We start from the raw sequence: 144179 nt of genomic DNA on the forward strand, positions 1-144179 counted from the left end.
ATGACTAACAAGTATATGAAAAAGTGCTCAACTTCACTAATCAGGGAAACACAAATCAAAATCACAATGAAATATCACTTTACACCTACTGGGCTGGTTATTATCAAAAGAGACCAGAGACAGCAATGGTTTGGGGAGGGTGTTGAGAAGGGAAACACTTTTACACTGTTGGGTGGGATGTAAATTGGTGCAGCCCCCGTGGAAAACAGTACGGCAGATCCTCAAAAATTTAAAAATAGGACTTCCGTATGACGCAGCAATTCCGCTTCCGGATATTTATCCAAAATAATCGAAATCAGAATCCGGAAGAATTATCTGTAATCCCCATGTACATTGCAGCACTCTGTACAATACCAAAAATGTAGAAACAATGTAAACGTCCATCAGTGGATGAATGGGTTTTTCAAAATGTGACGTATACGTATAATGGAGTATTATTCAACCTTAAAGAAGAGAGAAAATCCTGATATATGCAACAACGTGGGTGAACCTGAAAGACATTATGCTAAATGAAATCAGCCGGTCACAGCAGGATAAATATTACCTGAATTGATTTACATGAAGTATCTAATACATGCAAACTCATAGAAGCAAAGCAGCTAATCAGGGGACATACAATTTCAATTGCGTAAGAAAAATAAGCTCTAGAGATTTGCTGCACAACATTGTGCTTATAGATAACAATGTTGTATTTATTGTACACTTAAAAATCTGTTAGAGGGTGCATTTCGTGTCAAGCGTTCTCACCACAATAATTTTTTTTAAATGGATTTAAAAAAAAGAGTTTGGACTTCAACACGAGGTGTGAGAGACAGAAGAGTTAAATATCAACAAGGAGATGCCTTCATGTAAATTACATACCAAAATTTCCTTCTGCTTAAGGATTTAGCTTCTATAACAATTTTCCTGACTTAGCGTGATAATAATAGTGATATTGTATTAGTGATGTCAGCATAGCAGACTGCCCGGGGCTAGTTGCTAAGCAATGTCTAAAGTGGTCATTGGCAAGGGAAGGTCTTTTTCTGGAAGCAACAGAAAAAACTGGGCAAATTCAAGAGCGGATAGGCCAAGATGGTTGCAGATTTTGTCGATGGAGGCATTCCCCTAATGAAACAGGAAAGCCTGATGAGGTAGGTTTCAGTATCACGGACAAGGTCAGCCACTCCTGGTCTGGCCCTAGTAGATGGTTTTAGCTAAAAAGCAAAGAGAATCCGGGCCGAAGAGAATATGGAAGATTTACTCATGGCCCAACTTATTTGTAGATTACACTCAGGATGTTAGCGTACTGAAGTTCTTTAGCTGAAGCGATTGATTCTTTTGACAAGGATATAAACTGCGAGAATATTACAGGTCAGGACAGAACTTTCGGGACATGAAGGGGAGCCAACTGGAAAGTGGCAGTGCCACATCTGTGTGTGTGGCATCCCGGCAGCGTAGTACTCAAGCGGCTGAAGAAGGACACACTCTTGAAAAATAGTTTGAGAAGCGCCAACAAGGTCTAAACAGAAGTTGCTTTGTCAACTGAATTTTAAAAGTAAAATTCTGGAAACCAAAGGCAAAACTAGGTCATTAGCAGGCTTTTACACGACTAACATAAGATGAGAAAGAAGAGACTGTTGTGGAGCAAATTTGAGAAACAACGATAAAATGCCGTAAAATTAGTAAAAAGGAGCACGGACAGTATAAAACATAAAACCGGAAATTCGAAAGATCAACTTAAGTAATTCTTCAAAAATGCCAAGGAAACAGGCGAACAAATCTGAGAGAGAACATGATATATGAGAAGACTGGATAGCAGAGATCTCAAACAGATCACCAATACTTTTTATTAAAAAAAAATAATGTTTATTATTTGAGGGAGAGAGAGAGAGAGAGAGTGCAAGCAGGGGAGGGGGGGAGAGAGAGGGAGACACAGAATTGGAAGCATGCTTCAGGCTCTGAGCTGTCAGTACACAGCCCAATGTGGGGCTCGAACTCACCAACCGTGAGATCATGACCTGAGCTGAAGTTGGGGGCTTAAGTGACTGAGCCACCCAGGCACCCCAGATCATTGATACTCTTAGAAAAAGAGAGAGAAGAATAAATGAAAGAGAATATATAGAGAGAAAAAAAATTAAGGTTATGGAATTCCTATTAAAGACAGTGGTTAATTCTATCTAAACCTGTCTGGAATATTCAAAACATTTGATCTCTACTCCTTTGCAGTAGTTAATCTATTGCTGCATAACAAATTTCCCCAAACCTGAGCACCCGGGTGGCTCAGTTGATTGAGTGTCCAACTCTTGATTTCAGCTCAGGTCGTGGTCTCACGGTTCATAAGATCGAGCCCTGTGTCGGGCTCCACACTGATATTGCGGAGCCCACTTGGGATTCTTTCTTTTCCTCTCTCTCTGCCTCTCTCTCTCTCTCTCTCTCAAAATAAATAAATAAACACAAAAAAACTTTCCCCAAACCACAGCAGCTTAAAAGAACATGTATTTATTCTCTCAAAGTTTCTATTTTTGTAGAATCTGGGCAAATCGGAGCTGAGTCTTCTGCTTCTGTTTTTCTCATCAGATAGCAGCTGAGGTCTAACTGGGATGCGGGCTGTTCCTGAGCTCATTCCATGTTCATTGGCAGAATTAGCCCCTTCCGTGTTGTTGGCCTGACACGTGCAGTTCACGCTGTCTGTCGCTCAGAGGCCACCCTCAAGTCGTCACCGTATAAGTGGCATTATTACTCACTTAAATAATAATACAGTTTCACCCTGTCCACAATTTCTGATTGCAGCTAAAAGGTGCACTCTTTGTCACCCATACTTCACACAACTTTGTCATTTCATGCAAAGTTAAAAACATTTTCAAAACTCATAAAAAGCAGTAACTTGGTGAGGTGCTAAGGAGTATTTAGAGAAAGCACATGCTATACCAGCCATACAGTACCTGAAAAAGACCATAGTTTAATCTATCATCTTAAAGCAGAGAAAGTAAAAATAACCAATTACACAAGCAGGTTCGGTAACATACTCAAGGTGGTTAATTGTCACATCGAGGAATTCTCTTAAGGTTGGTTAAGTGGCAGATCTAATTTGGAAAACAGGACGGTGAAATCAAAGTCTTTGCTTTGAACTGTCTAAACTGTCCCACAGGTTAGCTCAGTAGGAAACTCGGCAGGGCTTGGGTTCAAAGTCTTAGGATAAGAGAATCATCTTACCATCATTGTCCTCGAGTTATCTGTCTTCATAAGGAGCTGTGAGGTCTCTGCATTAGACACCTACGGCCACCATTTCAGAATTTACAGAGAAGTTCAGATGCCTCCTCTTGAGAGCAGATGTTTGATTTTTAGCTTGGGTCATGCGGTAGCTAGTTGGAGATTCCTAAGTGAAGGATTTCTATTTTATCAGTATGAAAAAGAGTGAGATAGGGACAGGAATGAAAACAAAAACCGAAGAACAAACAAAGAAATAAAATAAACAATACAGGAAAGATCCATAGGCTAGTCGTAAGTAAGACTATGGCCTTATGGGAAATAGGGATTTCTTTCTGGGTTAGGGCAAGGTCTTCTGAAATTTCACCCTACAGATAAAGCTATACTTTTTAATGTGTTCTTTAGTACACTCCCACATGGAAGGAAAGGGTGCTATAATAGGAGTGATTTGACAGATGGATTCTGGGTTTGCTGGGGACTGAGTTTCACTTTTGAGGCCAGAATGAGCTTATATAGAAACTCACACTGCGAGAGGAAACAAATTTCTGGTGGGTGAAGTCCCCCATGGAAAGGAAGGTGTATGGGACCAGGTCCATGGTGGAAGTTGGTAAACGGGCCAAGTGTAACAAACAGACAAACAAACAAACAAACAAAGCGGTGAAGATTAAGTGGCCCTAATTGCCCACATGGAAAACATGTGCCCCGATAATGGTAGCAGCTACTTTATTAGGTAGGATGACTTCTGCAGCAATTAAGAAAATCTAGGGTGGTGGGGCGGGGGGGGGGGGGGCACCTGGGCAGCTCAGTTAGTTAAGCCATCCAATTTTTTATTTCAGCTCAGGTCATGATTTCAAGGTTCACGGGCTCAAGCCCCACATAGGGGGTCTGCACTGGGCATGGAGACTGCTTAAGATTCTCTCTTCCCCTCTCCCTCTGCCCCTCCCCTGCTCACGTGCACATGCTCTGTCTCTTGAAGAGAAGAGAAGAGAAAGAAGAGAAGAGAAAAGAGAGAAGAGAAGAGAGAGAGAGAGAAGAGAAGAGAAGAGAAGAGAAGAGAAGAGAAGAGAAAAGAAAAGAAAAGAAAAGAAAAGAAAAGAAAAGAAAAGAAAAGAAAACCCAACTTGAAATGGCTTAAACAGCAAGCAAATTTTATTGATCACATAACAGGAAATCCCAATAAAGTATAGGGTAAATTCAGCAGTTATTAATCTACCAGTTCAATGACATCATCAAGAGACCAGGTTTTATTCTTTTTACCTTTCTGCTCTATCTTACTGAGTATATCAGCCTTGCCCTCATAATCGCAACATGGTTGCAACAATACCAGATAGGCTATCCAGATGCCGACAGCCAGAAGAATATATTTTGTAGAAATTTCCTAAGGTATCTTTTCTCTTGTCTCATCGGCAAAACGAAACAAAACAAAAAAGAGCGAAGTCATACACTTACCAAATCAAGCACTAGTAAAGGATATACGATTATTATGACTGCTTTACAGTAATAGCAATTTATTCTGGAGATGGAGTCTGGAGTGCCTTTTCTAAAACATGGGCAACTGAATAAAACTGGTGTTCTGAAAGCAAGGAAGGCAACCAATAATGTTTATGCCAACACCAGTCAACTAGACTAATGGTTGCTGTGGGCAATGTGATTCCAGGGCTGCCAAATCATTTGATTACTTTTAAAAAGCTGGAACTCTGGATGTTTATGCAAGATCTCCCAATTTTTAAATATTGGCAATGCATTCAAAACATCTTAAAATACATTATAACCAAAATCATCCCATCCAAATAAAACAACTCTGTAGTCCAGATATGTCCTGCAAACTACCAGTTTATGACCTCTGGTTTACGTTATGAATTTATGTAACTAAAACTTTCTCTACTTAGAAAGCAAAGTTCACTTTAACCTTGCCAGTAACTGAATTAGACAAGTTTCTGGGAAAAAAAAAAACTTTAATAAAGTTTTATTCACTTACAGTAAACTTCAAATGACATAGCTAATAAGGATTGCAATAAATGGTGTAGGAAAAAAGATGTTATATGAATCAGAGAATGTTTATATGATTTTGTTGTCAGCGTTCTAATTTGACAGGTTAATTGTCAAAACAATCGAGATGTTCCTAGTTATCTAATGATGAATATACAATGTTCTTCCATCCCTCTCAGTTTCCTGTAATTTACTCAGGGTTTTTATTTGTTTGTTTGCTGGCTTTAAGTAGAGGGTAAATTACTTCTTACTAAATGAGAAAATCAAGATACTCAAAATATTTGAGGAACTAGTAATCAATACAACAGTAAGAAGAGGGGGGTGTCTAGGAAAGTCATCTAATTAGACATGTCAGATTCATAGCTCTTTGTTTAGAATCATCTTCTTTCCCGTGAATATGGAGAATAGAAATCTTAAATTCATACAAAGATTCTCAAGAGTATGTCTCTCTAGAAAATTTTTGTTTAATCTCCTCAAAGTAGAACATGAATCAAGAAATGTTAACATACTCCCAGTCCCTCTCCCATCCAGAAACAAAAAGAAAGAAAGAAAGAAAGAAAGAAAGAAAGAAAGAAAGAAAGAAAGAAAGAAAGAAAGAAAGACATGTTAACATCCTTGGGTATCAAGAGCAAATAATAAGGGGAAAGTAAGTACATTTCTCTTCCGTCCAGACTGTCCAGTCCTCTAAGTTGATTATTACCCACCACCTGCTTAGTTGCTGCTTCAGACCTTTGGGTTGGAACCCTGAAAAAGACAAGTTCTTAAATGATCAACTTATTCCAAAAATTTAGATATTATATAACTTTTGAACTCTTAAGAAATTAAAATAAATTCTGTGTAGTCACACATCCTATTTTATAGATTATTTGATATATCACAGTGAAGGGGTGGAAACATGGGAAGGTAGGGAAAGAAAGTGAGAAAAACCTCACACTGGGATCCAAATATCCATCTGACTAATTAGTATAATATGAAGAAGGTAAGGGATCAACAGAAAACTTATGAGACATCGGATGATTATTCTATGAGAAATGCCCTCTATTTCACTTCCCTGGGATATATTTCTGAAAAAATGACGAATATTAGGATCATCATCCCTTTCCAGATAAAACCCTTCCATCTTCCTCTTGGGTTTGACCAAACTTAGAAGGAAGACATCTTAGGCGTGCCTGGGTGGCTCAGTTGGTTGAGCGTCTGACTTCGGCTCAGGTCATGATCTCGCGGTCCATGAGTTCCAGCCCCGCGTTGGGCTCTGTGCTGACAGCTCAGAGCCTGGAGCCTGCTTCATATTCTGTCTCCCTCTCTCTGCCCCTCCCTCACTCATGCTTTGTCTCTCTCTCTCTCCCTGTCAAAAATAAATACACTTTTAAAAAAATCTTTTAAAAAATTTTTTAAAAAAGAAGGAAGACATCTTAGCTCCTATCCTATAATCATACAGACACTGTTCTTAGTGAACATCTTCCAGGAAGACATGGTTAGAACTTCTCTCCTTCATAGTAGGAGTGTGACAAGATTACAACAGTTTGGCTATTGATCTCTTACCTTAGGTGTTGATGTTGTTTTATCCTTAAAAACAGTAGAGGGAAGCACTTTTGTGGCATACTATATTAGGGACAAAAATAATAGTAGGTCATTAGAAATGCTATTTCCAATCTTCGGTATATTTATTTCCTAATTTAAATCATTCCTTACCTCCCCATCACTCATTTAAATTCTACCCAACTTTCAGGGTCTAGTTCAAATTCTAACCACATAGTCAATGGATCTTTTTCTTACTTTAAATTAATCTGACCCCATTCATTTCCCTTTTGACCACATTCTTCTCATTCTTATGACTTGCTTTGGTGCAAAAAAATACACGAGGAATTAAGTGCTCTATATGTATATGACTAGTTTACACACTAAGCATGTAAACTTTTTGAAAAAAAAATTTAGTTCTTTCCCATTTACCCACAACAGAGTACCAAGTATGAAGAAACAATGTGCTCAGTAATTACTCAAGTGAATGAATCCTACTTTTTACTTCGTAGTGCCTGACTTTTATTGCAGGTTTGCCTACATATGGTCTGTTTTTTATTTTTTATTATTTTTTATTTTTTTTAACATTTATTTATTTTTGAGACAGAGAGAGACAGAGCATGAACAGGGGAGGGGCAGAGAGAGAGGGAGACACAGAATCCGAAACAGGCTCCAGGCTCTGAGCTGTCAGCCCAGAGCCTGATGCAGAGCTTGAACCCGCAGACCGCGAGATCATGACCTGAGCCGAAGTCAGACGCCCAACGACTAGGCCACCCAGGCGCCCCTGGTCTGTTTTTTAATATCCTATCTTCCACAGACAACTGTGGCTAATATGGGGCTTATTCTGTCTATATCATATTAAAAAGTAAAATATAATTTATAATAAAATTTTATATTCTCCAAAGTAAGCATCTAGAAACTATCCTTTGAAGGACACTGTTTACCTCCTATAGCAGAACTAGTCATCATTTCTTGATGATTATGTAACAGTAAAATTATTTTTAACGTATGGGGGGTGGGAGGGAGGGGAGGGGAGGGGATGGGCATTGAAGAGGGCATTTTTTGGGATGAGCACTGGGTGTTGTATGGAAACTAATTTGGCAATAAATTTCATACAATAAAATAAATAAAATAAAAAAAGAATTATTTTTAACAACAGAAAATTAATACCCATACTAATTTACAGATAGTAAGTAGGCCTTGCTTTCTCAGATATACCTGTGTGCTATAATACCTCAGGTTGACCTAGGGAGCACATATCCTGAGAAAGAATCTATAGATTTACAGACGCCATTCACATCCAGCCCAGATGACATTTAAGGAGTCATTTAAGTGACTACCTGATACTTACCAGGAAAGACGAAGTGGACACGGTTGTAGGTATTGGGGGCGGTGGAAAATCTGGCTTCGTAATTAGCTAGTGAAAAGGTAAAAGAAATAAAATAGAATAAAAAATAATGCAAAGATGGGGCCTTGAAAAGAGATGTGCTGAATGGAAAGGCTTCAATCCTTTCTAGACATGGTGAACTCATGATCCTGCCCATGAAAATAGCCTAAACCTGTAAGTTCAAGTGCTTTCATTTAGGTATGCACGTGCGATTCAGAAATAAGCTCAGCGCCAGGAGACAGACGACGAAGACGGCACTCTATACAGCAGATTTCTACTCTTCTCGTATTATTAAGTTACCAACTTTTCCGACCGCCATAATTCAGGTTCAGAGGTTAAACGTAGGAATGTAGTGGAAAAGCCCACCCTCTCACATTTTGCATTTTCAAAAACTTTTGCAGGAAAATCTAGCTTTCATATAAATATTCGCACAGATTTTCACATTCTTCTGAGGAAACAATGGGCCATCGTGGGTTATGTCTCTTGCTGGTATTTCCTTGCGATTAGATTGGAAGCGATATTTAAGAGAGGTTGCTAACTCACAAAAGAAGCTGGAGGCTCAGTGCCCTCTCCTGGCAGATCAGGTGTATGGAGCTTCATCTGAGTCATCTAAAAATAATAATAATAATAATATCTTAAAATGAAATGATCGGTTTCCTAAGTTCAACTTCCAAATAAGCAGTCGTCTCAAGACACGGGAGATCAGAAACTGAGATGACACAAGAGACCAGACAGGAAATCACAGTGGCCCCGCTGCTGCATTCTGCTGTAACCAGAGCTGTTAGAGACAGGTAAGTTTCCATTAAACATCACGGCCAATGGCATTGCCATTAACCAACCTCTGCCCGAATTTCTAAACTTGCAAGACACAGCCAGGGCTTTAAGGGTTATACATATTATATATGCTGTCATGGAACTATACATATCGTTGTCTTTATTGGGACATTTGCAAAAGGGAAAGGGTCCACCTACAGTCAGTGTGTGTGGGCGGGGGGGAGAGAGAGAGAGAGAGATCTGGAGTCTGCCCTCCTTGTTCTCTTTACTTCTTTGCATTTGTGAACTTCAGCAAGGAGCCTCTGCATTTTGGGAAGACTCTTTGGGATTTAAAACAAAGGCAAAGGAGAAATTTCTGAATGTGTAGTTACGGAGCCCCAAATTCTTACTATATACTAACTGGTGGCTGGATTTGTAAAACGCCGCTGAGTAGGAACGATAGAAGAGACAATGAGAGAATCATGAACCGGGGCCCAAGGCAAACACACTACCAACTATGGTTCACCTCTTGGGGTCGTACAGCCTTCACCGTCTGTGGGTTCTTCTTCTGTTTGCGAGGCCTGGTGCCAGTGGTAGACGCTGGCCTGTATATGAAAGCATATCATATACATTGACTTAGCAGTTCCTTCACCATGATGAGGACATTCAAGAGAAGTTTGCCAATTTCCTTTGCCTGTTGCATCATCTTTGGTCATTGACTGGCCTTTCTTCTGTTCTCTAGGACATTCTTAAGGTTTCCTTGTCCTGGAATTCATAATCACCACCACGAATTTTCTTTGTGATTCTCTACAGAGCCCTGAATTCTTAATAACGATGGCACTGAATCAACGGTTGTAAAAATTATGTTATTTCATTAATGATTTATTCACTCAATATTTAGGAAAACCCATTACATGTGAGTAAGTCGGTGTTTTAAAAATGCTAGAAAGACGCTACAGTGTCAAGACCGTGTTTGAAAGACGAGGCAATCTAGGTGGAAATCCAGATTCCACCGATTTACTTTGTAAAACTTTGAACATATTTTTAGCTTCTCTGAACGTTTGCTTCCACTTTAGGACAAGTGTAAAGTGCCTGGCTTTGCAAGAGTGTTGTAAGAATTAATATACAATACCTTTTCATCTATAAAATGGCATTAACAGTTAGTACTTCACAACCTTCTTGTGAAGATTAGAGATAATGAATGCAAAAAGACTTAGCACAGCACGTGTCATAAGCTAGCGACCGATAAGAGTTCCATATTTTATTCCTACAATGGGTGTAAAATCCTTAATGATGAGAGTTAGAATAACTCTATTCATTATATTATTAATTATATTTATTAATTATAAATAAATAGAATAGATAGATAAAATAAATAAATAGAATAACTCTATTAATTATATTATTAATTATATTTATTAATTATAAATACAGTGATCAACACAAAAAGACATGTCTTACTGTGCAGGATTTCCCAGTAAAACTGACACCCAGCATCTGGTCCAAGAAAAAATGCATCTGGACTCATTTCAGAGTATTTGAAGGGAACCCTAATTAACTTTGAGAATTTGGGTCAGCTCCTTAAATTTAAAATAAATTAGAGGCCAAAAAGTCCCCAAAGCAAGATAGAAGGCTACCTCTGGACTTTCTTCTGCTTTCGTCTGGGGCTTTGGTGCCAGATTACTATAGCAACCACCACAAATATGACAGCCATGGGGAACAGCACCCCGACCACAATGGAGAAGTCTGCAACAAAGAGAAGCAGAGCTGGTGAGGGCATGAGAAATTCACAAATATGCATCACTCTAGTCCTTATTTCTTTTCTTATCATAAATTCCACCTCCCGTTTCCCACCGCCGCCCCCCACCCCCATCCAAAACACGCATTCCCTGGAAAATCTCTAATAGTCAATAAAATAAAAATGCATTTTGATCTTGAGTGTTGTAATGTTATGCAGATAGAGAAAGTAAAGGGGAAATACTAAACATTGCATATGAGGGAGGTCAGGCATCATGCTGCTGAGAATTCTTAGAAGGCTCGACGTCTGTAACCTCTGGAAAGTGTAGGGCTGGGAAAGGAGAGGAGATACGAAGTCAGGAGATGGAAGAAAAGGAGTGGCACACTTTTCACACTCAGCCTTGGAATCAGAGAAAAAGAAACAGAAGGCTTGAGATCATATTCCTGTCGGTAGCAAATAAGGAGTGAAGACACGAAGACCAGAATTGAGAGGGACACCAGCGAGTGTCTTACTGATGTTGGCTCCAGAGCAGAATGATTACGGACAGAAAAGAGATTATGTGACCCAGTGAACTGCGGAATGATTTGAACACATTTCCTGGATCTAGATGGTGTTTCCTCTGTTTTAATTCCTGATCCAAGTAATGAATGCAACTTCAATCTTTTGCTACCGCAGACATTAATTTCTCTTATAATAGTCAGAAGCTTCAGAGACCAGAAGGTACAAGTTTGAGGGGGCAATGCAAACAACTACTGCTTTCTTATTAGAGCTCAGCAGAGCAATAATAAAATTAAATGTTGCAGAAATGCGAGAAAAACTCCCAAGTGTGAACATGCATACATGCAGACGGAGGCAAATATGTCAGAAGCAGAATTTTAAGATAATAACAAACATCTAATGTTTTCCACCTTGCATAACAATTCCGATCAAAAAGGCCAAAGGAAATAAAATTCTGAAGGGTTTGTGTTGAATATGGTATAGATATATTCAGAATCAAAAAATGAAAAAAAAGGACTGGCACCAACATTAAAATTGTAACTATTTTCGGAAGACTAACGTGGCACCAGAGGAAAGAGGAAATTGACTGCTTCACAAACACCCCTAATTTGAAAGGACAAGGTCTGCAGAGAAAGGTGGGGTATAAGACAGATGAGAAGTATCGTAATTGGAAGTAGGTATGCATTTGAAGATGGAAATAATTGAAGAGTAAATACACTCTTCTGTTTCTGGTAATGGCGGTCTGGGAAATTCAGACTAACTCTCCCACTAAGAGCAACTAAGACATTTTTCCAAAAAAAAAACCAAAAACAAAAGTTGTCAAAGTTATGGAAATATTTGAAAAAAAAATGGGGAACAGGCATCTCAGTGGCTCAGTTGGTTAAGTGTCCAACTCTCGTTCAGGTCATGATCTTGCAGTTCGTGAGTTCGAGCTCCGCGTTGGGTTCTGGGCTGACAGCTCAGAGCCTGGAGCCTGCTTCAGATTCTGTGTCTCCCTTTCTCTCTACCCCTCCCTGTCTCGTGCTTTTCCTCTCTCTCAAAAATAAACAAACATTAAAAAAATTAAATTTAAAAAATAGGGGGAAATGACCTTGGAAAGATTAGTGAGAGGGCAGGAACCCAGAAAGACAGAAAGGAAAATGATCCTGGTCTTGGAAGTTCAGAAATGCAGGAAGGAATGAAAAGTAAATAAACCAAGCATGACCCTGAATTTAAACTATGGCCTTTGAGTGACAATTGTGTGTCATCGGTTGTGACAATGTACCACTCTGGTGGAGGATGTTGATAGTGAGGAAGGCTTTGCATCAGGGAAGGATGGCGAGGCATCCTTTTCTACTTTCTGCTCACTTTTGCTGTGAACCCAAAACTTTTCTAAAAAGTAATGTCGATTTTTTACAACACCAAATAAAATGAATATGTTCATAATGGCCACTAAAATAATATAAAATAAATACGTAATCTCTGAATTAATAAAAAGAAAAATGGAATGATTAAAATCCTCAGTAAGTCCATAAGAAAGCAAGGAAGAAGAGAAAAAGGAACATAGAACAGGAGAACAAATAAAAATCATACAATATGATTGTAGATTACACCCAAGTATATCAGTAGTTACCTTAAATTTAAATGGACTAAGTACCCTGGTTTAAAAATATATATCGTAAGGGGCGCCTGGGTGGCGCAGTCGGCTAAGCGTCCGACTTCAGCCAGGTCACGATCTCGCGGTCCGTGAGTTCGAGCCCCGCGTCAGGCTCTGGGCTGATGGCTCAGAGCCTGGAGCCTGTTTCCGATTCTGTGTCTCCCTCTCTCTCTGCCCCTCCCCCATTCATGCTCTGTCTCTCTCTGTGCCAAAAATAAATAAAAAACGTTGAAAAAAAAATACTTAAAAATATATATCGTAAGACTAAAATTTTAAGAATGTGTATATTTCCACACTTTTCAAAAACAAGAGACAGATATAAAACACGATGCTTCAGAAAGAATGAAAGTACAAGTACGGAAAAATGTTATGCCAATGCAAAGGAGACCAACAGAAATTTGGTACAGCTATATTAGTCTTACTATAGACTTTAAAAAGCATGAAGGGGTTCCTAGGTGGCTCAGTCAGCTAAGCAGCCGACTTCAGTTCAGGTCACGATCCCATGGCTTGTGAGTGCAAGCCCCTCATCAGGCTCTGTGCTGACAGCTCAGAGCCTGGAGCCTGTTTTGGATTCTGTCACCTTCTCTCTCTGCCCCTCCGCCTCTCGCGCACTGTCCTCCTCCCTCTCAAAAAGAAGCCAACAGTAAAAAAAAAACTTGTAAAAGAAGAAGACCGGAGATCCACAGAAGCATTGCATGCGGATTAAAGTGCCAATTCACTGAGAAGACATAACAATTCTAAACTTTTATGTAATTGTAGCGAGGTCGCAAAATATATAAGCACTGGTAGAACAAGAAGTCATAACCAAATTCACAGTTATAGTGAGGGATTCTAAGACTCCTGGCTCAGTAACTGATAGCACAAACAAACAAGATATCAGTAGGGATTGATACACGCACACACGGTGAACAAAGGTGGCCTCACAAACATAGAAAATGCTGCAGAGAACAACACACATATTTTTGTGTGCACAGACAGAAACATGGGCACATGTCGAGCCATGCAGCAAGCAAGTCTCCACATATATCAACAGATTCTTACCCTAGTCGTTTCTCTGATCCTTATGGGATTATGTTAAGTATTAATCTAACAACACGTGGAAAGTCTGAATAAGCACACACGTTAAGAAACATATGTCTAAGCATTTCAAGGGCCAAAGAAGAGAGAAAATGGAGAACACAGTATAATTTGAATCAAATGATAATGAAAATATCCTTTAGCAAATGGGCGACAACTAAGAGAGGTCTTAGAGAAAAATGTATGGATTTATAAACCTCAAAAAAATGTATTGAAAAAGGGGGCTGAAAGTTAATGAACCAAATACCCCTTTCGAGAATTTATTTAAGACAAATAAACTTAAGGAAAGGGACTGGAATAGGATAAATTACAGTATAAATTGAAATAGCAAACAAAATGTAAAAAAAGGAAAACAAATAATAAAAAAATAATAACAATTGAAAATTTGTATTTGGATGATATTTAAAAAGAGAAAAAAAATGATTCTACAGATTACATTGATAGAAAGAAAAGTGAGGGGGAGCCTGGGTGGCTCAGTCGGTTAAATATCCAACTCACTTTTGGCTCAGGTCATGAACTCATGGTTCGCGGGTCCAACTCCACGTTGGGCTCTTTGCTGACAGTGTGGAGCCTTCTTGAGATTCTTTCTCTCCCCCTCCCTCTGCCCTTCCCCTGCTCACACTTGCTCACGCCCTCTCTCTCTCAAAATTAATAAATAAACTTAAAAAAAGTAAATGTGATGGCCAAATTAAATTTAGATAAAGCAGAAAAAATGTATAGGAAACCATAATATAACAAAATTTATATATGAAAAAATTAAAAGCCTGAAGGGTTTTATAACTACTAAAGAAATTGGCTCTTCTATTCTTATACAAGGTATTCCAGAGAATATAAAAAATGAATACTTTCTAATTCATTTTCTATGCATAACATACCATAACAACACCCACACTGAGCAAGTACAGTATAAAGAAATTACGGGACAGTATCACTCACAGGCATAAAATAGCAAACTTCATCGATCAATATGTGTAAGACACACTGTTTCTATGTTGAGTTTATCCAAAGATTGCAAAGTTAAATACATGTTCACATATCAATCAATTTACTTTGAAATACTAGCTGAATAAAGGGGTAAGAAATCTCACCCAATAAAGAAAGAAAATGTCTTTGATTTAATTCTCAGCAAAGTAGGAATAGAAGTGAATTTTCCTAATCTGAAGAAGATCTAAATATGTACAGAATACCTTCATATACTGGGACAAAATACTGCAAGTCTCTCCTTTGAGATTGGAAGAAAAACAAAGAAACTTTTTATCACTATTTTTATTCTGCGTTGTACGGGAGGCTCTATTCAGTGAAGGAAAACAAATGCAAGAATTAAAATTGTAAAGATTAGAGAGATACGAACAAAGCTGTCATTTTCTGAAATAATATGATTATGTAGGAAATCTGCTAAAATTTACAGATAAATTACTAGAATTATTAAGAGAGGTAGTATAGGTGCCTGACACAAAAATGAATATACAAAAATTAGTTGAATTTCTATATTCTAGTAATAGCTGAAAAATATTTTTCAAAAGAGCCCATTTAAAATATACAGTAAAACTTAAATTCCTAGAAACAAACCTAATAAAATATATGCAAAATTGTTGTGGTGAAGCTACCAAGTATTAGCTGGCAAAATTAAGAAAAACTAAATAAACGGATAGACATTTTGTCAATAGATTTGGAATTCAATAGCTTATATGTGCTCATTGTTCCCATAGAGACCACAGATGTGGTCTATGTTAAATGAAAATCCCAACAGGAATTGTGTGTGTAACTTGAGAATATATGTGAAAGTACAAAAAACTACTCACCAAATCATTCATAAAGAACAGAGTTAAAGGACCACCTAGATCAAAATTATTTCAAAGACCTGGTGGTAAAAGAGTGCCAGAGTACACAGATAAATAGGACCACCAGAAAAGAACAGATATCCCAGAAAGACACATATATGAACACTTGCTTTATTAGATAAGTGTCACTGTGGGTCCTTAGGGAAGGATCATCATATGAATGATGATGTGACAATTGGGCATCCATCTGGGATAAAAATGAAATTAAACATTTGCATCATACACAAAACAATTTCAGATAGAGACTTAAATTTGAAAAGAGAATAAAATAATGCTTTTTAGAAGACAATACACAAATATATATTCACAATTTCAGAGTAGGGAAAATTTCCTTTAAAAAGGACACACATACACACACACACACACACACACACACACACACAACTAACAATAAGGAAATGATGAAAAAATTGACTCTACTGCATTAAAAACTTCTGATAATCACATAACACCACAAAAAGCATAAGAAAACTCAGAAGGAGGGAAGTTATTTTTAACATATATAACTGAAAAGAGTTTATATGAAAAATATAATATTAAAACATATACAAGTGAATAAAAAGGTGGGGAGAGACAACTCACTAGAAATACAAAAAGGCTTAAACAAATACTTCACAGAAAATATAATCCAAATGGCCAAAAGATAAGGAAATATTCTTTTATTATTCAGAGTGGTAGTAGTTACAGAAAGCAAAATTAAAAACCCAACATGCCGTCACAAAAACTTAGCCAAAAGGGCTAAAATTTGCTATCTGCCAATGGCAAACGGCTTAAAGGTCGTAGAACAATAGGAACTTATACTCACTGCTGCTGGGAGTGTTAATTTGTACAACCACCCTGGAAACAATTTGGTATGATATAGTTAAGATAAATAGATTTGAATGTGGGGTGCCTGGGTGATGCAGCCAGTTAAGCCTCCGACCTTGGATTTCGGCTCCAGTCATCATCTCAAGGTTCATGAATTCGAGCTCCACATGGGCTCTGTGCTGATAGCGCAGAGCCTGCTTGTGATTCTCTGTCTCTCTCTCTCTCTCTGCCCCTCCCCGACTTATCTTCACTCAAAAATAAATAAGCATTTAAAAAACTGGACTTGAATGATAACATTTATGGAAATTTTTTTCAACATAGCCTTGAAGTATCCATAAAAGCAGTAAGAAAGGAAATTGTCATATCTATATCTATATCTATATCTATAGATCTATATAGATCTATAGATATAGATATATCTATATAGATATATCTATAGATATAGATATAGATATATCTATATCTTATCTAGATCTAGATCTAGATCTAGATAGATATCAAGATATAGATATATAATTACACCAATACATGACAAAATTGTGATATTATGCACAATAGCAAAAATAAACTAATTCCAGATACATGATTTTGAAAACATGGTATAGAGGAAAGGGTTAACCTTCAGAAGGAGAGAGGACATTAGGACAGGTATGGGGCCAAGGGAGGAGATGTCTGGACTGCTGGCAATGCTCTGTTCCTTTGCCCAGATTGCATTGTATGAATACTCATTTTATAATTTATATTACATATATATATATATGTTATAGTATAAATGTATCTAAATAATATATGGAATGTATCTATTTATATGTTTTCTGTATAAATTTTACTGAAAAAATGGCTTTAATTAAGTAAGCTTGAAAGCCCATGGTTATATATGGCCATACTATAGAGCAGGGATCTTAACCTTTTATGTGCCACAGATCATTTTGGAAATCTGATAAAACCTGTAAGCCCTTTCCCTGAATGTTTTTTTTTTTTAATTAAAAAAAATTTTTTTTAACGTTTATTTATTTTTGAGACAGAGAGAGACAGAGCATGAACAGGGGAGGGTCAGAGAGAGAGGGAGACACAGAATCTGAAACAGGCTCCGGGCTCTGAGCAGTCAGCACAGAGCCCGACGCGGGGCTCGAACCCACATACCGCGAGTTCGTGACCTGGGCTCGAACCCACATACTGCGAGATCGTGACCTGAGCCGAAGTCGGACGCTTAACCGACTGAGCCACCCAGGCACCCCTCCCTGAATGTTTTTAAATTCATTAATAAAATGTATAGCACTAAAAGGAAGCCAATGATATTGGAATACACTTGTCAAAATATTATAAAACAATCTGTGATATAGTTAAATATTTGCTTCTTTTTAAGCCCTAAATTATAAGATCTAATGGTAGATTAATAACCACCATAATTTCAAACTAGAGATACATATATGTGATACTTAAAGATTCATGTAGCCATCAGCCCTCAACAGGTACAAAAAGATCGAGATCATACCATGCATATTTTCAGATCACAACGCTATGAAACTTGAAATCAACCACAAGAAAAAGTTTGGAAAGCCCTCAAATACATGGAGGTTGAAGAATATTCTCCTAAAGAATGAATGGGTTAACCAGGAAACTAAAGAAGAAATAAAAAATACATGGAAGCAAATGAAAATGAAAATATGACAGTCCAAACCCTTTGGTATGCAGCAAAGACAATCCTAAGAAGAAAATACATTGCAATTCAGGTCTATCTCAAGAAGCAAGAAAGGTCCCAAATGTACAGTCTAACTTTACATCCAAAGGAGATAGAAAAGCAAATAAAGCCTAAAGCCAGCAGAAGAAGGGGAATAATAAAGATTAGAGCAGAAATAAATGATATAGAAACAAACAAACAGACAAAATACAGAACAGATCAACGAAACTAAGAGCTGGTTTTTTGAAAGAAGAAACAAAATTGATAAACCCCCTAGCCAGACTTATCAAAAGAGAGAGAGAGAGAGAGAGAGAGAGAGAGAGAACCCAAACAGATAAAATAACAAATGAAAGAATAGAGATCACAACCAACACCACAGAAATACAAACAATTTTAAGAGAATACTATGAAAAATTATACGCCAACAAACTGGGCAATCTGGAACAAATGGACCAATTCTTAGGGACTCATGCACTACCAAAACTGAAACAGGAAGAAATAGAAACTTTGAAAAGACACATAACCAGCAAAGAAATTGAATAAGTTATCAAAAATCTCTCAACAAACAAGAGTCCTGGGCCAGAAGGCTTCCCACGGGAATTCTACCAGACATTTAAAGCAGAGTTAATACCTATTCTTTTCAAACTGACCCCCAAAAATAGAAATGGAAAGAAAGCTTCCCACCTCATTCTATGAAGCCAACATTACCTTGATTTTAAAACTAAACAAAGACCTCCCTGAAAAGGAAAATTACAGGCCAATATTCCTGGCAAAACTGGATGCAAAAATTCTCCACAAGATACTAGCAAATTGAATTCAACAGTACATTGAAAGAATTATTCACCACAATCAAGTGGAATTTATTCCTGGGCTGCAGGTCTGGTTCAGTATTCACAAATCAACCAATGTGACATACCACATTATAAAAAGAAAGGATAAAAAGTATATGAGCCTCTCAATGGATGCAGAAAAAGCATTTGACAAAATACAGCATCCTTTCTTGATAAAAAACCTCAAGAAAGTAGGGATAGAAGGAACATAATTCAAAAATCATAAAGGCCATATACAAAAGACTCACAGATAATATCATCCTCAATGGGGAAAAACGAAGAGCTTTCCCTCTAAGGTCAGGAACACAACAGGGATGTTCACTGTCACCACTGTTATTCAGCATAGTGTTGGAAGTCCTAGCCTCATCAATCAGAAAACAAAAAGAAATAAAAGGCATCCAAATGGGCAAGGAGGAAGTCAAATTTTCACTTTTCATAGATGACATGACACTCTATGTGGAAAACCCAAAAGGCTTCACCAAAAAACTGCTAGAACTGATCCATGAATTCAGCAAATTCATAGGATATAAAACAATGTACAGAATTTGGTTGCATTTCTATACACCAATAAGGAAGCACCAGAATGAGAAATCAAGAAATCGATCCTATTTATAATTGTACCATAACCCATAAAATACCTAGGAATAAACCTAACCAAAGAGGTAAAAGATCTGTACACTGAAAACTTGAGAAAGCTTCTGAAAGAAATTGAAGAAGATGCACACAAAAAAGGAAAAACATTCCATGCTTATGGGTTAGAAGACCAAATATTACTAAAATGTCTATACTACCCAAAACAATCTACACATGCAGTGCAATCCCTATCCAAATAACACCGGCATTTTTCATAGAGTTAGAACAAACAATTCTAAAATTTGTAGGGAACCAGAAAAGACTCCAAATAGCTAAAGTAACGTTGAAAAAGAAAATCAAAGCTAGAGGCATGAAAATTCTGGACTTCAAGCTATATTACAAAGCTGTAATCTTAAGATAGTGTGGTACTGGCACAAAAACGGACAGAAATCAATGGAACAGAATAGAGAACCCAGAAACGGACCCATAAATGCACGGCCAATTCCTCTCCAACAAAACAGGAAAGAATACCCAATGGAAAAAAGACAGTCTCTTCAGCAAATGGTATTAGGAAAACTGGGCAGTGACATGCAGAAGAATGAACCTGGACCAACCTTCTCATACCATACACAAAAATAAATTCAAAATGGATGGAAAACCTAAATGTGAGACAGGAAGCCATCAAAATCCTAGAGGAGAATGTAGGCAGCAACCTCTTTGACCACAGCAACTTCTTACTAGACAAGTCTCCGCAGGCAAGGGAAACAAAAGCAAAAATGAACTATTGGGACCTCCTCAAGATAAAAAGCTTCTCCACAGCTAAGGAAACAATCAACAAAACCGAAAGGCAACTGACAGAACGGGAGAAGGTATTTGCAAATGACATATTGGATAAAGGATTAGTAGCCAAGATCTATAAAAAAACTTATCCAACTCAACACCCAAAAAACAAATAACCCAGTGAAGAAATGGGCAGAAGACATGAACAGACACATCTCCAAAGAAGACATCCAGATGGCTAACAGACACATGCTCAACATCACTCATCATCAGGGAAATCCCGATGTTTATAGCTGCATTGTCAGCTATAGACAAATTATGGATAGAGCCCAAATGTCCATCACCTGATGAATGTATAAAGAAGATGTGGTATGTATATATATATATATATATATGTGTGTGTGTGTGTGTGTGTGTGTGTATACACACAACAGAATATTGCTTGGTGATCAAAAAATAATGAAATAACACGGATGGAACTAGAGTGTATTATGCTAAGCGAAATAAATCAGTCAGAGAAAGACAAATATCATATGATTTCACTCATATGTGAAATTTAAGGAACACAACAGATGAACATAAGGGAAGGAAAAAGAAAAATAAGATAAAAACAGAGAAGGAGGCAAACCATAAGTGACTCTTAACAATAGAGCACAAGTTGAGGGTTGCTGGAGGGAGGTGGTGGGGGGATGGGCTAGATGGGCGATGGGCGTTAAGGAGGGCACTTGTTGGGATGAGCCCTGGGTGTTATATGTAAGTGATGAATCACTGGGTTCTACTCCTGAAACCAACACTATACTGTATGTTAACTAACTTCAATTTAAATAAATAAATTTTTGGGGCGCCTGGGTGGCTCAGTCGGTTGGGCAGCCGACTTGGGCTCAGGTCATGATCTCGTGGTCCGTGAGTTCGAGCCCCGCGTCGGGCTCTGTGCTGACAGCTCAGAGCCTGGAGCCTGTTTCGGATTCTGTGTCTCCCTCTCTCTGACCCTCCCCCGTTCACGCTCTGTCTCTCTCTGTCTCAAAAATAAATAAACGTTAAAAAAAATTTTTTTAAATAAATTTTTAAAAAATAAAGATTTATGTAGCAACCACAATGTGATATAAAAATATATATAATTTGTATGGGTGACAAAGTCATGGGAACTACTAATACCATGGTGGTTTGTTGCCTTACATCCCTGTAATCGTAGAACATTCTGAATTCTAGTTAGAATTTAATAAAAATAGAAATTTAATTTTTCTCATTCAGGTTGAGATGCGAAGCCTGGATATCATGAAAACTATCTGCTGAGGTCTGTCCTTTTGGAGACAGGACACTTTCCTGAATTAGAGGACTTTCACCAGTCTGGTGGAGGCTTTCCTTGACGGTTGGGTCAGAGGTAGTACCAGAAATGGAAACAAAAACAAAACAAAAAGAAAGTCTAACAGACGAAGTTGAATCTTGACACAGTGGTTTTAACAAGGAGCATAAGTGATTTGGAGAAAAACGTCCCCGATTGTATCATGAACCACTCCAGCTGCCTCCTTGATTCCCTTAAGATATAAATTTGATGTAGTATAATGTATCTTTGCATCACCAGTCCTTGGATTTAAAGTTTTCAAGAAATACTTTAACAATGTGTGTTGGAGTTTATTCTCCTTTATTGGATGATATGCAATTGAGGGGAAAAAAGCATAAAAATATAAAAAAAGATTAGGTTTAAAATAATATGCAGAGGTAGAATACATATAGAATCTATGCCTTCAGAAATAAAAGCTATAAAGAGTCTAAGTAAATTTAGGGTGGCATCTGCTTGGTCTTCTGAACAAAATCACAACAGATTACAAAAAAAGAAGACATGAAATGAGAAGATAATAGAATGATATGGAAGTGGTTTAAGGAGGGGTGCCTGGGTGGCTCAGTCTGTTGAGCATCTGACTTCGGCTCAGGTCATGATCTCACGGTTCGTGAGTTTGAGCCCCATGTCGGGCTCTGTGCTGACAGCTCAGAGCCTGGAGCCTGCTTTGGATTCTGTGTCTCCCTCTCTCTCTGTTCCTCCTCTGCTGTGCTCTCTTTCTTTCTCTCTCAAAAATAAATAGATTTTTTTAAAAAGTGCTTTAAGGAAACTCAAAAATGTCACTGAATATTTTAAAATGTCACTATAACTAAAAAAATAAAATATAATAAAATGTCATTATAACTAATAAATAGGAGTCTTAACATTGCCAAAAATTCACCGTATTTTACAGAAAATAATTTTGAAAGACTTTCCCAAAAATTAACAGGCAATAGACAATGCCAAGAAAAAAGATAATAAGGCCACCTAGTCAAGATATTTGATACAAATAATTTATATTTCTGAATTAGAAACCAAAGAAGTGGAACAGAATCCATTTTAAAATCTGTAATAATAGACACATTCCTGGAACTGAAGAATCAAATCCTCACTTTGAAAGACCTCACTGTCAAACAATCGAAATAATAAAAAGAAAACATTACCCAGGCATAACATGATGACTGGTTTTCATTAAGTAGCAATTCTAAAAACATTTAAGAGAAAAGAAACACTATTGTTAAAGGGTTATTTAACGACACCAACAAACAAAATAAGGGTAGTCTCAGGTTTTGAACTTTGAATATCAGTATCTACTTCTCAAGAGTCATGAAGTTAAAACTGTGAGTTAAAAAATCTAATCCAATCCTACCTGCTATTCATGTTTTCTACTTAGCAACAGAGTTAAATCCTTAAAAATGTTAAGTTTCATGTAAGAAGAAAGAAGAAATTACTAATGGAAGTGATTTAGCTAATCAAGAGAAGAAACAAAGTTCAACATGAGGGAAGTCATAGTTTAAAAGGATTTTTAGGGGATTTAGGTGGACAGAAACAAAGTAAATTATAGCTCAGAAGCATCAGAATTATATATATATATGTAATAAAGCATATATATAATTAAGCATCAGAAGTAAATGCTATTCTTTCTTGAGAAGTCTAGCAAAGAACCAGTAATTGTTTTTAATTTTTTTTTAACTTTACTTTTATTTAATTTTGAAAGACAGAGTGAGACAGGGCACGAGTGGTGGACAGGCAGAGAGAGAAGGAGACACAGAATCTGAAGCAGGCTCCAGGCTCTGAGCAAGCATTCAGCACAGAGCCCGATGCGGGGCTTGAACCCATGAACCATGAGATCATGACGTGAGCCACAGTCAGACACTTAACCAACTGAGGCACCCAGGCACCCCAGAACCAACAATTTTTTTTTTTTAAATAGCCCAAACGTCAGAAGTAGATGCCATTTTTTTCTTGGGAAGCCAACAGAGAATCTGAACTTGGGACAGATGGTTTGGTCAGGCCCGTCCCCATCTGCACCCCCATCCCTTGTGTATGCAGAATAATAGTGGGCTATGCCTCTGGGCAAAGACCCAAGAACTGCTCTCTAGAAGCAATGGGGGATTCAAGAGCCTGAAGAACAGAATGGAGGCTAACTGCAGATGCCCACAGTAGATGAGACAGAAAAGGGAGGATCAAGGAAAGAGCATGGAGGAAAAGCAGCTCTCTCGAGAAGTAAATGCAATGAAGAGCTCTCTCCTGGGCCAAGTACTCTTCCCCATGGCGACTGGAGGTGAGGATTCCCCACCCTGGCTGCTTACCACTCCGAAGTCCTAGAGGGAGGTCTCTCTATCTACCGATAGAGCTCACATCCGGATGTCCCATCCAGAGAGGTATCAGGAGGTACAACAAGCACAAAAACATACAAAGAAAACCCATGCAAGCTAATTCGAGTCAGCCTAATCCCACATTCAACAAGGGTCCCATATTCTGAAGAAAAAAAAAAAAACAGCACAGTGAAATAAGAGACAGGGTGAAAGACAAATCAATCAAACTCAAAAGAAATAGAGATGATTCAAGGGACAGCAGTGAACCTACAAAAATAACCGAAGCCAGATTCTTAGAGAGTTTTATGAGGATTCTATATCTATACATTAAGCCAAGCCCGCTATGAAAATAGAATAATCATAAAGCAAGAAAATGGGGGAAATTAAAATAGGATTGCAACTCTAAAATTTGAGGAGATCTTTTCGTATGTCGAGCAGGAGCATAAGGACTAGAAAATATGATTGAAAAGTTGTTAGAAACCTTGAAGATTAATATTCTAGATTCCATATTTACGGAACAAGAATTCCAAGAGGAGAGAAAAAAGGCGACGAAATCTAATGTACTACGAACTACAAGCTCAGAAGAGGAGAGCAAGACGCGTAATGTTACCTACGGAAGACCACTGTGGAGTCATCACAGTCAGGAGGGGCCCATCCTTCTTTGCACTGACACTGGAGCTCATGGTCACACACCTAGACAAGCAGTGATCCTGTCAGTTTCCACACTAGGCTGACCACCAACCCAAGGAGCCTGTTCATCCGTTCAGAAGAAGGACTAACCCCTGCTCTGCACCCTTGCAACTACCTACATAGTGTCTGGATCCATCATGGGAATTTCAATACCAGATGCGTGGAAGAAATTTTTTTTTCATCGAACCAAACTATTGAGCGGTTAGGCAAACTTAGTATCATTGAGCGCTGAAACGGTACTTCAGCATCGTCAGGACTGACCCGAACTTCCAAAAGATTCGGCGAGCTTGGGGAAACGTTTTCAAAACTTACGGCATGCCCTTTGCACTTGGAGGAGCAGTTGGTCGATTTGTAGGCTCTTTCGATATCCACACATTCTGCGTTAATGCAAACCTGAAAGTGATGTGAAAACAACACTGAGTTCACATCAATCCCCAATGGCTTCAGTTCTGCAAATTGCTCAGCCTTTGGAATTTAGTCTTATATTATTAGCCATTACTATTGTTATCAAACTTACCTTTTTAAAAATTTAAAAAATTTTTTTATTTTTTATTTTGAGAGAGAGAGAGAGACAGAGCACAAGCGGGGGAGGGACAGAGAGAGAGGGAGACCCAGAATCCCAAGCAGGCTCCAGGCTCCGAGCTATCAGTGCAGAACCCAACGCGGGGATCGAACCCACAAGCCCTGAGATCATGACCTGGGCCAAAGTCGAATGCTTAACCGACTCAGCTACCCAGGTGTCCCCAAACTGACCTTTTTATTGGGGAAATCACAACATTCTTTTGCAAATAAGAATATGGGATCTAGATAATACTTATTTTAAATATTTAGAAAGTTCTCTAGAGAATATTTCCTTATTTGACTTCATTCCTCATGGGTCATTCTGTTTATCTACCCCTTCAGTCCACTCCTGAGACAAATATTTAGCACTGAGCTAAGCATTGCACATGATACAAGGCACCCATTCCAAACAAAAACATTATGGAAAGCATGTTAATATCATGTCATCTGGAATATTAAAACAATTATCATTTATCTAAAAATTAGTATTTTTTATTATTCTCTTTATTATTATCAGAATGGCTTATAATTTATTGAGACCCTACTGATTTGGGGGCATTAAAATTTACCTAGGTTTAATAACCAAGTACTAAGCACATAATAGTTGCTTGTTAAATAATACTGACAGGGTGAATGTAGGCATGCATAAAAGAATGGCATAAGCATTGCTTTGAAAACTGTCCTCCGTGGAACAGAAGGAGGCCTTGAGTAGCAAACATAAGACAAAAAAACAAGACCAAAGAACATTTTGATTAAAAGCTACACTTTCAACTTACCTTCCTGTGTCCACACTTAGTTCCATTAGCTACCATGCCTATTTCTGGACTGCTGTCGTCAGGATCAAACAGTTTACATGTCAGGAAAGTTACTATATGTCCTCTCCAGGGCAAATTATCTGACCCACCTTGACAGAACAACTTCCCACACAGGGCATCGCTGAGGAAAAGCCAAAATTTGCTGCAGTTAGAATACCAGGATCCAAACTGCAGTTTTCCCCAAATGTAACACAGCTCCCTATCGGTATTTAATTAATGGCATTTCTCCCTAGAGCAGAGATTCCTAGTTCTCCTTTATATCAAAGTTCCCTTTGTTCTTCGGTAATAGAACTAGAGAATAGTAACAAGAAACATTGCTACTCAAAAACAAAAAACAAAACACAACAAAATCCTGATTTCCCAGGTTCCCCGGCGGCTAATTTTTGGCCAAGTGCCTAACTAAGTTCCGGCCAACTGGAAGAAAGCAGAACCTTGCGTGCAAATTCTTGCAGGTGGCCTTACATGAAAGAATATGTCTTATTCCTCCTTTTTTTCCTCCTTTTGGCTTATTGGAATGCAGTGGCTGCAGATGGAGAAGCCATGACAGACCAAAAGAAACACTTGGGAATGAAGGTCATTTTCAAGATAAAGGAAAATGGACTTGTAACATCATGAAGGGCACACAGGGAGTCCGTTTCTATTTTGTTTCAGCTAAGGTACTTTTTTTTTTTTTACTTAATTTATTTGGAGAGAGACAGAGACAGTGTAAATGGGGGAGGGGCAGAGAGAGAGGGAGAGAGAGAGAGAATCCCAAGCAGGCTCCGTGCTGCCAGCATGAAGCCTGATGCGGGGCTCGAACGCACGAATCGAGAGATCATGACCTGAGCGGACACCAAGAGTCAGACGCTTAACCGACTGAGCCACCCAGGTGCCCTAAGGTTACTTCTTATTTTCATGAACTGCACTGAGGAATTTTCCCCACTGTAACTGTGTCTATCTAAGGCTGAGTCTTGGGTGACACGCCAAGGCATCATGTGTGGTTACTGGAAGAACTATCTCCCTGCAAGTAAAGATGACACAGCTCAGCACTCAGTAAAGCCATCCACTCACTGCCAAGGTGAATAAAGTCGATGCCAATAAAATTGGAGTCAATTGCTTCATGCAGAATTCAGAGCAGGGCTCAGAAAAACTATTCTGAGAGTGACAGAATCAGATTCTTCTAATGCTTCTGGTAGGAAATGTGACTGCGGAGTGGAGAAAGGCATACATTCTCTCCAAAACGGAGAAGGTGTTTTTCTGGAGTCACTTGATACAGAAGGCTCTAGAGCACAGAGAATTCCAGGCGTAGTCTCCACTACAGCCAATGACTACTCAGAAGTGACTAGGAGGTCGGGCCGTGGAAAGAATGATACGTTTGTGCCGCTAGTTGCGGAAATGACCCAGTGCTCATACAAACGGTTATACAGGACAATAGCGTGCGCATATGCTCATAGGGAAACGGAGCTACTCTGCTCTCTTTTGCACTCGCCACCTCACAAACCACACGTTGGTCCCCCCAAAACACGTACACATTTCTTTTTACATAATTGTCTTCCCTTTTAAATCTGTCCCGATTTCTTATAAAGGAGAGACCACCCGGACCCCCAAGAGATGATACTATGTCCAAAATACAGTTTGTTAATATTTATCACCTAGAACAATTACTGTTTAATAGAAAAGCGTTGAGAAATGTTAACCTTCTTCAGTCTCTTGCTATGCAGTACTTAGTGTGTGTAAAATCTGGAGCAGGTACTAAGTTTAATCTGTGATCATTTGAATTTTAAAAGTCGTCTTAAAACTGTGGAATTAAAAAAAGATCTTATACAAAAATCTGAAGTCCTGGGGCACCTGGGTGGTTTAGCCAATTAAATGTCTGACTCTTGATCTCGGCTGAGGTCATGATCTCACAGCTTGTGACTTTGAGCCTCACGTTGGGTCTGCACTGATAGCACGGAGCCTGCTTGTAAATCTCTCTCTCCCTCTTTTTCTGCCCCTCCCCCACTCACTCTCTTGCTCTTTCTTTCCAAATAAACGTCAAGAGAAATTTCAAGCCCATTGCTTGTGATATGCTAGAATTTTTCCCACCAGAATATCAATACAAAAAGTAAAACAAATTCTCCAGATGAACTGTCAATCTTTTCTTACTGTATTTTTTTTTCTTTCTGTAATACCATGGCAAGTTTTTTTTTTCAATATATGAAATTTATTGTCAGATTGGTTTCCATACAACACCCAGTGCTCATCCCAAAATGTGCCCTCCTCAATACCCATCACCCACCCTCCCCTCCCTCCCACCCCCCATCAACCCTCAGTTTGTTCTCAGTTTTTAAGAGTTTCTTATGCTTTACCATGGCAAGTTTAAATAAAACTATATAAGCATTATATTGGTTATTCTTCTGAGTAGATAAATGTCTCTACTCCTTGAATCATAATGAAAGACTTAGGTGGAAAAGCACCTAAGGAATATTGTTAAATCCACGTATCGGGGCACCTGGGTGGCTCAGTCGGTTGGGCGGCCGACTTCGGCTCAGGTCATGATCTCGCGGTCCATGAGTTCGAGCCCCGCGTCGGGCTCTGTGCTGACAGCTCAGAGCCTAGAGCCTGTTTCAGATTCTGTGTCTCCCTCTCTCTGACCCTCCCCCGCTCATGCTCTGTCTCTCTCTGTCTCAAAAAAATAAATAAACGTTAAAAAAATTAAAAAAAAAATCCACGTATCGATTTCCAGCCAGGTCCATTCACTGCTGCGTGTTTCATCCAAACATTCACTCTATTTAACAACGACTGTACTCGATGTCATCTGAAACACCGGCCATGAGCGACTGGAAAAAAGAGATCGTTTCTTATTTGTCTTTTTAACTCCGTCGGTAGCCTGAAACCCTAGCACATAATAGTCACCTAATGGATGCTGATCAAATGGGCGATGTCCAAATTCACTTTCTGTTTAACTGGAATGAATCAGAATGTGTGTCTGGAAGAGAGTGAGTCCCCTAGTCTGTGGAGCAGGAAGGTTCAAACAACAAGGCCACTTACTTTGTTTTGCAGGGAATGCGTGTGTCATCCACTTTGCGACAGTACCCATACCTCGACCCACCTTCATTCCTGCTGTAACACGATTTATCTGCAACGCTGGTCCCTGGAACCAGGCAGGGTCAGCAGGGACATATTAGAAAAGAAAAGAGATAAGGCGTTCGATGCCACAGAAGGTTCGTGAAACGTCAAATTAATGAAATACATAGCATGAGAAGCACTGTTAGGGCATAATCCCATTGACCATTGTCAGAAATACAGGCTGCGATAATTTGTTACTAAGAAAGCTGGTTAGAATTTAAAATAATGTTTTAAATATTTATTTTTTGAACAAGGGATAGCTACACATTTGGAAATATGGCTGACATGCTGAAGATTAAGAAAACTCCATCTAAATGTAAAGACTTAATTGGAGAGCCGCAATCATTACATTAACAACCCACAGGCAGACATTGGAATGCTCTCCTGGTAATACTTGCCAGGAGAAATACCATTTCTTACAACGTTTAGCCAAACTGCTTTGTGCACGCGCAACAGTAAGCATCACGTATTTCATTTCTCATGTAATCTTTCTTAGAGCCCCATCAGATGAGCAACCGAATACAGTGGTTCAGGGTTCAGGAGCTAAATCGCAGCTGTGTGACCTTGGCCAAGTGCCTTAACCTCTGGGTTTATCTGTAACTCAACTCACTGTCCATGCCCTTCCTGAACAATGTCCAAGATGATAAAATGAGTTTTATCACCGTATTTTCTTAGTTGTTTGGTCTCAGTAACATTTACAGGCTCCTTGTTATTTAATAAAATATCTACACCGAGAAAAGTGAGTAACTAGGCCTGGATAATAAGGAAAAGCAGATTCCTAATCCCAAGCTTCAGAGGTCTTGGTGCTAATGTTGTGGAAGGTATCATTCATACTCCCGGTACCACGCTGCTTCCCAATTAACAACACACTTGTCCTTTCCCCAATGACTACACATTCTGCAGTATCATAGCTATAAAAATTGCATTGCATAAATATTATATAATTTATTTTCACTCATGCTTACTCTTGGACCTTGAGATGTTTCCCAATTACCCATTATAATTTTTGTAAAACGTGCTGGCTGAAAATCCTTCATAAACAAATATTCCTGAATACGATTCCCGGGGAAAGGAGTGCATTTTCTTTTTAGATTCTACATACATTTTTCCAATTCTTCCTGGAAAGACTGTGCTAACTCATGTTCTTACCAGACTATAAAACTGGGTGTTTTGTCACAGCTTCACTGAAACTGAGCATTAACTGTAGAAAAGCTTTGCCAATTTGACAAACGTGGAAGGAATCAACTTTTTGTTCCTGTTTCTTACTATATTTATGTCTCCTGAGTCATTAATGTGTCAGTACTTCTACTTCTCGCTAGTGAGTTAAGATGATATTAATGTTCTTTAGATGTTTGTACTTCTTTATGACAAATTGCCTATTAATGCCTGGGCCACATTTCTAATATTTGGAACGGCAACTGACTTACAGAAATGGTTTGATATTGAATAGTGATCTCGAGACCTCCTTCTATATATGCGATAGACTTTTCAAACTTCGAAAATTAACTTGAGATAAATTTGTGAGCCCTTATGAACGGCAAAATTTGGAATTTCATTGAGGCAACTCTGCTTCTCTGGTCTTTTATAAGGGCTGCCTTTGAATGTCTGATTTAAAAGATCTCTCCTATTCTAATATCAGATAAATGTGTTCCACATTGATTCAATAATTTTGAACATTGACTAAAGTCAGGCAATGTGTTAGGACCCCCTGGGAACACAGTTGTGAACAAAATACATAGTGTCTAGGTGCTGGGAAATTTACAGATTCGCAGGTGAGGCAGATAGTGAAGGGTCGGGCAAAAGGACCATGTAAAAGCATTTACTGCAGGGTTTTGTCCCCAGATACTAAAGGGGAAGCTCAGAGCTTCACCTCTGTGCTCAAGTTTTTCTTTCCCCAGGTTTCTGCTATCTACTGACGTCAGCCAAGGAAGCCATGTTTCTTTAACCCGCAAAACCATCCTTGTTTCCAAACCTGTAACTTAGCATTCGTGTCCGCCTGACCTGTGATCAGGAGGTTTGCTGAGGCCAGAATCCAGGGGTCAGCGCACTTCCTGAGGCACCGGGGGTATCCAGCGTTCTCCTCAAACTGTGTCTCAGCCCACCCTTGCCTGATCCAAAGGGTTTTATTCAGGAATTTTTTTCTAAGTTCTAGTCCACGTATTTCTCAGGTTTCTTTCTTTCTTTTTCTTTTTCTCTTTGACCGGGTGTGTTGTAAATCACCGATCGATGTTGCTTTCCTTTCTCTTGTTTTATGTATATTTTCAGGGATTATGAAAAGTTCCTGGCATGTGGCAGCCCTCGTCAAGTGTTTTTAGGAAGACGTATTTCCCCCGTTTAAAAAATTCCTTCAGCCACTTAGGTAAGAATCTGGAAGTGTTGCAGAGGAGGGTATGAAAATTAAATATACATGCACAATGGACATCCTATGCAGAAAGTCCAGAGAACTGATATTTTTAAAATTGCCTTTCTGATCAATCTGTTGAGCACAATGGAAGTTTCGGTTTATAGTTTTGGAGATTAAGTTATGGTTTTATTTTTAATTTATTTTTATGGTGTAATCAGAGAATATGTCTTCTAAAATTCCAGTATGACGGACAAAACGGACATTTAAGAGATTTGGCTTTCCCAGATTGCTCCTCTGCATTCCCACAGCCCTTCTTTTCTTTTCTTCCCCTTTCCTTGTACTCTGCCCATCTCCTGGCACACCGCTCCCCCCCCCCCACAGACTTCTAGGGGTGTACTCATCTGAGAAGGATCTTGATCAGGGTTTCCAGATAAAGCACAGGAGACCCAGTGAAATTTGTTTTTCTTTTAAGTTTTTATTTAAATTCGAGCTAGTTAACATAGTTGCAATGTTAGTTTCAGGTGTGCAATATAGTGATTCAACGCTTTCATACGTCACCCAGTGCTCATCACAAGTGCCCTCCTTAATCTCTATCATCTCTATTACTCATGCCCCCCAACCCCCTCTGGGAACCATCAGTTTGCTCTCTTTAGCTACGAGTCTGTTTCTTGGTTCATCTCCCTCTTTTTTTCCCTCTTTGTTTGTTCTGTTTCTGAAATTGCACATGTGAGTGTGCTTGCTGGAGCAGCACATATACTAATATTGGAACGATACAGAGATTCACATGGTCCCTGTGCGAAGAACACATGAATTCCACATGAGTGAAATCATATGGTATTTGTCGTTCTCTGACTTATTTCACTTAGCATTATACTCTCTAGCTCCATTCATGTCATTGCAAATGCCAAGACTGCATTCTTTTTGATGGCTGAGTAAAATTCCATTGTGTGTATGGGGGTGTATATATATATATATATATATATATATATATATATACACACACACACACACCCACACCATATATATACATATATACCATATATATACACCGTATATATATACACCATATATATACCACATCTTATATGTATATACCACATATATATGTGTATATATATATATACCACATCTGTAAGTATATATGTATATACTTATATGTATATACATCACATATGTGTGTGTGTGTATACACATCTGTGTATGCACACACATATACACACACACACACACCACATCTTATCCATTCATTACTTGAGAGACATTTGGACTGCTTCCATATCTTGGCTCTTGTAGATAATGCTGCTATACACATCAGGGTACACGATCCCCTTGAATTCGTCTTTTTGTATTCGTTGGGTAAACACCTAGTAGCGCAATTGCTGGATCATAGGGCAATTTGATTTTTAACTCTCTAAGGAACCTCCATACTGGTTTCCAGAGTGGCTATACCAGTCTGCATTCCCACCAATAAGGCAAGAGTGTTCCCGTCTCTCCGTAGCCTTTCCAGCACCTGTTGCTTCTTGTGTTGTTGATTTTAGCCATTCTGAGGTGATATCTTATTATAAACTTTGATTTGTATTTCCCCGGTGATGAGTGATGTTGAGCATCTTTTCATGTCTCTGTTGTCATCTGGATGTCTTCTTTGGAAAAAAGTCTATTCATGTCTTCTACCCATGTTTTAATTGAATTATTCATTTTTTGGGTGTTGAGTTTTGTAAGTTCTTTATGTATTTGGGATACTAACCCATTACCAGATATGTCTTTTACAAATATCTTCTCCCATTCCAGTGGTTGCCTTTTAGTTTTGTTGACTGTTTCCTTCTCTGGGCAGAAACGTTTTATTTTGATGAAATCCCAATAGTTTATTTTTGCTTTTGTTTCTCTTGCCTCCAGAGACATATCTAGAAAGAAGCTGCTACAGCCAATGTCAAAGAGGTTGCTTCCTTTGTTCTCCTCTAGGATTTTTATGGTTTCAAGTCTCACATTTAGATTTTTAATTCATTTTGAATTTACTTTTGTGTACGGTGTAAGAAAGTGGTCCAGTTTCATTCTTTTGCATGTTGCTGTCCGGTTCTCCCAACAACATTTGTTGAAGAGACTGTCTTTTTCCCACTGGATATTCTTTCCTGCTTTACTCATTAAATTTGAATTTCAGATAAACTAAGTTTTCTTAGTATAAGTCTACTTCAAATATTTCATGAGACATACTGATACTAAAAAACATTGTTAATCTGAAATTAAAATTTAACTGGGCCATCCTTATTTTTGTTTGCTGAATCTAGCAGTCCCCAAATTGACCATATGTCTTAAAAATGCACTTATCGCGGATTCTGAGCGGATGCACCATTTCCAAGAAAGAAGACTGGGACAGAAGACTACTTTGGCCATGATTAAACACTGTTGCCCGTTATAATACGATTTTTCCTTGCGTGTGCAGAGAGAGAGAGGCAGGAATGCCCGCAACACGGGGGTCTGCCCTCCTACCTGGTCCCCACAGCTCGGTGCACTGCTCCTGAAGAGTGGGGCACATCCCCATCAAACAGTAGCCCTTCCCATTTTGACAAGGGAAGCCGTTGATTCGGTATCTATCATCAGGGCAAATACCAGATTTGCCATCACACATTTCTGACAGGTCACACTCATCTTTCGCTGGCCTGCACACTGCACCAGGCTTTTTAAGCTGCAGGGAAATAAAAGTGAAGAGAAAATTGTGTTGTTGTTGTTGTTGTTTTCTCCCCACCTGACTTACCCTAATATCTCAAATTGATGCGCATAATCTTTTCCTTTTGGCCTTTTTTTTTTGGGCAAGGAGTTGCCTTTCGGTAAGATAGAATGATGCTTACATTTGCATTGTATAAACTAAAGACGTCTATCGTTATCACTTCTATTGGCTTTGCCCAATGGCCGGAGTCCTTAAGTCATCAATATTTCCGAATTTATAATGCAAGCACTATAGAAATATCAATGAGAAAAATACAGAAGAAAACCAAGCCTCATCTTAAATGCAAAGAAAGGATTTATCTTTTCCTTTACCGAATGCATCTTTGTCAAGATTTTCAAGATTTAAATGTGCAACTTCCGAGATGTATTGGTGAAGTGAACCTTCTGGAGAAAAGAAAATAAGTTTTTACGAGCACCAGATCAGCATGCTCTGAGACTTTCCCAGGCGTCATGTTTCCTAATCCTTAATTCCTTTCATTGTATGCTCAAATATTTCTTTTCAACTCACTTCTTCCTAAGAAATGATTTATTGTGGAGAAGAAATAACCAGATTAACATTTGATGTGTTAACTGCATCGCCATCTATTATTGCAAACTTTGGTCTTACTTCCTCAGAGAAATCTTAGTCAAACCAATTCTGCCATTTATGCAAATCTGAGGAGGGCTGTGTGGACACTGGAGGCATCTCTTTCCCTAGGTGAGGTGAGCAGGCATGCTCCCCTATCATCAGAAAACTTTCAAAATCTTTACCGTGATGATAGAATGGAATCCAAAATTTAATAAGAGCATACGACACCCTCCAAATTCAACCCCCACTGCTCCAGCCAGACTCACTTTCTTACCAGCTGTCCCCTGAGCCACACTTATACTTCCTGTCCTATCTTTATTCTTTCCCTCAGTCTCCTCTTTTGGGGATTTTTTTTTCTTTCTGTCTGCTATCTAAAATCTACACATTACTTTAAGACTAGCGACAGCTTCATTTTCCATGAAGCCCCCTCTGTCTTCTTCAGTGCACAACGCAGTCCTTCCTTTCTACGCAGGGTGGGAAGAACTTTAAATTTGGATTTGGAAGATACGGGTTTGAACCTTGGTTCTGCCAGGGGCTAGGTGCTGAAAATGGACTTCATCACTCTGAAAACCCAATTCCCTTTCTAATATCGCCTTTACAGAGCCATTATGAAAATTAAGTGAAAAGCTACACAAAGGGCATGTTTCTTTATAACGTCTACCTGGGCATTTAATCATGCATGGTATTTTCATATGTTTCAGGTATGTATGTCATTACCCTAAAGAAACAGCATGTTCTTTGAAGTCAAAGACTACTTTTTTTTTTTAATTTCCCACAATCTCTAACAAATAGCCCTTATTCAACGCTTGTTGAAAGCTACTTATGTTCTCAAGTTTTCTTCCTTTTGGTCTCTTTTCTTTCTTTCCTCTCCCTCTGATATTAAAAGAAACCAATCTCTCCCAAATACTACCCACAATCTGGTACGTTAAAACTCTACACATTCCTTCTAAGAACAGTTTTTGAGCATTTAAAATGCATGAAACTCTGTGCTAGGTGAGGATGAATCAGTCCCCTGCCCTTTGGAGTCAGTCTAACTAAGGAAAGAGACACATAAACAAATAATCATAATAGAGAATCCTATGCAACAATGGAATATAAAATTCTAAACTTGAACCTGAAAGGAAAGTCAATGAGCCCCACAAAGGACACAGAATCCTTTATATCTGTTTTCCAAGACTTTCACCCTGAAGTGACTTCTAAGTTTCAAGATAGGGGAGATTCCACAAGATTTAAAATAAAAGCTTTGCCACCAAAAGAAATATGCAACCAATTATGAGGTTTGGTGCAAGAAGGCCCTTCATCAGAAGCAGTGGCAGGTAGGAGTCCCCAGCTTTGGCTTTGGAACGGATAGTATTTGGAGTTTGCCAATTCAGTGGCCCTATTATCTTACACATTCTCTATTCTGAACCTCTATTCCCTCAAAAGCAAAATGAGATGATAATATCTAACTCAAAAGGTCGTTGGAGAATCGAATAGCCTGTATTTGTAAAGCACTCATATATAAATGGTAAGCAGCGTTACTTTATAGACAGAAAAACTCTGCTATTTTATTCAACATAATCTCAGAGATTTTTAATATAGAAAAATACACAGTATTTAATTATTAAAAGAGACTAAAGTAATAATCTTACCTGGCACTTTTCACAGCATTCTCCTGATGCACACTGAAAACTTGCTTTGATTTTACAAGTTTTAGCATCACAGCAAATGTTGGTACATTCCTAAGAAATACCAGAAATAAATACAAATGCTGGTTTGGGCCTCAAATTTTGCTCTCATTTCATATTTAAAAAAAAATTTTAAATGTTTATTTATTTCTGAGACAGAGAGACACAGAGCATGAGTAGGGGAGGGGCAGAAAGAGAGGGAGACACAGAATCCGAAGCAGGCTCCAGGCTCTGAGCTGTCAGCACAGAGCCCGACGCAGGGCTCGAATTCACGAACCACGAGATCATGACCTGAGCCGAACTCGGCCGCCCAACCGACTGAGCCACCCAGGCGTCCCTGCAAGTGATCTATTTTTAGTAAAATATGAATGAAAACAAAAGGAAAAGGAACAGTCTTTTAAAATAAAATTTATCGGGTCACCTGGGTGGTTCAGTTGGTTAAGCGTCCAACTTTGGCTCAGGTCACGATCTCACAGTTTGTGGGTTCGAGCCCCGCATCCGGCTCTGTGCTGATGGCTCGGAGCCTGGAGCCTGCTTTGGATTCTGTGTCTCCCTCTCTCTCTGCCCCTCCCCTGCTCTTGCTCTGTCTCTCTCTGTCTCAAAAATAAATAAAACATTTAAAAAAATAATAAAATAAAATTTATCTAAATAATTAAAAACATATTAGTTGAACTCATGAACCTACCCAGCAGTAAATTTAATCTCCAGGGCAGACACTAAAAAGCTAAAAGTGTAGTTCTTTATCCAAGTTTGACACTTAACCAACTCTGTGTTAAACAATAGACTTTGTCTTGCTCTCCCCACCTTGCTTCTAGGAAATCAGGTACCTGCATGAGGTTTTGGGGAAATTCCTACCTCAGAAAGTTCCTCTTATAGCTGCTTAGTATCCCTAAGATATATTTAGAGTTACGACTTGTTAGGGTTAAAACTCTCACCCTTCTTTCCTTTTTTTTTTTTTTAACGCGTATTTATTTTTGAGACAGAGACAGAGCATGAACGGGGGAGGGTCAGAGAGAGAGGGAGACACAGAATCTGAAACAGGCTCCAGGCTATGAGCTGTCAGCACAGAGCCCGACGCGGGGCTCGAACCCACAAACTGCGAGATCGTGACCTGAGCCAAAGTCGGACGTTTACCCCTTGAGCCACCCAGGCGCCCCTACCCTTATTTCAAATATACACATCATCTTGGAAAGATTCTTCTTTCTCACAGAATGAATAAATTTATGGTCATATTTTGAAGTTACTGAAAAGCTGACCCCTCGAGGGCTTGACATGTTACTCATGTTAAGTTTTCACAAAATGGGGGCAAAGGTCCCATTCAGAACCCTGGCTGCCATATCAATAGGGTGGGATCAAGCCAGGACTCCTAACGATAAAAACTCTTCAGTCCCAAAGGGAAGAACTCAATCCCAGGGCAGGGTGGTTCTGGGATTGCTGACACAAACACCTGGGACCACGTCTAGGCTCCTCCCTTCACCAGCTCTGTGACCTTGGCCAAACTATTTGCACTCTGAGCACTGTCACAGTGCTGTGCCTCAAGTAACCGCTCAAGAGGTCATAGGCACATAGGAGCCATTAAGTATGTCTGCCAGATGGGAGGGAAGAGAGTACAAAACTCAATTGTTGAATGTTCTTAAAAAAAAAAGAAAAGAAAAAGAAATGGGGAGGAACCCCAAGATGGAAAGTAGGAAGTCTTTTAAGCAATGCATCATTCATTGTTAGAAAAGCCGGCCCGAACATATGCAAAATTATAGAAACACACAATTTCAGAGTGAGCCTGCGTAATACAGGTTTATGGTTTATCTTCTTAGCAATTGAAAAACACATTCGATCATTTTAGAAAGCACTTGGTTGGGGGCGCCTGGGTGGCTCAGCCAGATAAGTGTCTGACTCTTGACTTTGGCTCAGGTCTCACGAACTGTGAGATCGAGCCCCATTTCGGGCTCCTCACTGACAGGGCAGACAGAGCCTGCTTGGGATTCTCTCTATCCCTCTCTCTCTCCCCCTCCCCTGCTCACGCTCTTTCTCTCAAAATAAATAAATAAATAAACAGACATTATTTTAAAAAACCACAGAGAGTACTTGGTGGTACCTCGGGAGTCCCACAATCACAGTCTTCTCCCATTTCTACCAACTGGTTCCCACAGATTGGGGTGGATATGATATCTGTAGGCAATGGAACATTGAGGACGCAATTTGATAATTTATCTTCAAAGAACTTATCATAGCTGACACGGCTGCAGGAACTGAAGTCTGTAGGAATATAGAAGCTGTGAAGGCAAGGAAGAAGAGAATGAAACACAGTCATGCTGAGCATGAAGGGAGCAATGTCACACATTGGGGATGATATACCCCAAACCTGCCCCAAAAGATGAAATCCAATCCAGTGCCCAATGGCTAAATCATGAGCTCATTTCTGTGCCTAAATTAGCCCTTCCGGATGGACACAAACACCTCCAACTTTTTTTTTTTTTTAATGTTTATTTTTGAGATTGAGAGAGACAGAGCATGAGCAGGGGAGAGGCAGAGAGAGGGGGAGACACAGAATCTGAAGCAGGCTCCAGGCTCTGAGCTGTCAGCACAGAGCCTGACGCGGGGCTCGAACCCACAAACCGCGAGATTTTGACTTGAGCCTAAATCAAGAGTTGCACACTTAACCAACTAAGCCACACGCGCACCCCGGATGAATTACTTTTGATAGAATTTCTTCTTTTCACAAATAAAGATGAGGTTTAAAAATGCAGTAGTATCTGAGAGAGATAACATAAGATATGTAGCTGGCATGCTGTCATAATACAATTTTGTGGAACCCTAGGTTGAGTGAGCTGGGAAAGGGAAATACAAGAGAGGAAATATATATATGAAAGGGACTGTGGGATTTTTAAGGATAAAATTCCACGATAAGTTTACTTAGGCAAGGCAGCAATGTATAATCTCTTTATCCTTCTGGGAGAACGTTCTTCTTTTTGTTTTTAATTTTTTTTAATCTTTATTTATTTTTGGGAGAGAGACAGAGTGTGCACAGGGGAGGAGCAGAGAGAGAGGAAGACACAGAATCTGAAGCAGGCTCCAGGCTCTAAGCTGTCAGCACAGAGCCCGATGCGGGGCTCAAACTCACAAACCGTCAGATCATGACCTGAGCCGAAGTTGGACGCTCAACCGATGAGCCACCCAGGCTCCTTGAGAACGTTCTTCTTTAATTAGATTTTTCTCCCAGAACTTTCTCCCTACCACTACCCAATCTGAATTTATTGAAAATGTGATAAATACCAATTATTTTCCGAAACCAGATCTGGTGTAGATAATCTGAAGTTAAAAATGTCAAGTCACCCCAACAGCAAAGACACAATATGTTTAAATGATGTCTTTAGTTAATGAAAAAAAAATGCACATAGATGAGGGGGAAGGCGGTTTGGTGTAGATATTCATTCATGATTATGCTATTTGATATTCAAAAGCTTGAAAGTGTTGCCAAAGATGACATAAAAGAATAGCACAGTCCAGAGTGAACCAAAAACAGGGATATGAATGCATCTTTCCAAGAAAGCCTCACCTTAGTGCTCTGTCCATCACACATATTGTAGAAGGACACTTGCAAACATAGGAGTCATGAAACATTCCAAAGTTATGGCCCATTTCATGGGCCATCGTTCCTGCTACTCTAAGCACATTTTCACTGTGGTCCTAAGGGCAAGAACAGGGAAAACAGACCTCTGGTTTTTAAAATAAATTATCACTCAGGGTATAATTAAATAGTTCCACTAAGTGGGCTAGATCGAATGGTTTCAGCTTCAGATTTTTCACTAATCACCATCTCTTTTTCCCTCCCCACCTTTTCCTCTCCCCTCCTGCCTCTGTCTGTCTCTATTTCTGTTTGTCTGTTTCTCTCTCTCTCTCTCTCTCTCTCTCTCTCTCTCTCACACACACACACACACACACACACACACACACACACACAACTTTGGTACTGAATGCCCATTACAGGGCACACTGCTTTCTCTTTATTCTTGTAAATGGGGAATATTTTTAATGAGAAACATTTTTGTGGTTTCCTGCCATGACAGACAGTGGCAAAAGGTCTTCAAAAATGATAAGGAATCAGAATTGCTTAAAACTGATCTACCTCCCTCCCCTCGGCTTGTTTTTCAATGCCTTCTAATTGACTGAAGGTCTTGGATGTGTTTAGCTAATAGGGATCCAAAAGTGTTTGTTAACCTAGGACTTTAGTACCGTTGGTATCTCTCTCAGTTCTGTTACTGCCAAGCTAGACCTCAGTCAGTTCTAGACTTGCCCCATGGCATGAAGTCCAGCCCGTAGCCAACTTCATTACCAGATGATTTCTGATTAGAAGTGTTGGACTGGGGGGCTCCAGGTTTTTCAAGAGCAATAACACAACACTAGAGAATCACTGAAGGTTGTTAATTTCCCACAGGGGAGACAGGAATCTGCCAATGACACCCACGCACAGACGCCTGATTTCCTTATCTACTTCATGTCAAAGAACCAAATAAAGAGATCCAGAAGGTGCGGTACAAGGCTGGCAAACGAGGAACACCTGTGTAAGATGGGAAGTTCATATTTACAATTCACAATATTGTATCGTCCTGTCAAGAAGAACCAGTAAAGCTTGCTATTTTAGTAAGATGGAGTTACTCAAACGGGGACAAAAACAAACCAAAAAAAAAAAACTGGAAAAAATGTAAATGTGTTTAGACTTTCCAGATTGCCTTATTTGAGGTCCCTTTAAATGCATGGTGTCTTCCTTTAATTCATTATTCGCATAACTGAAATGTTTCTTTCCTTTGGAGTGACCTCTATTCTCTCTTCCCCCTATCCACCCTTTGAAGTTTATTTTCAAGCAACTTTTCCTGACCACGTGAATCTTCATCAGTAATTCTCTCCTCTGGATTCCTACTGCAGTTTTCAATTCTATCATCATATATTTTAAGTATTGCTTTAAGTAGTGCGATTCCGCTTCCGACTTTATGGTAAACTCTTTCAGGTTAGAAAGTACATATTTTATTTCCTCTGTTCATCTTACAAAGCTTGTCACAAACCCAGACTTATAGGATATATTATACACACACACACACACACACATATATATATATATAATAATATATAATATATATATATATTCCACTTCCACCTAGGATGTACAAAGCTGAAAAAAGCATTATTCTTGTACTAAAAACAAGGACTAGCCAGATAATGATAATTTTCCTTGACTCTATCAGTCAGTTGTGGTTGCAGAACATCCACAGAACCTGAAAACTAAAAATAGGCCCTCCCAAGGACAGATGGAACTGGCTTGTCTCTAGCAAAGTGTAGAGGAGGAGATGCCAGGGATCCTACAAGTGGGGAAGTTAATTCACTTAACTTCTTAAGTGAATTGTTAAAGGCCTGGGACAGGCCAGTGCCGGAGTATAGAATCCGCGGGACCTCAGAAACAAGGGTGCTTTGCATACACTTAGAGACTCTTCTCCAAGGACCTCCTCTAGGAGCTCAGGGCACACTTTGGGATCCAGGTAGTAGAACAGAAAGAACTTGTCTTGGTGGAGTAGTCCAGAAGGAGTAAAGTAGCAACTGCTGCAAGAAAAGAGCCTGAAGCCATATCCAGACCCTTCTCCTTTAAGGAATAGAAACCTAAAGCCACTGGGGAAAGAAATAGTAATCTCTGACAACCTAGGGTAGAACGGAAGACCCAACATGGTTAAGGGATGGGTTTAAACACACACACACACACACACACACACACACACACACATCCTCTACTCCTGAAACAAAAAGACAAAAATCTTGAGCCCAGGATCCTATATTAATATTCATTGAGATTTTTCTCCTACTAAGGGATGGTCAGAAAACTCTTCCTCAAGAGATCTGCAAAAAATAGAAAGCAGAATTTTGCTTCTGTGGGAAGGATGGAAAGAATCCCTAAGAAAGCTTTGCTTCTGACACCCAGGACCTGCCTAAGACCAAAACCAGACAAAGGCAAAGGAGAACCACCCCCCCACCTCTGTTCCTTACCACCACATTGTAGAAGTCTGGGGAGAGCATCACTTCCAAACTTACAATCAATAAAAACACTGGACCATCAATTCACAATTTTCTAGAACTCATCCAGAGCTGAGGCCACAAGGCAACAAACAAAATGAAATCTAAGGAAAGGTAGGCTGGCAGCTACAGGGAAAGTCGGGACATGAATATTTGTTTACCTGAAGAGACGCTACCAGGTTCCAGCAATCACTCATATAAAATAATCTTAAAACCCATATAGTTAGAGTGTGTGTGGTACAGCAAGAAAATACACCAAACGTGGGAGCTTCAGACATAGGGGAATTCTCACCTACTCATGGGTTTTTCTCCACACAGACCTCACCACGTGAAAGCTCTGAGAAAGCCTCCCTCCTAGTGTGGGCCTGGGGGAGGGGAACAGGAGCATGAAAAGGCATAAAATCACTCGAAAATCATTCTCCTCTCTCTGCATGGCGCAAACGTGACAAGGTCCAGGGTGAAATGAACGTGTCACTCGCCTCATTCTAATTCTAGCCCTGAACTAAGGGCTTAAGCTTCTGAGAGAAAGAGCAACAAATCCTGTCACCCAGGGCACTGGTAAAGTCTCAATACAACTATAAAAAAGGAAAATAAAACACATGGAAAGCTTCTACCCCTGGAAGGAAGGAGAAGGAAGGGCAGGAATACATATTGGGCTCTGTCCATTAGAGGTCGCTACCTCTGGCAGTGGAGCAGGAGCACTCAAAGGACCTACCCCTGACACTATAGGACACAGGACCTACCAAAGACTGAGGTTTAGTAAAGCGAAAGAAAATGCCCTCTGCCCACCAAAATTCTAACGATCATCCAGTAACAAGTAACAACCACCTACCAAAGGGAGAGAGTCTGCAGCATAAAGAAACTCTCTGGGGGATCCAGTAAAGACCTAAAAATGAGTATGAAGCACACACTGAGAAAAACCCTCTGGAAAACCAGCCTTCACCCTAAACATAAAATAATGTGAGAGGAATTTAAAGCCTGTGATGGACTGAGGCTAGTCATAGCAACAACAACAAAATCCCCAATCCAACTGAACTCCTGCTAGATTGATTCAAACCTTACTCAAGAGGCCTAGAGGGAGGAAAGAAGTGATGATTTCCAGGCAAGGAAAAAATACACACGCACACACACACACACACACACACCCCTCAGATAATGCCTTTCACAGGATGTCTGACTTTCAACAAAAAATAATAAGGCATCCAAAAAAAAAAAAAAAGAACAAAATAAAGAAAAAGGCCTACCTTGCCAATGAACATATCCAGACTCATATCTGACACAGATGTTAGAACTATCAGATGATACTTTAGAATAACTACGATTAATATGGTAAAAGCTCCAGTGGAAAAGATGAATAGCACACAAGTCTGGATGACAAATTTCAACAGACCTGGACACCATAAGAAAGAATCAAATGGAAATGCTAGAAATGAAAAAGACAGTAACTGAAACGAACGATATCTACAACAGGCTTAACAGTAGATTTGGAATAGCTGAGAAAATAATCACTTGACCTAACAGTTCAACAAAAATTACCCAAGTGAAAACACATAGTGCAAAAAGGATAAAAAAGAAAACAAACAGAAAAACAGAGCATTTAAGTTTTGAGGGGCAATAGAGAATGGTCATAGGTATAGGAATTTGTATCCCTGGAAGAAAAAAAGGAAGAGAATAAAATAGAAGAAATATTTGATGAAGTAACGGCCCAGAATTTTCCATACTTAATCACAGATACAGCCCCAAGCCCAAGAAGTTCAAGGAACACTAAGTGTGATATATTACCCATTTCTCCCAAAGTCCACTTAGTTATACCATAATTATGATCGAACTAAAGAAAATTAAAAAGAAAGGGAAAATCTTGAAGTAGAAAACAAAAAGATACATTTCAGAGCAACAAAGATAAAGTTTACAGCGGACTTCTCATCAGGAACTCTGTAATCCAGCAGACAGTGAAGTGAAATTATTAGAAGTATTGAAAGAAAAAACATTCTTAAGCCAGGATGATAAACTCAATGAAAATGTATACAAAAAAGAAAGAGAGATAAAGTCATCTGAAAGCAACTAAAAAATTCATCCACACCACACCTGTGTTACGGGAAATATTTTCAAAGAATCTTTGGGAGGAAATAAAAAATATCATACCAGATAGAAACTCTGCAAAGAAACAGAGAGGGTTGAGAATGAAATAGAGGTGAGTTAGATAAAGCTAAGATAAACATAATACTATTTTTATTTTCTTTTATTATGTTTAAACGTTTATTTATTTATTTTGAGAGAGAGAGGTCAGAGAGGGGCCAGAAAGAGAGAGAAAGAGAGAATCCCAAGCAGGCTCCATGCTGTCAACACAGAGCCCAACACAGGGTTCAACTTACAAACCACAAGGACATGACTTGAGCCTGAATCAAGAGTTGGGTTCTTAACCAACTGAGTCACATAGGTGCCTCAATTTTTTTCTTACTTTAAACTGTGCTGAAAGATGACTGTCTAAGAAAAATTAGTAACAATATATTGTGTATTTATAGCGTATGTAAAGTTAAACAAATAATAAAAATAGCACAAAACTGGAAGGGAGTAATTAGAGGTGTACTTTTGTAACATCCTTATATTACAGGTGATGCAGCTCAGTATTATTTCAACGTAAAACAAACAGAGGTATATAATAAACCAGGGCAACCATTAAAAAGAAACAAACAAAGGTAACAGTGAAATGTTAATAATGGAGATAAAAGAAATTATTTTTAAAAATCCTCAATCCTAAAGAAGGCATAAAAAATAGACCAGATGGAATAGAAAACATCTAGAAAAAAAATTGAAGCTTTTAGTTCAATATCAATAATTATATTACATATAAGTGATTTAAATATATGAAATAAAAGACAGAGATTGCAGAGTAATACTCCATTGTATTACTATTATACATTATATTATATAATGTATTACATTAATACATTAATACATTAATATATATTGTATTACATTATATATATATATATATATATATATATATATATATATATATACATATACACACACCACATTTTCTTTATCCGTTCATGCATCGATGGACATTTGGGCTCTTTCCATAGTTTGGCTATTGTTGATAGTGGATGTAAATTTTAAAAAATAAAAAATAAAATTAAAAAAAAAAAGACAGAGGGGCGCCTGGGTGGTGCAGTCGGTTAGGCGTCCGACTTCAGCCAGGTCACGATCTCACGGTCCGTGAGTTTGAGCCCCGCGTCAGGCTCTGGGCTGATGGCTTGGAGCCTGGAGCCTGTTTCCGATTCTGTGTCTCCCTCTCTCTCTGCCCCTCCCCCGTTCATGCTCTGTCTCTCTCTGTCCCAAAAATAAATAAAAAACGTTGAAAAAAAAAAAAAAGACAGAGATTGTCAGGTTAGATAAAAAGTAAAACTCAACTATATGCCAGAAACTTTTAAATGTAGAGAAAAATATATGCTAAAAGTAAAAGTAAGGAAAAAGTTGCATCAAGCAAACTTTAGCCACAAAATGTTGGAGTAACTCTAATGATATCAGACAAAATAGACTTCAGAACAGGAATATGTCAGGAAAAAAGAGGAACATGAAACAATAATGGATTAATTCTCCAAAAAGACATGACAACTGTTTTTGTGTATTTGCTTAACCATAGAGCTTCAGAATCCGTGAAGTGAAAATTTGTAGAACTGAAAGAAGAAATAGACAAATCTACAATTATACTTGGATACTTAACCACTCTCTATAAACTATTTAAAAGAACTGAACACTGTAAGTTAACTTGACATGGTTGCCGGTTATAGAATGCTCCATTCAATAACAGCAGAAGGTATTCTTTTTCAAGTTCATATGCAGTATTGACCAAGAACAAACCTCAAAAAATTTTAAGATATTAACATTCTACGAGGTATGTTCCAGATTATTAGGAACTGAATTGTGCCCACCACCCCCCCCCACACTCCAATTTGTATATCGAAATCTTAACCCCCAACATGACCGTATTTGGAGATCGGGCCTCTAAGGTTAAATGAGAATATAAGTTAGGATGGGACCCTAATCCAACATGACTGAAGAGGAAGGGATGTGTGCAAAGAGGAAAGGTCATGTGAGGGCACAGCAAGAAGGTAGTCATCTGCAAACCAATGTGGGAGACCTCAGGAGAAACCAAACTTACCAATACCTGGATATTGGATTTTTAGCCTCCAGAACTCTGAGAAAATACATTTCTGTTGTTTCAGCCATACAGTCTGGGGTATTTTGTTATGGAAGCCCTAGCAAATGAATACTCAGATCATAATATAATGAAACTAAAAGAAAATCATAATAGAAATCATTATAGTATACTTCTAAATAATACATTAGTCAAAAAGGAGATCCAAAAGGAATTAGAAAATATTTTTAACTGAATGAAAATAAAAACACACATATCCAAATATCACAGATGCAGTCAAGCAGTGCATGGTAGGGAATTTATGCATTAAATGTTCATATTTGAAAAAGAGAGAAGCCTCAAATGAATAATCTAAAAATGTTCCTTAAGTAATAGAAAAGAATAGCAAATTAATGCAGAGAAAGCAAAAGAAATTCAATAATCAAGAGCAGAAATCAATGAAACTGAAGGCAAGGAAACCGTAGAGAATATCGATAAAGCAAAAGCTCTTTCTCTGAAATCAATAAAATTAATAAGTCCTTAGTAAGATCATAAGAAAACGACATAAATTGCTAATATCATCTGAGAAAAGATAAATAACCTGAACACTTCTGTTATCTATGGAAGAAATTGTATTCATAGTTAAAAACATAAAGAAATGCCAGACCCATATAGTTTTACTGATGAATTGTACCAAACATTTTAGGAAGGAGTAATACCAATCTTACTAAAACATTCCATAAATTTGAAACGTTGGGAACACATCATTTTATGTGGCCAGATTTACCCGATATTTGTTCTAATAACACAACATGAAAAACACATAACAGGAAAAGACAACTACACACTAGTATCCCTCAGGATTAAACAGACTATAGAAATCCTCAAGATATGTTAGTGTGTTGAATCCAGCAATATATAAAAAAGATAATACGTTATGGCAATGATGTGTTTATATTTGATATGCAAGACTGTTTCAACATTTGAAGTTCAATCCATGTTATTTGCCATAGCAACAAAAAAACCCTACATGATTCAGAAAAAAAGAGCATTTGACAGACTTGAACTGCAGAACCAACTATTTATCTTCAAACAAACCTGAACAATGCCAACAGAATGATAAGGAGAGCACATTGTAGACATGAAGGCAAGGCCCACGGTTGTTCCAGAAAGTTCTGTTGCTCTGAAAGAAAGAAAATAATTGATATAACAACTTATGATTCTAAATGATATTTTCTATAGACAACTCATCCAGGACTCTAAATGGTTAACAGAGAAACTCACATTGTAAATAATAACTCTTAAATATTTCCTTCAGTTTTTGAATTTGCATTAGGCATTTTTTTTAATGTGCAATGGTTGTCATATCAACTAAATATAAGCACCCGGATATAATCACCGGATATAATCATTTTTAATATTTTATATCTCTCATTCATTATTTTATATTTTTTGTTGTGGAATTCATCTCTTGCCAGGAAGTAAATAAACAGGAATGTTTTTGTCCATATATATATATATACATATATATATATATATATATATATACATATATATATATAATTTGAATATTAGTATTTTCATATATGCTTTGTTTTAATTTATGTTTTTCTCTCACATATTTTTATATCATTTACTTTTGTTCACTTTTAGCACTGTTTTAAGCTATAGTGGGATTTGGAATTTGGGCCCATTCTGAATGTATTTGCGTTACAAAGCGTTTATGTTATTGAAATATTTGTTAAAAGGAATTTGAGCCACTTACATTTATTTGCATAGACTATTGATTTGGTTTTAGTAATGTTAATTTCTTTTTTTAGTCTTCTTCACTTTTTTTTCTTTCCATTTGCAATGATTCCATGTGCTGCCTTTGTTATTATTCTGTGATCTGATCAAGATCCTGACCCTGGGTTGCCTCTAGTAATTTTCCAAAGAATGCATTACTTAAAAAATGCCCTTAGTAGATGCATTTACATAAAAAATTGAACTTATATTTTCCCACTTATCATAATCAAGAATGGAGAGTACTGATTTTGCCATGCAGAATAAGGAAAATTAGAGAACTTTGTCCCACTTTATACTTCCTTTGGGCAATTTTCAGATATCTGTTGTTTTGAAATGATATTTTGCATTATACCTGATATTTTAAAGATTTGCAGTATTGATATCCTCTTTAAAAATTATGTTATAAAATTACTTATACTTCACTGGGTGTTGTATGGAAACCAATTTGACAATAAACTTCATATTAAAAAAAATTACTTATACTTAAGTCTGCATTTGTGTGGGTTCAATTCTCACTACCAGCTCATTTATAATAAATAAATCTTCCCCCGTTATGGAGTTAGCTATTTACTCTTTTTTAGTGGATATATTATAGCTGTACCACAAAGTTCTTACCTTGTTATGCCTAGGTATAGACACAACCTTTTGTTAATTTATTACGCAATTTTTTTTCTTTTTAAAAAAATTTTTTTAATGTTTATTCATTTTTGAAAGACAGAGAGAGACAGAGCACAAGCAGGGGTGGGGCAGAGACAGGGGGAGGACACAGAATCTGAAACAGGCTCCAGGCTCTGAGCGGTCAGCACAGAGACCGATGCGGGGGTTGAACCCACGAACCGTGAGATCATGACCTGAGCCGAAGTGGGACGCTTAACCGACTGAGCCACCCAGGCACCCCGATTAGGTAAATTTTTGAATGAAAGTTCAATTATTTCTTTCCACCATATCTTTTTAGTACTTTTATCCTGTTTATTCCAGTCTAGACAGGATATCTACTTTTCCTGTTGGCTTGTCATTTTTTATCTATGCATTTGCCATCTTGTCTGTGATTTTTATCTCTCTACCCTGTTCGTTCAAAGTATGGGAGTTTACTATAATTTGAGCATGGCCCTGGAGGCAGTCTGGTAAGAGTTGAATTACCTTACTACCTATGAGCTGTGAGTCCTTGAAAAAAAATACTAACTTTCTCCAAACAAAATGAGCTCACCCTGTGGTGAACCCTTGACAATTTAAGGAACTCACCTTTCAAAATTAAGGAACTATGGCAGCTATTCTTCAGATATAACCCCCAATGAGCTAGGCTTGCAGTATTCCTATCCTGTGTAGTACCTTCCCTTGAATATGGGTAGATCTACGACTTGCTCTTGACCAACAGAATATACCAGAAGTGACGCTATAATTTCTGAGGTATGCTCATGAAAAGACTTGAGGCTTTCTCTTGGTCTTCTTACAATGCTTCTTCTGGGTGAAAACTGATCACCTTGTAAGATGTCCAGACCCCTGAGGCTGCCATGCTGGAGGCAGTCCAAGTTAGCCACTTGAAAGTTATATAGACAGAGATGACCAACCAGCCCCTGTGCTCCAGCCTTACCAGGCAAGGAACCAGACACACAAGTCAAGAAGACTTATTTTAAGTCAGGGAGTTGTGGGTTGATGTGTCATGTGTAGTAAATAACCAATTCAGAATATTAATTAATTCTGACAGGGCCTAGTCCTCTTATGTGCTATGACACCTACTGTTTTCTTAGGAAGTAACACTTGAATAATTTTCAATTATTCATTGCTGTTTCCTTCTATCTGATTCCAGCTGCAAACTATTCCAGGCATATTCATATGCCTCAAAAGAAATTTCTCGATTTCTTTTGAGGCATATGCTCAGCGGTTTTGTGTTAATTTATAGTCACTAGATTTATTTCTCCTCCTTGCCCCTGTTTTTGATTAGTCACTTCAGCAGGATGCTAGAGAGGTGTGGGATTAGAATATGAGGGGCGCCTGGGTGGCTCGGTCAGTGAAGCCTCGGACTTCGGCTCAGGTCACGATCTCGTGGTCAGTGGGTTCAAGCCCCGCGTTGGGCTCTGTGCCAACAGCTCAGAGCCTGGAGCCTGTTTCCGATTCTGTGTCTCCCTCTCTCTCTGCCCCTCCCCTGTTCATGCTCTGTCTCTCTCTGTCTCAAAAATAAATAAACATTAAAAAAAATTAAAAAAAAAAAGAATATGATACGCAGTTTTCTTTATATCCTAGAAGTTTGTCCTCATTAATACTTAAAGCTAGTCAGGACTTTTAAAACACTGAATTGAAACTTCTGTTGCCATTATCTAAACCTGTCTTTCCTTTCTGTATACCCAATCAAAACAGACTTCTGATGAATCATTTTTAAATTGTTAGCTTTTCTTTAAAAAAGAAAAAAAGAAACAGAACAAAAGTTAGGGCATATTCAACATAAGATTCGATCTAATACTTTTTAAACTTTTATCCCCTTTGTGTAAGCCACTTCCTCTTACCCTATACCCCAAGAAACCACCTGCTTTGCCAAGGCTTTGGAAACTTTCTACGCTAAATACCATTTAACACACAAAAGGGAAAAACTCTACATACGTGATTAACTGAGCGATATCATGACGTTTTCTTCTTGGGAGGACACTTCCCCTCCATTTAGAAAAGTTTTCCAAGGTGAAGCTTGCATTTGGGGTTATCTTTATTTTATCCTTGTCATTCCAGATTTCCATACCGACTAAGGCCACATGAGTATTTAGCTTTTTATAAAGCTGTCCAAAGAGAATACATGTCAAAGGAATGACATAGGTGGTAATGTTATCTTTCAATATTTTCAATGTACTTTAGATTTTCAAACCTATTTCTCCCAGCACAGTAAAAACTTTCTTTCCAAACATACTTGTGAAATGGAAGTTACCACCTCTTTTCACGGATGCTAGCACCCCCATACTCAGGCAAGGCAGACACCCTTAGGTATTTCAGGTCTGGAGACTGCTGTTTTTCAGAGCAAAAGTCCTATTAAAATAAACTTCTCTTGCTTGCCACCTTAAGGCAGATTATAAGTTTCAGTTAGTAGTTCACTACTATGACTTCAATGTAAGCGTAATGACTCAAATGCTTTGCATTGTTCCCTGAGTCAGAACATTCCAGAATTAGCAAGGGTGACTCAGTGCTGGTTTGGACATTGGAAAAAGAGCGTGCTATATGAAAAAGTTCTGCATCTGTGAGTCGCAATGAAGTGGTCCTCTGATTCTTAAACCTGGAATGAGCCAAATAACCAATGATGCATACAGGGTAACTTTTAGAAATAATCAATTAACCTTATAAGACAATATGCTTACTCTCAAAAGTTTAAATTGCTACTATAGCTGATGTAACTGCACAGTGTTGGTAAGAGTACAAACTTCCAGTTATAAGATGAACACGCTCTGGAGATCTAACGTACAGCTTGGTACTTATAGTTAATAATACCATATTATATACTTTAACATTGGTGACAGTAATTCGTAAATGTTCTCACCGCAAAAAAGCAATGGTAATTATATGACGCTAACCTATGGTGGAAATCATTTTGCAGTGTTATGAGTATATCAAACCAACAGACTGAACAGCTAAACCCACACAATGTGCTATGCCAATTACATCTCAATAAAGCTGGGGGAGAAAAAAAAAACCCATGGTGACAGGCTTCCTCATGGGTCAACTTTATGCTGAGAAACCTGAAGAAATGTTTTTAAGTCGTTTGGAAAATAATAAAAGCATTGAGGAATGCAGTAACCATCAAAAGAAAAGTCAAAATCTGGGGTGCCTGGGTGGCTCAGTTGGTGAAACTTCCGACTTCGGCTCAGGTCATGATCTCGAGGTTCATGGGTTCGAGCCCCGTGTCAGGCTTTGCTGACAGCTCAGAGCCTGGAGCCCGCTTCGGACTCTGTGTCTCCCTGTCTCTCCGTCCCTCCCTCCTTGCGCTCTTCCTTCCTCTCAAAAAGGAATAAACATTAACAAAAAATTTTTTTAAAGTATTGAAACCTCACTTTGAGCAGGTGCCCTTGCTTCCAAACTCAGAGTAAAGAGGCAATCAGAAGAGAACTTTGGCTCCCACCACTGTCTACCTACTGAGCTAAACCTCTTCCAACAACCTGTGCTCACCTTCTTTACTCTACAGAGGAATGCTTGTGTGAGCCGAAGGCCAGCTTCTCTACTCATGCGCTAGACCTCCAATCTCTCCCCAGATCAAGGAGATGATTCCACAATTCTTCCAACCTCCTTGCATTGTCTCTGCTTAGCCTTCCACGGACCCGTTCCCATCAGCATAAAAAGAATGACCCATCACAGTGGGGAGGATCTCTTTATGACCTCCCCCCTCCCCCCGTCACTTACGCACCATTTCTCTGCTTCTATTTATAGCGAAATTTTTGAAGAGAATTTTCTGTATCTGCTGTCTCTAATTCCACTTCCTATTCTCGTAGGGCTCACTCTAATCGTGCCCGTACTCTAACGCTCCACAGAATTGTGCTTCATCCAGGCGACTGGTAACTTCTACGCTATTAAATCCGATGGCCAATCCTCAGTCCTCAGAAGCATCTAACGTCATTGATCATTTCTTCCTTTGATGGGTTTTTGTCTCAAGCAGCTTCCAGAACAACACTATCCCCTGGTTTTCCTTGAAGCTCTTTGCCTCCTCTTTCCTGGTCTCTATCGGTTTCTCCTGTACTCTGACCTCTCCTCAAAGAAGCACTTCAAGGACGTGTTCCTAGGTCTCTTTTCTACTTATCTACACCATTCCTTTGGTTATCTTACACCAAGGTTGGCAAGCTTATTCCTTAAAGGTCCGGATAGAGACTGCTTCGGGCTTTGAAGCTGCGTGGTCTCTGTTGTAACTCTTCCTCACCACTGGCACTGTGGCAGGAAAGCAGCCATAGATAATGCGTAAACAAATGGTGTGGCCATGTTTCAATAAAATCGTTTTATAAAAAGGCAGCATGCCAGATACGGCCCACAGGCTACAGTTCGCTGACCCACGTCTCACGCCATTCTGAGCACTGAGGGGCACCTGGGTGGCTCAGTCATTTAAGTGTCCGACTCTTGATTTTGGCTCAGGTCATATCCTCACGGTTCATGAGTTCAAGCCCTGCATCAGGCTCTTCACTGACCGTACGGAGCCTGCTTGGGATTCTCTCTCTCTCCCTCTTTCTCTGCCCCTCCCCTGCTCATGCGAGTTCTCTCTCTCTCTCTCTCTCTCTCTCAAAATAAATAAATAAACTTGAAAAAAAAAAAGACTTTTGGATTTATCTCTCCACCCAGACTTCAAAACTTCAAACAATCTTGTATATCTAGCATTTTTACCTGGATATCTTTTTTTCTTTTTTCACCCACGAATCTTTTCTTTAATCCTTAATGATTCATCGGCACATACATACACTGATATAATGTGGCACCTCGTAGGTTCTAGACATGTGGGGGTCATTGTCAATATGGACATGTCTACCTCTGATCTCAGGGAAATTTCCTAGTATCTTCTCTGATTTTTGAAATGTAGGGTCTCCAATATTTTCATTTTTAAATATAAAAATGTAACACGAAACATGAACGTATTTTTAAAAAGTACTTAGTCATAGAACAGTTAATAAAAAGTAGCAACCCACTGCCCATTGTCACCTCCGCTAAGAAACAATACTTTTGTCAATCCAATTGACCTATGACATTATATTTATTTTAGGTATACAGCATAATGATGTCCCCCTGGAAATCTTTATACAAAAAGATATCTCAAAATGAATGTGTACAAAATGGAAATGCTAATCGTTCCTCTGAGTCACTATTGCCAATACGTTACCCATTCTTCAAGTTGCTCAGGTCAAAATCCTCGATGTCACCTCATCTTTTCCTTTTCTCACACGTCTCATCTCTCATCTACCTCATATACTCTGTTGACTATATTCAGAGACCAGCTAGTCTCAATAGATCCACCATCACTGCTTTTTCTCAAACCACCATCATCTCTTGCCTTGAATTAGGGAACAATCCCCCATCGGGTCTTATTTCTGCCAGTTGCTTTCCTTCAGTTTATTTTCAATGCGGTGGCCAAAGTCATTTTTTAAGGACACACATCAGAACATGTTATACCTCAGCTCAGTCCTCCAATGTCTTCCTCACCCATGCAGCATAACAAAGTCCTTACATAGGTCTATAAGGACCTGCAGTTTCCAGCCACCACTGCCTGTCACGTGTCATCTGCTCCCACCCTTGCCGTGGCTTACCGCATACAGCCACAATGGCCCTCCCGCTGTTCCTCAAATAGGACAATCTGGGTTCCGTCCTCAGAACCTCACTCTGCCTTGCACACCCTCCCTTAGGGTCAGATGCTTCTCTCCTTTCCTTTCCATACTCAAATGTCACCTTGGACATCTTGGACTTAGGCTTCCCTATTTAACACAGCACCCAAGAGGAACCTGCCTCTCTCTCTCTCTCTCTCTCTTTTTTATCCTGCTTTACTTTTTTATAGCATTTATAATCACCATCCTACCTACTCTTTATTTGGTATTTTTATGCTTGTCTTGGACAAGAATGTAAACTCCCTTGAAGGGAGGGATATTTGTCAGTTTTGTTCCCCACTTTATTTCTGTCATCAAAAAGTTCCTGTCACAAAGGAGATGCTCAGTGGGGCGCCGGGGTGGCTCAGTCGGTTGAGCGACTGACTTCGGCTCAGGTCATGATCTCGCGGTTTGTGAGTTCGAGCCCCGCGTCGGGCTCTGTGCTGACAGCTCAGAGCCTGAAGCCTGCTTTGGATTCTGTGTCTCTCCGTCTCTCGGCCCCTCCCCTGCTCATGCTCTGTGTCTCTCTGTCTCTCAATAATAAATAAATGTTTAAAAAAAAATTTACAAAGGAGATGCTCAGTAAATATGGCCAATTCTTGGGGTTCTTTGGGAGAAGTCTTTGTGGTGAGAAGACGAGACCCAGATGATGTTGGTCATTGAATCCACTTTCATTTTTTCCTCTATCCTTAGAGAACTTGCAGGCTGCCACAAAGTGACTCACCCATCTAAGGAGGCAGACTAACTAGATGTTTAACTAACAAGACACTATCAAACCAAGATCAACATCTTTCCGATCGAAATGGACTTGGAAATCCAACCAATCTAAGTTCAAATCTTACGTCTCCCATTTCCTAACTTTGTGATTTTAGGCAAGCTCCTTTGCTTCCCAGGATTTAATTCTTTAGCTATAATATTAAGGCTTAGAAATATCTCAGAGTTGTGTTGAGGATTAAATGAAATAACTCTGTGCCAGCATTCAGCTGATTTTGTTTGTTTTTCCATGTTCTTCCATAGATTTGGATTTCTGTTGGGATTTGCTGGTCAGTGATGTCTCCCCAGGCTTTAGAAAAACAAAAACAATTCAAACAAAATCATCTCTTATACGTTCTTCAACCTGAGAACAGTGTGGCAAGTAGGTGAGAAATATCTCTATCATGTAATATTAATATTCAATTAAGTAGCAAAAGTTCAAGAGCCAGTCAAGCATTGTTAGTCAGGAATGGTGACTTTCTTTCCCTGCTTCAAGAGCATTCGTAGAAAAACCCAATGGCACCGCCTCACAAATTGTTGAAATTGCACTTAATAAAATATACCGTACCATATTGACATAATTGGCCATTTCAAACACCCTCTTTCTTATTTCCTCTGGATCTTGATTGTGCTTTTTAAACTACAAACAAACAAACAAGAAACGAGACAAGATATGGGCATTGGTAGAAATGAATATCATTAGAAGGTGAAAAAAAGCAACTTCGGGTTATTTTGCTTATCAGTGGTTATAATGAACAAACAGTTATGAAAGTTAACAGTTAAAAGATGCAAAATGCTTCCTTACTGCTTTAGCTAAATTAAAGCACTTTTGGAGTAGAGATGATGTTTTACGCCTGCAGTAGGAGCTCAGTGTAAGTCTCTATGGAATTATCCCAAATGTATGTTCACTTAAATATCATGGTTTCATAAGCTGTGCAGATTCAGTGCAAGGAATATGCTATTCATTAAAAATATATATATGAATGGTAAATGGTAAATGAATTTAGTAGAATTAGAGGCCAAGCTTTATGACTTAAACAAATTAACTTAGATTATCATAGCATAAAACTTCTCCTTGTGGGATCATACATGTGAACCTTAGATTTTCCAATATATGAAAATGAATTCTTGCAAAAGAATATGAACAATGAATATTACCCCCCAAAAGTGCCTTTTTTCAGAAGATTCCATTCATGAGTCCTATGCATTTACCACTTTCTGATGAACATATATTCTAACTTGCCAATGATTTAACCACTTAATGAAAGACAAAATAACAAAGGAACTTAATTGGAAGCTAAGTTTGGAGACAAAAATAAAGGACAAAGTGTAAAGAATTCACTTTATACATATCATATCAGGTGTACATTCCTGAAAAGGAGAAGTCATTAACACTCTAATTAAATGTCAAATTTCCTAGGGTCAGAACAATTCAAAAAAGGAATAGCTCATATTCATGACTTTTGAAAACTGATCCATATATTTAATATTTCACACAATAAATTTATATAGGAGATTTGAAAAGACATAGGTATCTGGTATAATTACCTCACCATTATCCAGGACCAAATAAAACTCTATGTATTTCTTACGTTCCCGACCCTTCCGGTCTTTTGATTTCTATAATAAATATAAAAAGGAAAATTACTGAGACAACATCATTCTCCGCAAAAGTCATTCTTTTCTTTGAAATGTGTAATTTTCTAAGAGATGGGTTGATACCTGGCAATAAAGAAAAACAACATTATCATTTGAACTCTAACCAACCAGAATTAACTATGATGAGAGGCTCAGAATACCAGAACTAGCAGGGATATCGGTGATATTCTAGTCTGACCCCTTCCTTTTGCCAGAATTTAAATGATTACACAACTAATAAGTGTGCTGGAACTAAAACCAAAGTCTTTGGATTTTTTTGAACCATGGACTCTTCCCGCTCTCCTGCCCTGAAATAGAGAAACTCTGACTTCCGCAACCTCCCAGTGTTTTTTTCATGTTGTTTTTGTTTTTAAGTAGCCTTTCGTTCCTCTCCCAGTGAATACCTCCTTCCTTAGCAATGGTGCAATGTCCAGAGCTACCATGGCACCTAGTCTGCTCTTTTATTTTTATTTTTTAAATGTGTATTTTTGAGAGAGAAAGAGAGAGAGAGAGAGGAGGGGCAGGGCGGGGGGTAACGGGGGGACAAAATCTGAAGCAGGCTCCAGGCTCTGAGCTGTCAGCACAGAGCCTGATGCAGGGCGGGGCTTGAACTCCTGAATCAGGAGATCATGACCTGAGCAGAAATTGGACGCTCAACCAACTGAGCCACCCAGGTGCCCCTCTGCTTGCTTCTCCTTAGGCAGAACTGGATCTCTTTCCCACATTCCAAGCTTCCCTAGTTTCTGTTCCCTTTTCTCCACTAAACCACGACAGCAAAAGACACATTTCATAGTGGATTTTGCCACTGACAAGTAGCAGATACATTATTCATACTAACTGATAAACTATCAAAGTTTATCATGTTGCATTTCAGGAAGTGCTTGTCTTTTAACAGGTAAATAAACTTCCATGAGCAAGACTTCTAGGCGTCATCTGGTGAGCTATGCACTTCCCTCCCACCCTCCACAGGAGCAGCACATTCATTTAGCACCTAACCCCACCACCAGTGCTGGGGGCACCAGGCATAAGGCAGTGAACCAGACATGGCCCATGGGCTTAAGCAGCTCCCAGTAGACAGGCATAGGGCTATCAGGTGGTGATCTTAGTGCTACTCGAAGGAGTAAATGGAGTGATGGGATATTGAGTGACAAGGGAGTTATTTCAGAATATATGGCTAGTTCTGAAGACTTGGTCATGCAGCAGACATTATTAATGAAAATGAGAAACCAGGAAAGGGAAGACACATTGGAAGATCATTCCAGCTGAGGAAAAAAAAAAAAAAGTGAACAAGACTCTAAAGCGAATTGATATTGGCATGTTGAAAGCACAGAGAAAAAAGGATGTGTTTGTCAGAACATAATGGGGGAGGTCATCGGTGGGTGGGGAGCAGAAGGTAGGTGAGGTTATGGAGGGAAGCGGGGCCCTAACCATTTGGGGTTTGTAACTCCTGTAACCCTCTCCTCTGTTTGACCACTAAGTATTAGAGGCTGTCATTAAAGCTCAACCCTTTGCTTTATCCAGGCAGTCTTCCTAGGGAATCACAATGTTATACTATAGTCTACTGCCATGAGCTTGAAATTATGTGGCATCGGTAGCTTTTTACGTGTTCTGCCTTATTTAAATAGGAACCCTGCACTAATTACTATCAAACGTGTATCTCCAGTCTTGGCCTCTTCTCTAAAGGCCAGACTCTTATAATTAACTCCTTACTTCATGCATCCATTCGAATGTCCGATACCACAACTTAACGTGGTCAAAATTACAACCACCGATTCCCAAACTGCAGACAAAATCTGCTTCTCCCTCATTCTCCCACCTCAGTTAACAGTACTCCCATTCATCATTTGCTCAGGCCAAAACCTGGAAATAATCCTTGAGTCTTCGTCTCTAGGAGTGGTTCCTCTGGGTTCCTAGATACCATATCACGGGTAGAATTTAAACCCCCAGCAAAGTGAACTCAAATCAAACCCAGCGGATTGAGATTTTCTTTTATTCAGACCACCTCTGCCCCGTGCTTAATGGATTCTGAAAACAGAAGAAATGATTAGATATAGTGTCTCCGGAAGGAAAGGAAAGTGATTATGGCAATGACCTTTTAGATCCACCTGTGGCTTCAAACAAGCCATATTCACTTTTCTTCTGTGACCGGAAGATGAATTCATGTATGTAAGAGTATTCTAAATTCCTCTGGACACATCCTGTGTTTATTTTTGCTCACTGCTACATCCCCAGCACCCATGGCAGCACTCCAAGAAAGAAATCTGTTGAATGAGTTCATTCATGAAGACGGCAGGATATTTAACGTCAAAGTAATACTTTAGACCTTTGTTGTGTGTTGTAGCATTGGCAAAGTTGTCTTTTCCTAGAGGGCAAGCATCATATTTACACTTCATTTTAACTTTACGCATCGATAGGTTTTAACCTTATGCATTTTAACCTTACGCATAATAGTCAATCTGTAAATACTTATTAAATAAATCATCAATGTACAACAAGATGTTAGTGTCTCTAGAGCCAACTATAGGGCTACTAGTTCGACAATGACTATCGAGTTTCCATTAATCGCAACTACTGAGACTGGAAGACGGGGCAACCAGGACGAGATACATGAGAGCGCTGCAAATAAAAAATAAAAATATACATACCACCAGACTGGTGGCAGGTGGAACCACATTCTGCCGAGATCCGTGTACCCACAATATGTCATCCGTCCCGCAGGTGCTGTTAGCCTTCTTTTCCTCGGGATCATACTTGAAGAGTGCATGTTCTTGTGCATCCTGATTTGTGGGGCTTAAAGGTTCAATGAAGTACCTTTGATCTCCCTGACTGAAGTAGCCTCTGGAAAACATGAGAACCCAGGCTTCTTAAAAAATATTCCTGCTTTTGAAAGCACTATAGACTTAGAGATCGCAAAAAGTTACCAACGCCGTATAATTTCAAGCTCACGGCCACGGAAAATAGGGTAACATTGCAGCTGAAGATATACCTAGAGATGACCTCGACTTATTTTTTCTATGAGGAAATGGGGCCCGTTGGAGAGAAGCGACTATTGTGATGTCACATAGCTCACCTGTTGTGTCAGAGCTGACACTAGAATGGAAATTTCCTGATTCTCACCCAGTGTTCTTCCAATTCTCAAGCCTTGTCTGCTCTAAAGGTGCCTGCAAATTAAGACTTTGGAGTCCTATAAATAAGGATTAAAAATCTGGGTCTATAACTTTTTAGCTCTGATTCTATGGGAAAATTACCTAGACTCACACAGCTTCAGTTTCTCCTTTTATAAAATGAGAAAAGTACCTACCTATTAGAATGATTGTAAGGATTGAAGGACATAATATATAAAGCACTTGATCAACAAATATTATCAATTTCTTATCAATTATCCCTGCTGGAACCCCAAGCTAAGATTCATTTCACCAATATTTAGGGCTTTCCCATTATTCATTAGTCATTGGATTAAGGGCAGACAGTAAGAAAGAAAAGAGTTGTGGTTTCTCCTCTTGTGGAGCTTATAGTCAAACAAGGAAGATGGATGTGGATCAAAGAGTCACATTTAACCCACAAGTACGTATATTATATGCAATATTCATAATTACAGATAATTGCTATGAAGAAAAAGCATAAGAATATATAGCAAGAGACTGGATTAAGTGTACATTGAATTAGAAGACAAGACTGGATGTGAAGAGAGAAGTAGATGATTTGTTGCAATGATCTGCATAAAGGACCATGGTACCTTGGAGTAGGATGTGGCAGTAGAACGAGAATGTATTGAATAATCTCAGTGAACATCTAGAACGTATAATCAATGGGGCTTGATAATGGATTCAAAGTGGGTAGTTGAGAGGCAAGAAATCATCAAGGAACCTAGGTTTCTGGATTGGGCAAGAAGTTGGTTGATTATACCATTCACTGGCATAGGGACCACTGGAAAAACACCAGATTTGGGAGGAAATCATTAGTTTGATTTGGGGTTCATCAGGATTGAGATTTCATTAAGCTATCCAGATATGGAAGAGATGTGGAGATATGGAAGACAAAATTAGATAATCAAGTCTGGGCATCAGAAGAAATATCTCACTGTAGACAGATGCCTACAGAAGAAAATGATGTCATAGGCTTGGATAGGACAAGCTGAAGAGGGAATTTAGAGTAAAGAGAGAAGGTGGAGAGGAGCTCCTGTTTCCTAAGGATTCGAGCTCAAAAAACAAAACAAAACAAAAAAAAAACCCTGTATTTTGAAAAAAGCAGACAAACAAACACACTTCTGCAAGTAATTCAAATGTGTAATTTACAAACTACTATCAAGAGACCTGTTTCCAAACTGAGGGTTGATGGGGGGGTGGGAGGGAGGGGAGGGTGGGTGATGGGTATTGAGGAGGGCACCTTTTGGGATGAGCACTGGGTGTTGTATGGAAACCAATTTGACAATAAATTTCCTATATTGAAAACATAAATAAATAAAAATAAAAAAAGAGACCTGTTTCCTTCAAATTTCAAAATTCTTGAGCCCTTAGGATTCATACTTAACTACAATATAATTCATTATATTTGAGATTCTTCAGCTTTATTAAGACACACACACTCACCGCAGATATACACAAACCATTCTTGAAGCCTTACCTTAGGCCCCTACACGTGCTGATGCTGGCATCAGAAACTTTTTCATTAATGACATGTCCTTGGTAATAACAGTCATCCTAAACAAGAAAAAAAAAGAGTTTTGTAAAGGAAAGTGTGTGCGTTCTTAGATCCACTCCTAAATCTGAATTTGAAATCTGGCAACAAGATCTATAATATTTTCAAATCCTTTTATGCTGAACAACAGTCAACTTAGAGATACAAAAAAAAATGGTTAAGAAGCTTTTTATGGTTAAAACCTTTAATATTTGGTTAATTAGCCCAATGCTTAAAGAACATTTGTTAAATGTTGGTGTAAATATTAAGTCTTGCAGAAAAAAGGGTAACGGGTGAATTCAGTCTGGAAGAAACAACATGCAGATGAAAATTGAAAACCCAAGTCCCTAAAACATCAATATCCTTTCCCTGGGCTGATTGCTCATTAATTATTTTTTCTGACACCTACAAGCTCTTTCCAATGAATAGGTTTTCCAGATTGTGTTGTTGTTTCTTGATTCATTCAAAAAGTTTCAGCAGATTAACTGGATTAGTATGACATCTCTGCTTCCATTTGGAGCAAAATGCCCAACTGTAGCACTTTTCCATATGGATGTACTTTAATCAAGCAACCTATCTGCTTTGGGACCGATGAGTATTGACCCACATAAATGTCTGTGCCATCACTATGAGGAGAATGAGTGAAAGCCTTCCAAAAGTAAAATGGAGCTCAGAAAAGATGGAAATGATAAAATACCCCTCACACTACTTAACACAGTTGCCTTCTCTAAATAGGAGTAAAGAGTAAAAAGAGTATTTACAAAAAAACAGAATTCTACAGTTCTGTCATTGAGGAAATAGTCTTGAGATCAAGAGACTATACAATCCAGTGAGGTGATTGGCATTGACTAAAATCATGAGATGTAGGGGCGCCTGCGTACCTCAGTTGGTCGAGTGTCAGACTCTTGATTGTGGCTCAGGCCATGATCCCAGGGTTGTGGGATCAAGCCCTATGTTGGGCTCTGCACTGAGTATGGAGCCTGCTTGGGATTCTCTTTCTCTCCCTCTGCCCCTACCCCCTGTTCTCTTTCTCTCCCTCTAAAAGAAAGAAAGAAAGAAAGAAAGAAAGAAAGAAAGAAAGAAAGAAAGAAAGAAAGAAAAGAAAAGAAGTGGAAAAAAAAAAGGACACAAGACGTATTCAATTTTTCACTCTTCTAATGAAGATGAGAGACTCCTGCCTACTCTCCTAGAGGGAGCCCCTGAAGGCTGGAAAGGGTTACCATGGGTCTTGACCATGGGTCAAGAAATGCGTTTGTTCTTGTCAAACTGTACGAATATTGGAGGATCAATTAAGAAATTACTACCGCTGGAAAAGGCACCAATGTCGTAAATGCTTTCACTTTCCCTGTTTGTATGGCAATGACACTGCCTTTGGGTGTGTGAGTCATACCCTGATTGACAATGAATCTAGGATATTCTATTTTACCATGATCTGTGGGCTGGTGGTGACCTCCCCTCCAGTGGAATTATAATGTGTTTCCGTGTAACCTGGTGCAAGGAGACCCCTGAAGAAAAAAAGAAAAATAAAGTCATGGTTACTCACGCTAATTGAAAAGTCCAGGGATCAGGGGTGCCTGGGTGGCTCAGTCTGTTGAGTGTCCAACTTCAGCTCAGGTCATGACCTCGCGGTTCATGGGTTCGAGCCCCATGTCGGGCTGTGTGCGGACAGCTCAGAGCATGGAGCCTGTTTTGGATTCTGAGTCTCCCTTTCTCTCTGCCCCTCCCCCGCTCACATCTCTCTCTCTCTCTCTCTCTCTCTCTCTCTCTCTCTGTCTCTCTCTCGCAAAAATAAACATTTAAAAAAATTTTTTTAAAAAGTCCAGTTATCAAAATGAAAGCTTTCACTGGATGCGCAGGAATGTTCTAGCTCCTGAGCTCATCCTCCTAACCCCTCAAGACTAATACAAGCATGAAGACTGAGAGGGCCAGAGATATTCCTGACTAGCATGGAACAGTATCTGCTTTTTCATCAGACTTTTATACTTATTTAGGGGAGATAAATTTCCATTTCCAAATGGAAGTGAGAAGGGTAGAGTTGATAAAAATGACTAAAAAGGGCAGCGTCTCTCACCAGTTTACAATAACTACATTTTCGCCAGTCCTTTTCAGTTCCCAGCGACTGCTAACAACCATAGCAGTGAAAGTCTATTGGGAACTGACCTGCATTTGGTAGGTAGGGCCCTTCCAGAATTTTGACCGAGCTTTTTTGAGTTCTTTCAATGACCCACCAGCACATAAGAGTCTGGATACACCTTTTAAAGAGGCGGGGTGGGGAGAAAAGGAAGTAACTAGTAGGTGTAAAATTTCGTCTTTATACCAGCCACTGAGTTACACACTTTACATGGATCATTCATTTCATCCTTTCTGAAGTCTTACATGGTAAATATGACTCACATTATTTTCCAGATGAGATTATGATAGGGAAAAATCTGTTATAAGGTGGCCGACAGGACTGATAGGGAAATTCCAGTCCCTGCCCAAAGACTCCCCTTCCCGGTTCCTCTTCCTACCCCTCTTGCCACACTGGCCAAATTACTACTAATGTGGAATGCGGAAGTCACAGACTATAAATTGTTCCCTCTGCTTACGAACTCAGACCTCTGGAGAGTGATCTTCTCTGAGCCCGCCGGTGTGAAATAAACCTCCTGCCTTCCGAGATCCCTGAGTGCCGCTTGGTTCTTCGGCTGGGTGGATCCAGGCCAGGTTCCATAACAATTACACAGTTCCAGTGGCAAAGGATCATATCTAGATCTGATTCAAGTCCACACCTGTACTATTTCCACCCTGCCACGTGATTTCCAAACTCCAGGCTGTTGTGAAGTTTTGCAAAAGGCAAAGAGTCTATTTGAATGAAAAAAAATCTTGCTGTACTACATAGGATAATTAAAGGATTGAAAGAGCTTGAAAGCACAGAATTCGGTGGGGAAACTATGTTTGAAATAGTCAAGGTGTAGGATGATCAAGATCTGGGCAAGAGCAGAGGCCATGAAATTTGCAAGAAATGTTGCCTGTGGCCGGCGTGAATAAAGAGAATGAGGAGCACGAGGACAATGTAATTGCATGAGAAAGTGGGCGGGTTAGTGTGTAACTGGGTGGGAAAGAGCACTGGTGTTGGAATCAGAAGAGCCCAATTGGTTCTAGGGGTTATTTAACTTAGATATATCTTGGGGCGCCTGGGTGGCTCAGTCAGTTAAGCGGCCGACTTTGGCTCAGGTCATGATCTCCCGGTCCGTGAGTTCAAGCCCTGCGTCGGGCTCTGTGCTGACAGCTCAGAGCCGGGAGCCTGTTTTGGATTCTGTTTCTCCCTCTCTCTGACCCTCTCCCGTTCATGCTCTGTCTCTCTCTGTCTCAAAAATAAATAAACGTTAAAAAAAAATTTAAGTTAGATATATATATTTTTTTCCTGATGGAAATGACTGCGAATCGTTTTAAAACCTAATCTTTCAGGGGGCACCTGGGTGGCTCAGTTGGTTAAGTGTCAGACTCTTGATTTCAGCTCAGGTCATGATCTCGAGGTTCATGGGATCAAGCCTCACTGTCAATGCAGAGACTGCTTAGGATTCTCTCTCTCTCTCTCTCTCTCTCCCTCTCTCTCTTCCCCTCCTCAGCCCATGTGCTCTCTCTGTCTCTCTCTCTCTCAATAAATAAACAAATCTAATCTTTCAGTACTAGTAAATAAAATACAATAATGTCATATAATTTCACTCATATGTGGAATTTAAGAAACACAACAGATGAACATAGGGGAAGGAGAGGAAAAATAAGTTACAAAGAGAGAGGGAGGCAAACTGTAAGAGACTCTTAAATACAGAGAACAAACTGAGGGATGCTGGAAGGGTGGTGGGTGGGGGGTTGGCTAAATGGATGATGGGCATTAAGGAGGGCACTTGTTGAGATGAGCACTGTGGATTATATGCAAGTGATAAATCACTGGGCTCTACTCCTGAAACCCATACTACACTGTACGTTAACTGACTTGAATTTGAATAAATAAATTTAAAATTAAAATATTAAAATAACAAAATAATGTAGGGGAAGGTCTAGAAATCTGCCTTTTCCTTGAACTTGATAAAATGTATATCTGCTTGTACCTCATTCACTGTGTTTTATTACTAGAAGAATTGAAACACTAATAAACTATTGTTTTGCTCAATGTAAACCATTTCAGTAGGAACATATATTCACCCAACCCCGTGGGCCAGTCGAGAGAAAAAGCTTATTAGCGGAGGTTTTTGAGAGCCTTAAGCAGAAACAGACTCATTCAGCACAGTTTCCACCTGCTAACGTTTTGTTGTTGAGCGTAATGTGGGAAGTAAAAACACTTACTTGCTTTTTTTCAAGTAAAGCACTGCAATTTTCCCATTAACTGTCATTTCATACTTCAATTCAGTTTCAAATTTTTCCTGCAAAAATGCACAAACATTCGCTGGTAATTATAAATACACAAATAATTGATTTGGCTGCGTTCATCTTTTAATCATCAGCAAACAATGCCTGCTTTCTTTAGCAGTAGTCCATATAATAGCAAATGTCTGCTTCTGGCCTCTTTTAACAAATCACACAACTCTGCCACCTGAATGGACAAATTACCTGAGACCTGTATATCCATCCATCTATCCATCCATCCACCCATCCACCCATGCATTTTACAAATATTATTTCAGTTATAGGCATGATATATACAAATATTATTTGAGTTATAAGCATGACTCTATTTGGTTCCGGAAATTCAACTCTAAGCAAGAAAAAATTGATGCCAACTGTCAGGAAGCTTAAAATCTTGTGGAAATACAGATAATAAAAATGATTTATATGATAAGGGACATAAATATGAATGCAGTGTAGGGTGTCTAACATCTTAAGGTCAGAAAAGGCCTTCCTGAGGAAGTAACATGTAAGCCGAGACATGAATTAGCCAGGTGAAGCAGGGTGGGGAAGTTATTTGAGAAGAAGGAATAGTAAGCACACAGACCCAGAGACCTCAAAGACTCTTATGGATGATTTTTGGTCTGGAGGTCTTCTCAAGGCTAAATGGAAGCTAGAATATGGACAAAACAACAGAAATATGTATCCGAAAGCAGAAAGAAGTCATCAGGAAGAAAATAAGTCTTAGGAGTTCAGAATAGGAAAGTATTACCTCAAATAAACCTCATGGAGAAAAGGAGAATGGTTGGAAATTGAGATTTTTCTTTATATACAAGAGGAGATAGGACTGTACAGCAGTGTGTTAAAGAAGATGTTATTGTGTACTGAACGTTGATTCTGTTCTATAAAACAGTGAATCTAAAAACTCACTGCGGAGTGCCAGGACATTGTTATTAAAGAGATCTAACTACGGCAGACCGAATATGACTGAGTGAGGTTTTCTCTGCTTTTCTTCTCTCCTCCGTCTCCTGGCCAGAGCAATACCTGAGCTCAGCAAGGGACAATAGTGAATTTGGGCCTCCAGATCAGGAGGATTGTGCCGGGGTTTGCCACCTCCAAAGTCAACCATTATGGCCCACATTCCCTTTAAATGATCAATTATTGGAGTCTTCTCTGAAGTCAAAAACTCCTAAGTACAATGTGTGGATCTAGATGAGGAGAGGCTGCTGTAATTCACTTCATGTTTATAAACACCAGGAGCTGGGGGGGAAGAAAAGCCTGAGGGTTGAAAATAAAAATTATAGGGAATCATTGTAACCACTTATTATTCAGGTTTAAGAAAGGCCAGATGGAATTAAAATATTTGGAGGATAGTAAATGTAATCTTCTACCCAGAAGAGGCTTCCAGATATGCATTTCCTGTCAGCAATGGATTTTTGTAGATTTTCACCTAAAATTTATTTGGTGGTGGTTTTAGAAAAGATTGTTGCTTTTGGACTGGAAGTTTTAGCCAACACTAGCATAGAGATTATAGATGAAAGGAAACAGCAAGGAAGAAAACAAGTCTTTATGAAAGAGGGTGCTCTAGGTGATGTTATAACTGTACTTTCCAAGTAGAAGTCCATGGTGGAAAGCAATGCCTGCTAATAAAAAGCGTATCCTACTTGTATACAACCCGGGTCCTGAACTATGGGTTAGGAGAGGAAAGATGCACCTTGATTTGGACAGTGTCCACTAGATGGAAATTATTTGGAGCCCAATGAATAAGGTTAGCTGGCCATAAGGACATACAAATAAACACTTCCTCCAGGAGAAACACCATCCATGGGTAAGGTTTAGTAGGTGGATTGAGAAGGCCACCATCCTGGACGTTCCTGGGAGGGGAGCAAGAGGATGAAGTCAAGATGATGCCCATGCACACAGAAAATAAATAGCCAAGGAAGCCCTCGAAGTCCCAGGGAGGTGTGGTTCCAGTAATACAACTGTTGCCATGACATACAGTAGTCTGAGGCCTCCAGAAACTCTGGTGGACCCAGCTAAGGCCTGAAATTGTTCCCAACATAAGGAAGGTACTGTGCCACCAGATGTTTTATTTTGTGACATGAGCCAACAGCCTGGCAGTTTTGGCCTCAAGGGAAGTGTGTGGGCTCTATAGGCAGAATCCTGGGAAGATAGGAATTACCTTTGAATATTAAGTTCCCAACACCCGGGACCTTAATTAAGTACTTACTGAATACATTTCTATGCAGATATATGGGTAATATATTCCAGTTACACTAATTCATGGATGTGCCCATTTGTTCATTTGTTTATTATCCATTTGCTCATTTATTCAACAAATAGTTATTCAGTTTTCCTTATGCCATGCATACGCAGCATAACCAAAAATACAATAATGAAAAAAACATGCAAGTTTCTACTCAGCCCCTGAGTATTCCCTCCAGAAAATTTTTCAGAGGACTATTTCATGATGCCAGGCATGATGAAGTCAGAAGGATGGGGCCATGCTCTTGGCACACCTGAAGGTAAAGCCAGTGCCTCTGTTCTCTAGACCAGTAGAGGGCACAGTTGATTAATAGTACGTATGTTGTTGATAGCGCTGCTATTAAACATAGGGGTATATGTGCCCCTATGAATCAGCACCCCTGTATCCTTTGGATAAATAAACAATAACCAAATTCCAGAAAGAGCCCAAATGTCCATCAACTGATGAGTGGGTAAAGAAGGTATAGATAGATAGATAGATAGATACGGATATAGATATAGATACACACACACACACACACACACACACACACACACACACAATGAAAAACCTCTCCGCGATGAAAAAGAATGAAATCTTGCCATTTGCAACAACATGGATGGAACTGGAGGGTATTATGCTAAGTGAAATAAGCCAGGCAGAAAAAAGACAGATATATCTTTGTGTTCATATGTGGAATTTGAGAAACTTAACAGAAGACCATAGGGGAAGGGAAGAAAAAATAAGTTGCAAACAGAGAGGGAGACAAACCATAAGAGGCTCTTAAATACAAAGAACAAACTGAGGGTTCATGGGGGTGGGAGGTGGGGTAGGAGGGCAGGGAAATGGGTGATGGGCATTGAGGAGGGCGCTTCTTGGGATGAGCACTGGGTGTTGTATGGAGGTGATGAATCACAGGAATCTACTCCCAAAGCCAAGACTACACTGTATACACTGTATGTTAGCTAATGTAACAATAAATTATTAAAAAAAATAAAAAAATATTTAAAAAATAATAGTAAGTATACAAGTCCTCATTTTCCCTGCTTTGAGAAGTGATTAATTTCACTGAGAATGTATATAACATCTTCAGGATGTAGAGATCCCTTCTGTCACATGCATTCCAAATTCTAGTTATTTTGAATAATTGCTAATCAATTCTTTGCACAAAGAGGACCAATAGTCTCAATGCAGAAGCCACAAAGAGAGCTTCTTTTTTTTTCAATATATGAAATTTATTGTCAAACTGGTTTCCATACAACACCCAGTGCTCATCCCAAAAGGTGCCCTCCTCAATACCCATCACCCACCCTCCCCGCCCTCTCACCCCCCATCAACCCTCAGTTTGTTCTCAGTTTTTAAGAGTCTCTTATGCTTTGGCTCTCTCCCACTCTAACCTCTTTTTTTTTCCTTCCCCTACGAAGATAGCTTCTAACAACTTGGCTTATTTGTATAACAGAGTTCTTGTTGGCCATAAGCTGTATGTGAACAAAAAGAGAAGATTCTATGTAAGGGAAGAGAATGTGCCTGCTGCATGTTAGATAGACAAGGAGGCCCTGGCTTCTCTGGTCTATGCTTGTGAAACAAGTGTCATGGCAGAACTCAGCAAGCCTGACCAGGCAGGACTGAAATTTCAGACATGCAGCAGCACAGGACCTTATATTTGTAGACAGAACACGTTCATAGGGACGTGAAAAAAGCCCCATGGTATGATCGCCACCTAGAATACAGGGCATTGTTAAATCTGAATTCCAGATAAAGTGAATAATTTTTAAATACAAACATGACCCACATGATATTGGAGATGACGTATACAAAAAAAAAAAAAAGCTTTCATTGTTTATCTGACATCCAAATTTAACCGGGTGTCCTGTATTTTTATTTGCTAGAATCTGGTGATTCTATACACAGTAGTCCAGGCACTGTAAGAATGAGAGCTAGACATCTGTGACGAGGGAAAGGAGGTGAGATTCTGAAATATCAGAGGATGAAAACAGTGACTGGGAAAAGCAGATCAATGCCTTTGGAATGATTCCTCAGCCAGGAATTGTTTTTAGTGGTTTTTAATGGTTTGATCACATTCTTGCTGGCCGGTACCTGAAAGGCATCAACCAGCACCTGAGAACATCAATGCTAGTTGAATAATACTAAAAGGCAAACATGATTGAGTTACATGTATTTGTGAGATGGTCGGAAGCATTCAGTCCTCGCCCTGTCACATTCTTCATGGCTAATAACATGTTGCCTCCTACTGTCGACAACTGAAGGCAGCAAGGAGACTCTTGCAAATATACTCCACAAAACGACAAAAATAAAAATAAAATTCACCATATAAAGAAACATTAAAGCCCTCTAATCGTTTAGGCACATTTCCCTCTGGTTGTCTATGGAATTTGGTGTAATGTTTTTATTTCCTCCAAAAGGTAAGATTGATGTGTTCTGTGGGGATTTCCTTGAATCAATGAACATTTATGGAATACCTTCCATAGGACACGTTGACAGGTGAGGGTAAGGAGGAGCAGAGTCATGTTAAAGGTAGAAAAAAAACCACTTTTTTTTATTGACGTGGGCAGTTTCAACCCAGATGAGAAGATTAAACTTATTCTCACAGTCACTTGGACACACACACACACACACACACACACACACACGATAATGATAGTGAAATCAATATTAAGAGAAAATCAAGAGCCAAATGGTGTTACACTGACCATTCCTGAAGCATGACTCCAGGAAAAGGATCTATCAGTACATATACAAATATTCCATGTTTACTTTACAAGAATAGAATATGAACTGGGTGTTACAAATGGGGAGAACATGTTAAATAGGAAAAAAAAATCCATAAGAAGGGCCGAGTGGTAGAAATAAACATATTACCAAGAAAGGCTTTGAGATTACCAAAGCTGACTAAAAAGGAGGTTGTGTTGAGAAGCAGAAAGATAACAAAACAGCTTAATAAACCATTATATTAAGCAAAAGAGCCATGACAGTTAGTCAAAAGTAGAAGGTGATGAGTTATATAAGACAGTGCCATAGCATAATCATGAGCAGGGAGTTAATTGCATCCTGCTTTGCTTTGCACGTAAGTCTTCTCCAAATAGCCATATAAAATAAGCATTCCTATTATTATCTCAATTTTAAGATGAAAAAATTGAAGCTCATCAGTGTCTAACAGAGAAAATTAACAAAGTTAAGATGTGAATGTAAACAAGACTTCTGAATTCGGATCCTTTACACTTTTACTATGAATCAAGGAAACATAAGGCTTATACAATCCGTGAATCAAGTTGTGGACTAGAAAAATAATGTATTGGCAATAAATATCAAGCACATTGTATCAACTGCATCCATCCACTCAATTCTTCCAAAACTTAAGATTGATCATCTAATAGGCGTCAGTAATGATTCTAGAGTTTTTCAACAAAATAAATTGTTCAAAAGCTTAAATTTGTTTTATGAGGGATTCACTTTAAAACACTGGACGTGTATTAACTTTCCTCAAAATATTCAGTGACAAAAGGTATCTGGCGTTTTTAAGAGAATACTGGAAAGCATTTGAAGAAGGCCATACTGATGAGGAACCCAGTGCATACAGGTCCCATTTATATTTACCAGAAACATTTTGTTGAGAGAGAATAATTTCAATAAACAGGGTCTCCTATGGGTTCTGCTATTATAAACATGTTTGCTTTAGAAGAAATCATCTGTGGGGAAGCTTAACCAGTGGGGGGGATATGTACTCCCAGTGAATTGCATCTTACAATATTTCTACAAGTTATTATTTATGTCTCATTTATCTGTATTTTTCCTGTCTCCTAGCAGAAGACTCCTGAGTGCAGGTAATGAGAAAACTGTTGAATGGATCATCATGTTTTAGCTTTTAGCTTTTGACTGAGAGACTGTGTTGTTTCATTAAGTAGTAAGAATTCTACAAACTTTAATAACTTTCTCTTTAGGAAAGACAAAAATAAATTTCATGTTTAATTACAGTAATTCATCTTAACTTAATATGCATATATATATATTAATTGATTCACAATATTTTATTTTCTACTTCAGTTTTAATGTTCATGGTTTTGTTTGTACGTGTGTACATAGATATGCAGATGATCGATAAGTAGATAATAGATAGATAAAATAAACTGTATCTCATTTCTTTGGAAGTACACAGAATTAGAAATTACCATAAAAGTATTAAGGTTTACTCTCTGTGTGACCTTGGACAGTTTATTTCAACCGTCAGAACCTTAATCTGCAAAATGAGGCTCAAAATAGAACATTGGGTTATTGTGACGATTAATAAAAATAATATAGGTCAAATAACAAATGAAAATGTCTCTATATAAATATAAATATAAATATGTGTATATATTTATGTATTAGAGTTATATATCTATATGTATACCACCTGTAAATATATGCATTTTTTTTTCAAGACTCTTTGTTAAGTCAAAAGAAGTACCTGTTGTTCTGGCTCCTTGACCTCTCTTTTATGTAGTGAATGAAGTCTTCTGGGATAAACCACTTCATAGTTCTTCACTCCAGAGAGTTCTTTTATCGCGTTTACTGAGGAGGGAAAAAAAGGTAAGAACTGATTGAGTGAAGCAGAAGAAATAAACAAGCCGGTTGGTAATAATTAGCCGTATTGCATTTCGGCAATAATGCCACATACAGAGGCTTAACTGAGTTTTATGCCAGAGTGATTTAAGAGTAGAGAGACAAAATCAGAAACCCACTCTTCCTCTCAGATCTTTAGCCTAGACCTTCGCATACATCCCCACTGAAAGCTTGCAAGTGTATCTCTATTTGGTGAAAGTATTTCTTTTGGATTTTTCCATTTCTCTTTGCTACCTTGAATCTTCTGCGGAGGAACGTAGCAAGCAATACAGGCCAGCACAGGAAGGCAGAAACCAAACTAATCTTCTAAGACAATCTTCTATCAGTGTCAGCATAATTGAGTAGAAGTACTCTGAAAACTACACAGTGTTACAAAAATGAAATCAATGATGTATGCCATTTCTGATTCTAATATTTTTTCGTATTGTCCAATAGCAATATTCTACATTAACGAAGAAAACTATGATGCAGTAATAAAGCTCCAATGCCAGCTCCATAGAATGCTTGGCTTTTGCAATACAGGTAAATTTATTTTTGCATACAAAGCATGAAAAGAATAAAATTAGAGAAGCAAACAATTAGAACACTATTACTGGTCTGGAAGGGAACTTTGAGCCTGGAGCCATATGGAAAGACAATTGAACAGTTACCTCATCCAAACCTTCTATCTATATTTTGAATTCTCATCTCAGCATTGTTTCTACAAGTTATTTTTGAGATGAATTCAGTTTTCCGAAAACTAACACTGAATTTTCTATTTTCTTTTTTATTTTGCCACTTGATGGAGTCCTTCCTCCGTGTAGAATAGTGTCTAAGTAAATGTCAATAGGTCAGCTCTTTGGCTTCTGAAGGGGCTACTGGTCTACCCAGAATATAGATGCAGTAGAAACCAAAAATCAAAGTATGGGCCCAGGCTGGCAATTTACTAACACTGTGGTCTGGAAGGGCTTTAGTTCTCTGGGTAATGACTAGAGTGCTTTCTAAAGATAATCCCAACTTATTAAAGCACTCAAACCTAAATTCTATGGTAATATAAATTTATATTATTTTTTGATCTTTTAACAAATAACATTGAGTATTTTTTGTCAGTCATATTGGGTGACTTGTACGCTTATCCCAAAGATGTACCAGAGAGTATTTTTTTAAATGTTGTTTAGAAACTAAAGCAGAAGGTTTAATTTTTTTTTAATGCTTATTTATTTTTGAGACAGAGAGAGACAGAGCACGAGCGGAAGAGGAACAGAGACAGAGAGGGGGACATGGAATCCAAAGCAGGCTCCAGGCTCTGAGCTGTCAGCACAGAGCCCGACGTGGGGCTTAAACTCACAGACGGCAAGATCATGACCTGAGCCGAAGTTGGATGCTCAACTGACTGAGACACCCAGGCGACCCTAAAGCAGAAACTTTAAAAAATTCCTAGTTATGTCCATTTTCTTTTATCATTTTAGGATGGCTAAATGCACTTGACCACTTAAGAGCCATTGGCTAAATCTCATTAGGTAAAAACCAGTCCATTAAAGGGATATGCAGTAGCTTTTCTTTCAATGAGATTTACTTGAGATTTACTCTTAAAAACATTTTGAAAACATTTAAAATCATGGAATCAACCCTAGGATACTGGAACTTTGAGTTTGGTTCTAATTTTTTAATTGGTTAAAAAGAAGATTAAATGACCTTTAAGGACAGTTCATGTAGTCTATGGTTTTCTGCAAACAAATACCAAATTCTCTGTAATCTCTTTGAAGAGATGAGGATCATTTGGATAAAGTTTTAATTGGTTTTGATAAAATAAGTCTCATTACATAGACAAGACTTCAAGAACTAGATAAGATACCTCAAGACCTTCTTCTTGCTGTTGCAGAGATAATTACTGGGCATTTTTATTTCTTTTTAATTTATTTTTTTGTAAAGGAAAATAATAAGTATTTATTAAAAAATTTTAGAGAAACTTAACAGAAACCCATGGGCGAGGGGAAGGAAAAAAAAAAAAGAGGTTAGAGTGGGAGAGAGCCAAAGCATAAGAGACTGTTAAAAACTGAAAACAAACTGAGGGTTGATGGGGGGTGGGAGGGAGGGGAGGGTGGGGGATGGGTATTGAGGAGGGCACCTTTTGGGATGAGCACTGGGTGTTGTATGGAAACCAATCTGACAATAAATTTCATATATTGGAAAAAAAAATTTTATAACAGAAATTAAAAAGCCTAAAGGAACATTAAATCGATCATTTTAGCACTGAGTTAAAATTTTCCTAATTATCATAATTATGTCAAAATAATAAGATGCCAAGAGGTTCAGAAAATTACTCTTGCCACAAATTAACTGACGGTATTGACACAATTCCCTGAAGCTTCTTGCAAACCTGTAATACCAAACAGGCACACCATAAGGCAACCACATGCTGTCTTGTGGGTTATGTCCAATCAGTGCAATTAGTCCCATTAATATGGACTTCATGAAGCCATATAGTCACCAATGTGCAGCCAAAGTAACTCTTCCAACAATGCTGTTTGAAAATTGGTTTTCATCCATGATACACTATTCCAAGAGTAAATATCAGCCCAAGTTGCCCTTGGGTCATAAAATAATAACTATCCGGCTGATTCTTTTTATCAAAGCAAAAAATGATAGCACACACACATTCCCCTTTCAGAAGGGGTGAGGGAAACAGGCCATCCGGCCAATGCAAGTTTTCGTGACATATACACTCATCTCCATGCTTACTACTTAGTATCTAAATCTTAACATTTCATGAAATCGGAAACTACCAATTGACTTATATGAAGTCAAATATGTACATTAGCGGAGAAATTTACTTCCAGCTCTTTGATGGCTGCACACTTCCAAATGGCAAATAAAATCTATCAACAAAGAAACCAGAATACTTCTTTAAAAAGCCTCTGGCAACCTCTCACTATCTTCAGTGTGCAAGCAACAGATTTTCGGCTCTTCCCAAGCTCTTGCAACATAGTACATTCTCTACAGGAAACAGACGTTCTCTTAATGGCTCTTATTTTTGTGGGACCAAGAAGGCCCCTGAAAGAATGAGATTCAAATGATCACAGATTACACAAGTTAGAGATACACAGCAGACCGAAATATTGTTTGGCTCAATCATCCTTAAGGTTGATGGAAATGACGCAGCCTCCTCCCAGCTGAATAAAATCAGGCTAATTACTTGGAAGCCTGTGGAACAAACACAACTAACTGCCATCCTGGGATTACACAAATCCGAGATGTAACACAATATGTTTCTACTAATTCATTTTAGTACTCGCTTTCTCTCTCTCCCACAGAACTCACACGTTGGATTACTTCTGACCAGCAACACTAGATGGAGAAAAAACAAAACTATTATTTTAGATTGCCTGAGATAATTATTTTACTGTATATTGGCTTTAGAAAAGTGAATACTCATTGGCAAGATTAATATAACAGGCACTGGTCTGGATTGCCACATTCTGTTTTAATGTGTTTGGGGGAAATTTTGGAGTTTAGCACATTTGTATATAATATTTGGCATTTTCATTTTTGATCAAATCTGTTCCAAATCGTTTAAAGAATGTCTTTCCAAACTAAACACATGACATTAAGCCCTGGATCAGAGTTTATTCAATATTGACTTCAGATCTGGGCTACACTGCACCCCCTCAAACTCTGGTGATTTGGAGCTTAGTGTAGTAAAAGTGACGGCAAACATCGAGGAAAAATGCATCCTCATTAAATCTATCATTTTGGCTATGAAGATTAAATTATAAATGCTTTTGAGGCTCATCTAGTCATTTTATGAAGATAAGAAAGAATTGTTAATTTGAAGCAAAATAATTTTAAAAAGTACTGTACCCTCTGGATATCCTGTTGAAATATATTAAAGAACTTTCTCTTTTGTCAGTGCACGTACATCTCACCCCCAAACAACTGTTACATCCTTTTAAATATTTGGGTTTTTTCCTATGATGAAATCCTAGAAGTTATTTTTCTCAGGGGATGGTGAAGTGCGTACAAACAGCTGGCCTAATTATACTTCATTCTTTTATTTCATGTCTATGGAAACTGGGCACAAGTCGTGGTCCGAGGCACATATTTTTTCTTTGCATGGTGGGGGCAGATCAACAAAAAGGAAGAGATGAGAAAATGAGAATTGCTTTATTTTTTACATTCTGGCTGGGAAAGAAATCCATGTAGGAATAATATCAGTGGGAATAATACTCACTGCCAAGGAGACAGTCTTGAAAATAAAAAATGGAAGGTAAAGTGGGGGGGGGACTCTCTGTTCAAGATAGAAGATGAGGGGGTAACGGTCTGTCGGTCACCCTGTTCTCACAAGAGATATTGCAAACCCTCTGTCCCTACCACCAAATACTTGAAGACATCACGGTTTTAGGCATGGTTTCTAAGGAAGCTGTCCTTGGTGCCATGTTGTGAATGCAAAGACGAGAGAACAGAATCAGCTAGTATGCCCAATGTGGTGAAAAGCCTGTCATGTGGGTGGACTCCAGGATTAGCTGTTAATGGATCCTGCTTGATCTTTATGCTGTTCAATAAAGCTAGTTCCCAAGCAATTCTCAGGGTCCAACCAAGTGAGGGATCCCAAAGAATTTTTAGAGATAGCACTTTTGGAGACATGTAGGGAAAGAAGGTTTCTATTAAGGTTGACTCCCAAAGTAGAAATTGAAGTCAATAACTTAAATGCCCAGTACAGTTCTATATTTAATGATGTGAAGTAAAACTCTCACAAGCCTGGAAAAGAAATCAGAAACAGTGGGGAGGAGGTGGGGAGAATTACTTTTAGTGACCAAGTAGGGAGAGTGTGAGAGAGAAGAGAATCTTTCCCTCCCTAACACTATACTTCTTGTTGATGATCTGTTCCCATTCCTACGTCTCCACAAGCACTCTAAAACCCAAGAAAAGATTGAATGGGAAGGATTTTCATGCACCGAAGCTAATGTGTTACCCAATTAAATTTAACCAACATCTAATTGGTGAATTTCTCAGAAATAGAGGGACATGCCAGAAGTGACTTATTACGGAGAAGTAAAATTTCTCTCCTTTTGAAGTCTTACATGTTTGATAACCAGCAAAATAGAAATAAATGATCCATTTAAGCTTAACGATAACCTTGTTTTGATCAGGTAATAGCACAATGCTTTAGAAAGATCAAGCTGGTCACCTGTTTATTCTTAATTAGTCATACTTATTATCACCAGTAATGGCAGGACCAAACATCAAAACGTGCACTCAAAAGGAACAGGACGAGCCAAACTGGTCCCTATAATTACAGCAGATACTTTCTGAAAGCCTTGTGCACAGCGGTAGCTAGTCAAATCCGCTGCGTCTTTACTGCTCTGAAAATGACAAGCGGGATTTGACGAATTCCACTTTGTGACACAAAGATCATATTCTCTGCTTCAATTAAGCTGTATGAAGTTTTCCCTTTGATGGCTATGTATTCCCATATCAGACATAGGAAAATGGATTCAAGTCGTCTCCTTCCCTCTCCTTTACAGTGAGGGTTCACAGCAGTCACAGCCCCCCCCCCAAAACAGCAGACTAAAACCAGCCCAACTGGTGAGTAAAATTGGTTAAAAAAAAAAAAAAAAGCTATTGAGAGAAGGTGAAAAGCAAGCAGTTCACTGCCGTATCTAACAGAACCCGAAAAGGAATTAAACACCGACCTGGAACTGGAGAAAGGAGGAACGTGACCGTGACCGTCAGAAGAAGCCCCTGCAGCATGCTGGATGAGCCCAGGGGCAGAGTGCCTGCCCTTCTCACTCAGGGTGCACTGCTTGATCTGTCCCTGACTCCTCTCAAGTGAGACAAAATGAAACTCCCAGGTTCATTCTTGTCTCTGCTTCAGGAAGTGTTTACTAAAGGTGTTGCACAACCCTGAAGCTGTTGTCCTGCAACAATGGCCCTGCAGGAGGAAGTTCTGGCTGCCTCCTGGCTCTAAGGCTCCTTTACCATAAGCTATTGTTTCTCTTTCGTGCTTCCCCACATTCCCCACTCTGGAGTAGTACATTTCCAGTATATGACTATAGCCCACGAAGCTACCTTGGGCTAACTGGCTTGGATGGACCTTGGTAAGTGTGCACATTTATTATGTATGTTATAAATGTATGCAAATTTTTATATATGTATTTGCTATGTATTATATATGTATTGCTAAATATATGCTATGTTTACAGATGTATTTGCTATATATGTATTTGCAAATGGCATTCTTCCCGCACATACAGATGCGGTTCAGTGAAGCAATTTCTAATCCACTCCAATTACTAGATAAAATTCTCTTTTCCAGTTATCTTGTATTCTGTTCTCCCACAGTGGTGCTCTCAGGGAGCTTGAGCCATCCTGAAATAAGAATGTAGGACAATACAAGCTCAAGGTTGTTCAGATCTCCAAGGGCATCTTCAGTATCATCACTAACAACGAGGAGTGGGAAAAAGCCTTATTAGACTCAAAGGACGTAATTTCCAGAAAAAACCTTGAGGGGCTGTCATTGGTGGTAGTGAGGCTGAGCAGGCATGTCCAGATAGCACAGTGTATGACTCACTAAATAGCTCGTGGTGAGCTCCCTTACTAAGTTCCAGGTCCTTGATACTTACGATCATATTAATTCTTATGACACTTCTGTATGATAAATGCCATCTTACCCCTATTTTGTTGATTAAAAACCTGGGATTTAAAAAGATAAAAGATTCAGGGGCGCCTGGGTGGCTCAGTCAGTTGAGAGTCCAACTCGTGACTTCAGCTCAGGTCATGATCTCACGGTTCATGGGTTCGAGCCCCACGTTGGGCTCTGCCCTAACCGTGTGGAGCCTGCTTGGGATTCTCTCTCTCTCCCTGCCCCTCCCCACCTTTCAAAATAAATAAACTTAAAAAAAAAAGCCTCTTCAAAATAAAAAGATAAAAGATTCAAAAGATTAAGGCTCAGCTGTCCTCCTTTATATAGTAAATAAGAATAAGAAGTTTGCCCAGGGGCGCCTGGGGGGCTCAGTCGATTAAGCATCCCACTATTGATTTCGGTTCAGGTCATGATATCAGGGTTCCCTGGTTCGAGCCCCAAGTAGGGCTTGGGATTCTCTCTCTCCCTCTCTGTCCCTCCCCTGCACTCCCTCTCTCTCTCACACACACACAAAATAAATAAACAAAAAAAAAAAGTTTGCCCAAAGTCATTTTATCTAGTAAGTAGCAGAAGTGGAATTTGAACTTAGTATTGTTTGAGCTCTTAGTCACACATTCTAACAGCTGATTTATACACTCAGTCTTATTTCTGTTGAGAAATTACGTGTGTATATATATATACATATGTATGTATATATATATACATATTCCTATAAAATACACATTCCATGAGATAATCCTGAGGTTATTACTATTAAATCCATTCTTAATCCACTAAAATTAGGCATTATTCTATGGATTCTGAAGTGCATTTTTGTAATAGAGCGATTTCAATGAAAAGGGATTTCTCAAAATGTCATATAGGCATCAGCCAACAACCACAAGAGAATTTTTATATCTACTTACTGAGCATTTCAGCTGTAGGATTAGGAATCTCCCAGGTTTCTTTGCTCTCAATCCAAGTTCTACTGCTTTGTCTTTTTCAGGGAACAGAAAGTTTATACCCACTTTTGGGGCGCCTGGGTGGCTCAGTCAGTTGAGCATCCGACTTCGGCTCACATCATGATCTCACGGCTCGTGAGTTCGAGTCCCGGGTCAGGCTCTGTGCTGACAGCTCGGAGCCTGAAGCCTGCTTCAGATTCTGTGTCTCCCTCTCTCTCTGCCCCTAACCCACTCACATTCTGTCTCTGTCTCTCTCAAAAATAAATAAACATTAAAAAATGTTTTTTTAAGTTTATACCCACTTTTTAATTATTACATGATTTCCCCCATTAATTCTATGCACATTCATTAGTACCTATAAGGTGAAAGACCCTGAGATCACAGTTGAAAATGCAGTCATTCCCTTTGAGATGCTTACAGCCTGGCGAGGGAGATAGGCAAGGACATGTCCCACAAAGATGTGCTAAGTGAGTGCTGTCTATACATTATGATACACTGTCCTTTAGGCTAGGAAAGATGCAGGCATGGGGGTCAGAGGCGACCCTTAGCAGGGCAAGGAAGACTTCCTGGAGGCAGGAACAATGAGGTCAATGAAAAATTAACTTTGAGAAAAAATGAGGATGTAATGTCATTCTCGTTTACGGTAATACTTTAGCATTGTTGGAGCAGAGTACCTGGAAGAATGGGAAGAGATCCTACTAAACAGAACAAGTTCATTTCTGGCTTTGTCCCTGTAGGGAATGGGCACCACTGACAGGTTCTAATCAATGTGGCAACTTGCACACTTGCCCATTTCAGTGGGCGGTGCATTGGAAATGAAGAATGATCTCGGTCTGCGTAGGGATGCATACGACATTTTTAAACTGACGATCGTCCTTCAGTTCTCTTTAAATCTGTAATCATGCCATGCCTTTCCAGCTGTCATTCTCAGAAGCTTTGGTCACTCTGCATAGCCTAGAATTATATTTATAGTATCCTCTAATGTCAAATGATTTATACCAATCTCTAAATGAATTTTATTCTCTACTTTCCTCATTATTTCTTAGAAGATGAATGGAGCAAACATAAAAATTGAATTTTTTTTTAGTTTATTTATTTTGAGAAAGAGAGAGAGAGAGAATGTGTGCAAAGCGGGGGGGAGGGGGGGCGGTAGGGGAGTGGCAAAGCAAGAACCTCAAGCAGGCTCTGTACTCTCAGAGCCAGATGCGGGGCTCGATCTCACAAACTGTGAGATCATGACCTGAGCTGAACCCACAAGTCAGACGCTTGACAGACGGAGCCACCCACGTCCCCCAAAAGTTGAATTCTGACATTTAGTTTAATTTTCCCCTTTGTTTCTTGGGATAGATGCGACGTTACCGCTTATATCTTTTATCATCGTTATTGGTCAAACTCTTTGCCGGAGCAGAAAATAAATGACAGAAAGAATAGTTACATGACTGAGCCACATACATTTCATAATATGCTTAGCTCAGAGTACTGCGGTACAGTGTGAAAAAGCACCAGTTAGCACTCAGAGACTGTGATAAACTATAGTGATCAATGGTGCCATACATATTTATATATATATGATACATATGATATAAGTATATGTCTTATACACACACTTGTACTATTCCCTGAAAGAGTGGATTCATGCAGTAAAGCAGGTAAGAAGAAAAATACCAGTTTGGGATGTGTCACATGGAGACAGGATGTCCAGCTGTTAATTAAAAAATAAACAGATAGGTCTGGAACCAAGCTAGAGATCTATTTCAAAGAATGATAGATTCCACGTATTGAGTTTTTATATGTGAGTTAACGTATTTTTATCCTCACAAATTTCTTGTGAGCTAAGTGATACTTTTATTAGCATTTTTTTTTTAAAAACAAGAATGCACTAAGGTAAAAAGATGTGAGGCAAAACCATGCAGTTGTTCTGCAAAAGAAGCAAGCTTTAGACCCACACAGCATGCCATAAGGGTCAGACCTGTACATGGCCATCTACAGGGCCTCTTGAATTCTCTGGCCTGTCACAATCACTGATAAGCTTCTGTGGATGAATATACTTCTATGCTATCTCAAATTATTATTTTATTCATAAAAAAAGAGCCTCTTTACTTAGATTTCAAACTAGGGGTTAAAAAGCATGTCACGGTCTTTGCTGTTGATCTGCACAATCTTGTGCATCCCAAATCCTTAAAGAATTTTTATTAATCTATTTTTTAAATATTTTTAATTTCAATTTTAGCCACCATAAAGTGCAGTATTGGTTTCAGGAGTAGAATTCAGTGATGCCTCACTTACACACAACACCCAGTGTTCATCACAAGTGCCCTCCTTAGAGCCCATCACCCATCTAGCCCATCCCCGCACCCACCTCCCTCCATCAACCCTGTTTGTTTTTTATCATTAAGAGTCTTTTGTGGTTTGTTTCCCTCTCTTCACTGTTCATTTGTTTTGTTTCTTAAATTCCACATATACGTGAAACCATATGATATTTTTCTTTCTCTGATTGACTTATTTCACTTAGCCTAATACATTCTAGCTCCATCCACGTCATTGCAAATGGCAAGATTTCATTCTTTTTGGTGGCCAAGTAATATTCCATTGTGTGTGTGTGTGTGTGTGTGTGTGCGCGCGCGCATCACATTTTCTTTATCCATTCATCAGTCAGTGGACATTTGGGCTCTTTGCATAGTTTCATAGTTTGGCTACTGTTGATAATGCTCTTATAAACACTGGGGTGCATGTGCCTCTTAGAATCTGTATTTTTGTATCATTTGGGTAAATACCTAATAGTGCCATTGCTAGATTATAGGGTAGTTTCTATTCTTAATTTCTTGAGGAACCTCCACACTGTCCTCCAGAGTGGCTGCACCAGTTTGCATTCCCACCAACGGTGCAAGAGGCTTCCCCTTCCTCCGTATCCTCACCAACACCTGTTGTTTCTTGTGTTGTTAATTTTAGCCATTGTGACAGGTATGATGTAACATCTCATTGTGGGTTTTATTTATATTAATTCGTTTTCCAAAAAGTTCTTTCATTACAACTCCTACAGGGACCATGAATATCACGCGACATGTGATTTGGGGACATGGTCCCCTACTCCTATTGAGTGAAACACATGTCACATTATCCCCATGCCCAGGAGAGAACTCCTCCTGTGCTACTCCTGCTTCACGCACACTAATTTATAACAATGCTATGGACTGAGCTTACAGTCACCTTGCAAGGGATTCCCAATTATTAATCCACAGAAATAACTTCTTTCTAATAGCGCGACTGGGTATTTTTGTTCAGAAAAAAAATTAGGTTTTCCGAAGTCACATTGCAAGACATTATCAGAATAGAGATTTGGACGACTACCCCTAAAAACAAAATAATGATGGTGAGAGCTAATTCTTTCAACACTTACTAAGTGCCAGAAACCTGGCTAATGCTTTGAAGATGCGATCTCCCTTATTTCTCACCGAAATCTGGCAATTACAGTAGTAGATGCTGTTGTGTTGTTGTATCGTGAGGAAGAGCACAGGATCTTGGTTCGGGTCCCGCTCTGCCACTTGCTGTATTATACAGGGATTATGACTTTCTCGTAAACCTTGATTATAGATAAAGTTAGGTTCCAAAGTCATGTAACGGGTAACTTCTAGCATTCTGCTTCGCTGGAGTTGACAAGTATCAGAGGCTATCATACATTTGAAAAGCATTTTGTAGACGTGCCCACAATACCGACTCCACATTTGGCCCTTCATCTCGTCCATGTTCGTGAGATGACCTTCCCTGGGCTACATGTTCCAGGCCCCTTGGACATTAATGGAGACCCCAACAGAAACGCAGGGAGGCTTATTCTGCTCTTCCCTAAAGTTGTTTAGATAACTGGTAGAGATAATATAGGTCCCATCCCCCCCCCCCCCCACTCCTGTGCACCAGTGGTATTGCGAGATCTGTTAAGTGTTAGCTACCAAGTAAGTGGACCCTTTGACTTTGCCACATACCTTCTTCAGATCCCCTCACTTTACAAAATCTGCAGACGCAGGTTTGGAGTTGGTGGAGAACGTCTGTGCAGCTGTCAGGATCATCATCCGCCAGATTCCCCCGTCAGTAAGTTACTCTGAATAGAACTCTGTGTAAACTGTATGCGGGGTCCTGCTTTGTGTTTTGGTCTCCAAGTGCCTTCTCAGTTTGGAGGTTACTCTGCTGCCTCTCCCCCATCTTCTAACAGTTGGCCAGCCAGCCAGGATATGGAAAAACGAAACAAGCATGGGTAAAGGGGCCCTTCCCCAGGGAAAGCCTCTTGTCCTTGGGGGAAGTCCCAAGCTGGCCAGTCACCTCTATGTGGAGAGACTTGTCCCAGTTTTTTGACAATTTTAGACTAGCACATGAGTATAAGGACGCCCCCCCAAAAGCCCAAGGGATTGTTAGATATCCTATTGGAAATGGTGGAGGAAAGGATGGAAGGGAAAAGGGAAAGTGAACAAACTGTTGCTGCAGTAGTTCGGCCATTGTTCTGTGTATTACAAGACACCACAGGAAAGGGATTACATGAGACAGCACTTTGAGAGCCATCTCCCTGTCTCCTTGCTAGTAATCGTTGCTTTCAACACTCCCTTGAGTAATGTTCAATTTAAAGCGCCCCAAGCAGTGAATCCTTTGAGTTCAGTTACAGATTTGGGGAGCCAGGTGGGACCTCTGGTCTAACCCCTTAGGGTTCCCCGAGCTCCCAGTAGGCAATGCAGTGGGCAGCCGCAGCTCAGCTGGTCCAGCTCATTTATGTTGCAGGAGCCGGTGGTGGGGGGCATCGGAGAATCCTCCTTGGCACTTGATTTGTCTAGTCTGTGTACCTTGGTTCACTGAACAGGTTCAGTGGCCACTCTGGAGCTTTTAATCAGAGAATTCCTTCAGGGAGGTGAGAGGCAATTACCCTACAAATCAGCTTTAGGGTTTTGCCCTTATCTAAAGCAGTGGGGGGTAAGGGAGATCTCTGGGGAAGTGTTTTAAGAGAAATACCCTTTTAGGGAAAAAAAAGAGAGAGAGAAAGAAAGAAAGATGAAAGAAAGAAAGAAAGAAAGAAAGAAAGAAAGAAAGAAAGAAAGGAAAGAGAGAAGGAAAGAAAGAAAGAAAGAAAGAAAGAAAGAAAGAAAGAAAGAAAGAAAAAGAAAGAACAAAAGAAAGAGAAGGAAGGAAGGAAGCAAACAAGCAAGCGAGACAGAGAGAAAGCCCCCCTTTGGTAAATGGACTGGCAGATTGAATACTTCTGTTCAGGCAGAGCCTAGAAATTCCCAGATGAAGAATGTCAAAAGAAAGTTTTAAGAAGATTACACTGAGGATGACTTTAACACTCAAATGGCCTAAATGAGGATCTTTTAAAAGATATCTAATGAGTGTATACGCGCACCCAAATTGAGAAAGCCAGCTATTAGACTAAACAACCTGAGCAGGATGCATATTTTCATTGGTACTTGGAAGTTTCTAAAAATACTCACACGATGAAATGGAACCAGATGGGTATAGCAACCTACAATGTCTTTTGGGTTGACATCCCTTGAAGTATTGAAAGCAACTGTCCTTACCTTGCAACTCTTTGCAAAAACTAGAAATGAGGCCCCAGCAACAATACAGTTTTTCAACATGGCTGGGAACTCTTATCTAGATCATTCCCCATTCCTAAGACTTTAAAAAAAGGGAAGAAGAGGCCTCTTAAAATACAAAAGGCCAGAAAAGCACCTGATGAGGTTTTGGGGCGATGGTGGGGCAGTTTGGAGCCAAAGGCCAAGAAAGAATTCTTGAGACATCTTTGGTGCAAAAAAAGATGATTTTTTTAATATGGTAGAGCACCTACCTAAGGAATGTGGTGAAAACCTTAAGGGAAGGCAACCTGGCTCTATGCGCATGTGCGACATTCCTCATGACTATAACACAGACTGCCCATTCAGACTGTATGTTACCATATACGGGAGACTTTAGGGTCTTAGCCCGCTGAGCCCCTGCTGGCACGAACAAAGCTGCTCCTGGAAAGAAAAACCTCGGTGTCCCCCAGGGACTCGCTATGTGTGACTCACCACTACAATTAAAGCACAGGGACAGGATTTGGGAGCAGGAAGAGCTGTCCCAGGACCCTGAGGAGAGACTGATTATATACCTGGGAGTTGGGGAGGTAAAGTCAAGAGGAAGTTTTCCAAGAGATTTTCATAGGCTAAAGAAGACACAGATGACTGGAGGCCTAGCTATTGTTAAGCTAAGGTTATTTTTCCCTCTAGCAAACTATTAGCCTTAAGACAGTAAGGAGTTCCTGGAGAAAGTTTCACTCTGCCTTCCTCAAGTAGTTGTCAATGGCCTGCAGGTTATAAGGAAATTTCATTGTATCTGCCATTTCCTTCTTGCCTTCGGTCCCTGCGTCACTATGGAGGGGTGATGTTGGGGCTCCAGGAAACTGAGTCTGTTTCTGGTTCTTACGGGAGCACCAGGAAGACATTACTGTAACCGTTTCACTCCCAAGACCATAATGCCTCTACTCCCAGGTATTCTAGTCACTAAGGGCAAAAAAGGAATTCCATTACATATGAGGAAGATGATATCTTTCCTCGCTTTACGAAAATCTCTTTTCAACCCAGAATCCTCACTATCCTTTCTGCTTTCCAATTTAATTATTTCAAAGACGGTCGTGTAGAAATACGAGCAGATGGTGTTAGTACCGGAACCAGGAGGAAAAGATAAATCGGTGACCACCTACTTAGGCCAAGGATGCAAGGTCTTCCTAAGAGGAAGAGAGAAGGGAGCAAAGTCTTTCTGGGTGATCAGAGTATGCCAGTCTTCACATTAGCATGGATCATTCCATCTTTTTGTTTGTTTGCTTGCGTGTTTCCTTGTTTTATTTCGAGAGACAGTGTGCAAAGTAGGGAGGGGGCAGAGAGAGAGAGGGAGAGAGAGAATCCCAAGCGGAACATCCAGAACTGTCAGCGCAGAGCCCGACGCGGGGCTCGAACTCAAGAACTGTGAGGTCGTTGCAGGGATCCATTTTTGCCACAACCTTGAGAAGGAAGTAGCATTGAAAAACCAAAGACAGTTGATCTTTCCTAAGCATGTGGGACAAATCTTGGCACCCTTGAGTACAGGATCTTTAATATAAGTTTTCACTTAATGAAAACATTTCTAAACTGTCGTGCCGTTGCAATTGCTTCTGGAGCAGACACAGCCATACCGCTCCTTCAAGCCAAAGACGGACTATAAGGTACCTGAATACTAGGCACTGTCTCCACTGTTTAGCCTGCACCTAGAAAAGAACCGCTCAGAGCTGGTGCTGAGTCAGCGCCTCCAGGGATGCTATTAAAGGCTAATGGCAAGGGGCATACGGAGCGCAGGTTTTAACTTGGCGGGATATATTCCTTCTCTCTGTCCTCTGCACACGATGCACGCATGTTGAAATGTCACCTAGTCACGTCTCTACCTCCACTTCCGGTAACAGAACAACCGAAAGCACAAACTTAAAGTGGGAACGTAATCTCCAAGAGCAGACAGACGGGTCGCCAGATTCAACATTTTTAAATATTTTCGTATATTTGAAACAAGGAATTCCACCACTGAGAATGACTCTAAGAAAATTGTCTGAGGTAGCAAACGGGTTTGAGGCAGCAAGATGTTAATTACATTATTTTTAAAGGAAAAGGTTAAAACCAAATTATCCCCCAAATACGAAGGTAGCTATGGAAGCTGCTACACTCAGTGACATATTAAACCATTATTTTAAATTACCTGTGCGATGAAGTTTGGTACGATGGGAAATCTCTCCATAATGATACTAGAACAAAAGTAAAGCAATAAAGCTATATACAAAATGATCAAAATCTGAATAGAACCTCACAAACCTATTCGGAATGAAAAACAAACAAAGAAAAAAAAAGCCAAAATATTTGGAGAAGTTTTCTTTTCTTATGTATGTATTTATTTATTTATTCACATTTTAGAGAGGGGGGATGGGGAAAGGTAGAAAAAAAATCTTTTTTTGTTTGTTTATTTAGAGAGGGAGAGAAGGAGGGAGGGAGAGACAGAGAGACAGAGAGAGAGAGAGAGAGAGAGAGAGAGAGACAGAGAGAGCATGCGTGGAGGAGGGGCAGAGAGAGAAGGAGAGAGAAATCTCAAGCAGGCTCCCTGACCCAGGTTTCAAGTTCATGAACCATGAGATCATGACCTGAGCCAAAATGAGTGTCAGATGCTCAACTGACTGAGCCACCCAGGTGCCCCTAGAGAAAGAAGCTTTTCTATACGTGCTGGGAGATGGATGGTTTCTATCTCTTTCTTTCTGTATTTCTTGATTCTTAAGTAGTGGTTGCCATTTTGTTTTTAATAATTTAAACATTATATAATCAATACCAAAAAATCAAAATATTTTACAAAATTATTGACAGGGCTTCCCTCCCCTAAACTGAGCTCTCCTTTAGGATATGGGCTGGTCATCCTCATATCCCAAGACCCCAGCGTAATTCTTCGAAACGAGTAGCTACTAAATATGTGTTTGCACACTGAATTAATGGTTAGAAGAGGATCACTTAAAAAACAAGCAGAGCCTGTGAACCACAAGCCATCAACAGCCGAGTCTTAGAATAAAAGGAGGAAAAATAGCGATTAGTCTTTTAAAACCAAAACCCCTTTAAAGCCTCAGGGTTCCCTATTCTAACTTATCATATTCCTACCTGTGGTAAGTAGATACCATGACAAGAATGAAAGAAAATGATTTGCTTTTAAGCTTAGTAAATACATTTTTACATAAGAAGGCAGAGAGATTTTGTTATCGCCTTTCAGGTACTATATTTACATAAGAGTTTAGTTTCTTGCTTAGGTTTTGCTATTATAACCAGCCAATAACCCTCTGGCACAAAATTATTAGCTAGTTTAAAACCTGCTACATTCCATTAGGTTCTTTGTACAGGCATATCTCGTCTTACTGCACTTCACGGGTATTGTGTGGGGTTTTTGTGTTTTTTTTTTACAAATTGAGGGTTTGTGGCCACCTCGCACCAACAAAGGCTATTGGTGCCATTTCTTCCGACAGCGACAGCGTTGGCTGACCTCATGTCTCTGTGTTACATTTTGGTAATTCCTGCAATATTTCAAATTTTTTTCATTATTATATTTGTTATGGTTACCTGTAATCAGTGATTATGACTGGCTAAAAGCTCAATAACAATTAGCAGTTTTTAGCAATAAAGTATTTTTTTTAACGTTTATTTATTTTTGAGACAGAGAGAAACAGAGCATGAAGGGGGGGGAGAGTCAGAGAGAGGGAGACACAGAATCCGAAACAGGCTCCAGGCTCTGAGCTGTCAGCACAGAGCCCGACGCGGGGCTCGAACTCACGGACCACGAGATCATGACCTGAGCCGATGTTGGCCGCTTAACCAACTGAGCCACCCAGGCGCCCCAATAAAGTATTTTTTAATTAAAGTAGGTATGTTGTTTCTTTAGACGTGATGCTATTGCACACCTAATAGACTATACAGTACAGTGTAAACATGATTTTTATATTCATTGAAAATCCAACAAATGTATTTGACTCGCTCTGTTGCCACATTCACTGCATTGCGGTGTTGTGGAACTGAACCCACAATATTTCCTAGGTATACGCATAATACAACGTGGTCTTTCCTTTCCACATGCAACATCTGGATCTAAAAGCAATAGGTGATCAGCAGAGACTTATTGGGTCTAATCAAGCTGATTCGCCATTTGCGTAATCTAATGTAGTTAACAAGCTGACGAGGGCTTATTAAGTACCAGGGGCTAGAAGATCACTTTGTCATCCAGGTTCAATGAGGATGGACACTGTCCATCTTCATAGCGGATCCTTCAATTTCTGTGCTCCATCCTGCACCCCCCCAGCCCTCCATCTGGCATAAGAACAAAAATTAAGATGCGATATTATGCATTCCTTGACATCTGGGGAAACACCAGAGGGCCTGGATTGGCCTAACTATGAGTTTCCCTCTCTACCCTTATTTCCGTGGGTCAGGCCCCCTTGGTTAACAGGACCAGGCAGGCACAGTTCCTGCTTATCTCCTGAATAGCAGGCTTCAGTTCCCTATGAACCTACAGAATTACCCAAACAAGCCAATCACATACTTCCAGGGGAACCGGGGCAAGGGGAGGGGGGGCTCGGGGCGGGGGGGTGGTGGAGAGTACCCCATCCCCTGGATACTACTAAGCCTACCTCTCACAATCCCTGGTTCACTCCATGCCCAAGTGCAACCCTTGGGTGTTTGGGTGTGGGGTGCATGCCATGGGCATTCTCCAGCTCTGGGTTGTGAGTATCTGTGACATAAATTGTTGATCTCATCTTTCCAGTGTGTGGGGTCATGTTTCAGCCATCCCCATAACAATAGGGCAGGAATCTCTCCCTCACCAATGGGGTAAGTAATAGGCATTATTAAGCACTCAGCACAGACATCTCCAGTAACAGTTACATCAGGTATTTGGGCTAACATAGCCTTCTCGATGAGAGGTAACCTGATCAGAAATTTTCGTTTTTCTCCTCTCTAGCACAACCTATCCCCCCGGTGTTTTATTATTTTTTTCTGCTGCAATTATCACACACTAGTATTCTACATTATGCATTTGTTTACTTATTTCCTCATTTTTATGGTCTGTCTCCTGCCCACCTGAATGTCAAGTTCCATAAGGGCAAGTAATTGTTCAACAAGTTATTCCCAGGACTTGTAACTGTGCTTGCTTCAGAGCAAGTGTCCAATAAATATTTGTTAAAATTTTTTTTTAACGTTTATTTATTTTTGAGACAGAGAGAGACATAGCATGAATGGGGGAGGCTCAGAGAGAGAGGGAGACACAGAATCCGAAACAGGCTCCAGGCTCTGAGCTGTCAGCACAGAGCCCGACGCGGGGCTCGAACTCACGGACCGCGAGATCATGACCTGAGCCGAAGTCGGCCACTTAACCGACTGAGCCACCCAGGCGCCCCTAAATATTTGTTAATATTGGTTAAATGAGTAAATTTAAATTAAAGATTGTTTAAAGTTTTGCTAGGAAGAATTCTGTTACTTATTAACCTAGAATTGTGGTACAGATTTTTCACTTTAGAAAAGTTTTCAGTAACCCGTATGAGCCCTCCTTACACACTATTATCAGGAAGTCCATTTATTCCTCTTTTACCCCCACTCCCAAAAATCATTCAATAACTTTTACAGCTTTACATAGTTGATAGAATGGCATGCCCTTCCAAGATATTGGGCGTAGAAAGAGGATTGGATTCTGACTGGTCTGTTATTGCAATTGTATAGTTATTGATCTGAAACTGGTCCATACTGTAGAAGCATTTTTATAGGCCCTGGACCTTCCCTACACTTCCCTACGATGGTGTTTCAGATAGGGCATTAAGGTTCTTAGTTCACATGGGCTTAGTTAGATGCTGTTCACATTGACTTGTTCGTTCCAGAGTAACTAGATCTAAAGGCGATAACAGTTCTATACTGCTTCAAACCTAACTCTTCTCAATCAAACTTAAATCTTTATCTAAAGCCCAGCTCTCCAGCTTAAATTCCCTTTTCTCCCATGTGACATAATTCAGAGGCCCGAAGCATTCCCTGAGTTGCCTCACACAATTCGGGAGGCTGGCAACTCCAAACTCTGCGGGGTATGCCAGCGGGCTGGAGACCCAAAAGAGCTGATGTTAGCTCAAGTCTGAAAGCAGTCTGCTGGCAGAATGCCATCTCTCTCAAGGAAGGTCAATCTTTTTTCTATGAAGGCCTTTAACAAACTGGATGAGGCCCACGCATCATATTATGGTGGGTAATCTGCTTGACTGAAGTCTATTGATTTAAGTGTTAATCTCATCTGAAAAAATACCTTCACAGAAACAGAATATTGTTTCACCAAGTATCTGGGTACTACGGTCTAGCCAAGTTGACACATGCAGTTAATCATCACAGGGCATAGAGGTTGCGATTTGACCTTTTCCTCCTTAGAAAACCCAGTGCTCTTTATTTAAATCGTCACGTTCGCCACAGAGATCTACTGCATACCAAATGGGTATTGCAACTTTTTAACCATTAAAAAGAGAGAGAGAGTGAAAGGACTTGTTATATACTAATCCACTATTCCTAGAAAAATGTGTCCTACATTTGCATATCAAAGAAGGCCCTCCAAGTGATCCTTTGTAGGACAAGGAGGGCCAGCTTCTCCGGATTAGAAATCCTGAACCCATTCTACAAAGTAAAGGATACCCCCCATGTATGGGGGGCTCCCCAAAGTATGGGAGCACCCCCCATAATGCCTGAAGATGTGACAGGTTCGTAGAAATGAACTAAAAACAGCTGGAATTGAGCACCAGATGCTGATTGCAAGTCCTGAGTAAATGTTTTTGTTTTTTGTTGTTTTTTGAGTAGACTCTGAGACCCAAATATGCTTCCTTTGAGCAGGTTGGGATCAATATAAGCCAGGAAGAACAAAAACTATATATTTCTCTTTCTGTATCTAACTTATTTCATTAATATAACTTTCTCCAGGTCCATCCATGTTTGTCATAAATAGGATTTCCTTCTTTTTTAAGATTGAAAAATACTATATTGTGTGTGTGTATATATATATATATATATATATATATATATATATATACACAAATTTTTCTTTATGCATTCATCCATCAATAGATTTTAGGTTGTTTCTGTACATTGGAGGAACTCTAAGATTAATGGTGGGGTCTTACTTTCAAACAAACTATATGGAAGAACATTGTTTGATGAGAGTAACTGTTCAACTAATTGATCAATTTTATATCTAAGTCATTTTACAAATTCTGTTTCTGTGTCACATGTTGCTGGGTTCCTAAGAAGTGTTCGGTAAGGTTGATAGGATCAAAATACAGGACAAAGCGATCTTTTCTGATTTCTCTGCCAACGTAACTAAGCAAAATTGTTAACCCATGCTCTTATCAATGTGTGATCATTTATACACTACATGTATCAATGCAAACCATCCAATTATTCATATATTCAATTAATTTTTGGATTACACAGGTGGCTTAATAGGTCAAGAATGAAGCCATATCTGAGAGTGCCTTAAGAAGAGAGGAGATAAATGTAACTAAATGTCAAGGAACTGAGAGAAAAGTGTTTGAAGAAATTAAAATTCAGAATATCGTTTAAAAATATTGATGGTTAATTTTATGTGTGACCTTGGCTGAGCCATAATGCCCACATATTTGGTCACATATTATTCTGGATATTTCTATGAAGGTATTTTTGATGAGGTTTACATTTAAATCAGCAGACTTTTTTAAAACCACTTTCCTGAAGTATGATTGACGTGTAAAAAAAAGCTGTACATATTTAATGTATACAAGTTGATAAATTTGGATATAAGTCTACATCTATGATATCATCACCACTATCCAGGACATAGACCTATCTAACTCCTCTTATAATTTTGTGGTAGGGTCCCCTCCCTAAGGAGAAAAAAAAGAGAGAGAGAAAAGAAAAAAACAAAAAAACTTCAAGGTAACCTGGCTATGCGCCTACGTGATAACATCCCTCATGACCTTGTAAACTGAGACTACTTAATCAGACTACATGTTTGTGTGTGTTACCATATATGGAAGACAAAGAAATAGAAAATGTATAAAAAAAACTATGCTGCTGGCGTTTGGGGCTCAGTTCTTTGGGTGTGAACCCAATGAGTGGTTCCGGCATGAATAAAGTTGCTTCCTGGAAAGAAAAGCCTCGGTGTCACGACTCTCTGTGCGAAAATCCTGCTACCATTTCCTCCCACTCCCACTCCCATTACCATTATATTATTATTATTATTATTATTATTTTCCCAAGGAGTTTATTTGGGCATACCTGGGGAGAGGGAGGCTCTGCATCTTAAAGTGTTGGGGCTCTTGGTGGTGAAGCTGTGTCTTGTGCTGGTGATGCAGGGCCCAGGAGGGCAGTGGGAACTTGATCACCAGTTGGGAGTTTGACCGGGTGGGAGAGCAGGATAACAAATTAGAGCCTTCACAGGCTGTTTTGCAAAACCGAGAGGGCCCGAGATGCCTCCATTTAAGTCCCATGCACTGGTGCCAAAGCTGGATTAGAACACTAAGAAACAGAACAGCTGAGAAAGTAATGAAAATAAAGAGGAGGGTGTTGTAATTGCCATGGAAATGGACAAAATGCCCCATGCCTTCTGACCCCTAAGACAAAGGAAACATTAAATAGCAATCACCCCCAAACTCCTAGGAGAAAACTTGCATTCTTTCTCTGTCTTTTAAAGTTGTAAATCTTTTCCTGTCTTTGAAGATAACAAAAACGCTGCCCACAGAGACTAAGGAAAAAGAAGGGAGGGGGCTTTTAAAACGTAGAAATTCCCTTGTCAATTGCTTTATAATGCACCACCACAACTAACTAAACACCAAATACATCCAAGTGTTCCAAAAGGGACTTGTATGGTTAAAAGCTGTGCTTTTAATCCTTTTGTTTTTTAGCGAGTGCTGCGGGAGGTCATTGAGAAGCCGTGACCACAGATGACCCTTGAGGTGGACTCATTCCATTTCATTTGTCCTGGTATAATGTCATCGGTCATCATTTTAAAATGTAAGCATGTATGTCACAGAAATAATCAAATTCCTTTGTCAATTGCAATACAATGAACTCTCACCACGTCTTTAATTGTGGCAATTTTTAAGTCTTTGGTCATTTGCAGACAATTATCGTTTCACTCCGATGCTTCGGAAAAAAATGTATTCCTACAAAAGTGCTTCATCTTCTGGGGCGCCTGGGTGGCTCAGTTGGTTGAGCATCTTGATTTCGGCTCAGGTCACGATCCAGTGGTTGTGGGATCGAGCCCTTCACTGAGCTCCACGTTGAGCTTAAAAATTCCTTCCTTCAGCGACATTCATAGAAATGACTTTAAGAAGTACAGGTTTCTGATAACGAAGATCAATTTGCTTTCAGGTAGGAGGGACAATGATGAACTTTTCACCTGCTCCCACAAGGCTGCCTGCATAGATACAGAATATGTGACAGGATAGTAGCTGGGACCCATCCCTGTTCTTCCTCCATCAGTAAAATGGGTCCATTACATTGATAGTAGAATGTTAACTAGTGAAGATTTGCCTCTGCAGCAGGACACCTTACAGACTTTGCTGGGCCATCTGTGAGGGCTAAGATGGGCAGTAAACCCATGAAAAACTCAAGGCCCAGGCACCACTGTAAGGTTTTGGGAGTCATCTGGTCAGGTAAAATGGATGTTGTACCAAAAGTTGTGATTGATAAGGTCCAAGTTCATACAACCCTCAAGAATGTGAAAGAGGTTGGGGTGCCTGGGTGGCTCAGTTGGTTAAATGACCGACTTTGACTCAGGTCACGATCTTTCAGTTTGTGAGTTCGAGCCCCGTGTCGGGCTCTGTGCTGACAGCTCAGAGCCTGGAGCCTACTTCACATTCTATGTCTCCCCCTCTCTCTACCCCTCCCCTGCTCACGCTCTGTGTCTCTCAGTCTCTCAATAATAAATAAATGTTTAAAAAAAGTTAAAAAAAAATGTGAAAGCGGTGCAAGTCTTTGTAGGGATTTGGGGATTTGGGAAGATTTTTAATCCACACCTGGCACAGTGCCCCCATCCCTTGTGCTGTCTGATAAAGAAAGGGCATGTGTGGGACTGGGAATCAGAGCAACAAGCTGCCTTTGAGAAGGCAACAATACCAACAAAGCAGATTAAAGTTCTGGGATCCCCTAAGCAGGGTTAACATTTGAGTTAGCTGTGTCTTTGAATTTAGAAGGTATGGGCCAGACCCTCTGGTAGAGACAAGGAGGGAAGAAATGCCCCCAGAATTTTGGCCCCAGCTCTGGAAGGGGGTAGAAACCCAATATCCCTTCTGGGAGTCTACGTGGCACTCCTCCAGCTAAAGCCTTTCACAAAGCCACCAGTAGGCTGAGCTCAGAGCAGTCTGGCTGGTGATCAATCCCTCAGGAGCCCTAAACATTAACCCTTTGCACTGACAGTTGGGCTATTATAAAGGGATTATTCCTATGGCTTGGACAACTGAGGAGTGAATGATCATAAATAAGCCCTTCTAGGGACAAGATCTGTGGAAAGACTTTGGGGTCTATCTACAAGAGCCTAAGGCAGCCGTCAGTGTTTTTCATGTTTCCGCTCATAAGACACCGAGAGCCCCTGGTAATTAGGAAGTTGATGTCCTAGCTCGGGTATGAGTCCTAGCTATTGACCCCATCAGTACATACAGCAGATTGGGTATGTAAAAAGAGCGGCTACCATGGTGCCCAAATAAGATGGCATATTGCCAAGAATGCCAATTGCCCTTGAAGAATAGTGACTTGGTTAATGTAGTAACAGCATGTCTTGTGCATTTTAAACAATGCCCAAGGCAACCACCCAAAAGAATCCTGAGTTTCCAACCAGTGAGGGATTGGCATACTGATTTTCTTGGCCCTTTCCTTCTGAGTAAGGGATCTAAATATGCCTTGATTTGTGTGGACACTACATCCGGCCTAACCTAAGCTTTTCTCTATTATTGTGCAGACTAGGCTGCCACCATTAGAGGATTATAAAAGGTATATACCACCTATGGATACCTTCATTGACAAGACAGTCCTTAAGGAACACATTTCAAAAGCCATAACATGCAAGACTGCTTTTATATTCCCTATAACCCACAAGCAAAAGGGTTGGCAGAGAAGAAAAAATGGAATATTAAAGCAGTAGGTTAAATTATTAACAGGTAAAACCATCTCGGCCAGGTAGACTGAAGTATTGGTCCAGGCTTGAATACATGTGAATAATCACCCACTAGGTCCTGTTGCCCCACATTTCAAGCAGGGGACCCTTGCCAAGGCACCCAATACTGTGAAGGTATGGAGATTAATGGAAACAACCATGGTTATGGAGGTTTCCACCATGGATAACCATGCTGCAAGAGCATTCTGGAATTTACAGTGGGAGGTCTTGCTGGGATGGGTGAGTTATTCACACCCCCAGGTCAAGGGGAACTACTCAGGCTCCACAAGGATCCCAATGTCCTACTTCAACCTGGACCTGCTAAAATGTCTTCTACCTGAAATGGAGCACACATCATTGAAAGAGGGAAAAAGGCGGGCGTCCCGTTCTGGCATATCCCACCCCTAGCCCATCACTTCATGCCTGATAATGCTGCCTCCCCTAGCCAACATGTACACTAGGCAAAGCCAAGTCAGGTTCCTAAAACTACTAGCCTCCCTCTTTTTAAGGCCGATGGATACTATATTCCACTAGTATGATCAATTGGCAGCCATCTTTGTCTCCTTGATTTGCCTGGAGGATAGTATAACGCACATAGAAGCCTTTACTAAATTCACCCAGCAAGCCATAACTGCTAGCCAACGAAACCCATCCTTACTGAACGCTGAAATGTCTCTCATGAGAAAAACTGCTTTCCAAAACGAATAGCCTAAGACATTATATATATAGATAGATAGGTAGATAGATAGATACAGATATATATGCCTCAAGGAGACATCTGCGCCATTATCTAAACAGAATGTTGTGTGTTCATACCTAAGTCACATGGGGACACAAGTAAACATCCTGAGTGATCCGACCCGCAGTTTAAGGAACTTGATAAATCAATGGTTCAGATCATGGGGCTCTTAAGGGAAAAAGCTGTCACTGATTTGGGGCATCATTATTTAATCTCTGTTTTCTTATGTATGTGCCTGTATTGTGGTCGTAGCAGCTGCCTTCAGTGCAACCAGACAGCCATCGAAAGGGCCACTTCCATGCTCGGGAAGCCCCTTGTTGACCACGCAGGGCCATGGCAGAAGAGGGTGGCATGTGAGATTGTAAGAGCTGGCCACAAGGGGTGGAGTGTTGGGGAAGGTCATCAAAAAGATGTGACTGCCGGTTGCCCTGTGAACGGGACCCGGGCAATCAGAAGCTTCACACCCTCTCCTCTATCCTTGGAATGTGGGTTCCACCTGCCTTTCCCATTCCCAGAAGCTGCTCCAAGGACACAGCTTTGAGATAGTGATGTGGCGAGGAGAACATCTGAAGAGTGTACATGACTGAACCCAGCGAAGGTCTCTTTATGAATGTTTAAGATTGGGAGGAGGGGCAGGTGCAAGGATCCATTTGTCTTGCTGCTACTCAAGACGAGCCTTGTATGCAAGTTCCCTTTGCTTCTTAAAACTGCCACCTACTAGCGTGGAGTGGCCTGCCTCTTTCTTTGGTCTCTCCCAGCCCTCCACGTTCAGGGACCAGTTTCGGATTACACCCAGGGAGCTCCGGAGGAGGTTACAAACCAACAATTTTGTTGATTGTTTCTTTTGCCATCCAGAAGTTTTTAAATTTGCTGTAGTCCAACTTACTATTTTTTGGCTTTTGCCGATGGTGCTTTTGGTGTCACATCCAAAAAGTCATTGTCAGGACCACTGTTAATGAGCTTGTCCCCTGTGTTTTCTTCTAGGACTTTCATGGTTTCAGGTCTTCTACACGTCTTTAATCCTTTTCTTGCGTTTATTTTGTGTGTATGGTGTACAATCAGGGTCCAACTTCATTCTTCTGCATGTGTTTGTCCGGTTTTCCCCATACCTTTTACTGAAGAGTCTAAGCTGTCTCCACTGAGTATTCTTGGTTCCTTTGTCAAATAACAGTTGACCACTTATGTGAGGGTTTATGAATGGATTACACTGGAGTTATAGATTATAAGTGGCTACACATACGGAAACAGCTAAAAAATATTGGCAGCTAATGAAAACAGTACACACACTATGAAAAATATTTCTTCTAAGGAAAAAAAAAAAAAAGAGCCAAGTCTCCTGCTCTAGGTGAGGTACTTGAGGAGCATGTTGGATGTTGGGATCATAAATCTGCAGTGTAGTCCCATCCACATACATATTAGAAAACATCAGAACTAGAAAGATATCTTTCCATCCAAGTTGAATATAGATAAAATAACCAGCTTGGAGTCTATGAAAATATGTAGGGAATTAAGGCAATGGAATGCTCTCATTTAATCAAAAGGCGTGAATGTTAAAATAATTTTATGAAAGGAATAGAAATGATTGAGGAGGCATATGCTGGCCTCCAAAATGTGTTTTTAAAAATGTCTGAACAGAAAGAGAAAGGCATGGGAAGGAACCACACTCAAACATGCAAAGAGAGCTGCCTGTAATGAGAAAAACACGCGAAAGAAGACTATGTAAGCCGGCAATGTGAGCATAGGGACCAAATATTTCTGCTCCGGACACTCCAAAGTCCCCTGGAGAGGTAGAGAACACAGGACTGTTTAGATGTCCTGCAGGACAGTTGGTATACCGCTGCTTGTCACACTCTTGGCGATTATTCAAGAGCTATAGGCAGTTAAAGAGGTCTTCCATTTAGGTGATGAAATAGATGATAGATATAAGGGTCCATATATAATACAAATTGCCAATATCATGAGCTTACTGGTGACTTGTATTTTCTTTATATATTTGTGATCCCTTAATATTTTCTAAAATAAGCACAGTTATTTTTATAACATAGTAAGAAATCAAAACTTTTTTTAAATGTTTCAAAGCTGAAGAATTTTAGAGTGATGAACAGGTCAAGAATGAAGTTATTTCTGCAAACAGCGTAAGAAGAGAGACGATAAATGCAACTGAGCATCCAGAAACTGAGAGATAAGCTAAGGTTTTCTATCAGATTACGTGAACATCGTAATCACGTGCGATGATGGCAGGAACTGGGTGCGAAAGAGGAAACACTGTGAAGTGTGTACTAAATTGTAGGTGAAAAGGGAGAAATAGCGTGGAGGCTAAGGACATGTAGAGGGCTGCCTGACTGCAAGGAAAAAGACATGCTTGCAGCATGTACAAGAGTTGAGCATTTGCAAATGGCAGTGGGAAACTTAGGAAAACTAACCACACTGCTGCATTCCTAGGAGGTAAGAGAATGAGGATTGTCTACAGAGAAGCTACAGATATGCACCCTCCTTGGAGTAGCTGGATCAAGTGAAGAGATGTTAAAACTATGCAGGTTTTGTAAACAGTGAAACTCATTCTGGAAGGCACGTTGGAGAGCTTGCATGACAGAGCAGTGGGGAGGTGACAAGATGGTGGAGAAATTTTTAGACAAGAGGATAGAAAAATATTCACCAAAGTACTTTCCGTTTGGAAAGATAACCAAGGATACCAGGACTTGACAGAAAAATGTACAATTCCAGGAGACAAGATGCAATTGTAGGAGAAAAATAAGAAGAAGGCAGAAATGGGAGATGAGAGTTTTCATGTAAAAATATTGCCTTGAATTATCTTCATGTATCACAGAAGCTTCCAGAATAATCTCAAATGTCTAAAGCATGCGTTTCCTAATGAATCATTGCCAGAATTGCTTGACATACCTTAGCTTCTGGGTACACACTTTAGAATGTGTTTACTGTAGGAAAGGTATTTATCAGGAACAGTGATACCTTGTGAATGAGACCAGAACAGTAGAATAAATAGAATGAAACACAAACCACAGAATCCAAGGAGCTATAAGAATGTTCTACATTGTTATTGCTTGTTCCTAGGAAATAAGCTGAGTGGCAGAGAGTAAGGAAATTTATAGCAAAAAAGCTGATTAGGAGAAGCACTGATCTGCAGCAGAAACCTGTCTATGCATGTAAATAAGTCATAATGAACTTACTGGCCCAGAGACCTAAGGAAATATATCAGCAATTTACCTGTGTCAAACTTTGTAAATGGCCCTTTCATTAAAGTGAGAACAAGTGAAGGTAAATTTTCAACGGATGTTAGAATCAATCATGAAGCTTTGTATTTAAAAGTCTTGTATAGGAATAGTAATAGACAAATAAGAGAATCAAAGTACACAATCCAGGAATGAACCAGAATATATTTTAAAATTTAGTGCAAAATAAGGTTACAATTTCATATAAGTTTAGAATACTCAATAAATGATAAATGATATTAATTAGTAGGTTTACTAATTAGTAAGTCTACTAATATAGAAAAGGAAAGTATTACCTTAGAATTTCTGTCCAATATGAATTCCAGATTGCTTAAAGATTGATATATAAAATACAAACATAAATAACCTTTTTTTCACCCATCAAATTGGCAAAATTAAAAAAAATTAACATTTATTCATTTTTGAGAGACAGACGGAGACAGAGCATGGGTGGGGAGGGGTAGAGAGAGAGACACAGAATCCTTAGCAGGCTCCAGGCTCTGAGCTGCCAGCACAGAGCCCAATGCGGGGCTCAAACTCACAGACCGCAAGATCATGACCTGAGCTGAAGGCGGACACTTAACTGACTGGGCCACCCAGGCACCTCAGCAATTTTTTTTAAATAATAATGCTTTATATTGTCAAGGGTACAACCGTTAAAAAAAGTTCAATACTTTGTGCATGTTGTACACATTACTAATATTTTCTTGAGTTATATTCCAAAGAACAAACATTTTCTTATGCTGAGGGCATGATGATTCCTGGGCTTTAAAATACATGGCCAAATATCCTTCCTGTGATGTTAATTCATGTTGAATACAGAAAAACGTAATGTACCAACAAGCAAAAAAGAAAAATAAAGGGCTTTTAAAGGTCCTATTTCCCCAAACCAGAGACAAGTTATCACTCCAGGGTATTGAAAGGGCGGGCCTACGCCGGCCGACTCCATCTTGTTCTGTGTTCTCCACCTTGAGTGACTATGTCCCCGACATGACCCCTTTTCCGGGAAAATCACAGAAACCTCAGACCGCGCCTCCTCCCCTTGAGTAACCTCCCGCTCACCCGTTCAAACTTCCTGATCAAAACACGCCCAGTAACAGGACTCCGACCCTTCCCCAGCCAATCGGCTGAGGCCACAGCCATTACCTCACCAACTGCCCCTAGACCCCTATAAAACCTTTGTGCTTTTGAAACTCGCTCTCTCTCCCTGGTATCTCACCGCTGCGTCGGTGCAGGTAGGGGATTGAGCTCGAGCTAGCTCGAATAAAGGTTCTTTTGCTTTTGCATCGGACTCGGCTCCCTAGTGGTCTTTGGGGATCACGAATTCTGGGCATAACAGGTATATTCTTCTAGAAAATTCTTCTACACATCTATTTATCTACACATGTGTATTGCTTTTTCCAAAGTGAGATCATGATATTAAGTTTTATGGCATTCCTGTCATTTACGAATTTATTGTGAGAATCTTTAAATTAATGGGTACAGTTCTGAAGCACTTTTACTGATCCATTGTATGGACATGCAGTTTAGCTAATGCCCTTTTGTTGGGATTGTTTCTAAAATTTCACTATGACACTGTTACAGGGAATGTTCACGTATGAGCATGTGAACGCTCTTACCGCTTGGAGACAGACACAGTTGAACTAGAACATCTCTTGTTACTTCAGCTACTGGCAAATTGGATTGCAGTCTTGGTTAGCTGAGCTATTGTTTCTTGGGAAAGTATATCTACATCTATCTATGATATATCTGTCTTTAGTATATCGATGGATTGATCGATAGACATGTGTTTGTATATGCATATCTGTACCCACAACATCAGAGCAAATTAGTAATCTATAAATTAGTCCCACTCTTGCCAAAATGGGCAACGACATTCACTGGAAACAAAAACGTGCAGTTGACTCTTGAACTGTGCAGAGGGTTAGGGGTACCGACCCCCTATATAGTCAAAACTCCCCATACACCATTCGACTCCCCCAAACCTTAACGAATAGCCTGCTGTTAACTGGAAGCCTTAGAGATCATATACACAGTTGCTTAAAACATATTTCGTATGTTATATGTATTATATACTGTGTTCTGACAATAAAGTAAGCTCGAGAAACGAAAATGTTATTAAGAAAATAAAGAAGGGAGAGAAGATATATTTCCGGTACTGTACTATATTTATCAAAATAAATCTGTGCATAAGTGAGCCCAGAAGTCACATCTGTGTTGTTCAAAGGTCAACTGTATTTAGTGGCAAATCTATCTGTGGTCAGTGTAGCGTACTCATGCGGTCCCTAGCAACGCGACCTGATGGTCACCTGCAAATTTGCAATCAACTAATTCTTAGCAGAGTGATATTTTCCAGAAGCATGTCTTATTTTACTTCCGTTTCGAAACCTTACATACACCTTCTGTGAAGGTGTGGGATTTAGAACATTTCAAAAGAACCCTGAAAAGTGGGAGCTACAGAGAAATCTTACTGACTTTTTCAAAACTTTGGCTTTTCTTAGAGAAGTCAGTCAATTAGCAGGTGAATGCGTCTCTCTGTTCCATTTATTAACTGAAAATGACACTCTTAATGCTTCATTGGTTTTCGTATCTTTTTTTTTTTTGAGATTCCTATTTTTTAACCAGTTTCATTCATTCACTTCATAAGTGATTACAGATTACCCTCTTGTTATAAGCACAGTGCCAGCTGCTTTGAAGAAACTCGAGCAAGGTAGGAAAACAGCTAATATATTACAGGTATCATTAACATGAATTTGCCCAGGTCATACAGCAGTTCCTTGCCAGAGATCACACAGCCCGTAACAAATAAGCCTGAGAATTCAGTTCTCATACGCCCAGCACTCAAGTGCAGAACATTCTCCTCCTCTGAGACTTTATAATCAAGGGTAGGCAATCCTAGATAGCATACCGCAGATGGGAGAAGATGGCAGGGAAGAGGCAATATCGCCATTGGTCATGTTTGGGTTAGTCTTTCTGTCCAGGCAGGACGCACTTGTCGTAAGAAGATACAATGCTTAGAGAGGAAGAAGCAGGCTGAGGACATAAGCAACAGTTCCAATGATTGCTAACAACCTGGATACAAGCCTGAAGGTTGAGAGAGAGGAGCCGATGAGGAAATGAGGAGAAGATATTTAGAATTTAGAACTAATGAAAAGTAAAAGGGACAGGAAGTCCAGGGAGGCCGGTTGGGGCAAAGTTAGCACATAGTGTTTGTGGGGAGAAGAGAATTTGAAATCGGTGGAGGAGACAGAGAAGATAGAACCAGGAAGGGGAAAAACTGAGCTGTGAAAATCAAACCCACTTTTCACAACACGACATACCATTTTTAACCCCAACAGAGTGCTGCTGAATGCACCAGGGATCTGAGCTACCGAATGACAAGTTGGGTGGGAAGAATCCTTAGGGAGCCTTTGAGCTAAACCCACTTATTTTCCTAAGAAAGCTGAAGTTGGTGAGGCCAAGTCACTTAAAAAAAAAAAAATCCCACCATCAGTTTTTGCCAAAAAAGGAAATAAACTTAGTTTTCCTACCTCTCAATCAAGAACTTCTTTTCCCCTTCAAACCTCTGCTCCAGTTATAGCCTTTCTCATCTGTTAATTTAGGCAGAAACGGATGGGGGCCAGGGTATGAGATTTGTCAGCATAGACTGAGAGAGGTTGGCATCCCTTAACACTGTGATAGATAAAGGATTTGAAGGTCTTGTGCTTAGAGGTAGAGCTCACGTAAAAAAGTGCACTAGAATATTCAGAAGCTCATCTTACAAAACAAATCTCTCCGAGCCATCTGTTCCCACCAGTTGTGGATGGAAAAGAGGAACAGGGCTGGCCACATCTGACATAAGAGGGTGTGGCTTAAATCAGATTACAAAGCGAGTCGTGACTAATGCACACTTGTCGTTATCGTTTCTCGTTAAAGCTAGATCTCAGACTGAATTGTGTATTACTCATCACCGTCTCCCAGAGCCCTACGTGCTTATTATCATGGTTCTGTGTGCCTTACTATTGTTCCAGCATTGTTTCAGCCTGCTGATCTTTACTTCTCATAAACTTCAGATGGAATTTTGAGATCAGAGCTAGAGACTCATGAGACATCTAGGTAGATCATTTGGGCTTAGGCTACCCACAGACTTGAGTTTTATTGTGTTCCAGCCTAATAATCTGGGCTGTCACCCCTGGGTTCTGTCTAGCCCATTCTTCAGATAAAGACCTTGACTGGTCCAGAAAGGACATTTGGTGAATTGGAGCAAAAGGTTTTATTCAGTTGAACAGTATCTATTTTGGCCAAATTAGAAAGATAGCGATGCACATAAGAGCGTGAATTTAGCTCGTAATGAGATAATTCGGTAACAGCCTGCAATACCGAATAGAAATAGAGAGCTTTTCTAGTTTTTTTTTTTCAATACTTTCTGTGAAAATGTGTGATTCTTTTGATATTACGAGTTGTTTCCACCAAAACGGTGGGGCAGAGGTGGTCATTGAAGGCACCAGTTACGACAGATCAGCTTTCTCGACTGTAAGACCCATCAGAAACTTCAATGTTACTGTATCTGGTGACATGCCGAGATAGTATCTAGAATTGCCAGAAGATATTTGGTCATGGAACTCTTTTTTTTTAGTGGAAGAATAGTTTCCATCTATTCCAGTTATCTTTTGCTGTGTAATATACCATCTCACACCCACCGATACTTATAAAACGATCATATATGAGTGTTGTTATCCCTCACATTTCGGGGATTTGCCTGGGCTAGGCAGTTCTTGCTTGGGATCTCATACAATCGCAGTGTGACAGCAGCTGGGGCTTGAAACACGAGAAGGATCATTTTCTCCGTGTCTGGAGGTCAGTGCTGGCCGTTGCCTGGGACCCAAGCTGGGTATCAGCTGGGCCACATGCCTAACGTCTCCCTACATGGCCTGGACATTCCCTCCGAGCACTGCCTCTCAGTTCCAAGGGAAAGTGTACCAAGAGAGACCTGGGGGGAAGTTGTATCTATAACCTACCCTAAAAAAGCATGCAGTAAAATTTCTACCATATTCTATTTATTAGAGGCAAGTCACTAAGAGGAGGGAATTAGACTCTTCTTCATGGAAGGAATGTCAAAGAATTTGAGAACATGTTTTAAAACACCATATTATTTCAGGTAGCATTTCTTCCAGTATGGTTTGGGAAACTCTCTTTCAGATAGTTTTTGAACTAGTTAGTATGAGTGCAAAGCCTTGAGCATTACAATACTAACACTTCACATATGAGTCATAGTAGCTGGTATAACAAAATGGGTCTAAAAAGTAGAAATAACACATACTTAGGTGATTTAACACCCCTGTGATCCTATACCACACAAAGGGTGAGTAAATTCAAAGTGCTATTTTCCTGTATGCTGGATTGGATTTTCCCATGAGCTGATCAAACCCAAGAATCCTTCTTGTACTTTGACCCCATATCCAGACCATACATCTAAACATGCCAGGACAGCCCCCATTTACTCCTGTTGTCTTTGCCTACCTATTGGTATTACCACTTTTTACTCTCAATATGGCTTGATTTGGATGGTAAATTATATAATGACTCATCTGTACCTACACTCTTTATAAATATATACACATACATATATATATATACACATACATATTTTATATATATGTATATATATATATACACATACATATTATATATATATATGTATATATATATACATATATATACGTATATATATATATGTATATATATGTGTATATATATACATATATATATATATATATATATAATTTATTGTCAAATTGGTTTCCATACAATACCCAGTGCTCATCCCAACAGGTGCCCTCCTTAATGCCCATCACCCACTTTCCCCTCACCGCACCGCCCCCCCCATCAACCCTCAGTTTGTTCTCAGTATTCAAGAGTCTCTTATGGTTTTCCTCCTTCCATCTCTGTAACTTTTTTTTTTTTTGCCCCCTTCCCCTCCCCCCGGTCTTCTGTTAAATTTCTCAAGATCCACATATGAGTGAAAACAAGGTATCTGTCTTTCTCTGTATGACTTATTTCACTTACCATAACACTCTCCAGTTCTATCCATGTTGCTACAAAAGGCCATATTTCATTCTTTCTCGTTGCCAAGTAGTATTCCATTGTGTTTATAAACCACATCTTCTTTATCCATTCATCAGTTGTGGACATTTAGGCTCTTTCCATAATTTGGCTATTGTTGAAAGTGCTGCTATAAACATTGGGATACAAGTGCCCCTGTGCATCAGCACTCCTGTATCCCTTGGGTCAATTCCTAGCAGTGCTATTGCTGGGTCATAGGGTAGATCTATTTTTAATTTTTTGAGGAACCTCCACACTGTTTTCCAGAGCGGCTGCACCAGTTTGCATTCCCACCAACGGTGCAAGAGGGTTCCCGTTTCTCCACATCCTCCCAGCATCTGTTATTTGCTGAGTTGTTAATTTTAGTCACTCTGACCAGCGTGAGGTGGTATCTCAGTGTGGCTTTGATTTTTATTTCCCTGATGATGAGTGATGTTGAGCATCTTTTCATGCACCTATTGGCCATCTGGATGTCTTCTTTAGAAAAGTGTCTTTGGATGTCTTCTGCCCATTTCTTTACTGGATTTTTTGTTTTTCAGGTGTGGAGTTTGGTGAGTTCTTTACAGATTTTGGATACTAGCCCTTTGTCCGATATGTCATTTGCAAATATCTTTTCCCATTCCGTTGGTTGCCTTTTAGTTTTGTTGATTGTTTCCTTTGCAGTGCAGAAGTTTTTATCTTCATGAGGTCCCAATAGTTCATTTTTGCCTTTAATTCCCTTGCCTTTGGGGATGTGTCAAGTAAGAAATTGCTGCGGCTGAGGTCAGAGAGGTTTTTCCCTGCTTTCTCCTCTACGCTTTTGATGGTTTCCTGTTTCACATTCAGGTCCTTCATCCATTTTGAGTTTATTTTTGTGAATGGTGTAAGAAAGTGGTCTAGTTTCATTCTTCTGCATGTTGCTGTCCAGTTCTCCTAGCACCATTTGTTAAAGAGACTGTCTTTTTTTCCATTGTATACTTTCCTGCTTTGTCAAAGATTAGTTGGCCATACATTTCTGGGTCCAATTCTGGAATCTCTATTCTATTCCATTGGTCTACGTGTCTGTTTTTGTGCCAATACCATGCTGTCTTGATGATTACAGCTTTGTAGTAGAGGCTAAAGTCTGGGATTGTGATGCCTCCCGCTTTGGTTTTCTTCTTCAATATTACTTTGGCTCTTCGGGGTCTTTTGTGGTTCCATACAAATTTTAGGATTGCTTGTTCTAGCTTCGAGAAGTATGCTGGTGCAATTTTTATTGGGATTGCATTGAATCTGTAGATTGCTTTGGGTAGTATTGACATTTTAACAATATTTATTCTTCCAATCCATGAGCATGGAATGTTTTTCCATTTCTTTGTATCTTCTTCAATTTCCTTCATAAGCTTTCTGTAGTTTTCAGCATACAGATCTTTTACATCTTTGGTTAAGGTTATTCCTAGGTATTTTATGACTCTTGGTGCAATTGTGAATGGGATCTGTTTCTTTATTCGTCTTTCTGTTGCTTCATTATTGGTGTGTAAACGTGTAACTGATTTCTGTACATTAATTTTGGATCCTGCGACTTTGCTGAATTCATGTTATCAGTTCTAGCAGACTTTTGGTGGAGTCTATCGGGTTTTCCATGTATAGTATCATCTGCAAAAAGTGAAAGCTTGACTTCATCTTTGCCAATTTTGATGCCTTTGATTTCATTTTGTCTGATTGCTGATGCTAGAACTTCCAACGCGATCTTAAACAACAGCCTCCTTCTCTCTTCCCTCCCCTAGGCTGGTTACTCTGGTTAGTGGTCTGTCCAAACAGGGATATTTAATCCATTCTCTTGATACATGTTCTACAGCTCCTTCTTTACACTCCTTTCTCTCTCTCTGGAATAATCAAGCCCTATACTTTCTCTGTCTGGGTAACTTTATCTGTGTTTCGTTTTCCCCGCCTCCTTCTTTATTTTCCTTTCTCTCTCTCTGGATTAAGCCTTTTAGTCTCCCCGCCTGGTCAATGTTTATTTTTTCTCCACCCCCACCCCACCCCCACCCCGTCCCTGTCCTTTCTCTCTTTGTCTGTGCTCTTCCATCAACACCACCCCCCACCCTCCTCTTTACTTGTAGTCGGTGTTTTGGGGTTTTTTTGTTTTTAGTCTTTAGTTTTTTGTTTTTGTTTATTTGTTTGTGTGTTTGCATGTTTTTGTCTCCCGTTTGTCTCTCTGTTTTCCTTTCCAGGGCTACTCCAAGGAAAAAAATCAAAGCACACCAGGTGGGGGTTCCAAAATATCACTACGAGTAGGGTAATAAAATAACCAAAGTACAACAACAGAGAGCAAGTAACAATCTCTGAAAAAACACCTCCTGGACAGTGTATGACCGTCCTTTAATATAGCAATGCTTATAGGTGCGGAGCACACAACAAGCTTTTAAAATGCATAAGGGACAGAAAACTAGCCAAAATGAGCAAACTCTTAATCAGATACTTGCAAGCTTTTCTACTCACATGTAGTTTTTATGTCATGTTCATTCCCCCCTTTCTCAATTTCTATGGCTATGCCTGGTCTTCTGTAATGTTCCAGTGTATAAATTGGCTCCCCGGGGCGCCCGGGTGGCTCAGTCTGTCGAGCGTCCGACTACGGCTCAGGTCACGATCTCGCAGTGTGAGTTCGAGCCCCGCGTCGGGCTGACAGCTCGGAGCCTGGAGTCTGCTTCGGATTCTGTGTCTCCCTCTCTCTCTGCCCCTCCCCCACTCATGCTCTGTCTCTCTCTCTCTGTCAAAAATAAACATAAACATTAAAAAAATATTTTAAAAAATTGGCTCCCCTAAGCCTAAGCTTTTTCTCCTAAGGAATATTTTACGTGTCTCATTTAGACTAATCTTTCCAAAACATGACTTCCATCTTTTCTGTAGTCTTCACGAATTTCCCCTGCATCTAGCCACCCTAAGTTCTTCACAGCAGTTCAACCGGTGTTACCACCCATAGACTCAATCTGTCTCATACCAGAATTTTGTCAATCCTAAGTAGCATAGCACGTAAGATGTAAACTATTGTCTCTATTCTGTTCCGCACCTGGTAGACCTTATTAGTAGAAGTTGTTGCCCCTTCTAGACTAAGGAATAAAATGGTCTAATCATACCTGCTAGATTTCTGTGACAGTTTCGGTGTCCCTTTGGTCATCCAGACATTTATATTTCCAGAAAAGAGTTCTAGATACAAGTTATTTGGCTGATAAACCCCTTCTCCAACCTAACCAAGTCTTGGCCTCCCTCCACTGTCCTCTGTTTCTGCTTTGGGATTTTGTTTACTTTTCGGCAGGGAGAGAGGCCCTTGGGCCTGTCGCAGTCTCACTTTAAGCCTGGAGCTCTGCTCGAGACCCAAATCAGTGTGAAAGATCTTACATCCATGGGCAGTTCTCACAAATAATAATTGCCTCCTTAATTTCTTGCAGAAATCTGAAAATTAACCTTTGCCTGAAGTCCCCACCATTTTGTTCTGGTGCCTGATTCATTGGCCACCCGAGTTATTTGCCAAGTCATATACTATCTTTTTCACCCACTTGTATCTCTGGGGTCAGTCTTGTAGGCAAGTCACTTTCCCCAGCATCTTTTTTGCCAAAGCCAGTGCAAACAGGCCTTATTTTGTACCTAAATCTGTAGTGATAACACTGTTTAAATTTATTCCAGAATAGGTGGCCCCACATAACTTATCTTCCTCTAGGTGCTCCACCTTCCTTCCTTTCGTTCCCAAAGCAAATCTGTTTTATCCAGGCTAGTCTGGAAGTCCTTTTCTCACTTATATGTAGAATCTAAAAAAAAAAAATGTTTAAAAAGAAGTCAAACTCATAGTGACAGTAGAATGGTGGTAACCAGAGGTGAGAAGGTGGGAGAAAAGTAATATTACGAGTAAATTCTGGAGACCTAATGTACAGCATGGTGACTAGAATTAACACTAATGAGCCATAAACTTGCAATTTACTAAGAGGGTAGGTCTCCAGTGTCTTTACCACAAGAAAAAAAGAGGTAGCTGTGAGAGGTGATGGATATATTAATTAGTCTGATTGTGGTAATGAGCTCATAATGTATGCACATCTCAGAACATCTTGCTATGCACCTTAGATATATGCAAATTTTCTTTCTCAACTTTTTTTTTTTTTTTTTTTTTTTTATTTATTTTTGGGACACAGAGAGACAGAGCATGAACGGGGGAGGGGCAGAGAGAGAGGGAGACACAGAATCGGAAACAGGCTCCAGGCTCCGAGCCATCAGCCCAGAGCCTGACGCGGGGCTCGAACTCACAGACCGCGAGATCGGGACCTGGCTGAAGTCGGACGCTTAACCGACTGCGCCACCCAGGCGCCCCGCAAATTTTCTTTCTCAAAAAAGCTAACAAAATCAAAATAAACTAAAATTACTTTATACCTTGTTACTCGCTCACCTCCCCTACTCAGATATCATCAGAAGACAGACCTTCCCTGACTTATAGTGCATTGGCTTATGATTTTTTGACTTACAAGGGCATTAAAGTGGTACACCATCAGTAGAAATTGTACATTGAGTTTCGAATTTAGCTTTTTCCCCAGACTATTGCCACGCGATGCAATATTTCCTCATGATGCTGGGTGGTGGCCGCAAGCCACAGCCCCTGGTCAGCCACCCAGATCACAGTGGCAAGCGACCAATATACCGACAATCATTCCAGACTCAGGCAATTATTGCGTATTTCACTTCCAGTACGGTATTCAATAAATTACATGAGGCATTCAATACTTTAGTATAAAACAGTCTCTGTGTTAGATGAGTTTGCTTAACTGTGGGCTCACGTAAATGTTCTCAGCACATTTAAGGCTAATCTATGATGTTGGGTAGGTTAAGTGTATTAAATGCATTTTTTCCAACTTGGGATATTTTCAATGTACAATGGTTTATTGGGACATAACCCCATTGCGAGTCAAGGAAAATCTGTACCATAAAATTTTCAAGGCTTAGCTTTCCTATATTTCCAAAGCAATGTTTGTTTACAGCATGATGCTTATAGTAGCTGTACTGTCACCAGCAATGGAATTGTTGGATAATGTGGTAGTTCTCTTTTTAATTTTTTTTTTTTTTGAGGTTCCTCCATACTATTTTCCATAGTGGCTGCACCAACTTACTGTCTCAACAACAATGGACAAGGGTTCCCTTCTCTCCACATTTATGCCAGCATTTGTTATCTCTCATCTTTCTGATGATGGCCATTCCAACAGGGCTGAGGGGATATCCCACGGTGGTTTTAGTCTGCATTTCCCTAATGACCAGTGAGGTTGAGCATTTTCTCATGCACCCATTGGCCTTTTATATGTTTTCTTTCAGGAAATGTCTATTCAAGTCCCTTTCCCATTCTTTAATTGGGTTACGGACTTTTTGCTATTGAGTTATATGAGTTTTTCTATATTTTGGGTATTAACCTCTTATCATATATGTGGTGTGCAAATGTTTTTTTTCCCATTCTGTAGGTTATTTTTCACTTTGTTGATGGTTTCTTCTGCTGTGCAGAAGCTTTTTAGTTTGATGTAATCTCAGGTGGTGGTGGTTGTTGTTGCTTATGATTTAGGTGTCATATCCAAAAAATTACCAAAATCTATATCAAGAAGCTTAATTTTTATGTTTTCCTCTAGGTGTTGCATGGCTTCAGGTCTTCCACTTAAGTCACCAACCTTCTTTGAGTTAATTTTTGTGAATGGTGTGCAGCTTTACTCTTTTACATGCAAACATGTAATTATTCCAGCACGCATTTATTGAATAGATTGTCTTTTCTCCACTGAGTATACTTGGCTCCCTTGTAAAACATTAGTTGCCTATATGTTTAGGTTTATTTCTGGGCTGACTATTCTGCTCCATGGTCTATTTGTCTATTTTCATGCTAGTCCTATACTGTTTTGACAACTATAGCTTTGTAGTATAGCTTGAAATCAGGAAATGTGATACCTTCTGCTTTGTTCTTATTTCTCAAGATTTCTTTGACAATTCAGGGTCTTTTTTGATTCTGAAAAAAATTTAGGAATGTTTTTCTTAGTTCCGTAAAAAAAAAAAAAAGCCTTTAGAATCTAAATGCCTTTAGAATGGAGATTGCATTGAATCTCTAGGAGGCTTATGCTTGGGAATTTAAGAACAGACTTCTCAAAAACTGAAGATCAAACAACACAAATCTCAAGAGATATTAGAGAATTCTTAGAACTTAATAGAAATGTGACCTCGCTCCCACAGACAAAACTCTATGTTCTCTAGAAGGTTAAATTGATAAACACAGAAAGAGTTCTGGAATCATTCAAGTTGGCCTAAAAGAGAGAATGGCAAAGAGCCAAGGATTACTGAGCCAAGACGTCCGTCTCAGTGGGAGTCTAAAGTTTGGGGCACTTTTTTTTTCCCTCGAAGATAAACTTTTAAAAGGGAGAAAAAGAGTGAGAATACTGAGTACGCAAAATGGTAAGGGATGATACAAACGGAGTATTAACAAAGGCAAAACATTACAGAAGGGAGAGGGTGGAAATACCAAAGACAAGATCCCAACATTACAATTTGTATCATAGCATTTACCTTCGTTGAAAGTAAAATCAGTGATTTTGAACCCCTATTTGGTTCATAACACCCTCAGAAAATTTGAGGACGTCAGTGCATTTTTATCCCAGATGAATGCAAAAGAGAAAATTTCTGCATAGATTTTTATGTGGGAGACACTGACTCCTGAAGTCCATTTAGAGATCCGGTTTCAAAATCAATGTTCTAGAACGTACACCGATTCTTGATACCAAAGGTAGACTATAATAATGTTGGCAAGGAGGTTGTTCTTACCCTGCTGTCGTTCTCATCATCACCCCCTCGAATTAACCAGCCAGGACAAGGGAGGCCTTGCCTCCAAAGGGCCGCCTACGTCTCTTTTCTTTGTCAGGAAGCCTCACTTCCTGAGAAGGCAAGGCGGCTTGTCCTGGAACATTTCACCCATTCCCCAGAATACTAACATCCTATTGCATTTTTTGGTAATTTTCAAAGCCTGAGAAGTTCACTAGGGATGGCGAGGAAGCCAGGAAAATGGAGTAGGCTTTGCCTGGAAGTTTTAGGCTCTGGCCTCAGAGCAACAGACTGTGTGGCCTTAGGTAATTCACTTAACCTCTCTCCGTCTCAGTTTTCTCGTGTCGAAAATAATACAGCCAGTAAGATGATTTTTAATTTCCCTTTCTGGACTTTAGATGCCTCTAGGAGGAGGTGAGACGAGACTTGGGTTTGGAGGATTAGTAAACAGGGGAGAAAGTCCATTCTACCCTTTTGGTAAACCTTTATTAAATCTCCAAAGTGTTTTAGGAGCTGGCTTTAAAATTTTCCATAAAGAAACAGACATATGAGGTTAACTTTATATAAAGAGTGGGCGGTTGTTATTTTGGAGCAGGAATGCCTTCCATTTGTAATACACTGTAGCACATCTCTTGAAAATAGACAAGTCACCAAGATGTTTCTTCATTCTGTTATCTCTGTGGGGCCATATTCTCAGGTAACACACATCAGGCCATAGACATTTCTGTTTTGTAGGAATATTCCCAATGTGTCACACTAAGGAATGCTGGGCTCCCGCTTTGTCTTACTTTTCTGAATTTAACTCTTCATGTTTCCACAGAGCAATAGAAGCATACGGCTGTGACTATTAAGGTCATGAAAACACAAGCTCGTTGAGACGGTACTACACCTTTGTAAATTTCACATATGCATTTATATGTTATACATACTTAAGTATAGCTATATATAAACTGTATACATGTATTCACATATCTATTTATATCAAATTATATATTAACATATTCACATTTATGTCTTCACCTAAAATATACCAGCTTCCTGAATAGATACCAAGATGAAGCAAAATATCTTTCCCGGCATTGAAGAGCTCACAATCTGTCATAACATTCAAACATTTTCTGATCTTTATTGTCCAGTGTTACTTGAAACGTTATTCCATTTATTTAGCTATTTGTCATTTTGAAAATGTTTACACTAACATTTAATTGGACTTAGGCTCACGGGATACATATTTGGTAATGAATTCTGAGCTTTGCTTTGCCTATATAGGCTAAAAGAGGCAATAAAATTCAAAGGAAGGGCTTTTTTTTTTTTACATTTTTCTTTTCTTTTCCTTTTTCTCCCCTTCACTTCTTTCCTGTAAGTATTCTATCCTTCCTGTGTGAGTCTAAGAAATCAAATATCAAACTACTAATTTTAAAACTCTCCAAGGGGCACCTGGGTGGCTCAGTCGGTTATGCGTCGGACATGATCTCACGTCATGATCTCACAGTTGGTGAGTTCGAGCCCTGCCTCGGGCTCCCTGCTGACAATGCAGAGCGTGTTTGGGATTCTCTCTCTCCCACTCTCTCTGTCCCTCCCCTGCTCATGCCCTCTCTCTCTCTCTCAAAATACATAAACTTAAAAAAAATATCTTCAAGATTTAAGTCAAGTCTTCATGTTCTAAGGTTTCTTATAATGTGTTTGTAATTTTACACACTGCTGGCATAAGCAGTAGCCTACACCGGCACATTCGTTTTCAGCAAATGAGTATATTGAAAACTAATTCCTATTGCCACAATGAACGAAGACCATCCATTTAACCACTAAGCACTCTATGAGATCATACATAACATGCTGGCAATAAGACCCCAAAGTTGGATTTTCTTGACATGCCAGCATTTTTAGGCACGGTGCTAGAGCCGGGACCAGTAAAACTAATGGAAAGGCAGCATGAAATCAACTGTAAAAGTCAGATAAAAACAGTGGCTTGATTCTAAGACAATCCAGGTTCCAAAATGAAATGGAAGGTGCTGGGATTTCTTGAAAATTTTCAAAAAGGTAACCCTGAAAATTTATGAGGAAATTTATAAAGTTGGAAGTTAGTTCCCCTAAGGTTTGTGTCCGTAATTCTTGGCTCAGGCTGATTTAAAATGTCTACACTCTGCTCACGGGCTCTGCAGGCACCACATCCAATCACGTTTCAAACAGCAAATGATTCCACAGAGCTCTGTTGGTTCCGAATCAATGTTTCTCTTTATTAACTAATTGTTGTTATTACTAGTAATAATCATGTAGTGAAATTGCTCAAGTTTCATAAGTGAGCTAAGCTCATATTTCTGGAAGAACTCCCAGAATGAATAGTTAAGCTAAGTATGTTGTGCTTGCCAATCACAAAGGAAACCAATGGAATATAAGAAACACATGGTGGTAACACAGGGCAGAATTGTATGTACTTCTAGTATTCATTTCCTGTTTCTTGCTGAGGATGCACAGCTATGTCCAGGCCTAGGACAAAATGTATCTGCAAGCAATGATTGTTTTTTGTAATCCTTACTCCGTGATCGGCAATCTTCCCATCAGCCGTTCCATTTTGGGGGTGGTTTCTTCCACAATACCTTAAGAACGGAGTGTCCTTGTGAAGCTAGTGACTATCTATTGATTACCTATTATATAAGGGGAATGTTCTAGAGGCTATAGATAAAACAGAGCTATGGGTACGTGGCTGGCTCCCTGGTAGAACATGTGACTCACTCTCAGGGTTGTGAGTTTGAGTCTCACGTTGGTGTAGAGATTACTTAAAAATAAAATATTAACAACAACAACAAAAAACAACAACAAAAAAAACAACAAACAAAAAACAAAAAACAAAGGTGAACAGGACATAATCCCTACTATCAGTTAACATTGCAACCTGAGGGGCGCCTGGGTGGCGCAGTCGGTTGAGCGTCCGACTTCAGCCAGGTCACGATCTCACGGTCCGTGAGTTCGAGCCCCGCGTCAGGCTCTGGGCTGATGGCTCGGAGCCTGGAGCCTGTTTCCGATTCTGTGTCTCCCTCTCTCTCTGCCCCTCCCCCGTTCATGCTCTGTCTCTCTCTGTCCCAAAAATAAATAAAAAACGTTGAAAAAAAAAATTAAAAAAAAAAAAAAACAAAAAAAAAACATTGCAACCTGAGATATAAAATAAGATAAATTTGAAAAGACGCTAAAGGCAGAATGCAGTAATTATTGTAAAAAAGATTCATGCCACACTAGATATTAGATTTGCTTAGTTCCTAAACAACAGTTGCGTGTCAGATTACTATAAACCCATTCCCTTCTTCCATTAGTACTGTTCCATCAAATCCAACTATTTCTAGTAACCCATTTCATACTAATAATATTTACTAAACATTCATATTACTCATAAAAATAAATGACAATAAAGAAAACATAAGGTATGTATATTTAGGAGAATTTTTTACTGCGTGGCTAGACTGAACAAATGCTTTTTGAATATGAATCCAATTACATTTAGAGTAAATATGGGTGGGTAGGTAGTTGAGTGAAATCGAAGTGATAATGTTATATAGCTGATAATTCAACTGATAGAAATACGAAGCACTAGAAAAAATGTGCCTGACCGAAACATAACGAATTAATTTTACATGAATTTGGTGAGGGTGACCATCAAACAATTGAAAATGCAAGCCATGACCCAAGAAGGGTCAAATTTGGCATTGAACAAATTTGAGAGTTGATAGACATATTAGAATTTGTGGGAATGGATAATAATCTGAAGGGAGAAAGTGTAAAAAAGAGAAGATAGTTGTAGAATGCATTTAGTGTAAAAGTGAACTGGGAAGGCTAGAAAGAAAAATGACTTCGATGGAAGGGCGTGGGATGTAAGGCAAAAATGAGGACAGCCATTATCACAGAGGACAAAGCGGGGGCTAGGGCCACAAAGAGAGGAATGACGAATGGCAGGAAATGCAACTGAGAAGCCACAAGACATAAAGTTTGGGAACAGGGGGTGAAGAGGAATAATGAGAGGTTAAATATTGAAAGGGGAATGAGGAAATACTACTCACTTCAGAAATGTAGGGTCCAAGAAAGAGGAAAGTATCATGGTAATATAAGGTAGAAAGAGAGGAAAGGAGAGTTTATATTAGGAGGGTGTGGCACGAATATGTCTCAAGGCAACAAGCCCATGAAAAGGGAGAGAGAGAAGAAGCTGAACAGAGAGGATATGATGACTTAGTAGGTTCCAGAGGAGCAGGAGAAGATGAGATTCAGTCAAGTTAATCTGAGAGGAGAGATTTTTTTTGGCAGGAGCAAAGAGAGATAGGGAAGATGAAAATTCAGGGAAATAGCCAGATAAAACATAGAAAAATTAATGCAGCCCTCCAGTGGATGGACCCAATTATGCTTGGGTCCATTACCCTTCCATAAATCATTCTAATTTTAATAGAGAGAAGGCATCTATTCACAGGGGCTAAAAAGGGGGAGAAGTGGAGACTGGAGGTAAGTGGATAAGGTATGACATAACCATTTTAAATAATACAATAGGAAGACTGAAAAGGTTAAATTCAAAAATTATAGAACAGCAATGACACCCAGACTGGCACGGAATACTTCAGTGGGTAATAGTCAAGTCTGGATCTGTATTCTGAAGTTACCCACTTCTCTTTGAGAAGCTTATTTTAAACACTGGGTGTATTATAGAAATAAGACTCACAGTCCGATGTATTTATTTGCATTTTTTTAAATATAATATGACCTCAGCTCAGTGAAGGAATGCCGTATCAGGCAGGTTTGAATCAATTTCACAACATTAAAATGGTCTGGTTTTGTCAGTTTCTTACAATTATGATCAGTGAGTGGTCTGGCTATTTTTTTTTAAATTTTTTTTTAACGTTTTTATTTATTTTTGTGACAGAGAGAGACAGAGCATGAGCAGGGGAGGGGCAGAGAGAGAGGGAGACACAGAATCCGAAGCAGGCTCCAGGCTTGGAGCGGTCAGCACAGAGCCCGACGCGGGGCTCGAACACACAGACTGTGAGATCAGTCAGACGCTTAACCGACTGAGCCACCCAGGCACCCCTGGTCTAGCTATTTTAAGGCAGTTATAACCTACAAGTAAAATGAGACTCTGCAGGCATTTTAATGCTCAACTGCTTTCAGGGTCTGTTTTTATGTAATTATTCACTTATGCCACAATAGTCAGATACATCTCTGAAAACAAATGCTTTTATATTTTAATTTAAAAAGAAAAGAGCAGGTGCAGGCCATGGAACAGTTTTACTGTATGCCTTCTCACCAGCAATCATCCATCTAACATAAACCAGATTTTTGCCAAGATCAGTGTTTCTTCAAAATGAAGCTAGAAATAGATTTGTAACTGTGTTCTTGTACCTCTACATAGGTTCTTAAATAATTTTGAGCAGTTATGCGTTTATTTAGAGGAAATAAATCAACTGTAATAAATGAATGTTTACCAAAATGATTGTTTTACAGTGCATTGAGTTCGGATATTTATAAAGTTATTATTTCACAAAAAACACTTTTATTTAAAAAAATTTTAACATGTACTTATTTTTGAGAGACAGAGCACGAGCAGGGGAGGGGCAGAGAGAGAGGGAGACACAGAACCTGAAGCAGGCACCAGACTGAACTGTCAGTACAGATCCCTATGGGGGGATTGAACCCACAGACTGTGAGATCATGACCTGAGCCGAAGTCAGAAGCTTCTCCAAGTGAGCCACCCAGGTGCCTTCAGAATAACTTTTAAATAGTTTGGAATTCTATATATAGAACCGTATATATAGTACTATGATCCTATAGAACTATATATATGGTCCTATATATAAACTATATATAGTTTAGACACCAGTCACATGTGGAGACAAAATGAAAGTGTGCAATATTTTTTACACAGGTGAGCCAACACAATGTACCTAATTGCAGAAGTAATTATCAGATTAATCTGCAATAGATAAGCTGTATAACATTTTTATACCTTAAAATTTTTTTTAGGGGCGCCTGGGTGGCTCAGTCAAGTGTTCAGCTTTGGCTCAGGTCATGATCTCAAGGTTCATGAGTTCCAGCCCCATGTCTGGCTCTGTGCTGACAGCTCAGAACCTGGATCCTGCTTCAGATTCTGTCTCTCCCTCTCACTCTGCCCCTCCCCTGCTTGTGCACTCTCTCTCTCTCTCTCTCAAAAAATGAATAAATAAACACTAAAAAACTTTTAATGTTTTTAGAACAATCTTCAGGTGAAATAACATTTTCAAAGTAAAATTCTATAGAAACAAAATAAATACTTCAGTAGGATCAGTATCTTTGGAATACTTCCCACAGCGATATTTGACAGTAAAAACAAAGAAAATAAGCAGTGTGAGTTTTCTAGGTTGAGTTCTCAAAAGTTGAGTAGCAAAAGTCTACAGTTTACCCTTCCATAAATCATTCTAATTTTTGTTCTAATAAAAACCATAAGACTAGTAACATCATTTCCACTTTACACACTGAGGTTGTCAAAAGTTATGTAAGTATTCATCGGGCGAACCAGAATTTTGAAGGGATTTTTGATAGGCACCCTGACAATGGCTGCGGGTGATTCAGATATGGAAAGAGAGAAGGAAAGGAGGGAGGCATCAGAAGCTCAGGTAGCAATAAAAGATCTGGGGAGTGGGGCACCTGGGTGGCTCAGTCGGTTGAGCGTCCAACTTCAGCTCAGGTCACGATCTCGCGGTCCGTGAGTTCGAGCCCCGTGTCGGGCTCTGGGCTGATGGCTCAGAGCCTAGAGCCTGCTTCCGATTCTGTGTTTCCCTCTCTCTCTGCCCCTCCCCCGTTCATGCTCTGTCTCTCTCTGTCTCAAAAATAAATAAATGTTAAAAAAAAAAAAAAAAAAGATCTGGGGAGTAGGAGCTTAGGCAGTCCACCCATGTTAATCAATCACTGGGGAAGAGAAAACTATGTGGAAAGACTTGGATGTAGATTTCCATCAAGTTTTCTAACACATTGGTGAAATGTGTTAGACGCTATTTTGCCTAGACTCTGCTGCCTCGTCAATGCTCCATTCTTACGTAGTGCTGACTTCCAACGAATCCCTGAGAGTATGTTGGCTTAACAGTATCATCTAATGACAGTAAGTAATAAAGAGTTAATAAAAGAAATATTTGCATGCTTTGAGTAGGGAGACCATGCCTCCTTCTTCATCCCGCTGAATCCTGCAGCCCTATTCCTGCCTATCAATTTGCTCTGCAGCGATGAGGTGTATGGACCTATTCCCCAGGAGTCTTCAACCGCCCCCATAGCCTGGCCACCTCAAACTATAGCAGTTTTCTCAGTGTGGAGGAGATTTTAGTGGGGGCTTTATCCCACCCCACATTCCTACTTTCACTCTTCATGTGTTATCACTTTCACATCCAAGAGAGAGCAGATGAACACTGGACAGCCCCTTCCAAAGAATTTTCCAATTTATGTATCCATCACTATAGTTAAGAGTTAAGGTTTAGTTTTAGGAGCACAAATTGTGCAATTCTGTTTTTTTTTTTTAATTTTATTTTTTTTTAATTTTTTTTAACATTTATTTATTTTTGAGACAGAGAGAGACAGAGCATGAATGGGGGAGGGTCAGAGAGAGAAGGAGACACAGAATCTGAAACAGGCTCCAGGCTCTGAGCAGTCAGCACAGAGCCCAACGTGGGGCTCGAACTCACATACCGCGAGATCGTGACCTGAGTGGAAGTCGGACGCTTAACCAACTGAGACACCCAGGTGCCCCTGTGCAATTCTGTTTTTATTAAAGACCAGTGATTATCACTGTGGCAGTTACTGCCAGTTGGAGATTTTAACCAATAGTATTTAAGACCATGTTAAAGACCATGCCTCCCTGTTGCTCCAAAGATCTGATTCATTATGGTGTACTATTATGCCCAGGTGTGTTTAACGTCTAACTACAACATTTCCTGAAAGTGAAAAAAATCAAAGATCAATTAAGTTTCACACCTTGAGTTGAAATCTCAATAAAATACACTTCTGATTACGTTATCTATATATTTCATATAGGCAGTTGAGACAGTTTCTAGACTAGTGGCTCTCAACCCTGGCTACACATTGCAATCATCTGCAGGGCTATTAAAGATACCAACACCCAGATGTCACCCCAAGCCAATTAAATCACATATTTCACGGGGAAGGCCCGGACTTTGGTGTTTGTTAAAAGCTCCCTAGATAATTCTAATGCTCAGCCAGGAACTTGAGGAACCATTGATCTCGGGCTTTTGGTCCATAAATCGACATGGTTAAAAGCAAAGTAAGGGGGAGGTTTCGTTTAGGATGGTTGTCTTATTTCTTTGCTTACACCTTTCTTTTTGTAAAAAAATGTCTTTTTCAATAAATTGTCCTCATTTTCCTACTTTACCATTGTGACTCCCTTCTTGAGTATTGCTGAAGATTTTTATAATAGGAAGTGATTCATTTTTTGATAAATGTTAAAAGGAAGAAAAAGACTATTCTGTAAGTCTAAGACATGCTACCCTTGCAAACTGAAAACCAAAATATAAGAATGTCAGGCTTAAAGTAGAAAAAGCTGTTAAACACTTGAACATAAGACCTGAAACTATAAAACTCCTAGAAGACATAGGCAGTAAGCTCCTTTGACATAGGTCTTGACGATGATTTTTTTTTTAATTTTTTTTAATGTTTTTTTATTTTTGAGACAGAGAGAGACAAAGAAAGCATGAACGGGGGAGGGTCAGAGAGAGGGAGACACAGAATCCGAAACAGGCTCCAGGCTCTGAGCTGTCAGCACAGAGCCCAACACGGGGCTTGAACTCATGGACCACGAGATCATGACCTGAGCCGAAGTTGGCCGCTTAACCGACTGAGCCACCCAGGCGCCCCGATGATTTTTTTTTTAATTTGACACCAAGAGCAAAGGCAACAAAAGCAAAAATAAACAAGTGGGACTACATTGAACTAAAAAGCTTCTACACCAAAAAGGAAATGAAAAAAACAAAAATGAATGCAACCTACTGAATGGGGGAAAATATGTGCAAGTCATATATCTGATAAAGAATTCATGTCTATAAAGGTCTTATATAATTCAGTAGTAAAAAACAAGAACAAAAAACAACAAAACGATCTAATTAATATGGGGAGAGGATTTGAATAGACCTTTTTTTTTTTTCTTTTCTTCCTAAACAAGATATACAGAGGGCCAACAGGTGCATGATAAGGTGCTCAACGTCGCTGGTCGTCAGAGAAATGCAAATCAAAGCCACAATGTCCTATCATCTTACACCTGTTTAATGGCTACCATGAAAAAAGACGAGAAATAATAAGCGTTGGGGAGGATGTAGAGAAAAGGCAACACTTGTGCACCTTCCGCTATGACAAACTACATGTCGTTTCCACAAAACATAAAAAATAGAACTACCATGTGATCCGGCAATTCCACTTTGGGGAATTTTCTTAGGTCAATGAAAACACTAACTCAACAAGATATCTGCACTTTTCTGTTCATTGCATCATCGTGTGTAATAGCCAAGACATGGAAATAACCTATGTCCACTGAAATGTGACTAGATCAAGAAATGTGGGATATGTACAAGCACACACACACATACACACACAGAGGAATATTATTCAGCCATAGAAAATAAGGAAAGAGGAAAACCTGGCTCTTTGCCATAACATGGATGGTCCTTAAGGGCATTATGCTAAGCAAAGTCAGTTTTCTCTAAAGAGAAAACAAAAATAGATACAGAGAACAGATTGCTGGTTGCCAGAGGTGGGGGTTGAGAGGTGGGTGAAATGGATGAAAATGGCCAAAATGTACAAACTTCCAGTTATAAAATGAGTAAATCGTGGGGATGTAATGCGAAGCGTGGTGGCTACAGTTAATAATACCGTGCTGTGCATTTGAAAGTTAAGAGTAGATCTTAAAAGTTCTTATCACAAGAAAAAAATTGTAATTATGTGTGGTGATGGATGTTAACTGAATTTATTGTGGTGATCATTTCACAACGGATACATATATCAAACTGTTATGTTGCACACCTGAAACTAATGTTACATTTCAATTAGATGTCAATAAATACGTTTCAAAAACCCACAAGGGGTCTTATAGGAAAAACTGACCAACAGTTTGAGGAGTAGTATTTGGGAAGATTTAAGTATTGCCTTCTCTAACACTGTCCAATCAATAGCCTTATGTCTACAACATCAAGATCAAATATTACAGTTCATTCTCCTAGACAATAAGTATTTATTTAGCCTCTGTACTATACATTCCAGAGTGGACTTAGTCACTTTAATGAGCAACCTCAGGTAATCATGAAAGGCACAGGTAAAATTATTTCAGATTTATTTAGAGCCTTGTTGGAGAATGAAGGGAAACAAAGCTGATCTTTATAAACCACGCTCTCAAACCTATCTATTCAAACCTAATCTATTTTACCTTGATTTCTCAGACTCCCATGTTGTCTTTGTCAAAATCATAGACCAGAGCATTGTATCAAAAAAAAAAAAATGCAGAATACAGAGGAAGTACAGGCAGTGGCTAAGTGTCCTTGATGCAAACTCCCAGCTGCCACCCATCTTTGAACTCACACCATAAATAAGCAGTTAGGTTAAAAATAATTGAGCTTGATGTTGTCTTAATCTACTGTGCTTTGGTAAATTCACAGTGTACTTAAAAGACATTGGTTTTATCTGTCGAGATCCTGTGCTTACCAAGACCCATGCCCTGACCACATAAGCCCGCGCTGACTTCTTCCTCTAATGAATACCTAAAGTACGTACTGCTTCCAACACTCATTTGGCAGTTAGAGCGATTTGTTTCTTAACATCAGTGATCTTTCCACGGGAGTGTCTTACTACAGCTCCACCAAATACTAGTTAGAGTTACCCAACATCTCTTTGCCTCAGTTTCCTCCTGTATGTAATAATGATACCTGCCTCGTTCATTTATTGTAAAAATTTAATGAGTTACTATACTTCAAGCTCTTAGAACAGAGCCTGGCACATAGTGCCCAGCATAAGCCATAGTTGAAGTAACAGAAGTCATAGTAAATTACACTGGAGACTCTCTAAAAGTGTATGTTACCCCATAGTGTTTATCACAGTGTGGGATAGTTGGTTTGTATTTGTTGATTCACACTGTACAGGAATCATTAGACCTAGTTTCTGGGGAACTAAGAAGGATTAATACATCTGTGTCCCTTCCTTTCTTTCTTTCTCTTTCTTTCTTTTCTTTCTTTCTTTCTTTCTTTCTTTTGTTCTTTATTTCTTTTCTTTTCTTTCTTTTTTTCTTTTCTTTCTTTCTTTCTTTCTTTCTTTCTTCCTTCCTTCTTTCCTTCTTTCTTGGGAGAGGGGTAGAGAGAGAGAGAGAGACATTCTTAAGCAGGCTGCACACTTAGTGCTTAGCCAACTGAGCCACCCAGATGCCCCTTTATGTCAATTTTAAAACGGATTTTTTAGTGCAGAAGAAGCAGTTGTTTGAGAGGCTTAGCCTCAAGGTGAATGGTTGTCTCTCATTAGAATCCAGTTGTAATTAACATGTCTGATCACATTTAAAATGAATAAGTATATCTTGATCTCTGATTACAATACTTCGATCCCATGGGGATGCCTGCCTGGGTGGTTCAGTCAGTTAATCGTCGGTCTCTTGATTTCGACTCAGGTCATGATCTCGTGATCTTGAAGCTTGCTTGGGATTCTCTCTCTCCTCTCTACCCCTTCCCCACTCAAGCTCACTCTGTCGGTCTGTCTCTCTCTTTCTCTCTCAAATAAATAAATAAATAGGCCTATAAAAAAGAGTAATGTGCAGACAACACAGCAAATTACTGGTTAATACAGATAATTAAGAATAGAGTTCACTTATTGATCTATGATGCTATAGATATGGCCCAGCCTAATATCAGAGATGAAATTAAACGTCTACCAATAACCAAATATATAGTTAGAAAAATCACAGAAATAAAACTTTCCTTTTATTACAACTGATACCTAACATATATTATAAATGCAAGTTCTTCTTTGCCTGTGCCTGGCCCCTCTCTCACTTTAACTTTTCAAATACAATTACTGATATAAAAGAGGAAAAAGGCAAAATAGGAAAAACAGTGTTAAAATGCAAAAAATTAATTACATATAATTATACATTAGAGAAAATCTTTGTGTTCTATATACAGTAATTATGTGTTAAATAGCATCATTAAAATATTCAGATATCCTTTTTTTTAAACTTTTGCAACATTTACTTGGTGGAGTCTCTAAACTTTCTGTGTCAAATGCTTGATATATATGTACATATACATGTATATATATTCCCTCCCTATTCTTCTTGATGTCTCTGCCATATAGGAATTACTCCCTCTTTCTCATTTTAAGAAGAGAAAATAGGCTCAGAGAGATTAAGTAACCAGCCACAAAAGCTGTAATGAGAATTTGAAGGCCAGCTTCTAATCTCATCCTGGTTTTCAACAGGCCACATTTCCCTTTTTTTTTTTTAAGTTTATTTATTTATTTGAGAGAGACAAAGCGCGAGCCGGGGAAGGGCGGAGAGAGAGAGAATCTCAAGCAAGCTCTGTGCTGCCAGCACAGAGCCAGACATGGGGTTCAAACTCATGAAACAGTGGGGCTCCAATGCACAAAACCATGAGATCATGACCTGAGCTGAAACCAAGAGTCAGATACTTAACAGATTGAGCCACCCAGGTGCCGGGACCACATTTCGCCTGCAAGATGTTTTTCCTTCTGGAGGCAGGATACTTAAGCATTTAGTCTTTTTACCATTTATTCAAATCTATTCAGAACAAAATAGGTAAAAGGAGAACTGGCTTTTTTTTTTTTAAGTTTTAATTCCAGTAAACATACAGTGTAATATTAGTCTCCGGTTGCTTCCGTATCTTGGCTATTGGAAGTAATTCTGCTATAAACAGGGGTGTATGTATCCTTTGAATTAGTACTTTTGTATTCTTTGGGTAAATACCCTGCAGTACAACTGCTGGGTCACATGTTAGCTCTATTTTTAACTTTTTGAGGAACCTCCACACTGTTTTCCGGAGTGACTGCACCAGTTTGCATTCCCACCAACAGTGCACAAGCGTTCATTTTTCTCCACATCCTCGCCAACACCTGTTTTTTCGTGTGTTGTTGATCTTAGCCATTCTGACAGGGGGGAGGTGGTAGCTCATGGTGGTTTGGGTCTGTATTTCCCTGATGATCAGTGATGCTTCAGTTATCCTTTAAATTGAACTATGAGAAATAACTAGTGTGCTTAAAGCCTATAAAGTCATTAGGAGCAGTAACAGAAGCGAGCATAAGAGTTTGTTCTGTGATTCTTTGTGTCAGTGTGTGTGTGTGTGTGTATTGAAGAGGTGATGAAGGGAGAGCAAAAATTAACTAAGAAGTCAAGCCACTGATATTTTCGCCCAGGAATTACCATTGGCTTGCTAGGTGATTTGGACAAGTGACTCTCAAGTCTCTTCTTTGTAAAATGGAAATAGTAATATACTATTTAGCTATCCCACAGGTCGTAAAGAAAAAGATTTGGTACCACTATGGAAAGTTAAAGACAGTCTAGAAATGAATGTGAAGTGATATATTAATATGAAGGGAGTATTCTACTCTTAATTTGTTTTTTTGCAAAATTTTAAAAAATGTTTATATATTTTGAGACAGAGAGAGAGCAGGGGAGGGACAGAAAGAGAGGGAAACAGAGAATCCCAAGTAAACTAGGTGCTGTCGGCTCGGAGCCCAATGCAGAGCTCAAACTCAAAATGACCTGAGCTGAAATCAAGAGTCTGACACTTAACTGACGAAGCCACCCAGGTGCCCCCCATGTTTAATTTCTTTTTTTTTTTATTATTTTTTTAAAATGTTTATTTATTTTTGAAAAACAGAGACGAAGCGTGAGTGGGGGAGGAGCAGGGAGAGAGGGAGACACAGAATCCGAGGCAGACTCCAGGCTCTGAGCTGTCAGCACAGAGCCCGACGCGGGGCTTGAACTCACGAACCACGAGATCATGACCTGAGCTGAAATCAAGAGTCAGAAGCTTAACCGACTGAGCCCCCCAGGCGCCCCTCAAATGAGTTTCCATAAAAGTAGGAAAGACTGGTCTGTTGCTGGTAAGCCATAAACTATTACTAGGCACCCAGTGCCTCGGCATAACAGGCCTCTTCTGTTGTCTGCATCAACCTGCCTTCCCTCAAAAGTTATAATTCAGTGAATATTCACTGCTCTGTTGTGTTCGTATAACTGCTAGTCATTTCTTTTTCTTCTTTTTTTTTTAATGTTTATTCATTTTTGAGAGACAGAGTGAGACAGAGCGTGAGTGGGCGAGGGGCAGAGAGAGAGAGGGAGACACAGAATCCGAAGCAGGCTCCAGGCTCCCAGCTGCCAGCACAGAGCCCAACGTGGGGCTCGAACTCATGAACCGTCAGATCATGACCTGAGCTGAAGTCAGAGGCTTCCCCGACTGAGCCACCCAGGTGCCCCAGGTCGTTTCTTGTTCTTGTCATTCACTTTATTTTAGATGCTACCATTCTTGATGATTTCAACTTAAAAGTATGTCTCTCACTGAGTCCGCATCTCTCTCCCTTTTACTCCCTCCTCGTTGTGGGCTTGCACACACGCACACTTTTCCATGTACACACACATACACAACGCCCCCCCACACTAATGGCCCCCTTCCCTCAAAACAGGAAAAAACATCAGAAATTTGTAGCTTATGATAAGTAGTCATTAATAGAGTCTTTTTTTTTTTTATCCTTATGCCTAAGGTTGCAAACAAAACAGAATTGTTTTGAGATTAAAACAGGACAGACCTGGGGCGCCTGGGTGGCTCAGTCGGTTAAGCGTCCGACTTCGGCTCAGGTCACGATCTCGCGGTATGTGCGTTCGAGCCCCGCGTTGGGCTCTGTGCTGACTGCTCAGAGCCTGGAGCCTGTTTCAGATTCTGTGTCTCCCTCTCTCTCTGACCCTCCCCCGTTCATGCTCTGTCTCTCTCTGTCTCAAAAATAAATAAACGTTAAAAAAAAAAATTAAAAAAAAAAAAAAAAAGACAGACCTGAAACGGGGGGGAAAAATTCTAAGAAAAGAGACTAGATTTCTTGCTTTCTTCTATGAGAGGCTTCTGCCCCTTGGAAACCATTTGTGATACTGTATTCATAAGCCATGTTAATAAAAGACTTCACAAAATTGCTGGCATAATTAGTAACAGACATTAATCATCATTCTTCCTCTAATTTACTTCAGTGATCTTATCGCCAGTCAGACCCAAGACCTGGCCTTTACAGCCCCCCGGATTGTCCTCACTAACCATTGTCTTACGTTTTCCTCTGAGCCCTTCTTTCCAGCTTTCCTCTTGACACAGGTAAATGCACCTGAAACCAATGCCCAGGTATGGCCACTACCCTGATCAGACCTCCCATCCGCCCAGATCCCCTAGACCTTTTGAGCTAAACCAGACTCATGTCTGCACAGAGGGACCTGTGGTCATCATGGGATGACCTCTGGAAGGACTGCCATTACCTCTTACTCATTATAATACCAAAATCTCAGCCCAAGGAGGATCCCCAACCTCATTTGCATAGCATACAATGCATGTAGAGGATGTTTCCTTAAGGTGCATGTGTGCGATTATGTCTGCCTCTGCATAGGATGACAAGGCTTCCCTATCTAAATATTCATCCTCAACCTAAACAAAAAGAACCCATTCACCCTCTTTCTGGGAGTCACAGTTTTGGAAGTCATTCCCCCGAGATCTCCTTATTTGATGCAAATAAAAGTTTTCTTTGTGGGACAACTCAACCTGGTGTGGTTTCTGACTCAGCAAGGAGCAAACTCAGGTTGGTTCAGTTACAATCCCGTGTATCAACAAACATTTATACATTTTTCCAAAAAAACGATTTTAATGTTTATTTATTTTTGAGAAAGGAAGAGAGAGAGAGTGGGGAGGGGCAGAGAGAGAGGGAAACACAGAATCCGAAGCAGGCTCAAGGCTCCAGGCTGTCAGCACAGAGCCCGACACAGGGCTCGAACCCATAAACTGCAGGATTATGACCTGAGCCAAGGTCAGACGCTTCACCAACTGAGCCACCCAAGCGTCCCCAGTCCTGTATATTTTTTAACGTATCAGAAAACTATTTGATAGACGGTGTCCATCCTGAAGAGCATACTTGCCAGGATACTCCAGAAATTCTAACATTTAGGGTGCACCTGTTAGTATATGCTCTCTGTCACCCAGGAGTAGCATTAAAATATTTTCAGACCCCATAGGTCTCATTTTATGGCTTATTACATGGGATAACTGGGTGTGTGTTGGGGGGATTAGCTGCACATGAAATGACTGAGCTATTCAAGGAAAGGAGTCGAGCTGAGGCATCGACAAACAGCCCTAAGGAAACAGATACATTATGTTAAGACAGAAGAAGGTGGGGGCAACCATTTAAATTTTGTTTATCAACTTATCTGAGAAACTATTACATCCTGAAATTAGACCTGGCCTTCCTGAGAGGGGGAAAAAAAGGTCCAAATCAAGAAAATTCTAGTGATAAAAAAATATAATCTCCACTAAAGTGCAAATGAAGCAGGCAACGTTAGATTGCATGCTAGAGGGGATTAAAGAGCAAGCTTGAGTAATTCTTCTGAGTTCAGAATTCATCCTAAACCTAAACAGAATTAAAGGATGTGCACAGGAAAAGAAAATCATAAAGAGGAACAAAGAACTTACTTATTCGATGAAATATGAATGTAATAGGAAGTTAACATGTAGCAAAAAACAAAAAAACCAAAGACACAGATATTCAGTGAAGTATTTATAATAGTTACAAACGGGAGCATAAGTATTCATTATTAAAATATTAGTTAAAATATAGAATAGTGAGATATTGAAATACTACAACGATATTTAAATGGCATTATGGAAGGCATGTAATATATCACATTGTATTGCTAAATTAAAAAGAAAATACCAAATAGCATTGTGTGATTCAAATTATACACAAACATTTTATATATCCCAAGAAAAAAATGGAAATACAGAAAAAGATTAACAGTAGCTCATTATAGATGGCTCGAAATCTGAGAAAAATTTCTTTCCTTTTCCTTTATTTCTTACCTGTTTTGTTCTTCCAAATTAACTATCATAAGTATGTGTTCTGCTTTTCATTGAAATCACGTGGGCTTTTCTTTTTTTTTTAAAGAGTAGAATTCTGAGAGTGAAACAAACAAATGCCCGATTACTCTCTGAAGGCTGCAGACTGGAAAGCTAAGTCCCTTTACTTCTCTCCGGTCCTCTCAGGGTATTGAGGTGAGTTACAAACAGTTGGAAATTACCGCCTCAGTAATTGTCAGGGTATTAGATGAAAAATGTATGTAATGGCCTCATAATTGCGTTCGGCTCTGAGGGCAGAACATGCTCGGACGATTGGCTCTGATATGGTACATTACTGAACAGCCCTGGAGATATGTAGCTTTTTACTTTCCAACTGGTAATGGAATATCACAGAGCAGACGCCTATTTGCTGTGGGAGCAGAGCAAATAATTATAGTCAAGTGAAAGAAAATGTAGAATAAATGACCACAATTACATGCTCTGTTCATGCCCTCAGCCCTCCCCACCCCCCACCCCCATTCCAGTCACATTCATCTGGAAATTTCTAAAAGACAATAACAGATTTAGCCTGTGGTCATTTAAATCAATCATTTGACATCCCACTAACTTGCCAAACATATGCTCCTTTGAATTGTTGGCTTCTGGGCAAACAAACTTAACTGTGCTATAACTTCTTCACAATTTTGGAAATACATGTTGTGCTTCCAACGAGAAGCTCTAGGAAAAATACTGCATTTCTTCTTTTCAAAGTTTAGTACAAAGAACAGAGCCATTCAGTGAGGCTACTTTTAGTCAGAATTACCACTTACCAGCGTTAAAAATGGTGCCATACCATTAAATAAACCTAAACAATTTTTTAAAAAACATTTAAAAAATTGTGCCATATTATTTAAAGTTAGGGTTTATTGTATCACCTGAAAAGAAAGCTCAGATGTTATGCAAAGACATTATGAAAATGAAAACAAAAATTAACTGGAATGACTACTAACATGTGTTTCTTCCTATATTAAAAATGACTAGTACAAGCACTTAAAAATTCAGTTGTCTGGACACTATATCTACTTTTGTTGGGTGTACTAATCAATTAAATACATATTTGAGTATAGTGTGAGGCACAGATTGCATGCTATGGGAGAATACAAAGAGGAAACTCCCATATTTCTACACTTAAGGACTTTCAACATAGCTGAGATAACAAGATATAAGGATAGAAATAAAGGTGCCTGACACGAAGATAGTGTCTGTTTTGGACCCAAAGAATGAAAGGGACCTTTACGCTACGGAAATTCCGAGAAAGAACATTTTGGTCTCGGAGGTCAAGAAAGGCTTTCTGGTTCAGGTCCAATGTAAACTGGGCGTTAGATAATAAATAGGACTCAGCTATATGAGGAAAAAGGTTTGGTTGCCCTTTCTGAAGAGTGGAAAATCCTGAGCAAAGGTATTTTCCTTGGAAATGAGGTAATTGTGTAGTCTGGGTGAAGCAGAGAGTTCATAGAACAGATGGGATGAAAACGATGCTTGAAAGATTGATTGCAGCCAGATCATAAAAGCTACAGAGAATACCAAACTAAATAATTATCACTTTGGGCATGGATAATGAGGACTTACAATGCTATGAAAGCAAGGATATGATATAATAAATTCAATGGGTACCAGGTATGGACTACTATAACAAGTGCCTTTCTCCATTCTGGCTCCTCTAACAAAATAACAGACTAGGTGCCTAATAAACAGAAAATTTCTCAAAGTTCTCAAGGCTGGAAGTCTGAGATTGAGGCACCGCGATTGGGTCAAGGTCCCATTCCAGTTGCAGTATTCTTGTTCTGTCCTCACATGGCAGGAGGAGAGAGCAAGCTCTCTGAGGCCTCTTTCACAAAGGCACCGATTCCCAAGTACAAAATCCCATCGGGAGGTGATATTTCAAGATGACAGCACAGGCAATTCACGAACTTGCCTCTTCCTGTGAACGTATTACATCCACAATTGCATATACAACCATTTCCTCCACAAAAACACCTAAACGCTGGCTGAACAGATCCTCCAACAACAGAGGACAAAGGCCACGTGGATAGATGGGAGAGGCAGAGGCACTGTCTCGGCAAAAGCCCTTAGCTAGCCCCAGCATGGTGACCCAGGATCAGGAGGGCCTCACCAGCATAGAGCTTCTCACTAAGCTGTGAGGGATTTGTGTCCCACATCGGCCACCCTCAGTCCTTGGGACTTGCACAGGAAAGATGAGCCCCCAAAATATCTGGCTTTGAAAACTCAAGGGGCTTAGATCTAGGAGATCCACAGGGCCGTAAGAAATGCGGATTCCACTCGTAAATGGCGTGTATACAGACTCACTAGCCCTGGGACCCAGTGCAAAAGCAGCAGGTTGAGAAACACCTAGACTGTGAATAAGGGAGATGAATTTGTTAATCTTAAAACGTCTGCAGGAGGGGGAAGAAAAGCCTGGTGGGACTCTCGCTGGGGAAGGAGGCTGTGGTGGGCACCATTTTCGCATTCTCCCTCTACCTTGAGGGCGCCAGCGCTGGTCGTTGCATTTTGACCATGTCTCTCCACCTTGCCAGTGATGATGAGTATGCCCTTCTTCCCCTGTGCCCATGGCCTTGCCTGTGCCCACGGCAGACGCGCCCTGCTCCTGGGCTCACCTATAGACCACTAAAGCTGGCAGGCACATGCAATCTACACGAGAGCACCTTGTTCTTGTGGCCAGAGGGGCTTGCATTTCTGGGCCTTGTGGGTCTGAAACAATCAGAGAGAGAGTTCTTAGCAGGCTACCACCCCCAAGGCACTACAGAGATCGCAGACTACAGCACGCCATCATTATTCCTATGCAAAAGGCCTACTTACTGGTCCTAAAGCTTCAACCTGAGGAGCAGGCGTCAGGTTTCCCATGTATCTAGAGGCTATGTGGAAATAGCCTCTGAGACTCTCCGGGCACCCAGGCTGAGGGACACCATTTGTATCTCTCCCTCAGCCTTGCCACAGCTCACTGGCATCTTCCAGAAAGGAGCTCAAACATCCATTTGGAGACCTGAGTTTTTTTCCAGTTGTTGTCAATGGGATACCTGCAGACACCTGGTCTGGAGGTCAGCAGGGTTTACGATTTCAGTCTCACCGAACAGTATATATTTGCGTTGAGAGCTGCTGTCTCAGGGTCTGGCTTCCAATCAGCCTAAAAATAGGTGCTGCCCGAGATCTCTTCTCTGGAACACTGACGGATCCTCACACACACCCTCAACAACTGGGACCTATTAAAAATTAATCAGGTTGGAGAGCCAATCAAGAACGAGGGCAATGTTACATGATAACGTTCGTCTTCTATTTATGGCCATCGCTTCAAAACTGGAGAGGTATCTGCTGCATCTAATACGTAGAAACCACAGAGAACTGTGCAAAATGAGGAAACAGAGAAGTATGTTCCAAATGAAAGAACAAGACAAAACCCCAGAAAAGACTTAATGGAATGAAGATAAGGAATTTAACTGATAAAGAGTTCAAAGTAATGGCCGGAAAGATGCTCACTACACTAAGGAGAAGAATGGCTGAACACAGTGAGAACTTTAACAAAAAGATAGAAAATATAAGAAAGTACCAAACATAAATCATAGAGCTGGAGGATATAGTAATTGAACTGAAAAATACACTAGAGGGGTTCAGCAGCAAATAGATGAAGCAAAGGAAAGGAATAGTGATCTGGAAGACAGGGCGGCAGAACTCACCAAAACAGAGCAACAAAAAGAGAAAAGAATTTTTTTTGAAAATGAAGATAGCTCAAGGGACCTCTTAAAACATCAAGTGGAGTAACACCCATGTTAAACAGGTCCCAGAAAAAAAAAGAGAGAGGAAGGGACAGAAAACTTACGACGAAATAATGACTGGAAACCTCCCTAAGCTGGGGAAAGAAAAAGACATCCACATTCAGGAAACCCAGAAAGCTCCCAAGAAAATGACCCTAAACAAATCCACACTAAGGCACACTATCATTAAAATGTCAAAAGTTAAATGGGGCACTTGGGTGGCTCAGTTGGTAAAGTGTCTGACTTCAGCTCAGGTCATGATCTCACAGCTCATGAGTTAGAGCCCCACATCAGGCTCTGTGCTGACAGCTCAGAGCCCAGAGCCTGCTTCGGATTCCATGTCTCCCTCTCTCTCTCTCTGCCCCTCCCCTGCTCACACTCTGTCTCTTTCTGTCTCAAAAATAAATACGCATTAAAAATAATTTTTTTAATGTCAAAAGTTAAAGACAGAATATTAAAAACAGCAAGAGAAAAAGGACCTGTTACATATAAGGTAACCCTCATAAAATTATAATCAGATTTCTCAGCAGACACTGTGCAGGCTAAAAGGGAGCAGCACCATATATTCAAAGGGCTATAAGGAAAACAAACAAATGAACAAAACCTTCAAACCAAGAATACGCTACCCAGTGAGGTTATTCAGAATTGAAGAAGAGATAAAGAGTTTTTCAGGCAAGCAAAAGCTAAAGGAGTTTATGACCACAAACCAGGCACTTAAGAAACATTAAAGGAACTTTGTTAAGCTGAAAAGAAAGAGCCCTGATTACTAACAAGAAATCACATGAAAATAAATAATAAAACAAACTCACTAGTAAAGGTAAATATATAGTAAAGGATTATTAAGCTTATTAGGCTGGTATGAATGTTAAAAAGCAAAAAGCAGAAAAAATAACTATAACCATAATAATGAATTAAGGGATTCCAAGATGAAAAGATATAAAATGAGACATCAAAAACATCCCATTTACAACTGTATCAAAAATAATAAAATGTCTAAGAGTAAATTTAACCAAGGAGGTGAAAAATCTGTATCCTGAAAGCTATGTAATATTGATGAAATAAATTGAACATGACACGAATAAATGGAAAGCTATTCCATGCTAATAGATTAGAATAATTAATATTATTAAAATGTCTATATTATCCAAAGCAAACTACAAGTTCAATGCAATTCCTATCAAATTCTAATGGCATTTTTCACAAAAATAGAACAAAAAAAATCCTAAAATTTTTATGAAACCACAAAAGACTCCAAAGAGTGCAGTCTTAAGAAAGAAGTACAAAGCTGAAGGTATTGTGAGCTCAGATTTCAAACTATGTTACAAAGTGACAGTAATCAAAATGCTATGGCATTTCCTTAAAAACCGGGACATATGGGGCACCTGGGTGGCTCAGTTGGTTAAGCGTCCAACTTCGGCTCAGGTCATGATCTCACAGCTTGTGGGTTCGAGCCCCGCATCAGGCTCTGTGCTGATAGCTCAGAGCCTGGAGCCTGTTTCAGATTCTGTGTCTCCCTCTCTCTAACCCTCCCTGTTCATGCTCTGTCTCTCCCTGTCTCAAAAATAAATAAAACGTTTAAAAAATTAAAAAAAAAAGAACTCATACAACTCAGTAGCAAACAAACAAACGATCTAATTAAACATGGGCAAAGGATCTGAACAGACAGTTTTCCTAAGGAGACATGCAAATGGCCAACAAGCACATGAAAGGATCCTTAGCATCATTTATTATCAGAGAAATGCACATCAAAACTTCAATGAGATATAATTCACACCTGTCAGATTGGCTATTGTGAAACAGACAAGAAATGACAAGGGTTGACGAGGACGTGCAGGAAGCGAAACACTCGTGAACTGTTGGTGAGAATACTAATCGGTGTAGCCACTACGGAAATCAGTTTGGGGTTCCTCAAAAAAAAAAAAAAAGAATTACCATTTGATCCCCCAATTCCACTTAGCTATTTATCCAAAGAAAATAAAAACAGTAATTCGAAAAGACATACGCACCCCTATTGTCATGGCCACATTATTTACAATAGCCAAGATATATTAACAACCTAAGTGTGCACGGATGGATAAACGGATAAAGAGATGAGTTATACATATACAATGGAATACTACGCAGACATAAAAAAGGATGAAATCTCGCCATTTGTGAGAACATGGATGCACCTCCAAGGTATAATGCTAAATGAAATAAGCCCAACAAACACAAATACCATTACGATTTCACTTACATGTGGAGTCTAAAAACCCACCAAACAAATAAAACGAAACTCCCGGATACAGAGAATAGGTTGGTGGTTGTCAGTGGTGAGGGGGTTGGGAGGATGGGTGACATGGGTGAAAGGTGTCAAAAAGGACAAAGTTCCATATGTGAAAAAACAACAAGTCATGATATGTAAAGGAGAGCTTAGTGACTACAGTCAGTTTTATTGGGTTGCATACTTAAAAGTTGCTAAGAAAATGAACCTTAAAAGTTCCCATCACAAGAAGAAAGAAACATTTTATAACTTGGCAAGGTGACAGATGGTAACTAGACTCATTGGGGCAATTATTTCATAATATGTATAAATATCGTTATTATGTTTTACACACGAAACTAATATAACATTGTATGTCAATTACACTTCACTTAAAACAAAGGATCTTATTGGAACCCCTAGAATTTCACCATAACACTCATGTAGTCTCGTTTTTTCCTACCAAAATCAAAACATATGCATCTGAGATGCTGTGGAAAAGCTTTGAATATCACCTCAGAATGAACTTCACAATAGACACTCCAAGCCTACTTTTTAATCAGGTTAGCTTTTATTTTTATGTTTTCAAATGATGAGTCTGTGTTTATACGCTTAAATGCGTGTCCACACTACACTTAATATACAGCAGGGTCCCAAACAAATAACACTAAATATTTTGAAATCAGAAAGGACTGTACTTTTATGTAATTCTGTGTACTTTCACGTCATACATTACTGCAATAAATTATTTTTTTAATAAACGGAAAAATTTTTTAATAGGTATGTGCGGTAAATAGAAAAACAAAGACGTTTAAATATTTAGAAGAAACCATGAATGGAAGATTAGAAGACACATTACAAGTAGACTGGGGGTAAGATCAATTTTAAATTGTGAGGTCCCATTGTGTATAAGTATACCAATTTCCTGAAAATCGTATTACAAATACTTTACAGCTTAAAAATCTCCCGCAGCGAGTAGTGAGATGAACTAAACCAGTCAAGGAGGCAATTCAGCACCAAAAACACACATGCCAATTGTTAGAGGCTTCCCAGGCTTGGACACGACTCCTTCCTTATGGCACAGATTTGATGGAAAAAAGCACATATGAGATTGTGGCAAGTTTAAAAGATTAATCTGCTCTCTTATGTGCCACTAGCATAAGCCAAGGGAAATATAGTAGCGTCCAATCCAAACTGATAGAATCTATATATTAGGTCAGTGCTCTATCAAAAGCAGGGAACACAGGCAGTAAGGACCTGGCTCCGGAGCAGAGGACAGGAGGGCATACAGATGCAGATTTGACTGGGCCCAAACAGAACTCAGGGGCCAACAGTGTATGCGGCACCTCACAAACTCCGTAGGCCAGTCCCCAGATATGGCAGGACCCACACGTGTAGTCATGCATACAAACGAGCCTTCCCCCAGAAATCCCCAGAAGCCAGCTTCTGAAATTTAACGGATCATCAGAATCACCTGGGATGTTTTCAAAAACACAGCTTCTTTTTTTTTAAATTTTTTTTTAACGTTTATTTATTTTTGAGACAGAGAGAGACAGAGCATGAACAGGGGAGGAGCAGAGAGAGAGGGAGACACAGAATCCGAAACAGGCTCCAGGCTCTGAGCTGTCAGCACAGAGCCCGACGTGGGGCTCGAACTCACGGGCCATGAGATCATGACCTGAGCCGAAGTTGGACGCTTAACCGACCAAGCCACCCAGGAGCCCCAAACACAGCTTCTTGAATCCCAATCTGGATGATTTTTATTGAGTTAAGTCTGCGGTGGGGCCACGACATCATATTTTATAAGCATCTACAGGGGATGTGATGAGCAGCCAGGTGTGAGAGCATACTGCCTTAAGATGCTCCACTCCAGATTTGTTCTTTGGACTGAAATATTTTCAGTTTCCTCTCTTCTAACACCTGTCAGACCTCCATAAGCACACAGTTTCCAGGCAGACTTCATTCTCAGCTCCACTTCTCAGCTTTGGACCAATCCGAAATCCAATTATTACTTTCTCTCTTACACCAACCACACAAGGTCAAGGCTCAACTTTTATCTGTTCAAGTAGAAACAACTTTCTTGACTTTCTACTTTCTTGACCAGTTGAGTCAAGTAGGCTCAACTTTTATCTGTCTCAAGTAGAAACATGAGCAATGACTAACCTAGATGAATAACCTAGAAAGTCAGCCATAAAACAAAACTAAAGTCAAGAACTATATGAAGATGGAATGAAATGCCAGGTAGACAAGCAAGAACAAAGAGGCTATACCCACCTGAGGGGAGAGGCATAGCATCCAATACTCAGGCAGACATAAGTAGGAGTTTTGTAGGAAATGGAGATTATAAGTCTATGTGTGGAGATTTTATAAATATACATGGGGAAAGTGTTGTGTCGGTCGGGATCTCCAACTTTTTCTATTAAAGGGCTTAAGGAAGGCAGAAGATGCAAATTCTTTCAAAATCTCACCCTGGAAATTTACAGATGTACTTCTTTTTTTTTTTTTAACATTTATTTATTTTTGAGACAGAGAGAGACAGAGCATGAACGGGGGAGGGTCAGAGAGAGGGAGACACAGAATCTGAAACAGGCTCCAGGCTCTGAGCTGTCAGCACAGAGCCCGAAGCGGGGCTCAAACCCACGGACCGTGAGATCGTGACCTGAGCCGAAGTCAGCCGCTCAACCGACTGAGCCACCCACGTGCCCCATGTACTTCTTTATTCTCTGAATTATTGAGCAGATAACTGTTTACTCAAATACATGCATGTACACACACACACACACACACACACCTCCTGAAGAACACACATCAAATCTCATAGACTATAGAATATAAACTCCTAAGAAGGGGAAAAAAATTTTTTTCTGTCCCATAATCTACAGTGATGCTTTTGAGATAGATACGTCGATGTCAGGGCTTCCTTGTGCATTGTAGAATGTTCAGCAGCAACTCTGCCTTCTACCCCCGGATGCCAATACCACCAACCCTCTCCCTTTATGACCACCGAAAATGACTTCAAACATTGCCAAATGTCCCCTCTGGGGCAAAATTGTCCCCAACTGAGAACTACTCCACTAAGTTGATACATCAAGACAGTAGGTGAAACTCAACTCTGTCAATAACTACATTGAAATAAACTAAATACTTCATTAGAAGTCAAATTTTTAGATTAGAAAAAATATAAGACCAACTGTATGCTCTCTTAAAGAAATTAACTTTTAATGTAATGAAAAAAATAAATCTAAAAGTAAAAAATAGGAAAAAAATGCCTTATACAAATGCAAATAATTAAAAAATAGCTGTAGCTTACAGATCTTTATATTTCTCCTTTCGTATCAGGGTCTTTAAAAATTATTTTCAGCACTTTCTTGTCCAAAATATTCCAGATTTGGAGTTAGTAATATTGAATCCTTACTCTCTCAATTGTGCGGGGAATAGTGCTAGCCTAGTACTAGGTTTACAGAGTGAACAAAATCACTTTTTTCAGGAGAGTGTATGAGAATTCTTTGTACCACCTTTACAACTTTTTGGTAAACCTACAATTATTTCAAACTAAAAAAGTTAAAAAACAAAAACAGGCAGTCCTGTGTCCCATCAGTTCTGATTGGTTTATGTCCTATAGACAACTTTAACTAAATCTGGAGAATGATGATAGTACATAAATAGTACAAAATGCTCAAGGTAAACACATAAATCCTCACCAGGAGTTCACGAGATAGCTACAGAAACAGAGAGACAAGCCGATCTGAGCAGACACAGAGGTAAACTATGACTTTACTTCGTTAGTTCCAGCTATCAATGCATTCCTGGTGAAAATCAGCAAGTAACTCGGGCCTTTACCAGCTACTGGGAGGCTGACCAGCTGGTTGTGCTTATGTTGAATATACAGGCGTCACAACTTCAGTGCCCTTCCCTATATGTTGCTGCCACCTAGTGATCAAATCTTTCCATGAAATGTGGAGAGTAATTAAAAATAAGAATCCAGATTCCCATCTTAAGAAGTTAGAAATATAAGGATCAATTAAACCCAAAATAAGTAGGATAAATACTAAATAGTAAACAGAAGTCAATAACATTAAAAATGGACAAACAATGGAGAAATTCACTAGGGCAAGAGCTGGGTTTTTGATCAATTAAAAGATCAATAAAATTGATAAACTTATGGTCAAACTCATCACGAAAAAGGAAGAGGAGATACAAATTATCAATATCAGGAATCAAATAGATGTCAGCACTGCAGATATTATAAACATCCAAAAGGAATTGGGGGTGACTACAAACAATTGTATGCCAGTAAACCTGAAAATCCAGATGAAATGGACAAATTCCATGAAATATAAAAATGACCAAAATTGATACAAGAAGAAAAAGCCAATCTCAAATAATCCTATACCTATCAAAGAATTTGAAATAATTAGATAGATAGATAGATAGCTGATAGAGAGATGATAGATAGATAGATAGATAGATGTAGAGATGTATACATCAGTATACACATCCATATACTTTTCCTCAGACTTGTAGGTAACTCAAAGGATATCACTGACGAATTCTACCAAACATTTAAAGAAATAAGACCAACCTTACACAAACTCCTTCAGAAAATAGATTAAGAAGCACTTCCCAACTCATTTTATGAGAACAGAATTACTTTCGACCTAAAGCCAGACAAAGATACAACAGGAAAGAAAAACTCAGACTAACATCTGTCATGAACACAAATGGGAAAAAAAACAAAAAACATTAACTATTGGCAATCTAATCTAGCAATGGTATAATATAACCTAGTGTAAAAAGAATAATACGTTATGACCAGCCACAGTTTATTCCAGGAAGGCAACATTGGTTCAACATTCCAATGTCAATCAGTGTAATTCATCATATTAACAAATTGAAGGAAACACATGTGATATTTTCAATAGATGGAGAAAAAGCTTTTGACAATATTTAACACCCGTGATTAAGGACATTTATGAAAACTTTATAGTTAACGTTATACTTCCCTAAAATAAGCAAGAATATCTGCTCACACTTATTGGCAGATAGAAGTTTTAGACAGCACAATAAGGCAAAAAATTAAAAGGCTTGCAAGTTGAAAAATAAAGAGTAAAACTGTCTTTATTTATAGAAGAGAAAATAATGTAGGTAGAAAACCTTAAACGATCTTCAGTAAAAGTAATATGACTAAAGTTAAGTTCAACAAGTTCATATTTACAATACTTATTTACAATATTTACAATATTTATTACATACTTATAATTATCAACAAATCAAAGTGAAATTTTAAAGACACAATATACAATAGCAACAAAAATCATGAAATAAATAGGATAAATTTTTAAAAATATGTATGAAATTGATACACTCAATATTAATGTCATAAACTTGGACAAGAGAAATTAAAGGGACCTAAATAAATTGAGAAATAAACCATATTTATACAAAATTGTTACAATGTCAATTATCCTGACATATAAGTATTTCCTACTCTTATTGTCAGTAACAAATTTTTATGATTGTCATATATACTTACATTATCACATGACAAAAATGAAATGACTCAGACAAATACTAAAAATCATTCTTATACCAGGCATGGCTAGAGGCTTATGCTTTTTTATGATAAATCAACTCTTCTAAAGTTCTTGAACTGTGTGCCAAGGCATAAGAGGTTGCCACAACAAACTCACAGTATATTTTAGCTTTTCTAGGCAAACGCAGTGACTCTGTATCTATCTGATGTGAAATATACCAGTTAGAAGTAGTTTACAATTTCAACAATGGATTGTGCTACCTTCCTTTGATGATGCGTCTTTGTGAAGATGTTTTTTTCAGTGGATGCTGTTTTACAAAGTGTGTGGACATCACTGTAGAGCAGGAAATGAGAATGATGGGGTCCAAACTCATTCCAGGCTTTAAGAAGTTTAGACAGGCCTAATATTAATTGTGGTTATTTAAAGTGAAATGAAAGTACCAGCTTATCCTTTTAATAAACATGTATCATGCTTTTCAAATTGCTATTAAGTTGTCAGCACATAATGCTTATTATGTTGTTTGGACCTAACTACTCAATAAGCAGAACTTTTAAGTATTTCTTTAGTCATGGGGACACCCTGAAAATGATTGCGTTACAAAAGATGCAGTGAATCAAGAATATCTGAGAACTATGGAACCAATCATTTTTAAAGTATATCTGTTAGGAAGGTGCCTGGGTGGCTCAGCCGGATAAAGTGTCTGACTTTTGATTTCAGCTCAGTTCATGATCTCACCATTCGTGGGATTGAGCCCCACAGTGGCTCTGAGCTGACAGTGTGGAACCTGCTTAGGATTCTCTCTCTCTCCCTCTCTCTCTGCTCCTCCCCTGATCGCTCTCTCTCAAAAACTAAATAAATAAATTTTATGGGGTACCTGGGTGGCTTAGTCGGTTAACCATCTAACTTCGGCTCAGATCATGATCTCACGGCTCTTGAGTTCTAGCCCCAAGTCAGGCTCTGTGCTTATAGCTCAGAGCCTGGAGCTTGCTTTGGATTCTGTGTCCCCCTCCTTTTTCTGCCCCTCCCCTGCTCGCACTCTGTCTCTCCCTCTTTCAAAAATAAATAAACATTAAAAAGAAGAAATAAACTTTAAAAGCATAGCTATCAGTGATTAGTACAATCAAATCTGTACTACTTTAGAACAGAAGCAAATTTTTCTCTGAAGGATCACACATTAAATAATGTAGGCTTCGCAGTCCATATTTGGTCTCCGTCACATATTGTTCTTCATTTGCATGCTTGCTTGTGTTTGCAGCCCTTTAAAAAGTAAAACTAATTCTTGGGACGCCTGGGCGGCTCAATCAGTTAAGCTTCTGACTTTGGCTCAGATCATGATCTCGCAGTTCCTGAGTTTGAGCCCATGTCGGGCTCTGTCCTGACAGCCCAGAGCCTGGAGCCTGCTTTGGATTCTGTGTCTCCCTCTCTCTCTGCCCCTCCCCTGCTCCCACTC

At 39.4% G+C, this 144179-nt stretch overlaps 1 protein-coding gene and 1 non-coding gene across 14 annotated transcripts; one reads left to right on the plus strand and one right to left on the minus strand.

Moving 5' to 3' along the window:
- Positions 1–2390: 2390 nt before the first annotated feature.
- On the minus strand, positions 2391–78799 carry ADAM28 (ADAM metallopeptidase domain 28). 13 transcript variants are annotated; one of them, XR_006216605.1, is made up of 26 exons: positions 78639–78798; positions 72812–72915; positions 66063–66139; positions 63163–63241; positions 61683–61759; positions 59705–59897; positions 56970–57041; positions 55990–56061; positions 50959–51128; positions 47677–47761; positions 39937–40067; positions 38476–38653; positions 36348–36437; positions 33912–34107; positions 29006–29108; positions 25958–26117; positions 24933–25013; positions 24545–24623; positions 10471–10579; positions 9360–9438; positions 8624–8689; positions 8045–8110; positions 6718–6777; positions 5830–5919; positions 3193–3355; positions 2391–2686 (listed from the first exon to the last, which is right to left on the minus strand). XR_006216605.1 is itself a non-coding variant. In XM_007093913.3 (24 exons), exons 1-24 carry the CDS (start codon positions 78694–78696, stop codon positions 5899–5901), a joined length of 2406 nt encoding a protein of 801 aa, XP_007093975.2. In that variant the 5' UTR covers positions 78697–78797; the 3' UTR covers positions 4314–5898. The 13 variants fall into 13 exon arrangements, 10 of the variants coding, with proteins under 10 accessions (XP_007093975.2, XP_042839143.1, XP_042839141.1 ...); XR_006216604.1 differs by having other exon boundaries at positions 2391–2921; XR_006216603.1 differs by having other exon boundaries at positions 2391–3355.
- On the plus strand, positions 32160–32264 carry LOC122238259. The gene has a single exon (XR_006217204.1). It is a non-coding gene; the product is annotated as a U6 spliceosomal RNA (small nuclear RNA).
- Positions 78800–144179: the final 65380 nt, after the last annotated feature.

The sequence above is a fragment of the Panthera tigris genome, chromosome B1 (genome assembly GCF_018350195.1).
Source record: "Panthera tigris isolate Pti1 chromosome B1, P.tigris_Pti1_mat1.1, whole genome shotgun sequence".
Lineage (NCBI taxonomy): Eukaryota > Metazoa > Chordata > Mammalia > Carnivora > Felidae > Panthera > Panthera tigris.

Coding starts and splice junctions, on each gene's coding strand:
- ADAM28 (XM_007093913.3), bottom strand. CDS start 78,696: ATGCTGCAGGGGCTTCTTCTGACGGTCACGGTCACGTTCCTCCTTTCT. Junction 59,898..61,682: donor AGCACGTGTAGGGGCCTAAG/GTAAGGCTTCAA, acceptor CATGTTTTCCAG/AGGCTACTTCAGTCAGGGAG. Junction 24,624..24,932: donor CCAAGTGCAAAGGGCATGCC/GTAAGTTTTGAA, acceptor CTGCTTGTCTAG/GTGTGTGACCATGAGCTCCA.